Raw genomic sequence first — 130,000 nt, forward strand, 5'->3', positions numbered from 1 at the left:
CTCTTCTGTTTTTTATATCGCCACTTTTTCTACATGATTTTAATCACAGTTTACAGTTTTTTCTTGATTGCTTTGACACAGTTGTCACACCAAAAAGCACATTTTCATACCAGTTCACGCAATGGGCTAACCAGTTAAACCGATTCTCCAAACACAACATCTTTGTTTTCAAAAGGCTACTACGTTTCCAAAATATTTAACATATGCAATAAAAGCAAACTCTGTCTTCTGTCCAATACACACTGCATAGCAGTGTATGAACACTCCCAGTCAGTCATTACACAATGGTCGTAAAAATCCAAAACATGGCTATCATGTTGACACAATTTGCCGTTATTTAACACTGTTATCAATTACATAACATTCAAGCCAGTTCCATTGTTGTTTCTTTTACTTAGCCACTGACTCTGCTTGATCAGGATCTACTGACTGAGAGATAGCATGCCCAGTAAATGCTTTGCATAAAGATTGGAGTTGTGTGTCTTTTCATATGTAAAATTGTCAGTAGGCTAGGTAGTGGGTCGGTGTAACAATAATGTCTTATTGCAAAAAACTGGATTGAGAATCAGAATGCTTTGATGTAATTTTTGTTTGTTTGTTTGTTTTCCTTTGTTTTTTTTTGTTTTTTTTACTGTAATCAAAAATTTTCTAATGGCTGATAACGGTATTACAGAAAATATGTGTAAAGTAAAATATGATGTTGCAGTACGAGAATGCACTAACAGTAAATTTGCAAAAGAACTCCATGCCAAGAACAAACAAGAAGACTCTGTGTATGAGGACTGATTGCTAAATTAAGAGTTTTGAGAAGGAGTGTCAAATAGGTGCTCTGTTGTGTTCACACAACTGATGGTAATTTCTAAAAGTCAGGAGTAGATTTTTCTGTATGGTTATCAGAGCTTAAACAATGAAGTGTGCACTACTTAAATGGCACATGCGTTAACTGTTTAGCAAAAACTGTGTTATATGAATGGGAAATATGTCAAGTCAACAAGAATGTGTTAACACATATGCACAACGTGTCTTTTGCTTTGTTGAAATAGTGATCATGACGACTTTGTGTGAGTCAGTTTAAAAAATCGTGTTAAAGCGATCAAGAAAAACTGTAATGTGACTGCATTGATATTGCTTGAAATCTGAAATATCCCCCCTTCTGTTTTTCTGACAAATCGCACCCTGCTAATATGTATGCTCACAATGCAGTGCCAGCTTGTTTGACATTCACAGCCTGCATTGCATGACGCACTGTAGTGGAGGCAGTGAGCTGCCATAACTAATGCAGTACAGAGGGGCCGTCACTTACATTTCCACACTGTCTGCCTCACACTCACCACATCAATTAAACAGGGTTTTAAACTAAAGTGTAAAAATACATAAAGAAATTCCTGAAATGTGCAGATTATTTCAAACTCACGTGAAGTATGTTTTATCCTATATTTCATTTTCTAATGTCATAGGTTCACTGGTATTAGCTTTTAGCAGGGCTGGCTCTAGTCAATTTGGTGCCCCAAGTGAGCCCTGCTCTGTCCTTTTTGTAGAGTTAGAAATTTTCATCTGTAAACATGATGTCATACATCTCATCGAGCACAGCTGATCTAGTACCTGTATGTTCTGAGTGCCTAATATTTCAGAACATTTGGCAGTATGGCTCTGTGCAGAGCAGCGCCCCCTTATTTCCATGAGCATGGGAAAGCAGCAAGTCAGGGGGCAGCAGCAGTAAGGGAATTCTCACCCTAGCAGGACAGGGAAAGATTGATTTCCCACTATGAACAGAGCCAGGTGACGTGACAAGAGAACACGGCACATCATTCACTACAAGGTGGAGGAGCAGGGGAGGCGGTAGGTAGCAAAAGCCAAGCAGCATTGAGAGGCAGGGGGTAGAGTTTAAAAGGCATGTCGAAACTGTGTGACAAATCGCTAGGGAAGAAAGATGATCAGCTGAGGGGATACATCTGGATCAGGAATGGATGAGAGATGAAGGGCAAGGCGACAAGCTTCTTGACTATGGCCTGGCCAGAACTGTCGTTCTCACTTTAAAATGTCAATGTAAAGCTTAAAGGTGCACTGTGAAGATGGTGGCCAGAGTAGGCATTGCAACTATGCTACCCATTGAAACTGTGCTGTCTACTGCCAATTTTGAGAAGAAAAATCCACACTCACAAGCTATGTCTCATTATTTATTTATAGATTACCACCATGTCTACAAGCAGACGCGTTTTGGCTCTTAAGCCATCATCAGTGCGAGGCCAGTACTGCCAATTTTGATCTTTGCATAAATACGTACTAAATAATGAATGAATACTAAATAATGAATTAATATTTACTAGTATGACCAAAGTGTGTTTTGCAGCTAAAAATGTCTATTTCTGGAATTTCAAAATGCCGGACCATGGAGAAGACCCCCCTTTTCATGTGTGTAAAGGGCAGTTTTCCCAGTCATATTGAATAATTAGAATTTGATGGTGGTGGTAAATATTTGTTAAAAAGGTACATTTGTGAATGGGCAGCATGAATTCTGGAGAACAACTAAAAATCTCACACGGTGCACCTTTAATGCTTTATTTCACTTAATATTCTAATTCTGTGTGACTTGGCACTCCCAAGACATTTGCCACCCTAGGCAGGCGACTGTGGGTGCATTCCAATATGTGACCTTGCTTCCTCCACTTGTGCTTGTGGCCTTGCCCCGCCTCCTGGCCCCTCTGTGGAGAAAACAATAAAGTTTCCCAGCTGTCAGCCTAGCCACAACAACTTTTGGGGGACTGTTTTTCATTCACCATCCCAATTGCAAATGAGAAAAAAGACTTTACAATTGAGCTTTTGCAAGATATTGAAATATAATGCTGTTAGTGATGTCATCATGACATATTACTTCCTGGTAAGAGGCCACAAGCACAAGTGGAGGAAGCAAGGTTGCATATTGGAACGCAGGCCGTCTGTTGGTCTGCCTATGCCTAGCACCGGCCCTGCTGTAGACCATGAAGGATGCCTCAGGAGTCTGTGGCAATATGGGCAGTCATGGGTGAGCGGTTAGGGCATCAGACTTGCATCCCAGAGGTTGCCGGTTCAACTCCCGACCCGCCAGGTTGGTGGGGGGAGTAATCAACCAGTGCTCTCCCCCATCCTCCTCCATGACTGAGGTACCCTGAGCATGGTACCGTCCCACCGCACTGCTCCCCATGGGGCGCCACTGAGGGCTGCCCCCTTGCACGGGTGAGGCATAAATGCAATTTCGTTGTGTGCAGTGTGCAGTGTTCACTTGTGTGCTGTGTCACAATGACAATGGGAGTTGGAGTTTCCCAATGGGCTTTCACTTTCACAATATGGCCCCCTGTGGGATTGTTAGACAATGTTTCCCTAAATAAACAATGTTTTATGTATGCAATAATCCTGAAAGGCAGATACAAAACAAAAATAGTTCAAGTGACTCACAAAGACTTTTTTTAGTGCTTGGGGTGTGCGTGGACCAAGAAAAGGCCAAAAGAAAAAGACATTGATCTTTTTTGTTTGCCTTGACAGGAAGACACATGTGATGTCACAAATAACACTTCCTAAAAACAATTGCTGTACATATAATGTAATTTTGATTTACACACAAGTGGGCAGCTACGTGTAAATTGGATGGCATGTGAGTTGGTGTAACCCATTGACCTGATTGTTCTTCTGTTATATAGTTTCTTGGCGTGTGTGTGTGTGTGTGTGTGTGTGTGTGTGTGTGTGTGTGTGTGTGTGTGTGTGTGTGTGTGTGTGTGTGTGTGTGTGTGTGTGTGTGTGTGTGTGTGTGTGTGTGTGTGTGTGTGTGTGTGTGTGTGCGTGCGTGTGTGTGTGCGTGCGTGTGTGTTCACGTGCGCACACGCATCTGTGTGCATGTGTGAGATGAGTGTGTATGTGCCTCAATTTTCCATTCCCTGCGGCCATGAGCAACATATATTTAAAAAATGGAACTCACCAGGCAGCACTATTAGAGGAACATGAGCTTCAAGCCAAATGGTGCTCACCAGCTCATATTCAATTATTCCATTGAAAATCATTTCATCTCAGAAAAAGGTAGACACCTGCTCTGCAGTTTCGACACCCCACCCCCAACACATAGACACGCACACACACCACGCGCGCGTGCGCACACACACACACACACACACACACACACACACACACACACACACACACACACACACACACACACACACACACACACACACACACACACACACACACACACACACACACACACACACACACACACACACACACACACACACACACACACGTAGCCCGAGGCAAGGCAAGCTAGTAAAAATAAACACCCTGTGACCTTCAGAATACCAACTAACCAGGATACATTTTTCAAAACACAGGAATACAATTTTAGAAAAGTACAAATTAAAATAATGGGGTGGGTGTCATCAATTCATTTTCAGTCAGGAAAATATTAGAAAGTACATTTCACCTCTGCTTTATTTCATTTTGAAATGTGTGCTCTACCAAACCATCACATTTAATTTGTGCACAGGCATATACAAGTGCACCTCCACACTGATGCGTTCGTAGGTACAGCTCACCTCCTGATTAGTGGAGGGTCGGAGTGGAGGGTGGCGGGTTGCTGTCATAAACGGTTGATTGCATGTTGCTTGATGGCAGGCAGGGAAAGTAGATTTCAGGGAAACTCTGACTGACTATGCCTCCCTTCCATTCATTTGTCATGCTTTTTTGTAATTATACTTCCAGCCTGCATATTTTAGGGAAGAAAAACTTATTTGCATAGCGCATACAAACCAAAGAACAAAGCTCAAAATATGAAATATGTGATTTAGTCTTACCATTTGCTAAACGAAGACAATACACCTCTGGAATGCATAGAACAATAAAGTGAAATGAGGGGGAGAAAAATAAAAGAGACTGACGCTGCAAAAGAAATGTTGCCTGAAAAAAAAAAGCTAAAAACCTTGCATAAAACCACTTTCCTAACCGTTCTCCAGCACCCCCCCAGGATGTGACAAATTTGCCTTTTATTCAAGCTGCACAGCCAGGAACGTCACCTAACTTCAGACTACAGCTTTGCCGGGCTAATCAGTTCCTGGGTCAGGGGTCTCATCTTGAGACAGCAGACATTAGTCTCCTTAATAGGCTCTGTCAAGCACTATCTCTCACATCCACTTCCACTCACTAGGGCTACGGTGTCGCAGAACAGAACAGTCCCCATAGAGACTGCATAGAGAGCGAGAAACAGTAGCTTTGACTTGCCATTTCCTGTCTGCGTTTCTATACATGTTATATTGTGGAATACCTGTATCATAAGGACATATGATGCCAAATAAATCTCTATGAGATGGAATTAGTGAGAGTGACAGTGGGGAAGGGGGGGGGGGAAGCGTTTGAGAGTGAGAATAAGCAAAAATACTGAATGAAACCAAGATAACGCAAAACATGCCCACTCAATGCAAAAGCGTGTGCTCAAGTTGGGTCTCCTAAGAGGGCATTGTCTCCTACTTCTTCTTCTCTTTTTGAGGTGTTTGCACAAGACGTGCGCTACCGCCATCTACAGCGCTAAGGGGACTTCATTGATTCTAAACCTCAGGACTCCGAAGGTCTCCTAACCGAAGGTCTCCTAAAGGGGCGTTCACCGACATAAAGTGGATACCGGAAAAGAAACAAAATGACGCTTCTTGTTAGATCCACCTTCTTTGGAATAAGTCTGTGGGCTCACTGTGCTGATCACACCTGGTCTGGGGAACAAAATCTGCACCACCCATCACTTAATATGAGAGACAGGGGACTTTTCCATGATCTGCCACTCTGTAGGATCCTCTCTCTCTCTCTCTCTCTCTCTCTCTCTCTCTCTCTCACACACACACACACACACACACACACACACACACACACACACACACACACACACACACACAAACACACACACACACACACACACACACAAAGCACAACACAGCAGTCCCTTCCATTCCTTTCTTCTCTTCCTTGTTTTCTGTTCTTCGGTGACATTTAATTAAGCCATTTACCTGTGCAGTCATTATGTGTGGATGATTTGGTAATGCAGCTAATGCTAAGGTGTGATCACTGGCTCTTAAGATGAGCTTAATACCTCAAATCCACTGAAAAGGTGCACACGCACACACACACACACGCACGCACGCATGCACGCACACACACACACACACCCGCACACACATACACACGCGCACACACACACACACACACACACACACACACACACACTTACTCTCTGTGTCATCCTGGCACCCTGCCACACATAAAGACACTAACACGAGCCGCAATTTGCACAACATTACATGCAACGAAAGGTTTGTTCCAGACAGAAGAGTGTGTACAGTGTATAGGGTGCATTTACTGTTTTGCTAGTTATAATTAGATGTGTGTTTATGTCTATGCTTGCCCATGTGTGTTGCCGTTTTGTTTGCATGTCTGTGATGAATGAAATGAGAACCGATTTAGATGAAGCATTAAATCAAACCCAAGTGGCTGCAAGCTGTGGAAATTAGTGATGCCCTCCAGTCATGTGGAAGAAGAAAGTGTGTGTGAAAGTGTGAAAGTAACTGTGTGTGTGTGTGTGTGTGTGTGTGTGTGTGTGTGTGTGTGTGTGTGTGTGTGTGTGTGTGTGTGTGTGTGTGTGTGTGTGTGTGTGTGTGTGTGTGTGTGTGTGTGTGTGTGTGTGTGTGTGAATATATGTCTATTCACATTTATGTCTGTATAAAGTAAATAGTAGCAGATCATATCTCATATAGGCCTACTTTACATAACCGGTGTGTGTGTGTGTGTGTGTGTGTGTGTGTGTGTGTGTGTGTGTGTGTGTGTGTGTGTGTGTGTGTGTGTGTGTGTGTGTGTGTGTGTGTGTGTGTGTGTGTGTGTGTGTGTGTGTGTGTGGTGTGTGGTGCGCACATGGGCCTCCATGCAGTATGCATGTTAGCCGCAATGTTAGCTGCAATGCCAACCAATGAAATTAGCATACGCATTTGTGTGTGAAACGGCGGTAAAGCCTTCGTGAAGCACACAGTGTTCCAGGAATTGTGAACATGTGGTCATCACCAGTCTCTTTGTGTGTATATCGAAGTGGATGAAATGCAAAATATGTACCCTGTGTGTGTGTGTGTGTGTGTGTGTGTGTGTGTGTGTGTGTGTGTGTGTGTGTGTGTGTGTGTGTGTGTGTGTGTGTGTGTGTGTGTGTGTGTGTGTGTGTGTGTGTGTGTGTGCCTGCATGTGTGTGTGTGTGTGCATGAGTCTGTGGGCGCGATGTGGTCAGCATCCCTAGTTTCTTTGAGGATAAAATCTCCTAGTGTGACTGAGCCATGGGGGGGCTGTGCTTCTCTACCTGTCAGGCTCGTCAGGCTTGTATGTGTTTATATCCGTTTCCCCTTAATTGCCCACCGGTTCCTTCTGGCTTCCTTCTGTTGTCTTCTTAGTTGTGTTGGGTGAAATGAGGTAAAGCTGATTTACACACGGCACCTCCCTTCTATTTGTTTGATTGATTATTAAAGAAAACGATTCCCTATTTTCATATAGGCCTATTCATTATTTATATAGCAACCTATTTATGTTTGGATAGAAGAATGGCCTTCCAATTACGTAATTTAGCATGTACAAGCAGTTGTGTGAAAGCAAACTGCTAGTTCATGACATAGAGTTACCGTAAAATAAATGTATTCTTAAAACGTACAGGGTCCGTTGCGCCCTTTTCCGTGTAGGATCCCATTGATCAGAATATATTGAGTTTTCCCTTATGCTGTATTTAACTTCCAGTCAGTATGGTGGTCACCTCAGAGGCGATGAGGCAGAGGGCGGTGAGCAGAACTGAGCTATTTAAAGCCGCCTGGATGCTTTCCCAGAAACACAATATGCAGTTTTAATGCTGCAGTTAGAGGGACGCGGCTTTGAAAACACTGTGTGAAATAAACCGTCACACACCGTGCCATTAGCATATTTGCTTTTAGGACACCGCGTTTAATGTACATCATGCGCGTGAACTCCCACAGACATCAGACACCCACACAATACATAGCTGAAAGAAGGAGACTTTCAGTTTTCAACCAGAAAACCCTTGCAACACATGCATCCATTGATGATGTTGACGTTCTGTTCTCTCATGACTGTTTGTCTGTGTATGATGGCAATGAACAAAAATGAAGCTACAGAATGACGTACACTGTCAGGACATACTGTACATATCCTGTCATAAGATATTAAACACAATTTTCCTATTGGAAAAAAGGAAGCAGCTAAAGTATATGAAACACACTGTGAGGAATGACATATCCTGTCATAAGACATTAATATATTTTTCCTATTTTAAAAAACAAACAAAAAAACTGATAGGATCCTTACTAGATGAATATCCTTTTAGCTATCTGAAAAAGATGGGCCTCATTATATTTCAAGGCATTTCTGTCTTCTTCTTCTTGTCCTTGTCCTTTTTTTTTCTTCGAACAATGCATGTACCTTTCGGCACCAATTAGGACCGGGAGATAAAGCATGTAGAATAGAACCCCACTGACAGGGCCTCGGGCCAGGAGAGCGCATGATGCAAATGGACTTAAAGAGCCCGGAGAAGATCCAATTCACTCTTTTATACCAAACTTGGCTATCTACCGAAGGGGGAAAAAAAATACATGACTTGTGTACACACACACACACACACACACACACACACACACACACACACACACACACACACACACACACACACACACACACACACACACACACACACACACACACACACACACACACACACACACACACACACACAGAAAACCAAACAAAAAAAAACATTTTTATGACAACACGGGAGACGGAAGGGTGCAACTCAGTGAAGTCAAGTGAGGTGAAATATAACATATAGCCGAGCTTTTTCCTTTTGGGGTTGGAGGGGGGGGGGGTGGATGAGTGCTGCCGTAGGGCTCAGTGTGTGTGACTCATAATGAATGCCATGTAAACAGTCTCTGCCATTGGCTTCACAATCTGGGATATACTCGTGCAAAAGCACCTGCACTTGCAATAAGTCACATTTGCATTCCAGGTACGTACAGTATGCATGCGGACAGCAACTGTGCAACCAGAAAGCTGTCCCTAACACCTCCTCCATATTCAATGAATGCCACTTCTGGGCCTTTTTGAATTAAGGAGCAGCTAGACATCTGGACGCTAAATTGCTACCTCCTATATCTTTCTTGACTAGTCTATACAAAACCAAGTCATATTGCACTACTACACTACTAAAATAATAATAATAATAATAATAATAATAATAATAATAATAATAATAATAATAATAATAATAATAAGAGCAGATACTACTACTACTATTACTACTACTATTACTAATATTACTACTATGATGATGATGATGATGATGATGATGATGATGATGATGATGATGATGATGATGATGATGATGATGATGATGATGATGATGATGAGGAGGAGGAGGAGGAGGAGGAGGAGGAGGAGGAGGAGGAGGAGCAGGTCATCCTGAATGTTAGCATCCAAATCAGAGGATGCATGGGCAACATAGCGGCATATACGTTTGAATTGCACGTGCTTACATGCATAGGCTTACAGTACACACAGTAGAAGCCAGTGGGCAAGTGGTAGCTACTAACAGGTCAAAGCCAGATGCCTACGAAGGTAGCATTGATCCAAAGGTTATGTGTTGAATGGCAATTGCAAAAAAACGTTACCATAAAAAGCTTCAGTGCCACCATGCTGTGTCCAAATCTATAGTGCTACATTCTCTCAATTGTACTGCACCTGCATCCCAAATCACTATAGCGGGCCAATAGCGCGCAGCACCTACTAGGCCTATATGGTTGGCTGAAATGGACAATGCATTTGGAAGGAGTGATTCAGGTTATTGTTTTCTCCTGTCCAACTGGAGGAAGGCAGCCTAGCACTCGGCGGATAAGAAAGGTGTGCAGATGGGAGAGTAATTGGATGATCATTTTACTTGGCAGTAATTTGGTGTAATTGCTCAATTAGCTGTCCTCTGAAAAACATCCATGTAAGCTGTCAAGGGTCCCTCAAGATCTCGCTCTCGCTCTCGCTCTCTCGCTCTCTCTCTCGCTCTCTCTCTCTCTCTCTCTCTCGCTCTCTCTCTCTCTCTCTCACGCACGCACGCACGCACGCACGCACACACACACACACTCACACACACACACATTCCAGTGTTCTCTTGTTCTCTTGGGGTTATTCTCAATGTCTCAATTGTCTCCTATAGATGTGTACATGTTTATATTATTGTGCTGAGTGGTGCAAACCTTCTTTTAAATCTTAATGTTGAGTCGAGTCCCAGCCCTAATAATAATAATAATAATAATAATGTAACACACTAGAAAGGGGTTCACACGTTAGTCAGTGCGTCTTATTGCTGTATAAATGACCTATAAGACATTAAAGCAAAAAAGGTCTACTAGGTCTGTACTACATTGATAGCCTATATACGATTATAATAGATCAATATTTAAGTGCAAGCTAAATGCAAAGGGATGAGCAAAGAGTGCTTGACCCTGGGAGGCAGCAGTACTACAGTAATCCTCATAGGCGTGCTCAGATAGAGATGAGGTGGTGCTAAATCACCTGCCCCTTTGCCCTACAGAACAACAACAAAAACACGTTTCCCCCCCACAATGTACTGTGGTCCATGCTGACCACCATCATGATCATCTTGAAATGCTTGAAGCTTGATGAAAAATGTGTAAATTCCCTTGTAATATAGCCTCTACACTCTCAGAAATAAAGGGACTGTCTATAAGGCAGCTGGAAGTTCCACATGCCCACACCCCCGGCCCACACCCCACCTCCAACACCCCCTCCTCGAGCACCGCCTCCCCCCCCCCCCTCGAGCACCGCCTCCCCCCCCACCCCCCCCCCACCTCCAACACCCCCTCCTCGAGCACAACACCCCCCCCCCCCCCCCCCCCCCCCCCACACACACACACACCCCACCTCCAACACCCCCTCCTCGAGCACCGGCCCCCCAAATGTCTATGCACGCCACTGGTAATCCTGCCCATAGAGAGGGGGCAGTGAAGCGCATCAGTCCTCCCATGGCCTCTCCCCATGCTGTCATCTAGATGTCAGTGAGCATGTACAACAAGCTGACTTCATTCAACAAGACAGATTATTGATGGGCATAGGAGGTTATACAAGGTGTGTCAGAAAATAAATAAATAGATGGAACCAGTTTCTGACATTTTTATTTTTTTAAACAGAGCAAAAGTAGTGTGCACTTGTTAAAGGATGAAACATCATGGTTCATGTTTCCTTCTTCCCATCAGCTAGGCTATGTGTGCTTCAGTACTTTGAACACTTTGTTGTGAATTGTCACGATTTCTTTAAATTTCGTCTTTGCAACATTAAGGTGCTCAAAGGTATTTATTTAGGCTAGTGCGCGATAGTCTGATATTAGTTTCCTGATACTACATGTATGTGTATAGCATTGGTCCTCAAACTAGGGGCCAGGACCCCTTGGGGGTTGTGGAGGTATAGGCTACCGAAAGGGGGGTGGGGTGGGGGGGGGTCGCAGTCAAAAGGGACATAAAAACGGAAAATCCACAGATTGACCAGAGCTAACTTAATTCCTTAATTTGGTTAGTAACAGTATTCAATGGAATGGCTACTGTTGATGTATTTGCTGTTTGCTGTCCTGTGGATTTCTAGCAATATTAGTGGACAAACTACTCATGGATCAAATCTAGCAATCCATTGAGGCTTAAAACTATGGTGGGTGGGGGGTCCAAAATGGGGTCCAAAAGGGGTCCCCGCTGAAAAAGTTTGGGAACCACTGGTGTATGGCTTTGTGCTATTTCTAAGATGTCATCTTAAAGCCTATAATCCACACCGAATCTTATTCAGCTCTCCAATGGTCAGGATTGGAGGAAAAAACCCCACATCTCCTTATATTGACCTCTGAAGGAAAACAATTTCTCCTCCTTGCTTGTGCTTATTTATTCTCTCATTTGTGAGGATATTTATTCTTCTCTTGCCTTGTGTGGCTCTTCTCCAGCCTAACTGGTACTACGTGTGTGTTCATAATAAAATGTAGGCTACTACTGTACCGTGTGTCCTTTACAATCTGCTCCAGCTTTTAGCTGCCCTAGTCCATACATATGAACGAGTTCACCTGTCGGGAAGGAGGGGACCATGTCCAGGGCTGGACTGGCATGACAAATCAGGCCGGGCATTTTTTTGCTAAGGCCGATCCATCAGGCATTGAGAGAAACAATGAAGCCTTTGACAACATTTTAGTAATCTAATATAAGATGTTTTGGACCTAACTTCCAAAATGCTTTAATATATACCTGACTATCTTGAAGAGGCTGACTGTAGCGGCATGAGGACTGATACTGGAGGGCCAGTGTAAAAGAATTGGCCTTGCAACGAGAAGGCAGGACAGTGAAGGCAAGGCAAGGCAAGTTTATTTATATAGCAAAGTGAAGCAGAATGACGATCCAAACAAATTTTTTTTTCAATTTTCCGTTCTCGCAGGAGCAGCATGAGAACTGATACCACTACATTGAGGGGTGGACCAGGCCAAAAATCATCAACAGTCCATCGGGCAAATGCCCTGTATGGCATATGGCCAATGCAGCCATGACCCTGTCCAACAGACATGTTCACGCACTCATGCATGCATGCACACAACAGGCAGCATAGCTATAACCTGTCATCAGCAACATATGGAAATTACTAGACATATACGGAAGAAAATGCAAGCATGCACACACAAACAACGCACGCACGCACCCATGCGCACGCGCACACGCGCACACACACACACACACACACACACACACACACACACACACACACACACACACACACACACACACACACACACACACACTCCTCAGTACACTGTAGCCTATCTGTGTGTGTCTCCACCCTTGACCAATTTTCCTCTTTCATGGCAAAACCAAAGACATTAATATTTCAGGGAGCAGGAACATCATATACAATTCCAGATGGGCTTCCCGATTGCACACACGCACACATGCACGCACACATACACTCATGCACACATGCACGCACACATACACTCATGCACACACGCACAAGCACACATGCACACACACACACACACACACACACACACACACACGCACACACACACACGCACACACACACACACACACACACACACAGTGATTTTCACAGAAGCGAGAGGAAAAATAGAGTCCAGATGGGATTGTGTTGTATAATGGTGCCCTGGTGCAGAGAATAGACAGACAGACAGACAGACAGACAGACAGACAGATGCATATGGGGAACGTAGCCTAGCACATGCATCCTGGAGCAGAGTCCCATGGCTCATATGAAAGCCCCGTCGCTGATGATGGTGAAGATACACTTCATGGAGAGAAAAAAAAGAATACAGTAGATGTCGGAACATATTCATTTCTCTTTTACCCATCCACCCCCCTTGCGTGTGCATGTGTGTGTGTGTGTGTGTGTGTGTGTGTGTGTGTGTGTGTGCGTGCCTGCGTGCGTGCGCGCGTGTGTGCGTGCGTGTGTGTGTGTGTGTGTGTGTGTGTGTGTGTGTGTGTGTGTGTGTGTGTGTGTGTGTGTGTGTGTGTGTGTGTGCGCGTGTGTGCATGCACTTCTGGTGACCTATATTGCTCCTGGCTTGGCTCGAGGTTTTTTTTTTCAGAGAAGGGTCATGGGAAAAGGACAGAAAGCAACACAAAAAACAACTATCAGAATGTTTCTCCCTTTTCTCCCGTTTTTTTTCTTTGCTAAAGCATACACAAATACAATTGGTACATTTGCACGAACGTGCACACACACACACACACACACACACACACACACACACACACACACACACACACACACACACACACACACACACACACACACACACACACACACACACACACACACACACACACACACACACACACACACACACACACACACACACACACACACACTCACCACAAGGGCAACCTGCGCAGGCTGATTCATGCACATAACTACGGTACACACACTCAGACTTGGTAATGACAAGTGGGTATACTGCAGCCCTCCCCTCCACCCTCCACCCAGACTCTCAGCCCCCTCTGACCCTCTCTGGCCTCTGCAGGTCAAATAGGGTTTCTCAACAGGGACCCAGCAGCCCCCCAGGGCGCGTTGGGTAGCCCTTTGGGGGTGTTGTGAAAGATATAGTTGAGAGGGGTACAGGTGCTTGCCATTGGGGGACATTAGTATATCGTTTTTCAATACTGGGGGGTGGCTGGGTGGGGACAGGCTTATGATGAGATCCAGAGGGCATTTGTTCAAAAATAGTTTGAGAACCACTGAGATACAACATGCTGTGTGGATTATTGGTATTGGTTACAGCCCTGGAGAAATGTGGGCTGAGGTCCCTTGCTCAAAGGCACTTCAGCCATGGATGGAGATGTAGGGGAAAGTAAGGGTGGGATTCAAACCTTACAATCTGATCTTAAATCCACCTTCTAACTATTTGGCCACAGCTACTGTATATGGCAACGTGTAATGATTGTCATGTTACAAATTTAGCCCTGATAAGAATACAGTATATCAAGGTGAGTTTTTTTTATATCATTATACAAATTGTCCTCATTCTTGTTACTCAAACTGTCTCCACAACATTAACATGAACATGAATGAATGTTCATACGGAACATTAAATACAAAGTGTGCCATATTTAGGGTACAAAAGCATTCAGAATCAACATAAACTCAGGGTTTTATTGTTGTTGTTAATTATAAGCATATTGTTATTATTATTAAGCAGACAACAAATACACTCACACTTGAAAGTATACAGTCACCAGTGTACAGTCCTTCACCAAGAGTTCATGATTATTTCAGCCATTTCCTTTTTCTTTGCCCGTCTGTCATCTGGGATTACATCAAATATTCTCTCTAGTTCCTTTTGGCCATCTCTGATTGCATGCCAATCCTGTCTTAATCTCCGCCATGTCAACAACAGCAGCATGCAGTGTCCTTTGCATTACACCAATCTGCCGGTCATCTCTGTTGGCCAACTGGCAGACCGACATAAGGGGACCAAACATCTGGACGATCAGACAACAGAAAAACCATCTGCTCTCCCTCCTACCCCCCCCTCCCCCTCTATCTCCTTCAATCAATCAAAACTCAACCAATTGTTTTGAAATCGTTGTTACAAATGTGTTACATCCCATTAAGTTGATTCTTGTTAAAATAATTCCACTGTTTTATAAAGACAACCAAGTGATAAAATGGCCAACTTGTCTTCAAGACCTGTCACACTGTGCGAACGGAAAGCATGATGAAACACACACCTATTTGACGTGTTGAAATCATGTCCAAGACAGGAATTAACACTAGCCTATGTTAAGTTATTTAATCATGTAATTAACTGTCAAGATTTATGTACATATTAGGGGCCCCAAAACATCCTAAAACAAGCGCCTGGCCACTGGATGTAAGGCTACGAGATTGTTGCAACGGGTACATGCTTTCATGGGAAAAAATAACCTCCTGCCTGCCTGGGGCCATTCCCGAGATAGAGACTCACAGGAAAAAGGGAATAGCTGAGTGCAGAAGCTGGTGGTATGCCTCCTGGCGCTGCAGCCTATACATGTCAGGTTTTTGAAGAAGTAGACCCAAATGCAAAACAACAGTCTTGAGTGGTTTATTTTTTATCCCAAGACAAACTGATGTGCAAACAACGGAGGCAGTCAAATTCCAAGATGAAAAAATCTCAACAAAAAATCCACAAGGAGATGTCCCAAAAAATAACTTAAGTTCAGTCATTTGACAAAGTCCATAGAACAGAAAAAATTCAAAGTAAGTCTTTCACAAAAAATCAGGAGCAAGCACACTTACAGGTTCAGATGCCAAGGACAACCGGATAAGAACCACAGACACAGGTGAGGAAAAATAAGGTAAGTAATCACAGTCATACATGAAACAGCTGAAATAAGGAACAAGAACCGATCATTGAATCAGGGTAGGACAGGTGAATCAAACGAGGGGCGTGGTGGGTAATCAAAACAAAAGGCACAAAAAAACCAGAGCAATAACACAGACTGCCAGCAGGGGGCAAAAGTAAACAATGAGTCCAGAAGAGAGCAATCCTGACAGTACCCCCTCTTCAACGTGCGCCTCTTGGCGCAAAAGCGGGATGGTTGGGGTGCTGATGACGGAAGTCCCGGATAAGACTTTTGTCCAGGATTCGACCAGAAGGTTCCCAGGACCGTTCCTCCGGCCCGTAACCCTCCCAGTCGACCAGGAATTGCAGGCCCCGGCCTCGGCGCCGGGCATCCAGCAGTTTTTTGACAGTGTAAGCCGGGGCCCCATCGATGACACGAGGGGGAGGAGGTTTCTCAGCAGGGGGAGACAGCGGACAGCGATGGACAGGCTTGACTCGGGATACATGGAAGGACGGGTGTATGCGCCGGAGTGACAGGGGCAATTTCAGCCGGACCACTGAGGGACCAAGCACTCGCTCGATCGGATACGGGCCAATGAAGCGAGGGGCAAGCTTGCGAGACTGGACCTTCAGGGGCAGGTCTTTGGTGGAAAGCCAAACCCGCTGTCCTCGCCGATAGCGTGGAGCCCTGGTTCTCCGCCGGTCAGCACCACGCTTCACCTGGGAGCTTGAGTGAAGGAGAGTGGCACGAGTTCTCCTCCAGGTAGCCCGGCAGCGTTGGATGAATGCAGCGGCTGATGGAACTGCAATGTCAGCTTCCTGAGAAGAGAACAGAGGAGGTTGGTAACCAAGGCAACACTGAAAAGGGGACAGACCAGTTGAAGCTACTGGGAGGGTGTTGTGGGCATACTCAGCCAGTTGTCGACTCCAGGAAGACGGGTTGCGGGAGGAGAGGCACCTCAGGACCTGCTCAAGATCCTGGTTGGCCCACTCTGTTTGGCCATTAGATTGGGGGTGGAAGCCTGATGACAAACTGACAGTAGCTCCAATGCATCTGCAGAACTCCCTCCAGAAAGTGGAAACAAACTGAGGGCCTCGGTCAGACACCACGTCAGAGGGCAAACCATGAATTCTGAAAACATGATTCATAACTACAGCAGCAGTCTCTTTGGCTGAAGGCAGTTTAAGCAGAGGGATAAAATGCACACACTTAGAGAATCTGTCAACAACAGTGAGAACAGCAGTGTTACCATCAGAGGGTGTAGACCAGTCACAAAATCAAGTGCAATGTGAGACCAGGGTCACTTGGGAATTGTGAGGGGCTGGAGAAGACCTGCAGGTGGTTGATTGGAAGTCTTATTACCGGCGCATGTGGTACAGGCCCTGATGTAGGAACGGACATTCTTTTTCATTTAGGGCCACCAGAAGCGTTGCCATAGGCAGGCCATTATCCTCCTCACCCCAGCATGGCAAGCCAGGTTGGAGGCCTGTCCCCACTGAAGGACCTCTGATCGGACTGATCTAGGAACGAACAGACAGTTAGAAGGGCAACCTGGAAGACTGGCTTCCTTCTGTGAGGCCTCTCGGACCCCTCTCTCAATCCCCCAGGAAACAGCACCAGTGAAACATCGTGAGGGCAGGATGGTGTCCACTGTCTTGGATTTTCCATCTCTACTGAACTGACATGAGAGGGCATCAGATTTAACGTTCTTGGAACCTGGGCGGTAAGATAGAGTGAAGTGGAAACGGCTGAATAACAGTGACCATCTGGCCTGACGGGCATTGAGGTGTTTGGCAGATTGCATATACTCAAGGTTTCCAGATGAGGAATGGTTGCTCTACCCCCTCCAGCCAATGGCGCCACTCCTGTAAGGCCAACTTGACAGCAAGAAGTTCACAGTCACCAACATTATAACTCTGCTCAGAAGGGGACAATTTGTGAAAATAGAAAGCACAGTGATGCACTTTACCATCAGCAAGAGACCTCTGAGATAGAACAGCTCCAACACCCATGTCCGAGGCGTCCACCTCTACGATGAATTGGCGAGCAGAGTAAGGGGTAGTCAGGATTGGAGCAGTCGTGAACGGGATTCGGAAGGCTTTATCTGCTGTCTCACTCCAGGTGAACCTAGTTAAGGAGGAAGTCAAACAGGTCAAGGGTGCCACTATAGAGCTGTAATTGCGAACAAACCTCCTATAGAAGTTGGCAAATCCCAGAAATCTTTGTAGCTCCTTGCGAGACTGTGGGATTGGCCATTCAACCACAGCTTTCACCTTGGCGGGATCCATCTCCAGACCTCCCTGGGTGATTACAAACCCTAGGAATGAAGTAGAGGGCTGGTGAAACACACACTTCTCAGCTTCACAAATAGCTGATTTTCCAGCAGTCGTTGGAGCACCGACCTCACGTGCTGGACATGTTCAGGGAGGGATCTGGAGAATATTAAAATGTCGTCTAAATAAACAAACAAGTATTTGTTAACCATATCACGCAATACATCATTGACCAGGGACTGAAAAACAGCAGGGGCATTAGTTAGGCCAAAGGGCATGACTAAGTATTCATAATGGCCAGTGGGAGTATTGAAGGCCGTCTTCCATTCGTCTCCATCTTTGATGCGAACCAGGTGATAAGCGTTGCGCAGGTCTAATTTGGAGAAGACAGTGGCCCCCTGGAGTAATTCAAAGGCCCCCGACATCAAAGGAAGAGGATACTTGTTCTTGACTGTAATGTCATTGAGACCACGATAGTCAATACAAGGTCTTAGGGACCCATCCTTCTTAGACACAAAAAAGAAACCTGCCCCAGCTGGAGAGGAGGAGGGACGGATGATTCCTGCAGCTAAGGAGTCCTCAATGTACTTCTCCATGGCCAGTCGTTCAGGAGCAGAAAGAGAATATACTCGACCCCGGGGGTGGACTTGTTCAGGTAGTAAGTCGACGGAGCAGGTGTAGGGACGGTGGGGGTGGCAGAGACGTGGCTCTTGACTTGCTGAATACCGACTTCAGGTCGAGGTACTCCGCAGGGACCTTGGAGAGATCTGGATAATCTTCAAGAACCTCAGGAGCAGACAGACGGTTAGCGGCAGATTTCAGGCAATGAGACAGACAGAATGGGCTCCAGCCCAAAATTGTGGTTTTTGTCCCAACTGATATGAGGGTTGTGTTTAGCCAGCCACCTATGGCCAAGGACTATGGGGCTTAGGGGAGAGTCAATTACATGAAAGACAATGTCTTCAATATGATTGCCAGATATCAACAGATATCAACAGACTCACCGGCTCAGTTCGATGAGTAACTTGGGCGAAGTGGCTCCCACTGAGAGAGTAGACGGGCACTGGTACAGGGATCTTTGTGACAAGAACTCCCCATTTCGCCACCAGAGCAGAATCTAAAAAACGTTCTTCAGCTCCGGAGTCCACAAGCGTCGACGAGGTAATCGATGACCCCCCCAGAAGACGGTGACTGGCAGGGTGGTCTGAAGCGGTGGGAAGGTTTTGCCAGAGAGTCCGCCCGCCACCAGAACTCCACTTACTTCTGACGAGCGTCTCCTTTCACCGGACAATTTCAAGGAAGTGCCCCTGTTGGCCGTAGAGGCTAGCTTTGTACCTCAGTCTACGCTCTCTCTCAGCAGGGGAAAGACAAGCACAATCCATTTGCATTGGTTCTGAAGTGTCAGGCACCACAGGACTGGAGACAGGGGTGGGAAGGCGAGTTTCTTGTCTTGGGAATGCCAAAGAGTCTTCATCCGACGCCGCTGGGCCCAGTCTCATATCGACCCAGATAGCCATATCCACAAGCTCGTCAAAGCCTGTCGGGAGGGTGTGGGGAAGGAGTTCGTCTTTGACCTCCTCTGATAGCCCGTTGAAGAAAACATCATACACATTGCCTCTGCATTCCAGCCTGCAGAAACTGCAGAGTACGGAACTGGGATGGAGTAATCTGAAACAGTTTGTCGACCTGACGGAGCAGGGAGTACTTCTCTGGCTGCCTCTCGGCCTTGCTTGGAGCGATCAAAACACTTTCTTCATTTCTTTAGAAAACTCACTGAAATCTGTGCGGAGAGCTGGTCTGTTGGTCCAGATGGCGGTGCCCCAGTCTCGAGCCCTCCCAGACAGCAGAGTGATGACGTAGGCCACTCTCGACTCATCTGAAGGAAACGTGGTTTGGTTGGAGGGCGAAGACCAGGCCACACTGGGTCAGGAAGGCCTCACAGGAGCCTGGGTCCCCAGCATAGGCTTCAGGTGGTGGCAGACGAGGTTCTCTGGCTGGTGGATTGGAGCTGCTGGTGGATCCCCGCTGAGTGGCAGTTGCCGCCTGGCCAGTAGGCCCTCTTTGAGCAGACAAGGAGAGTTGGATCTGTTGATTCTGAGTAGCTAATCCGGTTAATGATGAGGACACGGATTCCACCTGCTTAGCGATGGCGTCGAGCATGTTCTGGTGTTTTCCCAGCATGTTGCCATGTAAATCCAAAACATTCTTCAACTGACTGGAGTCTGCTGGGTCCATGCTTGATCCGGTTGTACTGTCAGGTTTTTGAAGAAGTAGACCCAAATGCAAAACAACAGTCTTGAGTGGTTTATTTTTTATCCCAAGACAAACTGATGTGCAAACAACGGAGGCAGTCAAATTCCAAGATGAAAAAATCTCAACAAAAAATCCACAAGGAGATGTCCCAAAAAATAACTTAAGTTCAGTCATTTGACAAAGTCCATAGAACAGAAAAAATTCAAAGTAAGTCTTTCACAAAAAATCAGGAGCAAGCACACTTACAGGTTCAGATGCCAAGGACAACCGGATAAGAACCACAGACACAGGTGAGGAAAAATAAGGTAAGTAATCACAGTCATACATGAAACAGCTGAAATAAGGAACAAGAACCGATCATTGAATCAGGGTAGGACAGGTGAATCAAACGAGGGGCGTGGTGGGTAATCAAAACAAAAGGCACAAAAAAACCAGAGCAATAACACAGACTGCCAGCAGGGGGCAAAAGTAAACAATGAGTCCAGAAGAGAGCAATCCTGACATATACATGTCAGAGTGTGCTGGACATCAGAGCTTTTTTTCTTAACTGCAGTGCAGTATATTGTGAAACTCCTTGCAATCACATCTCAACTGAACCGGTCAGCATTCCAGCAATCCATGATGGAATAGGGCCTACTCTGTAGGCTACTGTATAGGGCAGTGGTTGTCAACTTTGCTACCTCCCAAAGCCCCCCTTTAATTCATTTTTTGCCTGTTTATTCCCAGAATGTATGCTTCCCATTTACAAAACTTTATCTTTTTCAAGTATATTACTTTTAGGGGACATCCTGATTGCAAATGAGAAAATGACATTAAGTGCACCAGTAGGCCTAGTAGCACCATAGCAGGCCTGACAGAAGGAGCAATGTATAACAGTAGAACAGTAGATCAGAATATGTGTAAAACATTTAAAGACATACACCCAAAATTAAATCATTACTAAAGTGCATTTTCCTGAATCATTATTTACATATAACATGATATATAAATCAAATGCATGTTTTCGTGTGCAGATTGCACTCTCTTATTTTGAACACCTGTGGAACGGAAGTCGTGTCGGAAACACTACAGAAGAAGTCGTGTCGGAAGTTGGAACACTTTTGTGGCAGAATTATATATGCAGCGCAAAGTGCTATTCCAATCACGAAACCGAAAGGTCTCACCAAGATAGTGCCATGGTGGACTAAGGAGTGTAGTGAAACCATTAAACAAAGAAACAAAGCTTTTAAAGTATTAAGAAGGACACATAATTACCAGTGCCTGATTGAATATAAGAGGGCCCATGCGCAGGTCAGAAGAGTGATTAAGCAGACCAAGAGGGAGTATTGGAGGAAATTTTGCAGTTCTCTTGGGCGCACAACTCCCATTGAGCGAGTATGGGGAATGATTAAGAAGATGAGGGGTAACGGAAGAGAATATGAATATCCTGTGATGGTAGATGAAGGAAATGTTATTACAAGCTGTAGAGATAAGGCAGAAGCTATTGCAAAGACCCTGGTTAAAGTACACAGTTCAGGGAATCTAAGTCAGGAGGAGATCAGGGCTAGACAGAGTACAGTGTCAAATCATGAAACACATGGACATAGTAATGTAGCGGAAGAAGGAGTGTTGAATAGGCCATTTACCCTCCAGGAGCTGAACAGTGCTTTACATAAGGTAGGCAGGTCTACTACACCAGGAAGGGATAGAGTATGTTATTCAATGATAGAACACCTGAGTGATGAGGGTAAAGGAGTCTTGCTTCACTTGTATAATAAGGTGTGGGAGATGGCGTACTTCCTCTATCCTGGAAGGAATCCATTGTTATCCCAATACGGAAACCAGGAAAGGATCCTAAAAACCCTAGCTATAGGCCAATTGCATTGACGTCTCAGATGGGGAAAACACTTGAACGGATGGTGAATGACAGAATGGTGTACTTTTTAGAGACCAGAGGGATGTTACATATAGCTATCAGTCAGGTTTTAGGAAAGGTAGGAGTACTATGGATCCAGCAATAGCATTGGAGGATGTCGTCAGAAAGGCACAAGTTAATAAGGAGTCACAGTGAGAATGATGGCAAAAAACAACATTTGATCCACCTTTTTTATTATTTTTATCACTTTTTAATGTATTTCGTCTTCCTATTTTTCTATTTAATTCTATTTATTGACTCAGAGGGCCTGCACAAGAGTTTCTGCTTGGACTACTAGTTTATGCACAAATGGCAAATAAAGTACTTTGAACTTTGAAATTTGTTGTGGCGGTGTAATTTGATATTGAAAAGGTCTATGACACGTTGTGGAAGGAGGGGCTGCTTATCAAACTGTATCAGCTTGGCATACGAGGTAGAATGTGGCGATGGGTCAAGGCATTCCTATCTGAGGAAAAGAAATGTCAGAATAAATGGCACTTATAGCGATGATGACGTTGACAATGGAACTACTCAAGGCAGCATTATAAGCCCATTATTGTTCTCTGTGATGATTAATGATGCCTTTAAAGGGGTAGATAACTCCGTAGAGGTTCCATTATTTGCGGATGATGGAGCGATGTGGAAAAGAGGGAGGAATATAGAGCATATTGTACGTAAAATGCAGCAGGCCGTTAACAGTGTACATAACTGGGCTCTTGAGTGGGGATTTAGAATTTCAGTGGAAAAGACAAAAGTAATGTTTTTCACAAGGAGAGCAATTAATACTAACCTACATATAACCATTGGGGGTATAGAATTGGAAAGAGTGGAGCACTTTAGGTACCTTGGCATGCGGTTTGACAAAAGGCTAACCTGGGCAGTGCACGTGCAGAAGGTTTTAGAGAAATGCAAAAAAGTGTTAAATGTCATGCGATGTTTGAAATGTACAGAGTGGGGAGCTAATAGGCCAGCATTAAAGTCAATCTATACAGGACTAATGAGGTCAGTTATAGATTATGGGTGCATTGTGTGCAGGTCAGCTGCAGAAACTACGTTGAAAAAGCTAGACCTTGTCCAGTACCGAGCTCTGCGGCTATGTATGGGAGCAAAGAAAACGTCACCAGTTGCAGCCTTACTGGTGGAGCTGGGAGAGATACCTCTGTGGTTAAGAAGAGATCAGTTGGCGCTGGATGGGCTAACCTAAAAGGCCATCAGGAAGGTCACTTGGGCCTACGCTCACTGACTAACTGTCAAGAGAGGGGAAATGCTGAGGGGATGAAGCTTTGGGTGGGTCATTAAAGAGAAAGCAAGAGATATGGAGATTCACAACCTAGAAGTTTGTCCTACAGTGCCATACCCCACAGTACCTCTGTGGACCCTAGAACTGCCTTCAGTAGGCCTAGAGCTTGGCATCCTGGAAGTGAAAGAGGAGATGGAAATAGATAAGGACTATGGGCATTGGTTTATACAGAATGTCTATGGGGACAGGTCTGTTTTATTTACAGATGCATCCAAGAGGGATGGTAAACGAGTGGGGGCTGCATTTGTTATTCCCAAGTTGAAAGTGGCTGAAAAGATTATGAAAGTTATGAAAAGACTAAGTGATGACTTGGCTGTGTACAGCGGAACTAGTGGCCATACTATTGGCTTTATCTTGGGTGGAAAGCAACAGAATAAGGCCAGGGAATGTTGTTATTGCATCAGACTCTTCTTCAGCTTTGTGCAGCATCAAGAATGTGCAGTCTCAGTCAAGACCTGATACTATATATGAAATTGTTCAACTGGCAAGCAGTCTGCAGAGATCCGGTATCAGTGTAACTATGTTGTGGGTGCCTGCGCACATTGAAGTTACAGGGAACGAGCTGGCAGACCAGCATGCCAAGAAAGCAACTGAGCAGTCTACTGTAGAAATGAATATTGAGTTCAGTAAAACAGAATTTAAGAGTATAATCAAGTGCAAGATTAGGCAAAAATGGCAGGACTTATGGGACAATGGACTAACTGGTAGACACCTTTACAGTATCCAGAAATCAGTGGGATGGGGCAGAGATACTTACAGAAGCACACAAGAAGAAGACGTGGTGTCTAATGAGGGTAGGCCACACAGGTTTAAATAGAACGTTGTTTTTATTGAAGAAGCATGAAGATGGAAAATGCAGTGACTGTAACACTCTGGAAATCTCTGAGCATGTCATACAGTAATGTGCTAAATATCATTGGGCGAGACAGGAGCTGAGTAGATGCCTTGAGTGAGATAAACATACAGTAGGCCTAGGCCTACCTCTAAAGCTGAAAGAAATTCTTCAAAGGCAAACAGGAGAGCCATGCTTTAGTCACTTGTTTAATTTTTAGATGCGTCCCACGCATCTCTATAAGAGGCTTTGGTGTCCGTCCGTCCGTCCGTCCGCCCTCCCGTGATGGGTTTCTGAATTGTGATTCCCTCTTGTGATTCCCTCTTGTGTCCACAAGGTGGCAGTCGCTCAGTCTTGGCCTGGAGCTCATGCGTGCAAACCAAAAGCTCTTTGCCAGTGAGAAAAACATGGCGGCACTTCCTTTTGATTTTCACATGAAAGTTTTGCTTAATTTAAAGTCCCTAAGCGACTATAAATGTTGTGGCTTCCATATATTGATGTAAAAGTGCCCCACAAAGTAATGAAGCACAACAAAGTTACTCCACATTACCATTTGACCACTCGTTTTTCTATGCTAACAGGGTAGCCAATGTAGCATTGTAAATGATCCAGGGAGAAAGGGGGAAATGTTGTGATTTCAGTCCGCCTGAGGCAACGATTTTCGTGGGGAAGATGACCTGCATCTCGGTGGCATTGAACCACGCCCCCGTGCCTTATTTGGCTCGCTCAGCACGTGCGTCCTCAGTCCAATCGCAATGCTTTATTTTCCCCAGACGTTTAATCGCATTTAAGTGAAAGTGCCATGTATACACATCGCAAAATAACTCTTAATCCGATCTATTTAAATCGCATTTATTAAATCGGACTTAAAAACATCATGTACACGTAGCCAATGTCTCATTGATTAGTTTATGGAACTTACAGTTTGTCTGTTACGGTCCACGAAGACAATATCCACGTGAAAACGCAAACGCCTGCAAACCACTGTTTTGACAGAAATACAGTTCACCTGTCGCCTACTCTGTTTTCTTCCCAAAGCGGCATTTAAAAGTATTCCATGAAATCCAACATCAACGTCACTTCAAATAGGTGACAGCATCATGCACACACATGAAATAACACTTCAGCGAGGGGGGGACATCACTGCTCTCATATTAAAGTGAAAAGAGAATTTCACATTTTAGTTTATTTAATGTAGGCCTATGCAAAATTGCAAATAGCCTATTCATTGAAATGTTTCATTGTAATTCATTGTAATGTTTGCCTGTTTTTTATGTTTGTAATTATTTATTTTTTTTAAATAAAAAAATCGTGATTAAAAAAAAAAAATAGCCTAACAAAAATAGAGATTTTATGTTAAAAAAAATGTGATATGGGATGGACCGATGGCCCCCCTAAGCTAAATTCGCCTTAGGTCCCCACATTGCTAAATGTAGTGTAAGGGATTATTTTGAAAAGACAGTAACATGTAATCAGCAATGCATTACAGTTTTTCAGTAAATTGCCCAACACTGTTGAAATCCTATGGTACTTTTTCAAATCCAGGCTTATACAGTACATGGTAGGCTTATTGATAAATTGCCTTGACAGGTTATGAGGAGGCCAAGGGGGCGTTTGGGCAAAAAAGGTTCAGAACGGGCATAGACGGACGCATCTGTTGTCCGCCTGTCGGACTTGTTTTAAGGGAAACTGGTCTCCTATGGAGACTGTAAACATTTTTCCCCCTTTTTCCCTTTTCTTTTCTTTTATTTTCTTTTTTTTTCTTTTCTTTTCTTTCCTTTCCCTTTCTTTTCTTTGATTAGAGTAGTTTAGTATTCCAGACCTACACTCCATTTCAGAAGGTGGCGGTAATGCACACCAAACGTTGCTTGCCAATTGCCAATAAATAGCAAGAAGAAGAAGAAGAAGAAGAAGAAGAAGAAGAAGAAGAAGAAGAAGAAGAAGAAGTTGGAACACTTTTTTACGTTGTAAGGATCTGTGTAGTTCTTAGACCTTCTGTTTGGATTTGAGATGTTGCATCCCAAGGTGGCGAGAAGGACTTTGCACGCGCCACACACAAGTTTGGTTGCTAGTTGCTTCAGATTTTTTTTTGAGAAACGACACTACTCTGCTGTAGCCTACTGTAGCCATGGCTGTAGAGTCACACAAGCGAAAAGTGCCCGGCATCCGATGTTCGGCAATACACTGCAAGAATTACCAATCGACCAGCGATATGTCCCAATAGGCTACCTGTTTGTCATGGTTATCATGCCAAACTGTTTACTTGAGATGCCCAAGAAGTAAAAAAAAAACAAAAAAAAAACAAAAAAAAACATTGCCCACCCGTTCGATTGCGAGAGTTCAATTTTTTGGCCCTGGCTCATGGCCTATAGAAGCAGTTGTAGTAACAGATGAAGTAATAGTAAAACAGATCCAAAGAGGTGTAAAACCTTTAAAATATAAACACAATAATAATAATAATAATAATAATTTAAAAAACCCAACAATTCTGAGTCATTCAATATTTACACATACATCATAAATGCATGTTTTCGTGTGCAGAATGCGGATAGCAATCTCTTATTTTGAAAAACTATGGAACAACAGGAAGTCGCATAGAACGCTTCACCTCGCTGTTTCTCTTGATGTCTGTTAGATGCTGTGGCGTTTACATGCTGTTCAGTGAGTGTCCCAAATCCAAATAAAAAAAATGCCTCGAAAGTATTCCAAAAAGTTCTCGAAGCGAGAGACATGTTCTGCAATAAACTGCAAACGTTACCGGTCGACCAGCGATGTGTCCTTCTATCGGTTCCCAAAAGAACCACGAAGGTAATGTTGCTACTTCTGTTGTGTCATTTTTTTCTTAGGGCAATCCATGGGAGCTAGATCCGAAAGAGTTAAACATATCAGTTGGGGTTGGCTGTCAAACGGCTGTCGGTCAAAAAAATAGCTCACGAGGTTGGCTGTCATGCCCCTCCTCACAACACAGGTATTATATGTAAACAAAACAAAAAATCCACGTGTTTGCCATAGCATGAGGTGTCTCACGTTCAGTTTGTGTGTGAAATACACTACAGTACATTTGCATTTTCAAAGTTCTAAAGAATGTAAAAAGTGGCAAATGGACCAGTTGTGATGATTCTGTTTGTATGAGCTAGCTTTATTTCATTGAAATTCGAGATGTATCATTTTTATTTAACAGGGCTCTCAGTTTTGAAGTTTGGTTGGAGAGAGATTTTTTTCGGGGGGTGGGCATCGACCCTCTAGGTCAGTGGTTTTCAAAGAGGATCTACTGGGTCATTTCACGTGAAATCAGACACTTTGGGACCAGACCGAGACTGATTAAATCATATTGCCTTTTTAGTAACAAGGTAGCACCACAGAACTGCATTTGTGTGAATATACAGTAGACCTCCTTGGGTAGGACACTATACATTCAGCCTTGATTATCAGTCCGTGGAATGCATGGACTACAACAATCTTCAGATCCATCCTTCACTTTCCCCTTCAGACCTGATAGGCTTGTCATGGATCATAAGGATTAGGGCTGTCCCAAATGATTATTTTTCTCCCGATTAATCTATCAATTTTTTTTTTTTTAAATAGTCGATTAGTCAAACGATTAATTTTTCAAGTACTCTAGAACATCTGCCTTAGTTTTTGAAACCTGGCACCATGGACACACTGACCATTTTTGTTGCATATTCCGATAAACATGCTGTCATATGATATTGCTATGGTTACCATATTATTACAAGGTGATCTGTATTATGCTATATTTTTGAGTCCCATTATCTCTCAAGGCTGAATGTATAGTGTCATGCCCTCATATATAAACCTTTGCTAGTCTGTTTATCCCTTAATATTGGTGTCAGATTCTGGAGTTGCAGTTCTGGGGTGCTACCTTGCTACTAAAAAGGCACACCAAGTATGATTTAAATCTGTGTCGGTCGGGTCCCAAAGTGTCTGATTTCACGTGATATGACCCTTTCAATTCGACTTGGCTGGCCAATCCTGTACCCAACTGAGAAGACTTCAGTTGTGTTTAGTGGGAGTTAAAAGTTAAAATTAAATTTTGTTTATTATTTCTTTTTTAGTGTATTAAAAATATAATTTCTGTTTTTTTTCCACATACACAAATCTATTAGGGTAGAGAGGTTGGACTGCTTTGTTGCTTGTAGTGATGAAGAGCTTTGGCGTGGGTGTGTGACTGTAAAAGGAGCCGTACTGGGGTGCATTTCTCGAAACCGTTCCAACCGTTCCGATTGGAGGATAACGTGTAGTTTGCCGATGGAGTGTACTACCCTTCAAGAATGGAACCTAATCAACACAGCGTTCACTGGTGTTATCACTCATCCGAATCCAATAACCTGACCCCCTTATGGACTTGCTGAGGCTGAGCAGAGTGGCTAGGGTGGCTGTGGCCTGAATTTAATCAGTGATCATGTCACAGTTGTCTCTGGACAGTGTTTTGTGTTGATGTTATCTCTGGAAACTGTCAAGAATGACTGCAACTTCAAGATTCAAGATCAAGATTCTTTTTAGTAGTCCCGAAGGAAATTTGTCTTGGACATACTTGCACCTGGCAGTCATGGGTGAGCGGTGAGGGCGTCAGACTTGCATCCCAGAGGTTGCCGGTCCAACTCCCGACCCGCCAGGTTGGTGGGGGGAGTAATCAACCAGTGCTCTCCCCCATCCTCCTCCATGACTGAGGTACCCTGAGCATGGTACCGTCCCACCGCACTGCTCCCCATGGGCCGCCACTGAGGGCTGCCCCCTTGCACGGATGAGGCATAAATGCAATTTCGTTGCGTGCAGTGTGCAGTGTTCACTTGTGTGCTGTGGAGTGCTGTGTCACAATGACAATGGGAGTTGGAGTTTCCCAATGGGCTTTCACTTGCTTTCACTTTCACCTCTAGGGTCTTGCTATTTAGTTTAGTAGTAGGCCTATAGAGCATTGTTTGCCAACCTTTTTTGTCTTGCGTACCCCTTAAGCATCTTAGTTGTGCCATGAGTACCCCTAATTCATATACGATATCACTTTCTCTGTCCTGATGTGACTGCTCCATACATTTCTTATAATAATACAATTTTTTCAAGTACCCCCTGCAGTGTGCTTGCGTACCCCTAGTGGTACACGTACCCCTGGTTGGGAAACACTGCTATAGAGAACCATGGTTAACCTCTGGCGATTGTTTTAAGCATGACTGCAACTAGCACCTTTGTGGCCTATAACCTTCTCTACAGCTACCTCACTACTCCTCCTACACCTGCCCGAGTCTGCCATCAAGAACTGACCTGTCAAATTCCACAATTACCTCCTCCAAACACATGTATATCATAACCGTGATTAAATCACATTAAATTAAATCAAATCAAATGCATTTCACTCACAAAGCCCTGTTTCTTTGTGAAAAACATCCTTACATTGCAAAAATGAAGGTGTTTTTACTAGTTGTACAATCTTGCAGTGGTATGCCAAAACTATAGTAGACATATTAGGACTTATACATTTTCTGCAGTAATTGCAACAATACTGTACTAAGTCATCACATTAATGGGCAGGAGATTTAAAAATAAATAAATTATTTTTTTAAAATGTTTTCGCTCTTCATCTCTGAGGCTGGATCAAACCGCCTGGCCCTCTGGCCTTGTGTTTGACACCCCTGCTCTTTATACTGAAGAAGTTAAACCTCATTTACTGCAGGTCAGCCTCTTTGTGCCACATCTTTTTTTGTTTGCAATGCAGTGTCCCATCGAACTACCCAACAGGCTTGTACGAAATTCCGAATTGAGTGAATTTCAATTCAAAGTTGTGCCATAATACGAACACTAGGTGGTGTCATTACCTTGAATTAGTTCGAATTTAATCTACACCATCCATTGAAAGTACATAGAACACCACCACCTAGTGTTCATATTATGGCATTACTTTGAATGTGAAATTCTTTCAATTCGGAATTTCGTACAAGCCTGCTACCCAAGTTGCTAACTGGCTAGCAGCTACAGTTTCGAGAAACACACCAAATTGCTTTTGGTAACAAGTCTGTGTCTTTGTCCTCTATATTGTAGGTGTGCTAAGTGGGTCCAGAATCTACAGAATGCAGCCCTGAAGGGCATATCCTGGGAGCAATTACACGAGAGCTACTGGGTGTGCAGTGCCCACTTCGATGATCGCCAATTTAAAAACCAATGTGATGAGTATGTATGATTTAAAATGTCAAAGTAGTTTGCTGTCTAAAAGACAACACATTGACTAGAACTACTACACACACACAAACACAATGTGCAGTAATAACTAACATATTGGTACATGATTTTACATTCTCTGACACATTCACACACACACACACACACACACACACACACACACACACACACACACACACACACACACACACACACACACACACACACACACACACATGTACAGTATGTGCAGAAGAAAAAAAACTAACAAATGTGTGCTGTAAGAAGACAAACATACTGTTTCAGGCATGCACAATAAATTCACACACGTACACACACACACTGTGATACTTGGTAATATTTTAGTATGTGTTTAAATATCCTTCTTTGATATGGACAAATACCGGTAATTACAAATTGTTTCCAATCATCATCTTACAGACGGTGTGGCTTGAAATGGAATGCTGTGCCCACAATAATTGATGTCCCGAACCCAAAGTTGCCACGTACCCGTAAAGCACGGAAGACTCGCACCTGTCCACTCTCTGATGAGGAGGGCCACCATCAGGGTGGGGATCAGCGCCTGAAAACCAAGAGCAGGAGACTGCCAAGTCAGGTCAGCAGGCCGATTTTTTAAAATGAAAAATAAATAAATGCATGAACATAAAAAGGCCCACATTTTATACAGCTTTGTCAGACTGAAACATTTCAGATCACGGAAACTTAACTTGCAGATCGAGATGACACAAAAAGTGTACACAAATACATAAACACAGAAATGTGTTGAATGAGCCAAATTATAAATGGGGGTGGGGCAATCTGAACCTACATGGCCCCATGTGATTTACATAATTCCCCCCAAAACCTACAAACTGGTTGAACCATCCTCAGTAGAACCAACTTTTAACCCATTGATGCCTGATGCTGCATTTCGCAACTTTGGCCCTGGCGCCTGGAGCTGCATTACGCAACATTCAGGCTCATGAGATTTGAGACAACTTTATTAAAAATCTCTGTTTGTTTGAGATGAATGAACGCATTCTAATGAAAGATGAGGGTCTTAGCGTTTAAATGCAACTTAGTGCATATTTTTATGTGCTTCAGAAGCTGAGATATTTAGGTTTTTATTGGCTGAGGGCAGCTTTCCTTAAAAAGGGCTCAGGCATTCAGCACCCTTTTTTGCAGGTGCCTTAAGGTCAGATTAGACTTCAGCAACTGCGAGCGTGAAAAGTCGCGTGGGAGTGGCCACGAACCAATTTTGTATTCATGCATCTGCGAGCTCTGCGAGGTCCGAGGTCTCGTTGCCAGCCACATTTGAAATTGCGCGATTAGGCTACTTTCACTACATTGTAAGCACTGCGGTCATTATTAAGCAATGTTGCTTTCTATCCCGGTTAGCTAGGTATTTTCACACAAATTGCAAAGGTAATGCAGTGGTATCATTATTTGACATACCCAGTCTGTTTTCACGAGCAGAAAATGCAAGCATGTAAAGACAGTTGATTCTGCCGGTGTGTTTACATTCGGTGGAGGAACGGTAGTAAAACCGCAGGCATTGTGCCACGAGTGTTCAACTGATGCATTGTTTGTTACTTAGCTTAGCTTCGTGTATTTACACACATTTACACACAAGGCATTAATAAAGTTTTTAACAGAATACAGCTCTGCTCTCGCAAACTACTGGCATTGCGCTGCCACAAGAACAGAACAAGGAAGTAGCGAGACGACCAATCATAGTGCCTTTTTGTCTGCGTACTCCGCGTCCGTCCGACGGATAGTTAGAATTTTTTCGAGGCGCTAGACGACGGGCGCAGAGCCTCTGAGAGGGGGGCGTGGACTCGCATAGACAGAAAACGGACGGACGCAGATTCTATGCGAGCGAAGCATAAATCTAGCTTTAGGCGTCAATGGGTTAAGGGCCATTCTACGAAATGTGTGTCTTTTCCATGTCAAAATTCGTCAAAAATCAAGTTTTTTCATTTCTTTTTGAAACACTGAATGTAATATCACAGACATTTACCTATTTGAAAAAAGTATGGGCCATCTTAAAGCCTCTTAATGATGTACTTTTCCTTTAAACAAATGTATCGTCCTCAGTCCTGTTACCAAAATACATGGGGTATTTAAAGAAGAATTTTGGAAAGGAAGATGGACCATCATTTCTGCTTTCATCCTGTAATATCCTTTATTGAAAACAAAATGACTGTTGTTGTCTTGAAATAACCTGTACATTACTCCAAAATGAACATACATGAGTAAATGTTTCAGTAACAGGAATGAATTGATGATAACATGGTTTTGGTTACAGGACTGTGGGAATTGCAATGGGCATTTCAAGTAACAGGAATGAGTTTTGTTGTGCTTTGTTTTGGTTTGGTTTATTTATGGATATAGGAAGACAAAAAGGTATCCAAGGGATAACATGTAAAAGCGTAAACACTTATTTCCAACATGGTCCCTGGTTGACCAACATTAATGTTTTTTTTTAAAGTCAACAAAAAATCTGAGATATAATTTATGTAACAGGACTGAGTACCAAGAGTGACCACACTTAAAATAAAATATAGACAATTAGATATAGCCCAGATCGTCCGAGAACATGTGTTTACTCTTCCCATGTCCTTCAGAATGGCATAAGGAATGTACGGTAACTAACTTTTGAATACATTTTATAAAAAAAAAAATGTTGATTTCTTAGGACATACAATTTATAGCCATTTTAAAGCTATTTTTCATCATGGGACATAAAGCTATTTTTAAACCCTGGGACATAAAAGGTACTGATGTCATTGAATGGCCCTTAAGTCAATTGTTTGCGGCAACTGGCAAAGACTTACACATTGTTGTGGAGGAATGTTTGCCCACTGGAGTTTGTGCACAAGAACACAAAGGGTCACAAACTGATGGCTGGACACTGCCCTTCAAATACTTTTGAGCAGCACTGTATATCCTAAACGCATTTTCTTTTTGAAGCCATGTTTGAGAGTGCCTTTGCATATTAATTCAACCAAAATCCACAGTTACATCTCAAATTCCAGAAACATTCCCACATTTTCCTTACACAGACACAACTTTTTGTGTGTGTGGAGCTTTTGCTTCTTTTTGAAAATAAGCATTTTATGCCTTTTATGCACCTCTTTATTTCTTTCTTTATACAATTAACTACATGTATTTCTGTTATTATACTCCTATTTATGGATGAAATGGGCCATTTGAGATCTTTTTTTTTTTTAACTAATGTTTATATATGGCACTTTGAAAAACATTGATCTCAAATGGTGCAATTTGCCCATATGTTGGGCTGTAAAATAAAGAGTTATATGCAATGTGGGACATGTACACTATTCAAAATTTTGAAGCCCATCAATTAATCAATGAATTAATTATTTGTGTGTGGGCTGACCTTTGACCCTCTCTGTGTCTGAAGGAGAGTCTTGGAATGGGGAGTTCCACACAGCACAATGGGCTCGACACAGACTGCAGTCTTCAGGATTTCAAGGATGACTCTGGTGGAGAAATAAATGGATATGGTAACTAAACTCTTACTATTCAAGTCATTCACGGTTATGAGGGTATATTCACATTGGATGTGTTTTTCCCTCAGATACAGGTGTATGTTTTACATTATATTCCTATGATGTGGGATGTTTTTGAAAAATGCCTGAGTGCCTTTGGAGACGTTGCTGCCATTGTTTTCCGTCCTCCCACACTGGGTGGTTTTGAAGTTGAGAAAATTTCTGCTCAAATACTCAAATAAAAAGCACCTGACGTTGAATCCTTTTCAAACAATTGTCCAACCCAACGGCGAGTGTTAAGTTTTCAGACGAAAATTGACACCCAGTTGATACCACAAACACACTGTGATGGAATAGGCACCAATAGGATTGTGGGTGTGCGCTGACTGTCATGCCAATGAGTCCTGCTCTATGGTGTAGCTGTCAGAGCCCTAGTTTAGCATCCCAGAGGGTCTGCATTCAAGTTCTGGTGGGGCAGCTCTGCTCCCCTTTGCTACACATACAAAAAGTAATATTCATTGTCTCATCAAAAGGGGAGCTAATTTTGTCATCCTCAACATGATTAACGGCAATAGCACCTTCAAGTTGATTGCGAAAATGTGTCTTGTGCTCTCGAGCTAGCGGTGTCTTGGCAGAGTTTAAAACGTGTAGAGGGCCAAAATGCTCTGGTCGGGCATGTCCTGTTATTGAAAACTATCCAATGTGAACAGACCCCAGGTTGTTTTCATAGTACTACACTACTATAACTATAGTATACTATAGTATACTATACTATACTATACTATACTATAAACATAATGTTAATCTTCTATAGAGCCACAATAGAGTCTGTTCTCCGTTATGGGATCACCAGCTGGTTTGGCAATCTCACAGTTAAACACAGGGCAGAAATCTCAAGACTTATTAAAAATGCAGGTAAGATTATGGGGGTAATGCCCCCCCTTAACCCGCAGGAGCTCTTTGAGCAGGCCACTATCAGTCAGGCGAATGCCATTGTAGCGGATGGTGATCATGCACTAAACGGAGAATACATCTTTCTGAACTCTGGGAGGAGGTTCAGACTCCCTTGGTGCAAATATAATCGTTTTAAAAATTCCTTTATACCCCATTCAATCAAGCTACTGAATAAACAGGGAATAAGAGAGATTGAGTGGGACAAAATGGACCTCTGTAGCTAGTGTTGGTACTGTTGGTGGGGAGGGAAACTGGTAAAAGCTGGGAGGGGGATATGTAAACATGTGTTTACTATTTATCTTTATTTTATTTTTTTTATGTAATCTATGGAATGGATGTAACCTAGTTATTTATTGCAGGGTGAAGGTGTGGTTGGTTGTAGGAGTGTGTGTGTGTGTGTGTGTGTGTGTGTGGGCGGGGGGGGGGGGGGGGGGGGTACTGAGCTGTGTGTGTGTGTGTGTGTGTGTGTGTATGGGGGGGGGTTCACTGTGTGTGTGTGTGTGTGTGTGGGGGGGGTATGGACTGGATGGGTCAGGGGCAGTGGGTTAGGACATCCAGTGCTTCTGAGCATGTAGGCCTACACTGTTTTCTTCTATTGTTTTTACTGTTGTTTGTTTTTCTGTGTTGGTGTCACGTGTCCTATGTGTTCTATGTGTTTTTTATGATGCTGCAACCTCCCTGTCTCCAAAGCAAATGTCTCCTTCGTGGAGACTGATAAAGAAACCTAACCTAACCTAACCTACTATGATGACATAACACAGTCTTATGTAGCACATTGCGATTTCATCATTGCCATTGTTGCTAATTCAAGTAATTTTGCTCATTTATTTTTAGCAGAGAGTCAAGAGGATGTTTTTGTTGGAGTCCCGGCGATGGATGAAGTCCCATTGGATAGCACAAATGCCAGAGACGGACTTGTTCACCAGTCGTCCAAAAGACAAACTCCTGTGGTGGATCAAAGTCTCACACCACCAGACCGCCTCCCTCCCTATGCTGCTGACATCATGGCATTGTCTGATATTTTCCAATCAGAGCTCCTATTTGTCATTAAGGAATTAATCAACACAGCACAATTGGAGATCGCCAAAGTTGTAATATCATGTGGCGAAAGGAATGTCTCCATGACAACAGAAGACAGCAACAACACCAAACTTCTGCCTACACGAGAAGACCAGAAAAATGACATGGTAAGTTATGGTGGTATTATGATTCAAGGAAAGTTAACATTAACATTGTCTGTTAACATTGTACCAATTTTGACGAGAAATACCGGTTATCATTGTCCTGGCGCCTTTACAAAGGATGTTGCAGGCAGCATAACATTCACCACGGCATCTCCTGACTTTTTCATTGTTTGTCACTTTTTAGGGTGAAATTGTGGCACAGATTTGAAATCACAAATCAGTATCACAAAGTTATGTAGCGAGGATCATTTCATTGCCATTTGCCAAATAAAAGTTTATATGGAGTTAGGGTAATGATGCTTCTGAATCACTCTCATACAAATCTAAAAACGGTGGTGAGCATGCTCCAATCCACCTGCCTTGCTTGAGGGCACTTCGGCCATGAAGGTGATGGGAGGGTGGGATTAAAACCGCAACCCTCTGATCTAAAGGTGTCCAAAAGTCATGCTGCCCATTCACAAATATTACCTTTTTTTTAATAATACTTACCGGTAGAACCACCATCAAATTCTAAAAGTTTGTTATGCCTGGGAAAATTGGACTTTTCATACATGAAAAGGGGGATATGCTCCATGTCTGCCATTTTGAATATTAGTTTATTACTTAGTAAATATTCTGGAAAAGATCAAATCTGGCAACTATGCAGCACCTTTTCAATGAGCAGCATGGTTGCAATGTCTACCCTGGCCCCCATCCTACACAGTGCACCTTTTAAGGCCACCTGCCGTGAATAATTTCACATAAAAGCTCTAAGTTGTTTGCTGTGTTACCATACACGATTCACACAACAACACAAAGTGCGCGTTTTGTTTTATACTTGTTGCAGAGCTATGGAAGCGCTATGCATAATACAGTAGGCATCATCTTGGGGACAGATAGCCAAATAGGCTCGAAGTGCTCCAAAAATTCCACTATTATTTGATCCACAGTGACCTGGACCTTGTGGCATCCTCACTCACCTAGATGCTGTTTTTCACATGTATATCTGCAAACTTGTCACTATTCGGCGATTTAATCCCAAAATAATCGCGCGTGAGGGACGTGTATGTGAATGTCCCACTCCAAACAAACTAAATAAACCACTGGTTTACTAAATAAATCACTGTCTCAGGTCTCTGCTGTCATTTTTACTGTTTGGCCTTAGTTTGTCACCTTTTTCAACCCTCTTGAGTTTGCAGGTATGCGACGTGATAGGCCATGTTGGCACTAGTCTTCCAGCCCACTGTGCCGTGTGCACTCAAGCGGACTGTATGGTCTTGTCTTCTGTCATTTAACTGTTATGGTATTTTTATATCCTGTAGTTTGAAGAATACATCACACATTGGTCTCAGCCCATATAAGTTGGCCAGAAATGGTCACAACTGCTTTTTCCCCAGCTAATATTTCTTCAACTTTCTTTTCAGATTCTCATTTCCTCCATACTGGAAATGTTTGGACGTGAGACTATACGCAAGCTCAGCAGAATTTTTACAGAGTGCTGTGCAGCTTTGCAAAAGGAGTGCAAGCAAACTAAGCAGGAGAACAACAGCCTGAAGAGGAGGCTTAAGAATATGCAGAAAATGCCTAAGAAGAAGGTTAATATCAAGGAGCGGCCCTTAGCACTACGAAAGGCCAATTCTTCCTCAAGGTGTACCCAAAAAGATTCACATTTGACGGCACCAGCAGCACCCTCAACACCATCAACAGGTAATATTTACATTATGTGTGGATGTATTGTATGTATACATGCCTACATGTTTGTCATCATTTTGCCTTGTTCTGGGTGGAAATAGCTGTGTTAATGTCGACTTTTTATGATTAATTCTGCTCTCAGGCCTGCCGCCCCTTACCTCACCTCTGCTGATGTCAGCGGCCACCTTTCAGAAAGATGTAAGGTCACATACACTTGCAACTTACAAGACAAGACATACGGCACATTGTACATATTCAAATGACCCCTTACTGCAAATGTAACTTTTTCAGCTGCATATAATGATGCTCCCGCCACCATACTGAAAAGTGGAGATATAATCAAAAATGGGGTTCATTTTGCCAATCTAAAAATAATGGGGTTTCTGTAAAAAATATATATATATTGCTGCACCTTTGAGGTTTGCGGAAAAGCATTCATATGCTTCGCGGAAAAGCATTCATATGCTTCACAGAATTACTGCTAAATGCTCTGTAGACCAAAGTTGAAACAAAAGTTGAATTGTTTTGGGTAACACACAATGTCATGTTTGGAGGAGAATTGGAGAACCACACCTTCACCAAAACCGCATCTCCACTTTGGAGTGTGCTGGCGGGAACATCATTATTTGCGGCTACCTTGGTGCCTCAGGCCCTTGTCACTTTGCTTTTATCAGTGGGACAATGAACTCAGAAGTTTATTGAGATATTTTACAGAAAAAAACGTGACGTAGTCTGTCACACAGTTGAAAAACACAAGAGGATGGGTGCTGAAATGGGAAAATAACTCAATCTTTAAAAGCAAATCGAGTTTAGAATGGCTTCATAATAATGAAATACACATTCTGGAATAGCCCAGTCAAAGCCCTGACAAAAATACAATTGAGATTATATGGCATGAAGTCAAGAAAGCTATTCACTCCAGACATCCCAGAAACCTTGCTGAAGAGGGTCAGTTTTCTAAAGAAGAGGGAGACAAGATACATCCAGATTGTTTTGATAATCTATTCTGCAACTACAGGAAATGCCTGGTTAAGGTTATTGCGATTAACTGAGGGTTAAAACCTATTGAATGCAAGGGTGTACTTACTTATGCATTGCTGTCCTGTGAATGTTCTTATTGCCAATAATAATATGATAACATGTAAATGTTTGGGTGGAATTAGTTAAAGCAGACTCTGGTTGTTCCTTCTTGTGATTTCCGGGAAGATCAGACCATGTTTTATGACCAATTTTGACAGACATGTAAGAAATGTCAAAGGGTGTATAAAAAAATTCCCATGACTGTATAGCATTCAGCACCATTTTTAACTATACAGAGGAGTGAGCAGAGCTTAACCAATTAACTACTGCACCCCCATGCCATTATAGATTCTGACTTTTGGACTCAAGTAAAGTGTACTTTTTGTCAAAAATCTATTTAACAGGTTTAGCACAGAAGTTTGAAATTGCGTTTGACCAGTCTCCAATGTGTAGTTTAACTACATCTTTAAGTAAGGCATTGACAATAATCTACCTACTTGTACATGAATTTACAATTCCTTGTCTGACACATTCATTTACAACATACACACTGACAACACACAATACAATACAACACAACACAACACAACACAACGCAATACCCCCCCAACACACACACACACACACACACACACACACACACACACACACACACACACACACACACACACACACACACACACACACACACACACACACACACACACACACACACACACAGCAGCAGAAGTGCAATCAGTGGTCATACTAGTAAAGTGAAATGTGTAGATCTGTATACAAGGTGCAGGAGTAAAGTGCCAGTGACATAGTGAAAGAAATGAGTACGGTACTAAATCAAGTTAGATGCTCCAATTTCACTGCAGCATAGTATTTGCCATCTGTAACCAAAGGACCATTTCCTATGTCCTCTGGGTCTACAAGTGGATTCCAAAAAAGTTGGGACACTTGGTATTTTGTGAATAAAAGCAAAATGATGCAATTTTCAAAACATTCAATCCATGTGTAAGATGCTCAAGGTCAACATAGCAACAGTTTAAGTGAGGCCAAACAAAATAATTCTTAGGAGGGAAATATGATGATCAATGATTAATGCACATGATGCAGACCTTAACCCTATTCAGACTGGGCTTTTTTGGCATTCCTGGGCCTGGGGGGGGGGCTCTTTTGACCCCCCCTCATAACTCATGAATGGAATACAGTATGACTATGAAACTTGGGGGAGATGATCTTCATATGGATATCTATGAATGATATATTTTTTGTGTAATTATTGGGTATTATGACGTCATTATGACATCATTATCATATTATGCCCAAAATCTCGCCATAATGGATTTTCCAACTAATTTAGGTAATGCACTTAAATTTTAATGATTTTCTGCTTCAAACCACTTAAATGCTCACAAAGTTGTCTGATGCTAATGGAAATAACAAAAAAATATGAAAATATATGGCGTCATAGATATGGTGAAGTGATTTTTGGTCAGACATACCTGTCAGAAAACCGTTGCCATGGCAACAGAAAAAATGATAGAGCTAATCTTTCGGTACCTAACTGTAGCCAACTAAATGTTAGGAAAAGTCACAAAGTTTCGTAGACATAGCTTAAGTCATTAAGGAATTATACGACATCAAAGTTGGTGCGGGCACTTTTAGCCCCCCCCCCAGTCTGGATAGGGTTAAACAGTGTTGCATGCGGCAAAGCTCATTCTAGATGGACCTAGGAGACATGTGAAACTGTCCTCTGATCACAGAATGGAAAATATTTCATCCTTTTTTTAAACCATGGAATCATGCACCCTCCAGGTTATATACACTCACCGGCTACTTTATTAGGAACACCTGTTACAACTGTTTGTTGAGGCAAATTTCTGATCAGCCAGTCACATGGTGGCAACTCAATGCATTTATGCATATAGACATGGCTGATATGATCTAATGCATTTCAAAGCGAGCATCATAATGGGGAAGAGAGGCTATTTTAATGACTTTGAACATGGCATGGCTGTCGGGGCCGAAAGGGTTTGATTTCAGTATTTCAGAAAAGACAGATCTACTGGGATATTCACACACGACCATCTCTAGGGTTTACAAAGAATGGCCCGAAAAAGAAAAAGATACAGTGAGCAGCAATTCTGCTGGCAAAAATGCCTTGTTGATGGCAGAGGTCATTGGAGAATAGCCAGACTGGTTTGACCTGATACAAAGGCAACATTAAGTCAAATAACCACTCATTACAACCGTGGTATGCACAAGAGGATCTCTGATTACACAGCACATCACATTTTGAGGCAAATAGGCAGCAGCAGAAAATCACATTTGGTGCCACTCCTGTCAGCTAAGAACAGGAAAATGAGGCAACAACAAAAAACTATAAGATTGGAAAAATGTTGCCTGGTCTGATGAGTCTTGATATCTACTGCAACACTCAGGTGGAACGGTCAGAATTTGGCGTCAACAACATGGAAACATGTGTCAGCCCTGCCTTTACATCAACATTTCAGGCTGGAGATATAATGGCATTTTCTTAGCACAATTTGGGCCAATTAGTACCTGTTTTTTGTTGGAATGTCACAGCCTACCAGAGTATTGTTCCAGGCAGCTCAGGCAGTTCTGAAGGCAAAAGGGGGTCCAACCCAGCACTAGAGAGGTGTTCCTAATGAAGTGTCCGGTGAGTGTAGAAAATTAATACTTGATATAGTGGTCAGTCTGGTAGACGGCATACATCATGGTAAGGGGATGCAGATGTGTCTTGGTTATGGTCTTCTTACTCATGTAGAGCATTAAAATGAATTCTGAATGATATATATATCATATATATATATACACACATCAGCCAATTCATTAATTGAAAGTCAGGTTATTGGTGGTACTGGTTGTTCCAAACAGATGGATAGGCGACAAAACTTTTGGAGACGGCTGTATATATCATATATTTGCACAGTCCCACAAGGTGTTTAAGTGCTTTGAAAATGTGTGTGGGCTGACCTTTGACCCTCTCTGTGTCTGAAGGAGACTCTAGGAATGGGGAGTTCCACACAGCACAATGGGCTCGACACAGACTGCAGTCTTCAGGATTTCCAGGATGATTCGGGTGGAGAAATGAATGGATATGGTAACTAAACTCTTTCTATTCAAGTCATTCACGGTTATGGGGATATTCACATTGGATGTGTTTTTCTCGGAGATGCAGGTGTATGTTTTATCTTATATTTCTATGATGCGGGATGTTTGCCCAGCATGCCCATCCACCTGTAATGCCCACTATTTATCCTCGACCAATGACGGACAAGGAGGCGTGCCACGCGAGGAGCTGGCAGACTTGCATGTTTCCTCTTGTCGTACACAAACTTGGAGCAGAGGGTTATAATCAGCAAAAAACATTTCAACCTATGCTGTATCATTCACCACAATTGGAATCTCAGCCGAAGAAAGTCCCCTGGATTACCAGTATACTAAATATTAATCGGAAATATTGTTATGAATATGAATGCCTTCTCGATTCTCATTTCCTACTTGGAATTCAGTGGGTAAGGTACAATTCTGGGGCTTAACTCATGGCCGTTTTCTGGTTTCAGAGTGCGGGTGCTAGCCCGTCTCTGTACCATATTATCTGCACTGTGGTTATGCTGTCGCCCTGCCCCTAGTCAGCTGACTTTTCGTAGCATCACGAGCCGCACTCTCCCCGGCACCAGTAACATGATCACCTCCGCTAAAACGCCAATTTTCCCGTCTTAAACTCTAATTTAGTGGCACGACCAGGGACATATGGGTCAATCTATTCTGCCCATAGTTTAGAAGGCTCAGCCAGGCATGTCCCGTCACCATTTACTTACATGCTTCAAGTTAGATTAACGCACGTTTGAAAGCAAGTGTTTTTTCAATAATCAATACAGGTAAGGCAAGGCTGTGTTATTTGTATAGCGCATTTTATACATAAAGGAAATTCATTTGCTTTACAGAAAAGTGATATGAAATAAAGCATGGCAAGCGAGAATAGAATAAAAAAGGAGTAAAAGATAAACACAGGAAAAAGGAGAATAGACAAATAAAAGGATGAAAAACAAGAGTCAATATTTTGGATTTCCAAAAGAAGGCATCCAAGAAAACCTGCATAGTAAAGGCCACCTCACCACACTTTGTTTTGACAAAAGGTAAAACCAGCAAGTTTTTCACCATAGACCTTAGACCATAGACGTCTCCCAACCTGATTTGAACCCAAGTAATAAAGTCTTAAAGTCGATTCTGTAGCTTAATGGAAACCAATGCAGGGACCTTAAAATCTGCGTATTGTGGGCAATTCTTTTTGTTCTTGTAAGAACCCTTGCAGCTGCATTTTGGATTAGTTAAAGCTGTTTGATATTCTATATTCTCTGCTTGTGAAAAGGCTGCTGCAGTTGTCAACCCTACTTGAAAATAATGCATGTACTAATTTGTCTAGATCTCGTTTTGACATAAGACCCCTACGTTTAGAAATGTTTTTGAGATGATAAAAAACAGACTTAGTAATGATTTTCATGTGATTGTTAAAATTGAGTTCACTATCGATAATGACAGCAAGGTTTTTTACACAGTATCCTTTGCTTTAAAGCCTGTAGTTTCAAGGATAATGGCAATCTTTACCATTTCCTTCTTTTCCCAAATGCAGTTACCTCAGTTTTGTCTGTGATTGGTTGGAGAAACTTTTCAGACATCCAGTTGTTGATTTGGTCAATGCAATCAGAGAGATTGAAGGTGGGCATAATCATTAGTTGACATGGCTAGGTAGAGTTGGGTGTCGTCAGCATAGCTATGATAATTTGTTATTTTTTTCTTCGTAATTTGTCCAAGCAGCATATAAAGGTTAAATAGCAGTGGTCCTAAAATGGAGCTCTAGGGCACCCCACAGTTCAAAAACATCAGTGATTACATATGGCTTCCAATGGCAACAGAGACATTTCTTAGTTGTACGCAAGATTAAACCACTCTACTGGCTTGGTCTTTCAGGTACAATTAGGTACAGAGTCGATGCAGTATGTCATGGTCGACAGTGTCAAAGGCCGCACTAAAAGTGGCAAGACTGATGTTTTGCCAGCATCAGTGTTAAGGTGTATGCCATTCTTTACTTGACGAGAGCTGTTTCTGTGCTATGATTGACCCGAAAGCCTGATTGAAATCAAGGCAGCTGGTAGATGACAGACAGGCAGTTCATTGGTTAAAAACAATTTTCTCCATTATTTTGTCAATGAATGGTAGATTTGATATGAGCCTATAGATGTTGAGACAGGTGTTGATATGTATGGAATAGCGGCCAACGAGGTGTCCCGATATCAAGGGAAATAATGGACGAGGCGGAGCGTTCTAAACAGCCCGACGGCGCAGCCGAAGGGCTGTTCGCTTCGCCAAGTCCATTTTCCCTTGATATCGGGACACCTCGAAGGCCGCTATTCCGCTTATCACCCGGTTAACAGCATTTAAGTATTAATTTATTAATATGTTGATCTAAGGCTTCGTGAGAAAGTAGATTCTCCACTGCGCTTGGTAGGCCTACGTTGTTATGGGCACCACTTCTAGTGAGACGCGCGGCGCGCCTCTATCGGAGGCATATAAGGACGCGCACAGAATGTTGGGGTGACTTGCAAATGCGATAGAATTAACGACTGGGTTTTTGACTTGACAACCAGATGCGATAGAATTAGTAACGGGGTCTTGACTAGACAACCAGATGCGATAGAACTAACGACGCGGTCTTGACTAGACAACCAGATGCGATAGAACTAGTAACAGCACTTCGCCAGAAAGTTAGAAAAGAAGCAACTTGGACGCCTGCACGCCCGCATGACATCATAGGTGTCCTGCTACCGGGGAATAAAGGACACCTGCTCAGCCAATCAGAACGCGTTCCGTCTGCTCACTGGGTGATAAGACAGACTTATTGTAGGCTACAAGCACAAATTACTGTTAAGTGTCCCGCTTACAGGTAAAGCAATGTCTCAAATGCAATTACAATTAAGCAATGAAATGATAAGAAAAATAGGTAAACAAGTCGTTCTTACCCCTCCCTTTCTTACCCCCATTCTTATCCCTCATCATAGCAGACTATACGACCCATTAGGGCCCGGCCGACTCCTCGCCCCAACCCCAACGGGACGGGAGGGTGTCTTCTAGAAATTCGCTCTCACTCCTTGATTGCTAATTGACTTCACCTATACTAAAAGCTGTCCTGATGTGTGGGGAAGTCTAAAAGCGATTCCACACCAAGCCGACAGTTTGGTATTGGAGGGCATTGGGGACAGTGAGTAAGAACTGGCTCGTGCGTTTGGGGGAGTTGGAGGACGTCGGTGCTGCGTCGGGAGTCTTTTTCAACATGTCCAGTTGGGTTCAGAAGATTATTTTTAAAAATACCGTTATCATTGGAAGGTTCATTCAAAAACTTTTTAATTGTACTCTAATGGCTGATAACTTGAAAATTATGACTACTGTCATTTCTATTGATTATGTGGAAACTATGAAACTAACCTAATTGTGACGGCTACGCAGAAATCCACAGTATGACCTCAGCCTACTGACAACTGACTCCGTCTGCTCCCCAACTAGGGATTCATTTCCTCCTTAATTGTAGGCTAATTCGTGTGGATAGGCCTACATTGATGAAATAGGATACTATACTGTACAATGTCCAAATTCTTATTCCTTTTGAATGCAGCGCTCATTTCAGTAATTTACACTGGAAGAGCAATCACGCCCCCACCACTTTAAAAAATAAATAATAAAATAGACCTAAATCGTATGAAGATCAAACTTGGTGGTCTGCGATACAAACATATTTTGATCGAAATGAAGAACCAATTGTCAGAAAATGGAACAACAAATTCAACATAGACTATACTTTCTTGTTGTGCAGGGCATGTCACGATATTACTGTATATCTTAACAGTCATGCTAATAAAGCACAATATGGGTTTTAATTTGAATTCGGAACTCCAATGAACTTAAAAGGCAGAGTAAGATCAGACCATCTCCCACCCTCCACGGAGACGGATTCCTCTTCGCTTTTGCCAGTCTGTTTGACAGAGTCAACAGTTGGCCTCGCCCAGGCTAGCAACTCTAATCCCCTTCACTATACACACTTGCAGTAGTTGTGTTATCAAAATGTGAAACGCTGTGATAATCATTGAAAAACTTTAATTACAGTATTACACTACTATGACATAACACACAGTCTCAAGTAATACATCACAACTTCATCATTGCCATTGTTGCTAATTAAAGCCATTGTGCTCATTTATGTATAACAGAGAGTAAAGAGGATGTTTCCGGTGGCGTCCCGGCGATGGATGAGGTCCCATTGGATAGCACGAACGTCAGAGGCGGACCTGTTCACCAGTGGTCCAAAAGGCAAACTCTTCTCGTGGATCTCCGCCTTACACCACCAGACCTCCTCCCTCCCTCCCCTGAACAAAAGAGTACACATAATGAACATCTAAATGACACAAATCAGCAAACAGCCAACATTAAACCTGAAAACACACACAGCTGTGACCAGTGTGAAAAGAAGTACTGTAGCCTAAAAGCTCTCCTGAAGCACAAAGTCTTACATGATCGCAATTCACAACAGAATCCCATCACACAAGAGGTTCGCGAATACAGATGTGACATATGTGATAAAGTATGTACCAATCTACGTTCCTTGCAATCCCATCAGTTAATGCATGTGGAAATGAAGCCTTTCATGTGTATAACATGTGGGAAATGCTTCAATCGGTTAGGAACTCTGAGGGGGCACGAGAAACGTCATTCAGGGGAAAGGCGTTACCTGTGTGATCAATGTCCTAAGGCCTTCTTTAAGTTGGCTCACCTGAAACAACACACCCAAATTCACACAGGAGAAAAGCCCCACAAATGTGACTTGTGTCAGAGGAGCTTCAGCCAACTCTCTAATCTCAGGAGACACCAAATTTTTCACGCTGGCGCGAAACCGTTCGCTTGCGTGGTGTGTTTGAAAGGTTTCTCTCAGAAATGCCACCTGAAGCTTCACATGCAGATGCACGGAGAAGGCGAAAAACCTTTCAAATGTGAAATCTGTGGGAAGGCCTTTGTTTATAACTTTGCTCTCAAAAATCATATGCTAAAACATGAGGGGAAATTTGTGTATAGATTGGTAAATGGTAACCCCATAAAATGTCCTGTTTGTGGTAAATTTTTTAGTAATCGGGCTGTGCTAAAAAATCACACAATGCTGCATTCAGGACAGAAACCGTTTAAATGTGAAGTGTGTAACAAAGCATTCATTCAGAAAATATCTTATACCCAACACACCAGAATCCATACTGGAGAGAAGCCATTTAATTGCTCCATGTGTTCAAAGCGTTTCCGTCTGAAACAGTTACGTGACGCACACATGCGCATTCACACGGGAGAGAAACCGCACAAGTGTCAAACTTGTGGACTGGCCTTCACTACATACACTAATTGGAAGAGACACATGCGTGTTCACACTGGTGAAAAGCCGTTCTCCTGTGAAGTTTGTGGAAAGCGGTTTAATCAGCACGGCCACCTGAAGACTCATATGCAAGTTCACACTGGGGAAAGGCCATATTTCTGCGAGAGGTGTGGCAGGAGGTTTGGCTGTCATAGAACCTTGAAAAAGCACAAGTGTGTTCCTTGTTAAATTTCCCTAGAAATCCTTTTGTTCCAATAAAATGTTCTGAATTGAATCTGAATTTGAAATGGATGTCAGCCTCTTAGCTTATCTCAGAAATCTGCCAAACCAAACGGTTAAAGCAATCAGCTGCTTGAATGTATAATGAACTGTAATATACACTGCAAGTGCAGTTATTTTCAAGTTTATCTTTATTTTTATCATGTAAGTGTAACCTGGCTCTCACCAGATCGGCATGTTTCGGCTCAGCTTTGTAAGTGACTTGTGGATCTGGGTGATGCTGAGGGAAGTTGGAGAAGCCATGGTGCCATCTTGTTGCCTTTTCAATTACATCATAAAGCCCCAGCAAGGCAGCACTTCAACTGCAACAGTGTACATTCCATTATCCAACGTTTCGGGGACTTTTCCCCATTCAACATCCAGATTGCAAATGTGAAAATAACTTTGAATTTTACTTTGTGTAATAATTTTTACTACTGTGTGTACATACTACAGTTATTTTCATGTCCATTTCATGACATTTCCTCAAACAACATTCTGTTTTGAAAAATTGTCAGTTTTGGGATTTATCCATGTTATTTGAAAATGCAATGTATGTTTTGAGAAATGAGCCAAACCAATGAGAACACAGTAATATATTTACAATAAAGTCAGTAACTGTAAAATGTCCTTGGTAGAATTAATAAATGGTCTGTGTTGTCAAATTCATTGGTTTCACTCACTTTCTCATTTTTATACCTAGTTGAAATCTGGAAAGTCCCATCGGAGCCCTGCACAGTGTATGACAAGAACCTGTTGTCTTGTCAGCTTGGGGTTTTGTCTACGCGCCCACTGTACTGTTGGTGATATTGTTTAGAAGAACATACTACTATGTCACTCAGAATTCTGTGCCATGTTCCCTAAAAAACGTTATATTGGGTTGCGAAGGGTTAGTCCAAAGAAGGTGGATCTAACCAGAAGCGTCATTTTGTTTCTTTTCCGGTATCCACTTTATGTCGGGTGAACGCCCCTTTAGGAGACCTTCGGTTAGGAGACCTTCGGAGTCCTGAGGTCGAGAATAAATGAAGTCCACTTAGCGCTGTAGATGGCGGTAGCGCACGTCTTGTGCAAACACCTCAAAAAGAGAAGAAGAAGGAGGGGACAACGCCCCCTTAGGAGACCCAACTTGAGCACGCGCTTTTGCATTGAGTGGGCGTGTTTTGCGTTATCTTTCTCTTATCCAGTATTTTTGGTTAGTCACTGCTGTCAAGGCGGGGTTTCGCGATCGGAGGCAGCCTCTGATTGTTTGGAAGCTGCTGTCACTCAAATGTTGTCCTCACTTGTGATTGGAGTGAAACAATATAACTTCATTTACAAAGCATATGAAATGAATCTATTCTGATGTAGCCTACTCACGTTAATGAAGTTGGTAGGAATACAGAAACCGCTACAACATCTTAACCATTTTAACCACGCACCACACTGGTCCAATGCAACTTCCAATGTTAAACACCTAGCCACTTTGCATTTTGGGATCCCTGGCTGCGCGCGCATTCAAGTAGAATCAAAACAAACAAACCAATGTATACCCCTCACTGACTTATATAAGGTGCTGTTCATACATACCCGGGTATTTTGATATACAGTATGAAGACCAACCCCTTCGGTTGTGCCTTTCGTTCACAAACAAACAAAGGTTTTCTTTCTATAAACGAAGCTCCAAAAAAACTCAAAAGTGGAGATTAAAAAAAAAATCTCCGGTTAGCGTTTGTATATAAACAGAGATAAACGGAGACTTCTACTTATGGCGTACAGGCTTAACGTATTTATGACAGCTCTCAACAGCATATTTATGCATATTTGCCTTTGATGTGAACGAAAATATTTTGCTAAGCGTAGAGAAGAAAAGTGTTTGTTTATCAAAATACCCAGGTACTGTATGTATAAACAGCACTTAAGTCAGTGATACCCCTTGTAAGTACACCATTCTGATTCTGCACTATCCGCTCTGCACATGCTCACCACGCAAGGCTGCACCAGAACCAGAGCCATACAGAGGGAGAGTCGGGCAATCTCCACTGTGTCATAAGGCCGACTTCCACATTAGCAAAATTAGCTGTTAAGCGTCTCAGAACTGCTTAGGGTTGCGAATGTTAGTGCCTAGAAGTGGGCGTAGCACACAGCAAATGCAACGCGATGCAATGCAGGGAATATGACAAGACTTGCTGTTCGTAGTAATAACTTCAGATAAACATCACAGATGGTAAAACTGTTGTGATGATCATTAACGAGACAGTTGATAGTTTACATATTTGTGGTGATTACCCCACTGTATAGTTCGTTAGTCCTTATTTTTGGCTTTTAATGTGGTGGTTTTATGTTGAGTCTATGGAAAGACAGCCGCTTTAGGCACGACCTCGATCTCGTTGAAAGGCGGGGCTGCAATTTAATTCCTGGTCGTCCATTTGCGCAACTCTCCCTCTGTATGGCTCTGACCAGAACCATAGAGAAGGAGAGTTGCATTTAACATTTAATACAGACTGACAATGCTGCAAACATTTTTTTTTTAATGTCCTCTTATTTACAAAAACACTTTTTAACTCCCTGTGATACAATTATATAAAAAATAGAGACAAACTAGAAGACAAACAATGAAAGTCACCGTCAATTCCAATCTTTTTGAACCGTAACATATTTTAAAAAGCCATCTGCGTTAACATTGGCCCAGTTTTATCCATCAGGCCGATGTCCGATGTGTTGAGAAATGTCAAATATCGGCCGACACCGATACATCTGGCCGATACATCGTGCATCCCTACTTGGATTAAATAGAGCTCTTCAGCGTTGACGTCAACTTGTATGCGGCGTTTGGACTTCCGGTTCGATGGCGATTTTTTACATTGCAAAACGCCATAGAGATTCAGGTTTGGCAAAAATATAAGTTGCACGGCAACAACGAACATTAGCGTGTCCCCGCATCCCTTTCTCATAGTGGAACGGATCGTATCATCATGTTGGTGTATTCACATATTAAATCATGACGATTATAATTCAATATTGCTAACCCCTTTCTGATCATTAAAACTTCCGAACTACATACTTTCCTTTGGTTGCCATGGGTACAGCCCTCCGCACGTACATGCCGTTAGATACAGGCGCCGCTTCTGTAGTCGCCGAAAGCTTCCGGGTTTAGCATATGGACGCAACATCGTATTTATGTCGAAGTTTGACACAAAATGATCAACCATGTCATACCTACAGCCTATTTTTAACACCCTCGACAGTTTGCGGGGGTTCGCTAAGCGCGTGCTTGCACTCGGAGATTATTTGAAATTTACCCCTATTCATTCCCAATGGAGGCCGGAAGCCGATACGAACCAGGAAGTCCTTAAATGCTAACATGAAAGACTACAATCTACTACATGCTTCCGCGTTACTGAAGAACTCTATGGGGCACCTAAGTCACGCCCTTCTACTTCCGATCTATGGGGCTGGAGCTCGCAAAATTTTGAATGCGAGTTAATGGAGCGAGTCAAGCTAAATCCTCATCCCGTTTGGCATGTGCTCCGGATTTCACATATGATGACAGTGCATTTGAAAGGTTTGGATTTGCGTCGTAAGACCACTCATTTATGGCACGCAAGAAGCGTTATTTTAGCTTTTGTGCAAAACTGTGTTGGAGACTACACGTGCGCCTCGCATATCTGACGTGAACCGAGGCACAGCCAACCCTACCGCTGCACCGTGGCTTAAGTGGCTGCACGTCGGACATGCGACGTCTGTTGTGTAGTCCAAATAATTACACATTTTTGCACACACACAACTCAAAAATCGCTTGCCAAGTGAAGTCAGTAAGCACACCAGTGGTTGTTATTAATTCTGAGGCACAGCATATGTGTGATCGAAGGGGAAATGCGAGGTGGGTCGGAAAATAGCTTTGATCAGTCCATTACAGCCCAGTCAAAAGTTTTTCCGTTGCCAGCCCCACAAGCCGCCCGGAAGGGGTGGAGACTTAGGTGCCCCATTGGGCCCCATTCATTTAAGTCTCCGCCGATGCCCCTAGTGGAATTCTGGTGGAACTGCAGCCAAAAGGGCTGTCAGTGGGCCTTTCTCAACACCTAGGACAGTCTCCTTCCAAGTGTATCAGCCTAATTATTCACGCCCAGTGATTGGATACTCTTTGGTGAACTCTACAGAATATCCAATCACTGGGTGAAACTAATAAAGAGTATCCAGTCACTGGGTGTGACTAATTAGGCTGATACACTTGGAAGGACACAGTCCTAGGTTTTGAGAAAGGCCCAGACTATGATTCCGAGCTCTTATTTTGAAAAACCGGTCCGGAAGGAAGTCTCGTTGAAACGCTTTTAGATTTGGATTGTTTACTTGTGGCATGTTCCTTCCAAGTGACAAAATGGAATTGTCTGATATTTTTAATTCAGAGGTCCTATTTGTCATGAAAGAATTAATCAACACAGCACAATTGGAGATCGCCAAAGTTGTAATATCATGTAGCGACGGAAATGTATCGATGACTACAGAGGGAAACAACAGCAAACTTATGTGTACGCGCGAAGGGCAGAAAAATGATATGGTAAGTTTGGGAGATACTAGTGTATTATTTGCCAGACAGTAAACATTGTCTTGATGACCTGTGTTCTTTACAAATAATGTTGCAGGTAGCATTTCGCATTGCCCATCTTTACGATTTCATTACACCGTTAGGCGAGAATATAGTGTGTGTCTGTGTTCCCACAGCCAATTGGTCCCACATCACTAAGATTTTATTTATTCTTTTTAGGCCTATTGGTTCTCTTAGTTTACTTGGAAATGTGGGAACATGGAGTTGTAGAGCATAGGGCTTATATCTGAATAATTTCGTAAAACTGGGGGAACATGGAGCAGCAGGATTAAGCTGGGATCATTTGGACTGCGGGACCAATGGGCTGTGGGAACAGCTGACCCCAGAATATCAGCCTGGGAAATACCATGCTGCTTTGTACAATTGTTCCGATGTGAAAGACATCTCACTTGTGATGTTAGCAAGGAAATTATGGCACAGCTTTTAAATAAGCAAAGCTGCAAAGTTATGTAGCCGATTCTCTGCAATTTGCCAAAGTAAATATGGGGTTAGGCAAATGTTGCTTCGAAACCACTTCCACATCTGAAAACGGTGACCATGCACCCATCTACTATCGACTATCAGAGGGAGGGAGACTTCAGGGTAGGCTACTTTCCAATATGCGACCTTGCGTCCTCCACTTGGGCGTGTGGCCTCACGTTTATATTTACGTTTGCCCGCTGTGAGCCTGGTGTGGTATATGCAATGTGCCACAACCATTTTCGGGGGACTAATCGTCATTCACCATCCAGTTTGCAAATGAGAAAATGATTTTACAATTGGGCTATTGCGAGATACTGAATATAACGCCAAAGAGCTGGAGTAATAAAGAGGCTTCAAAACACGCCCACCCAATGCAAAAGAGTGGAGGAGTGTGCTCAAGTTGGGTCTCCTAAGAGGGCGTTGTCCCCTCCTCCTTCTTCTACTGAGGTTTTTAGATTAGACTAGATTACTTTATTGGTACCCAAGGGTAGATTTGATTTGCAGTAAAGTGAGCTTCGCTCATACAAAACATTCAGGACATAGGACACACATAACATACAAGCAACCCACAATGAACATATGGATATGGATAATACCAAAAGTGACCTAGTGCATCCTATCAAAGAGACATGGTGTCACATAAAGTGACAGGGGTACTAAATAAGAATAGATTGTTAAATATATGATAAAAAGTAGTATAAAATACATGATGAGAGGTGTTTTGCACAAGAAGTGCACTACCGCCAACTACAGCGCTAAGGGGACTCCATTTATTCTCAACCTCAGGACTCCGAAGGTCTCCTAACCGAAGGTCTCCTGAACGGGCGTTCACCCAACATAAAGTGGATACCACTTGGGTATGTCTCTGTATAATATCTCTGATAACGCTGTTGTCAGTGATGCCATCACAACATATTAGCCTACTTCCTGGTACGAAACCAAAAACATAAGTGGAGGACGCAAGGTCGCATATTGGAGTTCACCTTTAGGGTGGGATTACAACCTGCAACCCTCTCATCTAAAGGTGCACTGTGTAATATTTAGGGCCCGAGCACCGAAGTGCAAGGGCCACCCTCTCGGTGCGAAGCCCTATTGTTTTTCGAAAGATTCTTCTTCTTATTATTCTTATTATTATTATTTTTCTTCTCCTTGTTTAGTAGTTTATTTCCGAATAGAAATTCAGGCTGCCCATTCGCAAATGTTACTTTCATAATTTTTTTCATTTCTATTTTTTACTAATGCTTGTTACCACCAACATCAACTTTTAAGTAGTTGTTATGCCAGGGAAATTGCACTTTTTATACATGGAAAGGGGGATCTTCTCAATGTCAGCCATTCTGAATTTCCAGTAGTAGGCATTTTGGCAGCATTTTTACTGTAACTTGGTCATAAGACATAGTTTATTACTTAATAAATATCCCTGAAAAGATACAAATTTAGCAATAGACAAAAAGTGTTCACAGCTTATACTTGCTGCAGAGCTATTGAAGCACTATGCACAATTACGTATGAATTTGGGGGCAGATAGACAATGAGGCTCTGCTCAAACATTTCCGCCATTATTTCACCCCACCATAGCCTGGACACTCATCTGGAACTAGGCCTCTCTCGCTCACCTAGATTTTGTCATTCACACGATGGGCCTTGTTGATATGACCCACAGTGTTCTGTGCATTTAAGTGGACTGTATGGCCTGGTCTTCTTTGTGAGTTTACTGTGCTGCTATTTTTATATCCTGTAGTTTATAGAATACATCACACATTGGTCTCATATACACATTAGCCAGAAAGCTGCTTTTCCCCCTGCTGATATTTCTTCACCTTACTTTTCAGATACCAGTTCTCATTTCCTCCATACTGGAAATGTTTGGATGTGAGGCTATACGCAAGCTCAACAGAATTTTTACAGAGTGCTGTGCTGCTTTGCAAAAGGAGTGCAAGCAAACTAAGCAGGAGAACAACAGCCTGAAAAGGAGGCTTAAGAATATGCAGAAAATGCCTAAGAAGAAGGTTAATATCAAGGAGCGGCTCTTAGCACTACGAAAGGCCAATTCTTCCTCAAGATGTGCCCAAAAAGATTCACATTTGACAGCACCAGCAGCACCTTTAACACCATCACCAGGTAATATTTATATACCGATACTAAATGTGTGCATGTATTGTATGTTCCAATATGCATGCATGGATGCTTGCATTCATCATGCCTTGTTCTGTATTTATGTACGAAATGTATCCATGTACTGTACTGTATGTATGCCATCATTTTGCCTTGTTCAGGGTGGAAATTACTGTACTAATGTTGAGTTTTTATGATTGTTTCTGCTTTCAGGCTTGCGACCCAAACCATCACCAAAACAACAGGAATTACTCTTAGTCAAAACTGCAAGTGCGCCAAGTGGAGGGACTTTGGAAGGGGTCAGTCCAGCAATTTCATGATAAAGTTGAACAACACATTTTTTTTATATAGAACCTGTTAGACAAGGTGTAGAAAGTCATACTAAGCCCAGCATTGCATGTGGTCAATGAGGCCCTGATCAGAATAGAAGTTATTGGCATGTCTCTGTCTGGGAAGGGCTAAACAGCCTTCTAGCATGTTTTTGTGTTTACTTATTTGTGTACACTTTTTGTGTTATTTCTATCTGCAAGTTAAGTTTCCTTGTTCTGAAATGTTTAAGCCAGACAAAGATGCAAACCATGATGAATGATTTAAGAAAAAGTCTGTATCGAGCAAACAAATAATTTTTAGCAGCACTGTATCTTAAAGGTATTTTGTTTTGAAGCCATTCCTTTGAGAGGGTTATTCTTTATAAATTCAACCAAAACCTGCATAGTTACGTCTCAAGTTCCAGAAATATCCCCACGATTTCCTTAGGGACACGGCACATGTGACTTACAATTTTTTTGGTGAAGAACTTTGGCTTGAAAATGTGTGTGAGCTGACCTTTGACCCTCTCTGTGTCTGAAGGAGAGTTTAGGAATGGCGAGTTCCACACAGCACAATGGGCTCGACACAGACCGCAGTCTTCAGGATTTCCAGGATGATTCGGGTGGAGAAATGAATGGATATGGTAACTAAACTCTTACTATTCAAGTCATTCACGATTATAGGGATATTCACATTGGATGTGTTTTTCTCTCAGATGCAGGTGTATGTTTTACATATATTCATATCATATGGGATGTTTTTGAAAACATTGCTGCCATTTTTCGATGGTGCTGTCTCGCACGCATTTCCATACAACAGGGACTAGAACTCGGCCGTAGGTATGATCAGCTGCTGCAAGTAGCCGCGACAACACCGTGCTTTCACGCCATGGTGAATCTAAGCTAAAGAGTCCTAATCTAAACGATAACAGTTATATTCATTACTCACTTGGCAAGTCGTCTTGTGAATATTGAATATAGGCCTAGTAGTAATAGACCTACAGCAATGTTTCTCAAACTTTTTCAGGCTGAGGACCACTTTGCCCCCCCTAAAAATGTTCAGGGACCACCTGTCAACTGAATTGACAGTTGAGGGGTGCTTATTTGACACTGCTAATTTCGATGCAATGTATTCACTTTACAAGGCTGCCTTTTTATGGTGAAAATAATACTTCAGCTATGTTTCGCTTTGTAATTGTGTTACAAATATACCCTATTTCTAGCTAGTCTTGGGAAAGTAGAAATCCCCTTGCGGACCACCTGAGCACTGTCGCGGACCACCAGTGGTCCCCGGACCACACTTTGAGAATCACTGACCTACTGTAATAGTAGATTTTAGCCGTACCTTCCCTCTGCCTGACTGAAGTGCATTCGCAAACCAGGAAGCAATTAAGTGAACATTAGGCCCGTCGTCGAAAAAGTAGGCTACTTTCTGGGGATGTTTATCATAATTTCTCAGCGTGCTTCATTTAAAGCCCCTAATGAAAGTAAAGCTCCTCTTGCCTGCATGTCCAGGGAGCCACGTTGGTCCAGGCGCATGCCATGGTAAATAGCGTAACACAGCTCATTCCTCCCTCCCCTGAACAAAAGAGTCCACATAATGAACATTTAAATGAAACAAATCAACAAACCGCCAAAATAAAGCCTGAAAAACCACTTAGCTGGGACCAGTGTGGAAAGAAGTACAAGCACCTAAAATGTCTTCTCAAGCATAAAGGCTTACATCATCCCAACTCAGAGCAGAATACCGTCACAGAAGAGCTTTGTGAATACAAATGTCAGTCCCTCCAGTTTTTCGCGATTCAGCGATCGCGTGGATTCATGCAAATTCAATGATATTCCGCGTAATTTCACGATGCCGCGTAATTCCTGTAAAGCCGCATTTTTCCCGCAAAATTTCAACATTCTGTGGAGTTTATTGATTTATATTTTCGTCAAAAAAATAAAAATGTGACTACAATACCACCGGAGATGAAAACCAATACGAAGCATTTTTGTTAATATGTCACTGAAACATTGAAAAAGAATTGCCTGCTATTTCGGAAGTCGCGGCCCTCATCTCAGCTGTTCCGCGTCTCTCCTCCCCTCCCTCAGACATAGGCTACACGCAGGCGTCGGTGCTGCACACTCAAGACCTTTTTTTTTAACAGCAGTAGCCTACTTTTCAGTGCAATCCTGGGTGGAAAAAGTATTGTTGCCCATGTAGCCTATCCATACTGTCGCACAGTAGCAAACATCTTACGTTAGGCTACATGTTTGCGGAACTTCTCCACTCTCCCCTGTCGCTTTCATGAGCATGCTACCCGACGGTCGTTGTCTGATCTTTTTTCAATGTTCGCTAATGTTTGTAATTTAAGGGTCTATGTCTATGCGTAGGCACAAGCCTTCTGATAACAATCACTGTAGTGCCGATCGCAAAGGTTTCGGAAGTGTGGAGTTTTGCAACTTGTTTCAGTCAAGGACACAGAGATAGGAAGTGAACGGCTCTTCCACGCTTTCACTGTGTTATTGCAATAAAGTCTTGCGAATCCATGCAACCATGCACACAACCATGTCAACGAGAGCGTGTATGCCATCACAACTTTGCATCAAGCAAATAATATGCAACAGCTTGCAATAGCCTACGAGCACGAGAGAGAGAGAGAGAGAGAGAGAGAGAGAGAGAGACGCGTCTTCCAACAGGTGACATTGTAACGCTTGCATACAGCCTGGCTACTGTACCCCGCGACGCTCTTCATTAGGCCTAGTGGTAGGCTATACCCACAAGTATTTTTTCATAACACGCTGTCCCGTTTTCCCCCGAAGTCGTTCTAAAATATTGACAGAGATTTATGAGTGTCGCGGCCATGATTTTTTTTTACACGGACGCACTGGCTAATAAGACGCTCTGACAGCTTTTGACAATAGCCTATTTTATTATTCTATTATATAAGTGTGTTTCTGAATCTCTCTCTCTTTTGTCTTAAGCCTGCTTAGACTGATTGTGGTTTTCAGTTACCAAAAAAACCCAGAAAGGGATGCAAAATCTTTGCAAAAAATGAGGAAATGCCGCAAAATCTTTGCAAAAAATGAGAAAATGCCGCCACAAAATCAGGCATTTTGACCGCAAAAATCACAAAATCCCAGTGCAAAATCCTGGAGGGACTGAAATGTGACATCTGTGGAGTCCTCATCAAAACGGAGTCCTCCTCAAAACGATACCAGTTACTCATTACAGTGTTTCCCATACATTGAGGAAACTATGGCGGCCCGCCATAGTTTAAATTTGGCCGCCATAGTTTACGAAAATGTAAAAAAAAAAAAAAAAAATTTTTTTTTTTTTTTTTTTTTACTTTTTTTTTTTTTTTTTTTAAACGATATCCGTATAGACTCTATATTGGTTAGATAAGTAGTCCCACGGTAACACAGAAAGAGGGGAAAGCATTAGGAAGTGACCGTAAGGGTATTACAGTTGATTCATGTGTGCACACGTGTAACATCGGGTGAGTAACAGAACATGTGCGCAACGATGCGTTATGACACGCCGATATGCGAGGATCTTCGTCCAAATCGCTAGTCGCATGCATCATCGCTAACTGCGTTTACATCGCGTGCCGCGTGTAAGGGAAATGTTAGTTGTTGACATGTATGGAATTCACTTCAATTTGTGCTGTTTCTTGCTTCAGTTGTGGACAAAACGATTGGCCAAACTCACAATAGAAAGCCTTTGCTGTGCTACTGTCCCAGAGAGCTGAAAAAAAAAACCTTCATAGAAGAAGTCACACTTAACAGGGGTGTTAACCAATCCAATGAGTTCTCTCATTGCTCTCTCCCTCATTGCTCTCTCTCTCTCTCTCTCTCTCTCTCTCTCTCTCTCTCTCTCTCTCTCTCTCTCTCTCTCTCTCTCTCTCTCTCTCTCATAGTAGCCTACTATTTACCCATAACAAATGGTGAATTTCTGAGCCCTTTTTAATTTGTAGCCTATACCACCGAAGGCATGATAATGCTTCATCATATTTTAGAAATAGGGCCTATGTGCCTTTTATATACCAAATGTTTATCATTTTGAAATTGTTTCAGTTGTTTATGACTTGTGTATGACTGAAATTATCTCTGCATACTATCAGTGCTGCATTGCTTTGTAAAGATAGGCTATTCAACACACTTTAAAAACACACTGAAAAGATACGGCCATAGTAGCCTACTGAAAACATTTTGTTCATAATAATGGTGATTAATAAATGGTGGTCTTAAATTTTCATACTGACATCCTTGAATTTGACTTGGTAGATCACGGCAGAACATCAACTTCAAAAGTAACTTAGATCTTGGTTAAAAAAAGGTTGGGCACCCCTGCTATAGAGAGAACCACAAGTGCTTGAAAGACAGGGATCAAAAGCCTAGTCAAGTTGTTGTAGTTTACTTGGGTTTGGGAGCAATATAAAAAACCTTCAGAGAAGGGACAGTTGGGATGAGTTTACTAACACTCCCTAGGCTTTGTTTTACAGTTGTAATGAGTTTGGTGACAGACCTTCATTGACACAGCAGAGGAGACATCGGGCTGCATATAGAAATTAATGTGTAATGAATGTGAATATAGACATAAATGTGTAATGTTGTTCAGCCCTTTTAATGGGAGGAATTTGGACAAAAAACTGGCCCTGTGACCAGCACCCCTCATGTAAAATGTGTACGCCTACAGATATGTGTGGGGGGAAAAAGGCATAGCCTACCCTCTAAGACCCCTTTTTTTGTCTCTGCGTTAAACAATTTCACAGTGCTCTTAAAATTCTTATCTCTGCTCCTATTTTGTTTTATTATTGTTTCCCAGACCCCTGCATGAGGGACGAATGAAACTGTGTTGTAAACAGAAATTATTCACTGTACTGCATTTTTTGACAATGACAATGTACTACTATTATACATGTACAAGTCATGGGTAAAATCTTATGTAGCCTTATTTCTCAAAATATAAATGGCTGAAATATAGGCCCAGGCCTACAGTTTCTCCATGCGCCAAATGTCATACTGTTAGTCATTGTTTTGCCGTTTTGCATTTACGCTGCAAAATACAACCCCCCCCCCCCCCCCCCCAAAAAAAAGGCCCCGTGTGAGAAGACCCCCCCCCCCCCCCCCCCCGGACAAAATAAACCCGGGCTGCCCCCATAGTTTCCAAAATTTCTGTGGGAAACACTCATTACTATAGTCTTGTGAATTGTAGGCAATTGGATTTTGAGGTTGGACTGTAGAGCGTAGGTTTTAGCCGTGGTATTTGGAGCCAATTCCCTCGTTAAAGTGCATTCGCAAACCAGGAAACAATTAAATGAACATGAGTCCCGTCGTCAAAAAAGTATACTTTCTGGGGATGTTTATCATAATTTCTCAGCGTGCTTGGCCCCGTGAAATCTAATGAAAGTAACGCTCCTCTTATGAAAAGATGAAAAGGCTGTTTTAGTGTGCCCTGTGACTTTTTTGCATGGTGCGTGTTCTGTATTTCTCCCGTCTTTTGGGTCCAATGTGAACAGATCCCAAGTAGTTTTCCTGTATGTTAGCCTCATCATGTTCACCGTTCCATCAGTGAAATGCTGTAATAATCATTGTTAAGATTTAACAATGGTAATACATTAAGATTTCACCACTGCCGTTCTTGATAATTCAAGTAATTTTGCTAATTCATGTTTAGCACAGAGTCAAGAGGATGTTTCTGGTGGTGTCCCGGCGATGGATGAAGTTCCATTGGATAGCACAAACTCCAGAGACGGACCTGTTCGCCAGTCATCCAAAAGAGACGGACCTGTTCAGCAGTCGTCCAAAAGACAAACTCCTGTGGTGGATCACAGCCTTACACCAGCAGACCTCATTCCTCCCTCCCCTGAACAAAAGAGTCCACATAATGAACATTTAAATGAAACAAATCAACAAACCGCCAAAATAAAGCCTGAAAAGCCACTTAGCTGTGACCAGTGTGGAAAGAAGTACAAGCACCTGAAATGTCTTCTCAAGCATAAAGGCTTACATCATCCCAACTCAGAGCAGAATACCGTCACAGAAGAGCTTTGTGAATACAAATGTGACCTCTGTGACAAAGTATGTGCCAATGAACGTTCCTTGGAAAACCATAAGTTGGTGCATCTGGAAGTGAAGCCTTTCACTTGTTCGACTTGTGGTCAGGGATTTACTGCATTGAGCAGTCTTAAAAGCCACAAGCTCATCCACACAGGAGAGAGACCTTACATGTGTACAACGTGTGGGAAATGCTTCATTCAGTCAGGGAGTCTGAGGCTGCACGAGAGACGTCATTCAGGGGAGAGGCCTCACAAGTGTGATCAGTGTCCCAAGGCCTTCTTTAGCTTGACGTTATTGAAAAAGCACAAAGCACAGGTTCACACAGGAGAAAAGCCTTACAAATGTGATCTGTGTGAGCAGAGCTTCAGCCAACATAGTAATCTCAAGAGACACAGATTGGTTCACTCTGGCGTGAAATCGTTTGTTTGTGTGGTGTGTTCGAGAGCTTTCTTTCAGAGGTCCGCCCTGAAGCTTCACATGCAGATACACGGAGAAAGCGAAAAACCTTTCAAGTGTGAAATCTGTGGGGAGGCCTTTGTTTATAACTTTGCTCTCAGAAATCATATGCTAAAACATGATGGGAAAAGATGGCAAAATCCTGACAACCCCTTGAGCTGTCCTGTGTGTGGTAAATGCTGTAGTACTCCAGCTGCGCTAAGAATTCACACAATGCTGCACTCAGAACTGAAACCGTTTAAATGTGAAGTGTGTAATGAAGCATTTGCTTATAAAAACATTTATACCCAACACACCAAAATCCATACTGGAGAGAAGCCATTTAATTGCTCCATGTGTTCAAAGCGTTTCCGTCTGAAACAGACACGTGACACACACATGCGCATTCATACAGGAGAGAAACCGTACAAGTGTCAAACTTGTGGACTGGCCTTCTATTCATACACTAATTTGAAGAGACACATGCGTGTTCACACTGGTGAAAAGCCGTACTCCTGTGATGTTTGTGGAAAGCGGTTCAATCAGGCCAGTAACCTGAAGGCTCACATGCAAGTTCACACTGGGGAAAGGCCACATTGCTGCGAGAGGTGTGGCAGAACGTTTGCCTGTGTTAAAAACTTGAAAAAGCACAAGTGTGTTACCTGTTAAATTTACCTAGAATCCTTTCGTCCCAATAAAACGTTTTAAACTTTGAAAAGCACAGGCGTGTTCCTTGTGTAATTTCTTTTGACATCATGTAGTCCCAATAAAACATTCTGAACTTTTAATAGTCATTTTAATTTTGATTCTGAATTTGAAATGGACGTCCCATCATTTCAAATCTGCCAAACCAAACTGTTATAGCAAACTGTTATAGCTGCATGACTGTATAATGAGCTGTGCTATATAGGGCTGGGTATTGCAGCTATGTTCCTGTATCGATTCGATTTCGATTCTGAGGGTTTTGAATCGATTAATCACGATTCGATTCGATTCAATTCGATTCACTCCGAATCGATTCAATCCGTTCCCTTTTTGGTGCAAGGATTTCCCCCAAAAGATGCTGTTGCCTATTTTTATATAAAAATGTCAAAGGGCTTGACAGTGTTAACAGATTGCTAATTTGTAATAAGTAGGCCTAGGCCTAATTGACTAATACCTACTGGGTATTTTCCATAGACCTAAATGAAACAAAAAGAACATGAAGAAAAAGAGCAAAAAAATCAATTTTGTGCCCTGTGAATCGATTATGTGAATTTTAAATGATATCGATCGATTATCGATTGAATCGATTATTTTACCTAGCCCTAGTGCTATACAATGCAGAGCTCAGCTTCGTAAGCTACTCAGACTGACATCATGTAAAGGAGTGTGTATCTCACGCCAGTGCTTTCGACGTTGAGGTGTGACTCTTGCAAGTTAAGTACCTCAGCGCCGCAGGGGCAAAACTGTGCCTAAATTTAACTTGTCGCATGCCGTTTTGGGGCACCGCACAAGTCAAGTGTATTGCACAAAGGCGATAGACGGTTCAACTCGACCTGTTATCTTACTTGTATGATGCCATGTTGAGCTACTCGTGGATTGTTAATCTTTATTATTATCAGGTTGCTTGTAAAATACCGTTTTAGTGTGGATTAAGTGTAAACTCTTTTTTTTCTGCCACATCTACATGTTTCGGCTCAGCTTCGTAAGCTACTCGTGGATCTGGGTGATGCTGAGGGAAGTTGGAGAAGCCATGGTGCCATCTTGTTGCCTTTTCAATTACATCATAAAGCCCCAGCAAGGCAGCACTTCAACTGCAACAGTGTAAGGGTACAGCCCATTAGCCAAACTCCTGCTGTCAGTGTAGGTACAACAATGTGTGGGGGACTCTTCCCCTATTCAACATCCCAATTGCAAAGGAGAAAATAACCTTTGAATTAAACATCATCGCAAGACCATCCCAAGTACAAGGGAGGACGGGAGTTTGGATAATGGACTGTAACCTACGTCTTTCCATCCCTCGTACTTCCTCTCTGGCTGCGCGTGCACGCGTATCTCTTGCTTCATTTACCATCACCACCTCATCTACAGGTATATTAAACGCACACATTCATCAAACTTCAGGATTCAATTAAACAGTGTATGTGTGTAGTGAGTCACCCTGTCTGTCCTTTTTGCTCCCCCTCTCTGCCTCTGCTCTCCATAGATAAATGCTGCTGCATCACTGGTAACGAATGGCGAGTGAATGGTACACGATTCAACAAAGCAGAAGTGGTAACCTACAAAAATTAACATCTATTTCATACCTCAGCATATTACACAAACTTAGCACATGCTCAGTGAACATTAGCATTGAGCTGTGTAGACAAAAGTAGAATTGAACATTTTGTATGTAAACCTATAATGGTTTGACATTTTTGTCATTCATTTTGTGTCTTTTTCTAGTATTAGTGAATGCCCTGTCAAATAGTTGATTTTTTTGATGGAAAGTGGGTAAGTGGATTTCAGTCCCGGGCTTCTGTAATGTAAAGCCCACTCAGCATGAAGCCCACTCAGCACACCACATAGAACTAGGCTTAACCATCTCTGTGACTGCAAAAAGGACATACAGTATTTTTGGATATGGGTCTGGGGGTCCTCCTCCAGAAAATGGTGTATTTCTTAGATGCAATTTCATGCATTTTAATCAATTAGGGGTCTGGCTTGATGCTGGGCTAGACTGCGGACAAGGCATTGAAAAGACAGATGCTCCGGCCTAAAGACGGCATCTGGCCACCCTAAATAGAACATGTAACCACTCTAATTACACTCCAATCACAGCTTTACCAGAGATTCTTTAAGCATATAGAGATATGCCAACGTAATAGGTTGCTATGGACCAGGTTTCGGTCTGCCTAAAGGGGCGTGTCATATTACTCCTAGCATTGAATAGAGAACAGTCCTTAGGTCTGCCTAAAGGGGTGTGTCATAATACTCCTAGCATTGAATAGAACAGTCCTTAGATCTGCCTAAAGGGGAATCCCCCCCCCCTCCCCCTTGCAATAATAGAACCCGGAAACAATGGGCCAATGGAACCTCTCTCTCTCTCTCTCTACTCTCTCTGGCTTTACCGTGGCCTTTTCATAGTCAATTGCAATGCCATTTTCTCATTCGGTCATTCAATCCATTTTCTTTCATTGACTGATGGATGCATACATTCCCATAGGCAATGTAGAGTGACCTAAACGGTCCTTTGATTTAAAAAGGTTAGGCCTACTGCTTTCAGCTGATCCGTTAACACAGTTAATCACCTTCATTTTTCAGTGCACTGGTCCTTTGAAAGACTGTTTTTTTTCGGGGGGGGGGGGGGGGGGTGGCTTTCGGATGTGTTCAGAATGGTGCCTCGCTGGCCTGCAAACAGAAAAGTTTGCCCAGTACTAGTTAGCAGGCGAAGACCCCCACAAAAACCAGATGGCATTTTTTTTTTTAAATGTTGGCAAGCATGCTAAAAGTTCTGAGTTGATGATGAGGTTCCAGAATAGCCTACAGTGGTTGTCAAAATTGTGGTTTGAGGTTACATGTGACAGTCAAAAAGATCAAAAACATTGCATTATGATTTCTCATTTCTAGGGGGTTCTGTTGTAAGGACATTCATTTGGGGGCAAAAATGGGCTACCATGCAAAAACTCAGTAGGCTAGGGTCTGCTGTTCCAGAATATATTGGTTATTTATGAGTTATAATGGTCAAATATAGATCTGACAAATGACCGTCTTATTGTCATCTAGCTGTCCCAGAAGTCAGATGGATGAGGTACCGCTGTCTGCTGCAAAGTGCCTTTGAGGAAGGAGCGCTATCTCTGTCATTTCGTGAAATATTCACGAAAAAAAATACTTTAATTTTCGTGGTGCTTGGAGCAAGGCATGTCTTAGCAGAAAGGAGCTGCACACTTAAGGTGTTGCAACAGTGGTGGTGTAGTCTACGTAGAACGAGTAGGCCTATACCCACTTTAAAATTTCAGGGATTTCAGTATACCCACTTCAAATTCATTGATCCATTATTTAGAATAGCACAAATATGTGTACCCACTTCAAAAAATGCTCAAATATACCCACCATGAAAAAGTAGACTACACCACTGTGGTACAAGTTCCAAAGGAGGACAGCTGTCCTGCATAGGCCTCCATATTAATGAAAACTATTACGTAATATAACAAATTTGTGCATGCGCAATTGCTGTAGGCTATGGGACTGATTTACTGCAAACATGAGTACTACATGTACATGTAGGTCTACTAGTAGGCTAATGAACAACAAAAAGGTAGAACAACACAGTGCACCAGGAAGCCGTAGGCCTACTGATGCAGGCTTTTATTTTGGGGAAAGAAACTTGACAGGAAGTGTCGTGGAATTGTTGTTGCTCGCTGAACGCATTTTAATTTTGATTTTGGGATGTTGTATCCCACAGATGGATTACCAACTATATTCCTTGCTTTTCACAAGTCGACAACATGTCAGTCTCAGATGTTTTCCAGTCAGAGCTCATATTTGCCATTACAGAATTAATCAACGCAGCACAGTTAGAGATCGCCAAAGTCGTAATATCATGTGGACACGGGGAAGCCTCGATGTCAACAGAGGGAAACAACACAAAACTTCTGTGTACCTGTACGCGTGAAGGGCAGAAAAATGATATGGTGAGTTAAGTTAATATTGATAGACCTGAGAGAATGCCATGTTGTCATTGCCTGAACTTTGGAAGGAGGGTTGTATTTAACTTAATGTTAACTTCATTAAAATATATTTGTGTTTCATCATGTTTAAAGTCGACTGAACCCAATTTTCTTCCCAGTTCGCCACCACTCCTGACCTGAATAGTCTTGGGTCGCACCATAGACGAATCTGGCTTAGATTTAGAACCAAGAGCTGCGAACCGTCAAGCATATTCCAGCCAATTTCAACACGCACGTTACTGCTTACACATCCCCTGGACTTGTCAATAGGCTACCGGGTTGCCACCTGTGTCATACAGAAAGCCTGCACAGTTCAATAGAATTATCAGTCATAAACTTCTCACTCACCTAGATGCTGTGCTTCACACCATGAGCCATGTTGGCACCAGTCTTCCAACCCACTGTGCCGCGTGCATTCAAGTGACAAGCGGCTGCATGGTCTTGTCTTTTTCGTCATTTTACGGTTCTGGTATTTTTATATTCTGTTGTTTGAAGAATACGTCATACATTGGTCTCAGCAATCGGCCAGACATTGTCACAACTGCCCCCCCCCAGCTAATATTTCTGTATCTTACTTTTCAGATTCTCATTTCCTCCATACTGGAAATGTTTGGACGTGAGGCTATACGCAAGCTCAGCAGAATTTTTACAGAGTGCTGTGCCGCGTTGCAAAATGAGTGCAAGCAAAGTAAACAGGAGAATGCAAGCCTGAAGAGGAGGCTTAAGAATATGCAAAAAAGGCCTGAGGTTGTCAAGGATCTAATCTCAGCACAAGGAAAGACCAGTTCATCGGTAAAACGTACCCAAATGTTCCCAACCCCAGCAGCTTTCACAGAAACAACAGGTACTATTGTGTTATGTCACTAAATGTGTGCACGTTTGTTTGCAGAGGCGCATCTTGCCACCAGGCAAGGCAGGCATCCGCTTGGGGCCCCCAGATAGTGAATAACAGCCCACACTGTACTACAGTATTGCAGATTTTGGTTCAAATGTTCTTTCTTTTGCATTTTTGCTTGGGTCCCCACCTGACCCTAGAATCGCCTCTGTTTGTTTGTATGTACCGGTATGCATGTACACTCAATTTCTTTATCTTTTGCCTCATGAACAGCATTTTTTATGTTAGCTCACAAGTTTTCGATGGGATTAGGTCTGGGAATTGTGCTGCCCAATCCATTCATTGGATGCTGTTTGTCCGGAACCATGATTCTGCTCGCTTGTTGGTGTGTTTGGGGGTGTGGCAGCTTTTGTGATATGCACCGGAATTCTCATCCGCATGTACATCTGCTTGTACGAGGCTACGGCAAGCGATGTGGGACAAATGTATGGCAGGAACCGAATGTCAACATATAAAGGCCTACACAATCTTCGATATGGTCAGCAATTGTTTTGGGACTGTCATTTATGTTATGCCTACACTTTGGAATTAGATCAGAGTCTTGTTGTTACACAGGTATATTTGATTTACCCCAACTGTACCCTGTACTTAACTTTACTCGGTCTACAAGCAGATAGCCTACAGGGCGGATGAGAATTCCGGTGCATATCACAAAAGCTGCCACAGGGGCAGTCTTGATGAAACATCCACATTAAAGACATTTTCTCTTCAGTAAGTCAAACTGATCCATAATGATCCCTGGTATGCACAGGATAGGACCAATAACATTGTACAAACATAGCCCAAAAAACATCCCCATCATGATACTCATGATCATGATATTGGACACCAGATGGAAATTAGCCCTTGGGCTACAATCTGGCATGTTTACATATATGTACATGTATGTATATGTTCATTAATGTGCAATGTCCTGAACAAATAAAGTAAGTAAAGTAAAGATACTTGCACCACCATTAGATAAGATAAGATTGTTCTTTTGGGTCTAAGGGTCACAGACATCCTGCAAGCAAAGAATTCAAAGCCATAATACACAGTGAGGATGGTTAGGCATGATGGTGGAAGTGATGATATGATATGGGGATGTTTTCGCACCACAGTATTGGTCTGATTTTCTACATGCCAGGATCAGTTTGAGTACATCAGGATATTGGAAGAAGTCATGTGCCCATTCTGGAGAGAAAATGCCTTCAAAGTAGATGTTTCAACAAGGCAATGATGACCCCAAAACAGCAAGCAAGCAAAATCATGGTTCTAGACAAGCCGCATGCAACTAATGGAGTGGCCAGCACAATTCCCTCACCTTAATCCCACAGAAATGTTGTGGGCTGACATAAGAAAAGGCTGTACATGACGAAAAACCAAGAAAGGCAGAGACATTGTGGGATGTAACACAATTGACCTTGGCTGCAAAACCTGTTGACAGTTGGCGCACGTTGGTCAACTCAATGCACCACTGATGCGAAACTGTCATTTAAAACCATAGTTATGCAACAAAAGATAAGTTTAGGATGCTCTGCAAAGGTGAATTTTCAAGAATGTGTTAGTTTGTACGGAACATCTTTCAGTTTCCAAAGACATTTGAACATGACATTTTTCCACTTTCTATGATATAAAATATTGTGAAAATGAATTACTTTCCTTTTTTTTGCTTTGAAATAGAATATGCAGTGGACATTTTTGCTCATTTCATTTATTTGAAGAATGTTGCTATTTACCCATCTTTGTAGGCGCTGCTATTATTGAGCCCAACTGTATGTATGTATTGTATGTATGTGTGTATGCTTGCATGTCTACATTTTGCTGGGTGGAAATAACTTGTTCATGTCAATTTTCCAGGATTGCCGGTAATTCTGACAGCACCAACAGCACCCTTAACAACATCAACCACCAGCAATGCAGGTATGTACTAGATCGGTGGTTCTCAACCTTTTTGAACAAACGCCCCCTTAACCTCCTCATAAGGCCCCTTAGTCATATGAAAGTGAAAGTGAAAGCCCATTGGGAAACTCCAACTCCCATTGTCATTGTGACACACGCACGCACGCACGCAAGTGAACACTGCACACTGCACACAACGAAATTGCATTTATGCCTCACACTTGCAAGGGGGCAGCCCTCAGTGGCGCCCCATGGGGAGCAGTGCGGTGGGACGGTACCATGCTCAGGGTACCTCAGTCATGGAGCAGGATGGGGGAGAGCACTGGTTGATTACTCCCCCCACCAACCTGGCGGGTCGGGAGTCGAACCGGCAACCTCTGTGATGCAAGTCTGACGCCATAAACCGCTCACCCATGACTGCCCTTTATTAAAAGATGAAATAGACGAATGCCCCCATGGCCATTCAGCAACCCCCCACCCCCAACTATATCTTTCTCAATGCCCACCCCCCACCTCCCCAACGCCACCTTGGGAGCTGTAGAGTCCCTGTTGACAAACACACTACACTAGATAGATGGATGGATATACTATGTAGAGCCCCTGTTGAGAAACTATGTGATACTATGTGTATGTATACTGTACAGTGCCTATGAAAAGTCTACACCCCCCTGTTCAAATGGCAGGTTTTTGTGATGTAAAAAATACAGAAGGACAAATACAGGTGGTCATAAGTTTACTTGCTCTCAGTACTAGTAGGCTACTTGTACTTGGGTGGTTGACGTTTAAGGGCGTAACGCAAAAAAAAAAGTTTTTCCCATTCCTGAAAAAATTGAGTGAAAAAAATGGGGGGGAGGGTGGGGGGGGGAATAAAGCACTTAGTGGTCCGTGGAATTTTGCCTAATTTCTGCCATTTTTAAGAAAATGTGTCCCGCATCAACACATTGCATAGGCATGTCACACCACAGGAAAATGAAGTCGCACCACCGGAAGTTCACTGCATTACGGCCATTTTAATCCTTTTGTATACATGACTGACATCTGAACTCATGCTAACTTGATAATGGTATTGTGTTTAATCTTAACATGTGTTTTCATTCATTTTTTTCCTTCTATAAGAGCAGTCACACCACAGGACACCATAAAATGAACCTAAGCATTGCGTGACAGAAACATTGCAATATGAAGACATATTAAGAGGTTAATAGTCACCTTAAGCTTCCACAGCACTCTCCAATAACTGAGGTACTGACTGGTTAGGAGCCAGTCTTTTAGACCCTTGTAGTTGGCCTTGCAGCTGCCCATTCACAAACATTGACATACATGTCACCCCACAGGACGCAATTTGTGTTACGAAATTGAACTTGTAGTTAATATTACTGTCTTGAGTTTTTTTCACATTCACATGTCTTAATATAAAGATAATATTTATGCAATCATGCCAAATGCTTCATACATTATTCAAAATGTTGTTGGTTATTTTATATATATATTATATTCCAGGTTTCATTAATGTTACAATCACACTACAGGATATTTGACATAAACCTTTACATAAATCTTAACAAAAATGTTTCTTCTCATCTAAGACTAATATGAAACATAATGTATCACATCTTTTTTCATTGACATTTGTTTTTTAAAGGAAAAATAACAGTTTTGTAGGTTTTTAACCAATGTTAGGAAAAAACAAGGCTTCACGTCTCCCACCCACTTGCAGTAGATAGCCTACATAGGCTACCTCCACATTTTGACACTCAATTGTAGAAAACTTAGCTTCATTTTATCCACATTTATCCTAGGCTACTTTTCATCAATGCACGCCTGTCATTAAGGGACATTAACATGCGTGCCCTAGAATGTTGACACGTGATATGGGTGCTCAGTAATATCGCGTTTTATTGCGTTTGTATAACAAAGACCGTCAGAGAAAACTGCAACTTCACTATACGGTGCTTACTCATTCAGAGTAGTAAACTTACCGGACAGAATGGCCAGTGACGCTACAGGTTGTACTAGCGAAAGCTGATTTTAACGTGCATTTGGCGGCCGACGGGTGTCTGTGTCAAGCCGTGGTATGTATGTACAGTCCCAGGAAAAAGTTTGTACACCCTTTGACATTTCTTACATTTCTGTCAAAATTGGTCATAAAACATAGTCTGATCTTTCCAGAAATCACACGAAGGAACAACCAGAGTCTGCTTTAACTAATTCAACCCAAACATTTACAAGTTTTCATATTTTCATTGGCCATAAGATGTAAACATTCACAGGACAGCAAGGCATAAGTAAGTACACCCTTGCATTCAATAGGTTTTAACCTTAAGTTAGTCGCAATAACCTCAACCAGATGTTTCCTGTAGTTGCAGATCAGATTAACAAAACAATCTGGATGTATCTTGTCTCCCTCTTCTTTAGAAAACTGCCCTTCTTCAGCAAGGTTTCTGGGATATCTTTAGTGAATAGCTTTCTTGACTTCATGCCATATCATCTGAAATGTTTTTGTCAGAGCTTTGACTGGGCTATTCCAGAATGTGTATTTCATTCTTATGAAGCAATTCAAATGTCAATTGCCTCTAAAATATGGGTAGTTGTCCCATTTCAGCACCCATCCTCTTGTGTGCCTCAACTGTGTGACAGACTACCTCACATTCTTTCTGTAAAATATCTCAATAAACTTCTGAGTTCATTGTTCCACTGATAATAGCTAACTGACAAGGGCCTGAGGCACCAAGGTAGCCGCATATAATGATGCTGCCGCCACCATACTGAAAAGTGGAGATGATGTTTTGGTGAAGGTGTGGTTCTCCAGTTCTCCTCCAAACATGATACTATGTGTTCCCCTGAAAAATTCAACTTTAGTTTCAACGTTGGTCTACTGAATATTTAGCAGTAATTTTATGAAGCATATAAATGCTTTTTCGCAAACCTCAAAGTTGCAGCAATATTTTTTTGGACAGAAACCCCAATAATTTTAGATTGGCAGAATGAACCCCATTTTTAGCTTTTCTTGGTTACATCTCCACATCTGAGTATGGTGGCGGGAGCATCATTATATGCGGCTACCTTGCTGCCTCAGGCCCTTGAAAGTTTGCTACTATCAGTGGAGCAATGAACTCAAGTTTATTGTGATATTTTACAGAAAAAATGTGAGGAAGTCTGTCACACAGTTGAAGCACACAAGAGGATGGGTGCTGAAATGTGACAACAACCCATACTTCAGAAGCAAATCGACATTAGAATGGCTTCATAACAATGAAGTACACATTCTAGAATAGCCCAGACAAAGCCCTGACTAAAAACAATTGAGATTATATGGCATGAAGTCAATAAAGCTATGCACTCCAGACATCCCAGAAACCTTGATGACGAGAGGCAGTTCTCTAAAGAAGAGGGAGACAAGATACATCCAGATTGCTTTGTTAATCTGATCTGCAACTACAGGACAAGTCTGGTTGAGGATATTGCAACTAACTGAGGGTTAAAACCTATTTAATGCAAGGGTGTACTTACTTATGCCTTGCTCTCCTGTGAATGTTATAGCCTTATGGCCAATAAAAATATGAAAACATGTAATTGTTTGTGTGGAATTAGTTAAAGCAGACTCTGATTGTTCCTTCTTGAGATTTCCGGGAAGATCAGACCATGTTTTATGATCTATTTTGACTGAAAAGTAAGAAATTTCAAAGGGTGTACAAACTTTTTCTTGGGACTGTATGTACTGTATGTATGTATGCATGTTTGTATGTATTCATGTTTGTGCATGTCTACATTTCGCTGGGTGGAACTAACTTGTTCATGTCAATTTTCCAGGAGTACCGGTAGTTCTGACAACAACTGCAGCACCCTTAACAACATCATCAGGCAATACAGGTATGTACTAGATAGAAGGATGGATATACTATGTGTATGTATACTGTACAGTGCCTATGAAAAGCCTACACACCCCTGTTCAAATGCCAGATTTTTGTGATGTAAAAACAGTAGTGTTGGGCCGTTATCGGTGTTAACGTGCTGCGATAATGTAAGATGTTATCGGACAGTAAAGAAAATACCGCACATTAATCTATTGTCAAAAGTTGGGTTGGAGAGTTGTGTCACTATAGCGTTTGATTGACAGGCGTGGCGCAGCTTTACTCCACTTGCGTCTCCTCTCCATCTCTCAGAATTTTGGTCACAACCTCAACACAAACAAAATTCCGCGCACCCCAGGTTAAGAACCACTGGGCCTAGGCTGTATTCTGGCTAAATGTTTTTTTTTGCAAGGTTGAGCAGGGGGTAGTTACGACGCGTCTATAACGGTTGTTATAGAAAAAGTTTGGCAAACAGAATTCATTTCAAGTTGAAACTACTCTAACTGTAACTATTCTGAGGAGATCAGTCAAGTTTAGGCCGAGTTCTACTCGCTAGAGGGCTTATTTTGTGGGTAGCCTACTCTCCCTTTTGCAGAGATTCTCTAAAGGCATAAAATGAGAGCAGCGAGCTTTCCCCTTCAGATTCTTAAAAGAGTCAATGACCGATTCTCTCTCTCTATCTCTCTCTCACTCTCTCTCTCTCTCTCTCCCCCTCCCTCCCTCGTTTAAATGATTTTTTGTTTAAATGAATGTTTGATATTTTTATGTGTTGCCAATTTTACATGTACCACTGAAGAACAAACTTAAAGGTACACTGTATAAGATTTTTAGTTGTTTATTTCCAGAATTCATGCTACCCATGCACTAATGTTAGCTTTTTCATGAATACTTACCACCACCATCAAATTCTAAGTATTCATTTTGACTGGAAAAATTGCTCTTTTCATACATGAAAAGGGGGATCTTTTCCATGGTCCGCCATTTTGAATTTCCAGAAATAGCTTTTTTAGTTGCAAAAATGACTGTATTTGGGGCTTGGGCCATACTAGAAAATATTTAGTTTATTACTTGGTTAACTTTCATGAAAAGATCAAATTTGGCAATAGGCAGCCCAGTTTCAATGAGCATTTCCTCCACATTGTACCTTTTTAAGTTTCAAAATGAACAGTGCTATGACTGTTGATGGTTCTTTAACATGTTTGACACACTTAACAAATAGCCTATTGCTGTGAAAGAGTTCTTTTTTTTTTCATCGCCAAGTATCAACAAAGAACATTTTTAGACACATTTTGGATAAAGGCGATGACACCTGTTCCCGAGACTTACTTTTAGTCATTATTCCGGTAGCACGCATATTCTGAATGAGCCATTTTAATATAGATTAATTTCATAATTACAGTGAGATTAATCTAGATTTAAAAAAATCTATGCCCACCCCTTAAAAAGAACACATAAAGACAAATACAGTGGTGGGCATCAATTAAAATATTACAGTAGAATATAATATGAATGATACCACAAATCTTTGGTTATCACTTATGGCTATTGTTTGGTTGAAGTCATATATTGTCTTTTGAAATAATAATAACCGAAACTACCCAAATAATCTTGATCATAAGTTTACATACCCTGGTGATTAGGGCTGATAACATTCATACAATCTCACACAAATGGGTCTGAATGGCCATTACAGATAATAATCATCTTCTCTTGTGATCTACTGTCTTGTGATTTGTTTGTGCATGAGATTCCTGAGTGAAACTTGCATCTCTCAAGTCAGTGCTTCACTGACAGTTTTTATATTCTATGTCATGAAGAAAGCAAAAGTAGTAAACAAAAGTAGTAAACAAATGAAAGGGGCTCTAGGTAGTATTAAAAGTTTAATTAATCACTGCCCCGAGTCAGCCGATGCTTATTTCAGTCATTAGGTGAACGATGACTCTCGCAACCACTTCCAGCTGTCGGCTGTCAGAAAACCCCAAATGCAACTTGTGACTGAGCAGTCGGAATGAGTGTCGTGGTGAACATATCTCATACGAAAAATTGCTTTACATACCGTATTCATATTTGTATCAACTTCTGGCATTTTGTGATGAAAAACATTCTCACAGCGAGTTTATTTAACCAGCATTTTTTTCATGACTGTGTAGATTTTGAGACAGGCATGCCACGGGCATCGCACAAACGACGTCATCCTACATTGTGCCCCTTTAAGAATTTCAACTGGCACTGGCACTTGTTTGGTTGAGCTATATTTCACCAGCACACAAAACAGATATAAGAAATCCTTCTTTCCCTCAGCTGTAGCCGTAACAAAAGAAGAACAATGACCATCTTGTTATGTCCTGTTTTGTCAAGTCTTGTCTAATGTCTGTGAGAATGACTGGAGCCACGGCAAACGCAATTTTATGTTTCATGTGTAACGGTATATACACACACAAGATATTCACTTGTCCGGGAGAATTGCGAGTCATCTGCACAGTCATCGTCCTCGTTCTATCCGCGGGCAGCAGCCATTCATTTTCAATGGAAGGCGCTCATTGAACGCGGACGTCCGCGCAGGAGCATCGCGGAGAGGTTAATTTAATCTTTCAAAACAACGTTTAACCTATGCATATGCCTAAATCAGAAAAAGAAATGGAATAGTTGCAATACTTACTCTTTCCAAATCTTACAGTGCACCTTAAGGTTAATTTAGATTAAACTTTAAGGTAGAAAAAGTAGCGAAATTATTTGCCTTATCATTTTTTACATCACAAAAACCTGGCATCTGAAGTGGGAGGAGTAGACTTTTTATAGGCACTCTATGTACTGTATGTATTTCTGGGTGCCTGCATGCCTCCATGTTGCTGGGTGGAACTAACTTGTTAATGTCAACTTTTCAGGAGTACCGGTAATTCTGACAGCAACTGCAGCACCCTTAACAACATCAGCAGGCAATACAGGTATGTACTAGATAGATGGATGGATATATTGTATGTATGCATGTATGTATACCTGCACGTCTGCATTTTGCCTTGTTCTGAGTGGAAATAACTGTGTTAATGTCAACTTTTCAGGATATATTCTTCTCTCAGGCCTGCCGCCCCTTACCTCACCTCTGCTGATGCCAACAGACACCTTTCAGGATGATGTAAGGTCATATACATAGAACTTACAAGACAAGACATAAAGCACATTGTACAATATATTTAAATAGACCTACTGTGTATATCTTGATGCGTTTTTTAGGCCATTTGTTTTAGGCCATTTGTTTGACTTCCTCTGGGCAATTTTTTTCAGGCAGAAACTATGGCATTTTTAATTCATTCATTACGGTACACTACCACACGTAGCGCATAGGTGGATTGGTTGTTTGGAAACTTTTGGAAACTACAGTTTTTGAAAGTCTGGTAAAGGCAGATGTAACATCTGCAAGTGCTATCCCATTAACCTCTTACTGCAGCAGGGGTTGCCGGCGACCCTGTTCACTTGCTGAAAATGCTTAACTAGTACAGTCAAGTCAAGTCAAGTCAATTTTATTTATAAAGCAATTTAAAATACAACAGAGGTAGCTGTCCAAAGTGCTGGACAAGTAGGAGGACTTGAAAGAATCTTTCAAAGTTAGAACACATAGACATACTTGGGGACATAGGACAAATACAAAGACTACCTGACCAAAAAAAGAGAAAGTCACAATCAGTAAGATCTAAAAACTGAGCATCATGTAGAAAAGAAAAAAAGCCGGGGGGGATATGTAATGTTAGGACAGAGCATAAAAGTTCATCAAAACACATTTTAAAAGTAAAAAAGGCTAAGGGGCTGAACAACTAGCCTGGCGACGCCATCCATGTACTCCACCCAAAGATTTTGGCTCCGCACATCGTCTGGCAAAAGCCTCGAGCTCGGTTCTCTCAGTGTTTAGCCAATCAGCAAACAGTTGAGAGTGGTGACGTAGAACTCACCCGCGAGCTCCGTTACTGATTGGTTAAGGTAACTATATTCACACTTTCGTTTTGTTATTTGTATGCTTTTGCGACGCTATAACGTAACAGGCATGCTAATAAAGCACAATATGGGTTTTGATTTGAGTTTGGAACTCCAATTAATTCAAATGATAGAGTAAGATCAGACCATCTCCCACCATCCACTGAGACGATTTCCTCATGGCTTTTGCCAGACTGATTGACGAAATCAACAGTCGGCTTTTCGCCCAGGCTACTGAACAACTACATCATAACAACATTGCTATTGGTATAGTGCTGTGCTAAGGGGTTAAGGCTTATTTTTGTGTTGTGATTCGGAACGCTCATGTAGAAACATTCCTAACACACTGGTGTGACAGTAGGCTTTTAAAGGAACAGTCCACCATTTTTCGATTTTCGCACATTTGCAGTATTTCCAAGCATTATTTGGACAGGATTAAATAGCTGTTTTGCACTCTGGTGAATTTCACATTCATTTTAAAGTACTTTATAAGTACATTTGAGGATGTTTTGTTTGCCCCCTTAGACTTGCATTGCTACGCTTAATTTGGCTATACTGTTAAACTAGGCAATGGAAACACATAGACGAAAATTATTTGCACATTCATGAATAATGCTGGGAAATACTGCAAATATGTGAAAATAGGGTGGACTGTTCCTTTAAGGGCAGTCAGCGACTGTCACACCAGTGAGACGCTACGTTCTTAAAGGTTAAAGGAACAGTCCACCGTGTTTCAATAATAAAGTATGTTCTTGAGATGAGATGCGTTCATCCATACTTGTCTTGTCTTTGAATGTGGCCCCAGTCAACAAGGCCCTAAGTTAGAAGTGACCAAATTGCTTCACGTATTCCGTATTTAAACACCCTTGCATGACTAGTATTTGCACCAAATGAAACATAGTGATTTTCTATCTAGATAAATAAATGGCACTGTAATGAAAGATGTAGTAACACATTCAGAGCACGTTGACTTCGATGCATTGATATCTTCGCTCCTAGCTCCCGCCTTTCCCCCTCCTCCTGTCCCTCCTAGCTTCTGTTCAGCACAGCCACATCTTGCGCTGCCCACATATGGTAGGCTATAGTGGAGTAGTGTTGCCAGAGAGAGTAGAGAGAGAGAGGTTCCATTGGCTCATTGTTTCCGGGTTCTATTATTGGGGGGGAAATCCCCCTTTAGGCAGACCTAGGCAGACCTGAGGACCAGAGACGTTCTTAATGCAGAGACGGCCAACTCGACGTTCCTTCCTGTTTCACTTATGACGTCGGCCAGAGAATCTTTGCTGAGGACTGTTCTATCAGAGAAATTAGAACACAGGGGAGAAGGCTCAGTCTCATTGGTTCCCATTGTAGCCAGTTAGCTTTGCATGCATTCTGCAGTAACGAGCGTAGGCCAGTCCTTCATGTGGGAAAATGTATGGAATGGAAAGGGGAACCCATGCTAAATACATTGCTACTGCCATTTCCAGTCACAAATATTATCAACAAAACATTCCTGGTAAGCACTATGACTGTTGTTTAACAATAGGCTGTATTGACAAATCGTTCAGGTGTGTAGTTTTACAGCTGGTTAGAAGATTTCAACCTGTACTCGCTAGCATCGTGCTAATGTTTATGGGTTTGGCCCCATAAAAATTGAGCTTTGTGACCCAGTATATAATAATCTAGTGGCGCAAAATAATCGAAACGCTACTCAAATGGGGTCTTATTATTTCTAGCTTCGAACTTAATATTAATATTTCAGGACAAAAAATTATAAAAAATCACAAAAATTATAATGGTAAAAAACTCCATTGACACCCATTCATTTTGCACTGTCCCGTGGTTAGGGTTAGCCAATTGTGGCTAACAGGAAGTTCCGTGAGTGAACAGCCCCTGGTTCTATTCAATGGTAGGAGCATTATGACACGCCCCTTTAGGCAGACCGGAACCTGGTCATGTTAGGTGCCCATAGAAACCTATTATGTTGGCATATCTCTATACTTCAAGAATCTCTGGTGTTGCCATCTGTTCCTTGAAGTACGGAATCATCCCATATTTGGCGGTTAAATCATGCATTATATTAACAAATAATAATACTAGCATTATAGCATCAAGCATACGATATTACGATTTATGATATCAGACACAAACGGCACCAATTCATTCTCACACTACATGCTACAGATGATGCATTCCATTTGACACATGATGGCAGGAAGGCGATGAAGGTAGGCAACGCTGGTCACTTCTAACTTAAAGCACCCAGTGTTCCCCAAGCCAAAGCTGAGCCAAGCTAATGCTAACACGTTTGTGCTGCACGCCTTGCTGACTGGGGCTGCGTCCGAAGACGAGACGGGTCGGGACGTACTCATCTCTGGTCAGAGAAGACCAAATTTTATTATTGAAACACGGCGGACTGTTCCTTTAAAATATTAACTGAGTTCCAATATGAGCTACATAACATACCGTAAAATGTTCCAATTTAATCTAAAGAAGTATTTAATTAGTATACTTTCCAGTTCACATGGTGTGAAGTACATACAGTGCCCTCCATAATTATTGGCACCCCTGGTTGAGATGTGTTTTTTAGCTTCCAATTATTTTATTTTTTTTCTAAATAATATGGGACCTTAATGGAAAAAAGAGAAAAATCCAACCTTCAATACAAGTGCATTTATTCAGTGGGGAAAAAATCCCACATAAAGAAATAATTATTTGACATCAAATAATGTGTGTCACAATTATTAGCACCCCTGGTGTTAATATGTTGTACAACCCCCTTTTACCAACAAAACAGCACCTAATCTTCTCCTATTATGTTTCACAAGATGGGAAAAGACAGAAAGAGGGATCTTCAGCCATTCCTCTTTGCAGAATCTCTCTAAATCATCCAGAGACCTGGGTCCTCTCCTCTGTACTCTCATCTTCAGCTCACCCCACAGGTTCTCAATGGGGTTGAGGTCAGGGGACTGAGATAGCCATGGGAGGAGCTTGATTTTGTGTCTGGTGAACCATTTCTGTGTAGATTTGGCCATATGTTTAGGGTCATTGTCTTGCTGAAAGACCCAGTGACGACCCAGCTTCAGCTTTCGGGCAGAGGGCAACAGATTTTGATTTAAAATGTCCTGGTATTTCAAAGCATTCATGATGCCATGCACCCTAACAAGGTTCCCAGGGCCTTTGGAAGCGAAACAGCCCCACAGCATCACTGACCCACCCCCATACTTCACAGTGGGTATGAGGTGCTTTTCAGCATGCGCATCTTTCGTGGTACGCCAGACCCACTTAGAGTGTTTGTTGCCAAAAATCTCAATCTTGGTCTCATCTGACCAAAGCACACGGTCCCAGTTGAAGCCCCAATACCGCTTGGCGAACTCCAGACGCTTGCGTTTATGATAGTGAGTGAGGAAAGGTTTTCTCCGTGCATGCCTCCCAAACAGCTTGTTGGCGTGTAGACAGCGCCTGATGTTTGATTTGGAGACTTTGTGACCCCAGGATGCTACCATTTGTTGTAATTCTGTAACAGTGAGCTTTGGAGATCTTTTGATTTCTTTTACCATCCTCCTCACTGTGCGTGGTGGCAAAATAAACTTGGGTCCTCGTCCAGGCTTGTTTACCACTGTTCCAGTTGTTTTGAACTTCTTAATTATTCCTCTCACAGTGGAATTGGGCAGCTGCAGTTGAGTGGCAATCTTCTTGTAGCCTCTGCCTGACCTGTGAAGGTCGACACACATCTGCCTCACTTGTATGCTGTGTTCCTTTGTCTTTCCCATGTTTAAGAGTGGTGTAGCAACCCGATGTAAGTAGGCTGCCGGATGTGAGTGCCCGGATATCCGCCCGAGTATTTACGTCTATTTTACCTCAGCTAGGCTACTCGATTTCGGTCGTGCATTTACGACAGTTTAACCTCAGCTACTTGATTTCGGTCCGATTTGAGTCTGACTGAAGATGGAAGGGACATGGGTGCCCTGCGTAAAGAGCCCACACATCGCCGTTTCTGCGACACCAGAGAGTTCCTTGATCTCCCAATCAAAAGAATAGGCCCTGTGACATCAAAATAATAATAAAAAAATTATCAAATGAAATTATAACTTAAAACCGAATTGATTTGGGTGTGAAAATTAAACTGTCTCAACTGGGCACCCAAAGGGAATCCATCAAAAGATAACGGTGTTAGGCTACTTTCTCGTCGGCATTAGGCCTATTTAGTTTTTATTATCCAGGAGGAGTGAGCTGAAAACTGCAGCAGTCACCTTGCACAGTTCTAGCTGCTCTGAAGCACGTGCGTGTCTAAGCAAATCATCCTGCCCATTCGCAATGTTAAATAAAAAGTTTTGCACAAGGCTATAGTCTAAAATAGACACTGGAATAGCCCGTTTCGGAAGGCATTAAAGTCACGAGTTTACCCAGTCTAAATGTAGCTAGCACCCAGGAAGTTTCTGAGTTTTACTCCGTATACATGAAACATAACATCAGGGTATCCTACAAGTTAAAAGAATATCTGGGCATAACATTTAAAAGTGTCAGTGCAGAATTAAACTGGGCGCTGAATATAAATATTGGAGCCATTCTCCCTCCGTGTCTAGATACAGTCAGAGGCGCGCGCGCACGCTCTTATTTCTGTATTATATGAAAATATCCTAAAACGGTCACAACATCAGAGGACCTTCGTGGTGGAGGATACTTGTGGCGGGGGCCGAGACCGAGTTGTTACGGGACACTCTTAATATTATTGAAGGGACAGACCATGCTCGATACTTTACTAGGCTAGCCCTCGAAAAGTTATGACGCATAGGCCTATGGTGCAGATTGATGCCAACAACACGTGAAACTAGGCACATTGGAGACTAGAACCTATAATTTAGATATCCTATTCATTTGACTGTGCTACGTAAACTTAAAAGTGTCAGTACATAATCAAGCGGGACGCTGACATATTGGAGCCAGTAACACCAGGTATGTGTGCGCGCGCACAACTAATTTCTCTCCCATATCTTTGCTAATCAAGCCTCCGATCTCCAAAAAGACACAGGCACTCAGGATAACCGTTTACACGAGCTGTTTAAATAATGTGATGCACGTTCTTCATGACATGGCATGGTTTGGCCACCCTAAATTCAACATGACTGCATTCGTACATATCGTTTAAACATCCATGATGGAATTGTCACTCTTGATGTGCAAGTATTGGATATGAAAAAAGATCCTAAAACGGTCACAACACCAGAGGACCCGTGGTGGTGTGGTGGATGCGGCGGGGGCCGAGGCCGAGTTGTTACGGTAGGCTACAATCATAGAAGGGACAGTCAGGCGACACAGCGCGACTCACATAGGGTAGCTGTGGTACCGCAAAGCATTCCTGATGGTGGAAATGAATGCAAATGCATGCAAATACTCGGGCGGATATCCGGGCACTCACATCCAGCAGCCTACTTACATTGGGTTGCTACAAGTGGATAAGAGAAATGGCCTCTGTGTCACGTCATATTTATACCCCAGGGAAACAGGAAGTGATGAATTACTAATTAAATGTTCCTACATACTCTGGTAAACTTTGTAAACTACTGTAGAAATGACAGAAATGCTTCAATTATATTTATTTCCTGGGAATTGTTAAGGGTGCCAATAATTGTGGAACAGGTGATTTAATGAAAAATAATTATTTTTTAGTCAGGGATTTTTTTATTTTCTTACAATTCATTTGAGTTGAAGGCTACATTTTCCTACACTTTTCAGTGTGACAGTATTCTTCTGCAATAAACACTGAATTTATTTTAAGGCTTTTAACACATCTCAACCAGGAGTGCCAATAATTATGGAGGGCACTGTACATTATACTTGTGTATACCTAAAATAATGAAGCGACATAACTGCTTTTTGGTAGCCCTAGAAATATACATTTTTCATTCTGACAAGGTGTTTAAGTGCTTTGAAAATGTCTGTGAGCTGACCTTTGACCCTCTGAGTCTCTCTTTGTCTGAAGGAGAGTCTCGGAATGGCGAGTTCCACACAGCACTGCAGTCTCCAGGATGATTCGGGTGGAGAAATGAATGGATATGGTAACTATACTCTTACTATTCAAGTCATTCACTGTTATGGTGATATTTACGTTGGATGTTTATTGTTATCTCAAAATGGTTTTAAAAAACTGCCCTGATTATTTTTGTAAACGCTGCCAATGTTTTCTGCCCTCTCAATTGCCAATGGCTTTCAAGTTGAGAAAAATTCTACTCTCCAAGAAAAAGCTCCTGACATTAAGTGCTTTTTGAGAACTGACCAATGAACCATGAGAGTAGAGTTGATCAGATGCCATTGCCATCCTTGCTGGCTTCTAATGCCAAAAGAAATGCCATCCTTGACATGGTAATTGACAGTTGACGGTGATGGAAGTTAACTTAAGTCTTGTGCGGAGATTTTCAAAAATGTTGGGTGCAAAACAATCTGACTATTTTATATCTAAAAAAAACTTGCTCCAGTCAGTTGCTTTCTGTTATTAAAAAACATCCAAAGTGAACAGACCCCAAGTTATTGTTTTCTTCCGTGTCATCTTGCGTGCAATGGTTTTTGTTATTTTATGTTGAACAGAGAGTCAAGAGGATGTCTCCGCTGTGGGAGAAGATGCACTCAAGGTTGGAGACGGATCTCGTCATCAGTTATCCCACAGAAAAACTCTTCTAGTGGATCTCAGTTTGACACCGCCAGACCCCTTCCCTCCTTCCCCTGAAAGAAATAATCCACTTAATGAACATTTCAATAAAACAAACCAGCAAATTGACAAAAGGAAGCCTGAAAAAGTACACAGCTGTGACCAATGTGAAAAGAAGTACTGGAGCCTAAAATCTCTTCGCAGGCACAAAGTCTTTCATTATCGTAACTCCCAACAGGATACCAACTTAAAACAGGACAAACTCACAAATTTTAAGTCACAAGATTTGCAAAGGCCACCCAACTCACAAAAGGTTCGCGAATACACATGTGACATCTGTGATAAAGTATATACCAAATCAAGTTCCTTGCGATCCCATAAGTTGATGGTGCATTTGGGAGTGAGGCGTTTCACATGCTCAGAGTGTGGTCAGGGTTTCGTTACGTTGTCTGCTCTTAAAAGCCACAAGCTCATCCACACAGGAGAGAGACCTTACATGTGTGCAACATGTGGGAAATGCTTCACTCAGTCAGGAGATCTGAGGCTGCACGAGAGACGTCATTCAGGGGAAAAGCCTCACAAGTGTGATCAGTGTCCCAAGGCCTTCTTTAACTTGCAAGCACTGAACCAGCACAAGGTGGTTCACACAGGAGAAAAGCCCCACAAATGTGACCTGTGTGAGCGCAGCTTCGGCCTTCTCAATAATCTCAAGAGACACAGATTGCTTCACACTGGCGTGAAACCGTTTGTTTGCGCGGTGTGTTCAAAAGCTTACGCTCAGCCAGTTGGCCTCAAGCTTCACATGCAGGTGCACGGACAAGGTGAAAAGCCTTTCAAGTGTGAAATCTGTGGGAAGGCCTTTGTTTATAAGTATGCTCTCAAATATCACATGTTAAAACATGATGGGAATGGAATAGTTAAAAAACCTGTTAACCCTGTAAAATGCCCCGTATGTGGTCAATGCTGTAGTTCTCCAGCTTCGCTAAAAATTCACACAATGCTGCATACAGGACAAAAACCATTTAAATGTGAAGTGTGTAACAAAGCATTTACTCAGAAAGGCGCTTACAACCAACACACCAAAATCCATACTGGAGAGAAGCCATTTAATTGCTCCATGTGTTCAAAGCGTTTCCGTCTGAAACAGACATGTGACGCACACATGCGCATTCACACGGGAGAGAAACCGTACAAGTGTCAAACTTGTGGACTGGCCTTCTATTCATACACTAATTTGAAGAGACACATGCGTGTTCACACTGGGGAAAAGCCGTTCTCCTGTGATATTTGTGGAAAGCTGTTCACTCAGGCTGGTAACCTGAAGGCTCACATGCAAGTCCACACTGGAGAAAGGCCACATTTCTGCGAGAGGTGTGACAGGAGGTTTGCCTGTGTTAAAAACTTGAAAAAGCACAAGTGTGTTCCCTGTTAAATGTAGGCCTACCTAGAAGTCCTGTTGTGTCAATAAAATGTTTTGAACTTTGAAAAGCACAAGTGTGTTCCTTGTTGAATTTACCTAGAAATCCTGTTTTAAACTTTGAGTTGTCATTTTAATTTTGAATTTGAAATGGACGTCCATCACTTCAAATCTGCTAAATCAAACAGCTACATGAATGAATAATGGTGTTGTACAAGTGCAGTTATTGTTCATCTTTATTATCATCATGTTGCTCATAGAATGCTGTTTTCGTGGATAAATATATCTGCATGCAAAGGTGTAGGTTTGGCTCGAAAAGTGGTGGGGACATTTCAACCCCCCCCCCCTCTCCACCTCTGCTCTCCGTAGATAAATGCTGCTGCATCACAGCTATGTGAATGGTTATTCAATGCCACAGCATATTAAACAAACTTAGCACTTGCTCAGTGAACATTAGCATAGAGCTGTGTAGAAAAAAAAGAACGTTTTGTTAATAAACCAAGAATGTCTTGTCATGTTAGTCAGTAATTTTGTGGTATTAGTGAATGCTCTATGATTCTGATTTCAGTCACAGACTTCCATAATGCAAAGCCCATTAACCAAACTCCTGCCGTCAGTCTAGGTAGGCCTACAACACCAACAGGAGCCTGCGCACTTAAGTCTTAAAAAAAATCTGAAAAAATTACCAAATGTACTCATGGTACTTAAGAGAAACACCGTAAATCATGTGTCACCAACGTTGTGCCCGCGGGCGCCAGGTAGCCCTCCAGGAGCCTCTGAGGTGCCCACTAAGGATGTTAATAAACAGTGACGACTACCAGATTTTAGTAGTCACAGTAGTCACAGTTCATGCTTTTCTTGATTTAAATATGAGATTATTTATTCTTTACAAACTATAAACAAATTATCCTTCAATAATAGTGTGATTTGAGAATGATGCCAAGACATCAGTAGAGGATTTTGAACAAAATTAGCCCTCGGGTAGCCCTCAGTAGCTCTCGAGTAGCCCTTGGTAGCCCTCGAGTAGCCCTCAGACCTAGAAAGGTTGGAGACCCCTGCCGTAAATGTATTCGAATGTAAGATCTACGTGTAGGCCTATACTTTCATGTTACAGCCATTTTTACTGGGGGAGGGAGGTGCCCATTTTGTTCACTCTCTTTTTTTTGTCAAAGTTCACAAGCCCAAAGCTGAAGAACTAACCCATGTAGGAAGCTCACATTTTCCATGATGGTACATAGATAGGAATAGTTTGTTGTAAAACTGTCAGTTTTGGTCTGGATGATCCTGCATCGTCATAGCATATGACAAGTGGACAACATCATCATAAGTTCTTTTTCTAACTTCGCTCGGTGTTTCACTATGCTGCCCTACAATCTTAGAACGCAGTAACTCTAAAAACGGCAAACTGAGAAAAAAGGCTTCAAAGTTTTCCATATGGCGCGACAACTGTGTTGTCGGTAAATTGGTGGTGACACTTCCTGGTAATGCTTTTTTAGGATAGAAATTTAATGCACACAAAAAAACCGCCAAAAAAACAACATTTATGTGTCTTTTTGCCACAAAAAACAGACTTACTGCGTTCTTGGCTGGTATTACTGCCACAAAATGGAGTTACTGCAGGAGTTACTGCGTTCTTAGCTTGTATTACTGTCTACTCCCAAACCAGTCCCATTGGAACGTGCAGCAGTAACTCGCCGATTTACTGCGTTTTTGTTTAACCTTTTTTGGGTCATTTTTGCACTTTCAAAATGAGTTTTCTCCAAAACGGGACGGTGTTGGACCACCATTTTTGGACACAAGACAAATGAGGTAGTTTAGAACCGATTTCCGATATAAAATTTTTTTCGACCATTTTGAGTTACTGCGTTCTAGTATTGCACGGCAGTATGGGATACGCTTGGGCGTGACCATCTATGGAAGCTCCAATGACATTACGTCTGTCAAAGACAGACAGTCGACGCAGTCGGGCTCCGCCCGCTTGGGGTGTCTACCCCCGTCGACACGCTGAGTCCAGCATTCTCGCTTTCTTCCCGTGAAGATCTACTACAAGCTCCTCGCACCTGCCAAGGCTGTGCTCGCTTAACCGTTCACAGACGGACCGTCCAGGACCCCGTCGCCGAACGCGACCGCGGCCGGTAAGTGCTATGTTTGCCTTCGTCAAGAAGTGCATTGAAGGTTTGCAGTTAAGTCAGCTTACTTTCCAACTCTAGTGAAGTGTCCGCGTCGTGGCGAACTTCAAATTTAGCATGGCGGGCTACCTAACCCACCTAGCTACCTAACTTCAGCTTAGCCTGATTTAGCTACCTCTACCTCCACCGAGCACTCGGGTGCCGGTGATAACTTATTAATGGTAAGCTACACCGTATAACAGGGAGCGAGAACGCCTCACTCGCTACTCTGTTTGACTATTTTCATCTGTATGTTTTCTGTTTGTAACCCACCGCATGTAACTTAAACCCACTCGGCGGGAAACAAGTTGCTACAGTTAGGGCCAGAAATATTTGGACAGCAACACAATTATCATCCTTTTCCACCCTATACCCCACCACAATGGATTTGAAATAAAACAAACAAGCTGTGCATTAACTGTAGACTCTCGGTGTTAATGTGAAGGTGTTAAAATCCATATCGCATAAACAGGAATGAAATAGCAACGTTTTTTGTGTGTGTTGCCCACTTTTCAAGGGATCAAAAGTAATTGGACAGTAGGCTTCTCAGCTATTTTCCAGTCAGATGTGTGTTATTCCCATACTACACAATCACCAAGATGTCAATACAAGGTCTTAGAGTTCATTTGAAGTGTTCCATTTGCATTTCCATATATTTTTACGGAATATCCATGAGATCCAAAGTCCATCTGTCACCATCAGTGATGCAAGCCATCATAAGGTGGAAAAAAATCAAAACAAACCCATTTGAGAGATGGGGAAACATTGAATATGATTAATTTAAGAGTTCAGAATGTTGGGAAAAAGAAATACCAGAGCAACACCAAATTATCTGGCAGACATGGAAGACAAATGCTGTGGATGACAGACAATATTCTGTATCTGGTGAACAAAAACCCATCTCCCAACAGTTGGCCAGATGTAGAACAGTGTCCAGGTGAACGATGGACACATGTCCAAGGCAACAATCAAGAAAAAGATCAAGAACATTGAGGAACACTTCACCATAGGAAATACAGAGGGTTCACTAAAAGATGTAAATTATTGATTGCATCAGAAATAACAATACCAGATTCGGCTTTGCCAAACAACATCTTAAAAAGACAGTATAGGTCTTGAGTTACTTCCTATGGACAGAGGAGACAAAAACCATCTTGTACAAGGGTAATGGGAAGAAATGAGTATAGAGAAGGGAAGGAACTGCTCATGATTCAAAGCATCCCACCCAATCAGTGAATCATGGTGGTGGTAGTGTCATGGTGAGGGCATGCATATCTGTCAATACGATTATCCCCTTGTATTTATTGATGATGAGGACTACCGACAAAAGCCACAGGATGAATTCTGAAGATTTTCAGGCTATATTATCTCGTCATATTAAACCTAATGGCTCTGGACTCATTGGACAATGCTTCACAGTGCAGATGGACAATGACCCAAAGCTTCATCTGAAAGCCACTAGCCATTTCTACCCCAAAAAGTGGAATATTATTCAATGGCCCAGTCAATCACCTCACCTGAGTATGGATGAGCAAGCATTTCACTTGCTGGAGGCAAAACTGAAGGGAAAACACCCTAAGAATAAGCAGGAACTGAAGACTGTTGCAATAGAGAGCTCACCATAGCATCACCAGGGATAAAACCCAGTGTCTATTGATGTCTATGGATTGCAAATTACAGGCTGCAACTGACTGGAAAGTATTTGCAATCAAATAATTAAAAATTGAAAGTTTGATGTATAAATACTAGACTGTCCAATTACTTTTGGTCCCTTAAAAATGGGGTAGCACTGATAGAAAATGTCATAATTCCTTCACAGTTCACTCGATTTGGACGCAAACACCCCCATATTAAAGCTGAAAGTCTGCTGTTAATGTACATCTTGTTTGTTTCTTTTCAAATCCATTGGGATGGTGTACAGCACCAAAAACATGAAAATTGTGCAGATGTCCAAATATTTATGGCCCTAACTGTAGCTTCGATCTGTAGCTACAAGTTTAGCATGGCGGGCTACCACCCACCTAGCTACCTAACTTCAGCTTAGCCTGATTTAGCTACCTCTACCTCCACACAGCACTCGAGTGCCGGTGATAACTTATTAATGGTAAGCTACACCTTACAACAGGGAGCGAGAATGCCTCACTCGCTACTCTGTTTGACTAATTTAATCTGTTTTCTGTTGGTAACCCACCGCATGTAAACCCACTCGGCGGGAAACAAGTTGCTAGCTTCGATCTGTAGCTACCCCGCACGTGCGGCTAATCTGCTAACACTAGTGTTAACTGAAGTAATCACTTGTTATGACGAGTTCTTCGAGTAACACTACTCTCCTCTCTCTTTTATTCTGAAAGATGCTTCAGGCATTTCCCCCGCCATAGGGAAGAGTGAAAACAAAGAGTGAAGAGCCCGTTGCCTCCCGTGCCGGCGCCACGCAGCCCACCATGGCGGGCGGAGAATCCCAGGTCTGCATGGAACCCTACCATGCACATGCAACGGTTGCAGGCCGCCATACCTGCACCACTGCGTGGACAATACCAGAGGGAATTCGGGAGTGGAGGCTGAATGTGGTGATCGTCACTAACAGCCACCATGCACAAGTCAGACTCTGTGGATACCATGCCACCCGAGGACGACCCCAGCTTAGGCTACCCCCTCTCACAGGGAGCAGGAGGATACCCAAGCATAAAGCACAATATCAGGGACATCACGTCGCTGCCCCCTCGACCCCAACAGGGGGGGTGACCTATCCTGCAGTAATCAAGGCCCCCCAGTGACCATGCTGACTCGGCGGCCCTCTGCTCAGGATGCAGGAGACAAGGAAAGGGACCAGCAACACTGCCCCCCAACCCCCCTCCCTCCAAGTCCAACCTGGCCACCCCTCCCAGCAGTCCTGGCCTGTCTGAGAGATGGCCCCCTGTCACTGGAAGCCTCACAAGTATTCCAAATGTGCCCTAACCGACGGGCTGTGTCGACTATGTCCAACATCGCTCTCCCCTGCAAGAGAGACTGATAGGTGGGCGAGCCGGTCCGATTGCTCTCTCTGATGCTGTCACCAGGTCCAGACGGACACGGCAAAACAGACACTCATGCATCATCTGCACGCTGCACCAAGGGCCCGGCGCTGTGCTGGTGAAGATGAGGGAGACAAGGTCTCGGCAGGCAGAAGGATGATGCTCTCTGGGCGAGCCTGACACACAAGCCGCCCCCAGGCCCCAACCTCCCAGACAGGTCAACACTGCCAAGGTAGTCATCCTATGGAGAGAGAGGCCATAGCCTGCACCCTAAGGGCTAGAACGGTCCCCACACAGCAGAGGACTCCGACGCGGATCCGCGTTTAAGTCACCACATCCGTGTCACTGTCACATTCGTTTGGGTTCCCCTTGGTGGATCAGGGTCGCCACCGTGCGCCGCCCCAAATTCTACTGTCAAAACGCGGACCATTGCTGGATCCATATCTGATTCACAACGCGCCGTAAAATCTAACGGACGTTGGTACAGTTTTTGTTGGGGCAGACACGACCAAACAGCGCTCTCCAGTAAGTATTGATTTATTTATATTAGGTGATACACAAAAGTACAAAAAGTATATCTGAAGCTTCTATACTGTCAATACTTATTGATATTTAGTAGGAATTTGTTTTATGACTTTAAAAAGTGTATGTGTTTTTCATGTTAACCCTAGTTGTTTTCAAAACGAGACAGCTAATTCATTCATTCAAAGACATTGAGAACTACATTGGCTATTGTAGTAGACTGTTAAAACATGATGCCATCCGATACATGGAGGAAGTGCAGTTAAATAAAAATGATCTACGTTGTGCCCATTTTAACAGCTTTGTTTACGTTAGCTTGCTAGCCAGGCAGCTACTAGCAAACCGCCTGAAACAAACTTGTGTAGGGCACAAAAACTTAGGGCATAAGTGTTCAAATACTCTTTTGAAACGGCTATATTGGTCTGAATTTGGCTCGTAGTACACTTTTACACCGATTGGTGATGGTCGCAACAGGTTTGGCACCAACTGTGTTTTTAACGGTACAAATCCACAAGCGGTGACATCATGTTCTCCTCACATTAACGAATTCCAGGCTAATTATTTATTAGCATTATTCATGGATGCCCATGAACTGCGCCCTCGTCCCTATGCTGTCCATCGTCAATGAATGAAGTAGCTGGGCTCATAGTTTAATACAGGTGTCCGTGGTTGGGCTACAAATAGCTGAATTTGTTCTTAATCTTGTGCAACAGTAAACCGGTGGAATTACCTCTGGGTCGGACAGGGCTAGCCAGCTACCCACCCTGCTACGGTGATGCCCGTCTGCTGCCTCCAGTCCCGGCTGTTACGGACCAAGAGTAAGTAGGACATTGTACATCTTATAATATTCAACATCATTACTGTCACGGGATAGAGATATGAAAGAGTGTTGTCCATTCCATATCGTGATGTTATGTCTGACTGTCATCCTACGAAATTTACATGAAAGCTAAGTTTAGCTCTACTGTTGCCTTTTCAGATCGGAGCGCTGGTGAGATGTTTCCCCATCGACTGATGAGGGAAGGAAGGCAGCCACGGCATGCGATTGTTCAACATGACAGTGAGCCAGAAAAAAGATGTCAAGAAAGATAAATAAAAAAACATGATGAGTGAATTTCTTCGTCAGGTTGTTTTTTTTCTGGGAGCTTATTTAAACTGTCTAGGCCTGTGTTATCTGTAGAATTAAATGCTGTTTGAAACGATTGCTCAACTGCTTTAGAATTGGTTTATTGGGATTGTAATAATAAAGTAACTTCATTAACGGATCCAAAATGGTCCAGTCCCGGAACATTTATGAGTCCGGAATGGGTCCGTAACTGATAAAAAATAGTGGATCCGTGACGGATGCAATAAGTGGACACGGAATGAGCCCGCATCGGATGTCGCGCCTCCGAACCGGGCTCACTGCGGACGTGAGCTTTTGCACGCGGATCCGTTACGGGTGACAAACGGGTCCTTTTTGAGTCCGCGCCACGCCTCCGCGTGGGATGATAGGCGGCGTGCAAGTGGACGCCGATACGGGTCCATTTACCGGGTCCGTTCCGGAGGATGACCTCCGGAGAGTGGACTCCGGTGCGGATCCATTACGGAGTACTTTTGCTGTGTGAACCCAGAACAGAGGCCCAAACTGTCCAAACGGCCTACAGGACCCAGTGGCGGACCTGACAGCCCAGGCTCACTTGTTCCCACGTCCTCGCCCACAGCGGAGAGGAAGATGGAGAAAAGGTTATGTCTTACAGGTGTTCAAAATCTGAAACTGCAGACAAAGTGTCACCAAGCACAAATCACACCCAATCTCAGTGTCCAGTAAATATACATTATTCGCACCTAGGCCGTGGGCCAAAGGCGAATCTGTTGATACAAAATAAACGCCAATGCTACACAGAGGGTAATTTCACCAAACTGTTCAGTATACCAATGTGTTCAGTATACAAAGATCTTTATCTTCCTGGCAAGGGCCAGGGACGATTTGGTCAACACATAAGATGCACATAATGCATGAGAGCGGTCTCATCTCACTAAGGTAAAGTAGACTAAGGTCATTCGCACCAAGGCAGGGCCAAGGGCGAATTTTATTAACACAATATACACACATTGCGTCTCACCAGACTAAAATGTTAAGTAAACTAAGGTCATTCGCATCTAGGTAGGGGCCTAGTGCGAATTGTCTTAACACATAACAATGTTAACATGTTATAAACATGCACACTTTGCATCTCACCAGACTAAAGTGTTCAGTAAACAAGGGTCATTCGCATCTGGGCAAGAGCCAAGGGCGAAATTGTTGCTACATAACTTACACAAGTAATGCAAAGCAGTAGCCTCTGTCTCACCAGACTAAACTGCTCAGTAAACAATTATCATTTGCATCCAGGCAGGGGCCAAGGGTGAAATTGTTAACATTATGCACACAGGGGATACTATCACAGTAGTCTCAGCAGTGTTAAGGGAACAAATACCCCTCGCACCCAGACGAGGGGCAGATTTGGTAACACAAAAGTGGCTCCCCTTACAGCCTAGGGGTAGCCTCAACAGACCAGTGTGCTTTAAAATAAATAAAGAATGCCATCCCCATCCAGGCCTTGGGCCAAGGACGGAGTTGTTATTGAGAAGTCACACATGAGGTGTACAAGTACAATGTACTGACACCAGAAATCTCTCTCAAAAAATAAATACGGTACATAAATAAAAAAGGGGTGCACCACTGTCATAACACCACCAGGGCGCATCATTTCCCCTTTATTGGCAGCGGAGACATAGCAGAGATCTCTCCGGTGACGCTACTAGTGTGCGTCACGTCACGGCTGCGTGGGTAACGTGACTAACGTCATATAAGAGCGACGGGTCATGCTCATCCACGACGTACAGTCAGAGATACTGTTGAGTACACAAACGCAACACTACTTTATTCCACGGTAAGTGGATAAAGAACTTCTGTTGATCACAAAACCACCTAGGTTCAGTGGAACACTAATGTAAGGTCAGTAGACTGAGTTCTCGAGTTACGAACGAAGAGACCCCTTCTTTCCTACTCTAATGAGCCGTCAATGGGCTCTGTTCAACATACTGCGCGATCTCAGCTGGAAAGCGCATTTTACAGACCGTCTTATAAAACAGGTATGCCACAATCGCATACATCTGACAACAAGGTGCTTTGTCAATCATATCATCGTCTCGATTTTGGGGTTGTCACAAGAGGTACAGCAGATGATCTTATCACAAGGCTGTAGCCTGTCTGAAATCAGAGTGTGTATGAGTTTCGCCGCCACGGCAAAACATACAGCATCTCGCTGCCTCAACCGGCGATTGAGGACGGCGTTAGCCCCTCTGACAGGCTTGGGATCAGAATACTGTAATTAAGACAATTTCCCCTATTGCTCCCTCTCGAAGGAGTCAGCATTAGATTCCAGGACGGCGCTAAAGCATCGAGTGAATTTGGGTTCAACAAGTCACCGTTACTAGTAGTCAGACAAGGTCTAGACTACAGTTGGTGTAACGGCATCCGCTATTACGGTAGCGAGAGGTGTCTCTCTATGATGAAGGGCTTTTACAGTAAAGCTTACAGTAAAGCTTACTGGCCACGTTGTTCATGCAGTGGCTTCACCATCGCACGTCCAGGGCGGCCATATGCATTAAGTGTTCTGGGCCCTGAAACATTTCCAAAACGATGTAGGTGGTTGAGGAAACTATTGCTGGGTCACAGTTTCTGTTAAGTCTGCAGAACAGGGCCAAGGGGAACATCCTCTCTACTCTCAAACATCGGCTTGTGTGGGGCAGGGGTTGGTGCAGGTTTTTGCTATCTCTACACCTTGTAAGGAAACACACAGTGCCCTCTATTCCTCCTTGGCATAAAAGATGCACTAGATTGCTATGGGCAAAACACCCTGCTCTATGCATTCACACCAATAAGCATAATAACCCCCACACTGGTCAGAGTCAGGCAACAGAGCCTGCTACTGATTTTGTTGGCCCAATTATGTCACCCTAACATGGGGTCACGATTGTGTAAGGTTGTTCGGAGGGCCCTCAGGGGCCCCACCTCTACTGAGAGATCCTCTCAGACAAGAAGCAATATTTATAATTCACACCTAGACAGGCTGGTCCGGTAGGCTCATTCTGTGAGAGGTAGAATTCAGACGCAGTTGCCCTCTACCAGCAGTCACCGAGACTGTACTAGGGGCGACAGCAGCATACACACTTCATACTTGGTCATACATGGCGTGTGTTCAAGGTATAGGGCACACGGAGACACTTCTCCCTAACGCCCTGTTGTTCAGCTTCTTAGATTCCTACGGGATCTTATACACAGGGTTAAAGCCTTTCCCAATAGGAAAGTTTACCTTGCTGCTTTTTCAGCCAGCCACTTAAGTTTTGAGTACAAGCCAGCAGGGTAGTACCCCTTGGAGACTTAGTTCTGGTTAAGTTGAGCTACACGCTCACCCCTCCAAATCACTGGTTTGAAGTTTAGCTTGTCAAGACTGTTCAAATACAGCATTAACCACCATGAAATGAGTGAGTGAACTAAAAGCCTTCCTTGTGAGGCCCTCTTGGTTTACAATCTGACTCTGATTTGAAGAAGGTGCGTCTTCTCCCCATTACAGATTCGTGCCCAGAGCAGGACTTTCTTTAGATGTCGGAGAAAGGACCTGGATGCCCCGCACCCTGCCCCCTCACACGTTCGCCCGCTTTCATGAGCTAGAGGTATCTGGCTGACACTTATCTCACGCTGTACTAGGTTATGACTCCCCAGCAGCGATCTAAACATTCTGACCGATGCTACTGTAATAAGGGCTCTACATAGCGTGCATTCCGGGAGTGGGCTATATCTCCCATAGTGAAACACCGAGCGAAGTTAGAAAAAGAACGTTAGGTTATGGCTATAACCCTCGGTTCTTTGATAACAGAGTGAGGTGTTTCACCTATTTTTCCCTCCTTGCACTAGTTGTTAGGTGGGGAAGAAACCGTTAAGAATGCTGGACTCAGCGTGTCGACGGGGGTAGACACCCCAAGCGGGCGGAGCCCGACTGCGTCGACTGTCTGTCTTTGACAGACAATAAGGGCGTTCGTGATGGCGTAATTTTGACGAAGTTGAAAATTTGCTAGGCAGCGAGCATGCTCAGTGTGTCCGCGTGAAGCATCCTGGTTAGAATTTGCTGTTCACGATGCAGTTGAAGGGAGTGACCTCTGCGCGGCAGTCGTGTCACATGGCGTTGAACCATCGCGGGAACAAAAGTTTTGTCAAGCTGCCACGCAGTACCAGAAAGCTACTGCGCTGGGCAGAAGACCTCCTCCATGATGTGAGGAATCTGCCGTGATTGGTGTTCATAGCTCATGTGATTCAAGTGTGTGTAGTTGAACGTGCTTAATTTTCTACATGCTGATGCATTTCATGCTCAAATGCAGCATACTCAGAGTGGTATCATCCATATGTATGGTCGCACAACCCACTTACAACAGAAAAAAAAGAAACAAACCACCCTGTCGTCAGATGCTCCATCTTCGCCACGTTAGGAGTGTATGCCGTAGGTTACAAAACCAGTATTATTCCACGGGCCGCCTGCTCGACGGTTAGAGTAGTGGTTGCGCGCCTGACTTCCATTCATGAGGTCCCCGGTTCGAAACTGCACCGAAACACGGGGAGTCTTTAGTTGCTGATGGTTAATGTGGAAACAGACCAGTTGCGAGAGACTTATCTTGTCTTTTATGTATGAAAGTGCACGAAACAGAGTGGCCTTTGTGGTTGGCGCGCCATGGTAAAGCTACATATTGAACACCTGGGTTCAATCCTCGCAGCATGGGTTGGCGCTGTTAAGTAATTTTAAAACGGTCCTATCTGAATGACGACTTTGGTCCCAAAACACAAAATGAATAGCCTAAAGTGAGTACTAATTAACTGAATTATTACATGGAAGTGAAGCCAAATCATCACATAAGACTTGTACCATGATTCACTGAGTGGTAACCTGTATCTCTACCACAAGACCACCCGATTTCTCTCCGAGACGCAGAGAGAGTCTCGCATTTCACAAGCATGTGCCGACGATGGTAAGCACGTCATGGAATTAGCGCCATGATTATTTAATTCCACGAGAGGGCGCCCTGGTACACCCGCTGTCAAAATAGGTAGATCCACCCACAGACCTATAGATCCACCTTCTTTGCCGCTGTTGAAATCTCGTCGTCCTGATGTGTCCAGCTTGGTTGCGACGCAGTTATCCCCTCCTTTTTATGACCAAGCAAATCACGTTTTGATCAAATCTTTTGCTGCGTGGTTGCAAACGAGCCTATAATGTCATTGGAGCTTCCATAGATGGTCACGCCCAAGCGTATCCCATAGTGAAACACCTCACTCTGTTATCAAAGAACCGAGGGTTATAGCCATAACCTAACGTTATGAACACAACAAGAAGACATTAATGTTCAGCAACGCTTTATTCTGATCGCCCAAAAATAGCCTAATAATAAATGAATAAATAAATAAATGTGGCATCGTAGCCTTTGTAATGTTGTCTACCTCAACTGCCTCATCAGTAGCCCAAAAATGTCAAATGTCTAAGTTAGTTTGCAAAAGTACGAGCTCAGTCCAATATTGGGGGTAATTTCTCTCCGAGAAAGCCTTACCAATGCAGGCTTTTATTTTGGGGAAAGAAACTTGACAGGAAGTCTCGTGAACTTGTTGTTGCTAGGCTCTCGTCGAACGCGTTTTGGATTTTGGGATGTTGTACGGTGGGATGGATCACCACCATAACTAGAATATTTACTTTTCGCAAGGCGACAACATGTCAGTCTCAGATGTTTTCGAGTCAGAGCTCATATTTGTCATTAAAGAATTAATCAACGCAGCGCAGTTAGAGATCGCCAAAGTCGTAATATCATGTGGCGACGGGGAAGCCTCGATGTCAACAGAGGGAAACGGCCCAAAATGTCCGTGTACGCGTGAAGGACAGGAAAATGATATGGTGAGTTAAGTTAATATTGATGATATGCTTGATGGAATGCCCTGCTGTCGTTGCCTGAACTTATTTTGCCTTTTGGACCTATCAGAACTATATACTTTTGTTCAGTGTCTACTTCGGGCCTTTGGAAGGAGGCGTGTAGAACTAGTCTTGGGCCGCACCGCAGACACACGAAGCTGATGGTTTTAGATTGAACCAACGGCTGTGAACCGTTAACGCATTATTCCAGCCAATTTCAACATGCACGTACTGCTTACATGTCCCCTGGACTTGTCAGTAGGCTACCGGGTTGCCACCTGTGTCTTACAGAAACCCTACACAGTTCAATATTAGTCATAAACAGTGGATCCCATTATTCAATTTCCAGGGGGTGACTGGCAACGATTCCCTGATTGACGCTGGTGTCGTGCCGAAAAGCGAGTGCCTGCCAGAACACGAGTGCCCTCATTTAAACCAATGGAAACCGATAACCAATTTTGCAGATAGTTTTTACCCATTTTTGCAGATAAATCCGACACAATTTAAGATGGAAAGCCTATCAATAAAGCATCTACATTCCTTCTGGAAGTATTACAAAGAACTGGTTACAATTTCAGTATTATTTCCATAAAAGAATCGAAGAATTGTCATAACAAATGTTACAGTTTCATTCAAATAGCTCATATTAAGTGGAGGACGAGTAATGTTTCATAAGCATATTTTAGTTCATAAATTATGTAATTCATTCTGCAAAAAAATTGTATAATTTTCTCTCAAAAAATGTCATTGGTTTCAATGAGGGCACTCGTGTTCTGGCAGGCACTCGCTTTTCGGCACGACACTCCCAACGCAGGGCGCTCCCCTGTCAGCTCGCTCCCACTAGCCAGACTATCGGTCCCACCGCCATATAACGGAGCTAGTTATCTTTTGATGTTAGTTTTTTGTTTCTAACCCTAATCTTAACCCTAAACCTAACCCTAACCCTAGCGATCTCAGTTGGGAGTGTCCATCTACCACCGACTGGCAACACCTGAAGTAGTTGTTCAGCCAATTCCGAGATCTTGGCCAGCTATTGGGGTGTCGTCCCGAAAAGCGAGTCCCTGCTAGAAAACTAGGCCTTTATTGAAACCAATGACCAATTTTTCAGATATTTTTTCACCCATTTTTGCAGACAAATCCGACACAATTTAAGATGGAAAGTCTGTCAATAAAGCATCTACATTTCTTCTGGAAGTTTTACAAAGAGCTGGTTACAATTTCAGTATTATTTCCATAAAAGAATGGAAGAATTGTCATAACAAATGTTACAGTTTCATTCAAATAGTTCATATCAAGTGGAGGACGAGTAATGTTTCACAAGCACATTTTTAGTTCATAAATTATGCATTCTGCAAAAAATAGTATAATTTTCTCTCAAAAAATGTCATTGGTTTCAATGAGGGCACTCGTGTTCTGGCAGGGACTCGCTTTTCGGCACGACAGGGGCATGGGTTTGTTAACAAGATGGTTGAATCACTATACTCCCAACACCACCCCAAAAGTTACAGTTGGGTTGATCTATTTTACACACATACACAAACGTGTGTGAACTGAAACAAATGCTCACACCTCATATGACAGAAATATCAGCACTGCACACTACATTAATAATTTGGGGGCAGATAGCCAATGAGGCTCTGCTCAAACATTTCCGCCATTATTTGACTCCACCGTGACCTGGATCTGGAGTGGAACCTCATCGGCACCTATAGGCTTCTCACTCGCCTAGATGCTGTGCTTCACACCATGAGCCATGTTGGTACCAGTCTTCCAACCCCCAGTGCCGTGTGCATTCAAGCGACAAGAGGCTGCATGGTCTTGTCTTTTTCGTCATTTTACGGTTCTGGTATTTTTATATTCTGTTGTTTGAAGAATACGTCATACATTGGTCTCAGCCCATATAAGTTGGCCAGAAATGGTGACAACTGCTTTTTCCCCAGCTAATATTTCTTCACCTTACTTTTCAGGTTCTCATTTCCTCCATACTGGAAATGTTTGGACGTGAGGCTATACGCAAGCTCAGCAGAACTTTTACAGAGTGCTGTGCCGCTTTGCAAAATGAGTGCAAGCAAAGTAAACAGGAGAATGCAAGCCTGAAGAGGAGGCTTAAGAATATGCAAAAAAGGCTTGATGTTGTTGTCAACGATCTAATGTCAGCACAAGGAGAGTGTGAAACCCCAGCAGCCTTTACAGAAACAACAGGTAGGTACTATTGTGTTATGTCACTAAATGTGTGCATGTTTGTTTGTATGTACCGGTATGCATGTACACTCTCCCTTTCTTTATCTTGCCTCATGAGCAGCATTTTTTATGTTAGCTCACAGGTTTTCGATGGGATTAAGGTCTGGGAATTGTGCTGACCAATCCATTAATTGGATGCTATTTGTCAGGAACCATGATTCTTCTCACTTGTTGGTGTGTTTGGTGTCAGTCTTGTTGAAACATCCTCATCAAAGGCCCTGGTATGCAGTAAATAGGACGTAGCAGTACAGACGTAGCCCAATAAAACATCCCCATCATAATACTTGCACCACCATTAGAAAGATAAGATCGTTCTTTTGGGTCTCAGACGGTTTGCGGGACATCCTGCAAGCAAAGAATTCAAAGCCACAATACACAGTGTACATGGTTGGGTATGGTGCAAGTAGCATGATATGGGCATGTTTTCGTACTACAGTGTCGGTCTGATTTTCTACATGCCAGGGATCATAGATCAGTTTGAGTACATCAGGATATTGGAAGAAGTCATGTTGCCCTCTTCTGAAGAGAAAATGCCTTTTGAAGTAGATGTTTCAAGAAGGCAATGATGACCCCAAAACAGCAAGCAAGCAAAATCATGGTTCTAGACAAACCGCATGCAACTAATGGAGTGGCCAGCACAATTCCCTCACCTTAATCCTACAGAAATGTGGTGGGCTGACATAAAAAAGGCTGTTCATGAGGAAAAGCCAAGAAAGGCAGAGACATTGTGGGATGTAACACAATTGACCTGGGCTGCAAAACCTGTTGACCGTTCGCGCACGTTGGTCAACTCAATGCACCACTGATGCGAAACTGTCATTTAAAACCATAGTTATGCAACAAATGATTAGTTTAGGATGCTCTGTAAAGGTGAATTTTCAAGAATTAGTTAGTTTGTACTTTTGTAGTTGCATCTTTCAGTTTCCAAAGACATTTGAACATGACATTTTTCCACTTTCTATGATATAAAATATTGTGAAAATGAATTACTTTCCTTTTTTTGCTTTGAAATAGAATGTGCAGTGGACATTTTTGCTCATTTCATTTATTTGAAGAATTTTGATATTTACCCATCTTTGTAGGCGCCGCTATTATTGAGCCCAACTGTATGTACTGTATGCTTGCATGTCTACATTTTGCTGGGTGGAAATAACTTGTTCATGTCAATTTTCCAGGATTGCCGGTAATTCTGACAGCACCAACAACATCAACTGCTGACAATGCAGGTATGTACTAGATCAGTGGTTCTCAACCTTTTTGAACAAACGCCCCCTTAACCTCCTCATAAGGCCCCTTAGTGATGTTAAAAGATGAAATAGACGAATGCCACCATGGCCATTCAGCAACCCCCCACCCCCAACTATCTTTCTCAATGCCCACCTAAGGCTCCCCAACGCCACCTTGGGAGCTGTAGAGTCCCTGTTGAGAAACACTTCACTAGGTAGATGGATGGATAACTTATACTATGTAGAGCCCCTGTTGAGAAACTATGTGATATACTATGTGTATGTATATACCAAAGAAGATGGATCTAACAAGAAGCGTCATTTTGTTTCTTTTCCGGTATCCACTTTATGTCGGGTTAACGCCCCTTTAGGAGACCTTCGGTTAGGAGACCTTCGGAGTCCTGAGGTTGAGAATCAATTAACTCCCCTTTGCGCTGTAGATGGCGGTAGCGCACATCTTGTGCAAACACCTCAAAAATAGAAGAAGTACAGGACAACGCCCCCTTAAGGTCAGATTAGACTTCTGCAACTGCGCTCGTCAAAACTCGCGTGGGAGTGGCCACGAACCAACATTGTATTCATGCATCTGCGAGTTCTGCGAGGTCCGAGGTCTCGTCGCGAGCCACATTTGAAATTGCGCAATTAGGCTACTTTCACTACATTGTAAGCACTGTGGTCATTATTAATCAATGTTGCTTTCTATCCCGGTTAGCTAGGTATTTTCACACAAATTGCAAAGGCAATGCACTGGTATCATTAGCCTATTTGACATACCCAGTCTGTTTTCACGAGCAGAAAATGCAAGCATGTAAAGACAGTTGATTCTGCGGATGTGTGTTTACATTCGGTGGAGGAACGGTAGTAAAACCGCAGGCATTGTGCCACGAGTGTTCAACTGATGCATTGTTTGTTACTTAGCTTGTAGCTTCGTGTATTTACACACATTTACACACAAGGCGTTAATAACGTTTTTAACAGAAAACAGCTCTGCTCTCGCAAACTACTGGCATTGCGCTGCCACAAGAACAGAACAAGGAAGTAGCGAGACGACCAATCATAGTGCCTTTTTGTCTGCGTACTCCGCGTCCGTCCGACGGATAGTTAGAATTTTTTCGAGGCGCTCGACGACGGGCGCAGAGCCTCTGAGAGGGGGGCGTGGACTCGCATAGACAGACAACGGACGGACGCAGATTCTATGCGTCCGAAGCATAAATCTAGCTTTAGGAGACCCAACTTGAGCAAAAGCTTTTGCATTGAGTGGGCGTGTTTTGCGTTATCTTGGTTTGATTCAGTATTTTTGTATATACTCTACAGTGCCTATGAAAAGTCTACACCCCCCTGTTCAAATGCCAGGTTTTTGTGATGTAAAAAATACAGAAAGACAAATACAGGTGGTCATAAGTTTACTTGCTCTCAGTGCTAGTAGGCTATTTGGACTTGCAGTTGATAGCCTACATAGGCTACCTCCACATTTTAACGCTCAATTGTAGAAAACTTAGCTTCATTTTATCCACATTTATCCTAGGCTACTTTTCATCAATGCACGGCTGTCATTAGGGGACATTAACATGCGTGCCCTAGAATGTTGACACGTGATATGGGTGCTCAGTAATATCGCGTTTTATTGCGTTTGTATAACAAAGACCGTCAGAGAAAACTGCAACTTCACTATACGGTGCTCACTCATTCAGAGTAGTAACGTACCGGCCAGAATGGCCAGTGACGCTGCAGGTTGTACTAGCGAAAACTGATTTTAACGTGCATTTGGCGGCCTGCGGGTGTCAGTGTCAAGCTGTGGTATGTATTAGAGATGCACCGGATCCTGATTTTTAGGATCCTGCCAGATACCGGATCCACTGCTTAAGATCCTGCCGGATCCAGAACCGGATATTGGATCCTACGAAAGGCTTGAAACACACAGCCTACTCACACACGTGGGCCCTTTTAATCACGTTGGCTCAAACTATTTTGACTGAAAAGCCTCGGCTACCGGATCCTGGAACCGGATCCGGATCATGGGAAAAACCCTATTATCCTGCCGGATCCGGATCCGGATGTTGGATCCGGTGCATCTCTGGTATGCATGTATGTAGTATGTATGTATGTATACATCAGAGGCGGTTCTTAATGTAAGCACTTGAAGCACGGCTTACCAATATAAAAGCGACAAACGCGGCATCCGAATTTAAACCCTTCATCCTGTTGACGTGATTCAGCTGTCTGTGTTGTCTGCTACTGGCGGTTCTTATAAAACTGGTTAAACAGCGACACCACAGTGGCTATCGAGAAAGACAGGGATTAAAGTTTTCCGTCGCTACGACGGAATTCCGTCAACTGGATTTTCGTTTGGACGGATTTCCGTCCGTATAATTTATGTCAATTAATTTACAATTTTTACTTTCCAACTGAACTCAAATCGAGAGCACTCCTGGTCATGAGAAGGGGACGAGAGGTGTGTTTGGTGTACGGATGTAGTTATACACTCCACCATTGGCGGTGTGATACAACATTCACTCATCAGTAGCCTAGTTTTGGGTCATCCCCTGTTCTTCCGTGTTCCAAAAAAAGTACACGAGCGGTCAACAATTCTGTGGCAGCGCAGCGCGAGAGATTAAAAAAATAAATAGCCAAAATTGTTGCTGATGGCAGAAAAGAAAATAATTGTAATACAATGTATAAAGTGCAGTGACGTTTCCATATCATTGCACCTGCCGTGGCAGATATTTAGAAAAAAAAATGAATAGTTTACTTCGACTGCGTAGCCTATGATGTCCTTTTCATGAAGGGGTTGCCTTTTAAGCATTGTGACTCTTACTAGCATTTTTCATAGCCCCAATGGGACGACTATGGCAGCTAACTAGGATAGCCTACCATGCGTTTCATCCTCAAAGTTTAGCGCGTTTGACTGGCTGCGTGTAGAGCTAGTTGTCTTTTTGACAACGGATAATTCACAGTCTCATCTGTACTCATAGCAGATTAACTTTGTTGTTGCCGATATATATATTCAAGAAATAAGTTAAACATGGGTTGCATTTGGGTCACGGGTAGGCTATCCCTGGCAAAGCCAATTTATGCCACGTCTTGTTTCTGGGAAGTTCTGATGGGTGGACTCATGGTCGATAAATGCCGTTTCGACGTTTGTTTCACTTTCAAGGCTTGTTACTGTGTGACGCTATTTCTGCTAACTGGAATAGTGTGCAGCAGCAACAGTTGTGTGTGCGCTTGTTTTTGAGTGGCTCAACGTCTGTGCCCATTTTCTCGGACTATGCGTTTCGTTTGAGTTCAGTTAGCCTATTTGCGCACTGCGCACTCAGGACTGATGGGTGGGTGATTTGCCTTGATTCGAGTGGAAAGCTGCGCGACAAGCTTGGGAAAGTGTGTTACTTTTGTAAACGATAGACGCATGTCTGTGACTGTCGTGTCTGCTGCGTCTTGTCAGCTTGTAGAACACGCGCGCATAGGAAGAATGGGGGACGTTTTTTAAATCAATGGTAAGCGTGTACTTGGCGCCGCACCGCACATCGAGAAGCAAACAAGTAGCCAGTAGTTTTCAAAACGGTAGAACACAGAGACATACCGCACCCTGTTTGTAAACGTCAACAAGTTATTTGTAACAGGATGAATACTGAAAAAGGCCGAAGGGTGAAAACATACAAATAATTAAAGCTAGTTTTCTCCCTCTGATTGCTATGATCAGGGCTTTTTAAATGTCAGAAATACAACTGCAAGCAATGCGCACCAGTGCTTTCACCAGAACAGTGTTTGCCTAGTCTAATGTGAAAGACAAAATATAGCCTACTACTACAACACAAAACCCCATAATGGGATCACTCACTGTATCAACACATTGCAATTCCAAGTCAATCATTCTGTGAGATCAGCTACCATTTTGAAGCAGCATTCATTGTGAATCCATTCTGCATGATGTTGTGAACAATTCATAAACAATGGGTAGAAATAAGAGGAAATAACCAAAACATGCCCCAAATTTCAGTTCAATCTTTGCAGTCTGATATAGTATCCATTATCCCTCCATTCTCGGCCAGTTCTAGTCAATCTGGTGAGCGGCCTAGGCCTACCCGCCCTCTTTCCTTTTTTTGTATTTAGAAATTGGCATCTGTAAACATAGCATTGTAGGCCTACATCTGATTGAGCACATCTGATCTAGTACCTACAGGTACACTCATACTGAGTCTATATAGGTCTACTGAGTGCATAATGAATATTCATTGTTCATGTGAAGTGTAAAGATTTATGTTGGTTGAAGTTCTGATTTTGTGGCACTTTTTGGTATTACTGGCGCCCTCAAGACATAGGCCTATTCTGCTCTAGGCGACTGCCCCGTCTGCCTATACCGCTGGCTCTGGCACCATTCCTTGCATGTATGTTTCGTCATGAGGGCAGAGCCTGGCTACATTGGTTTTCGTAGGGTTACGGAGTGATACTCGATCGGGTGCCTAACCGGTAAAAAAGTTCAGTCAGATTACTTTTTTTTGCTTTAATCCCTGGAAACACTGTTTAACAGCGATGGTGAAACACGTTACTACAGCAAATGAAGCACAATTTCCAAATGACTTGGAGTCAATGGCAGAGAATCTGTTTTTTAATTGGCTTTCCGCTGATGCTCGCCAGTTTTTGAAGCACATTTTGATTGTGTTGATGAATCATAACTCGATCTGACACCTTAAGTTAACATTGGATTCAGGAAGTAGAGCTCAGGCAGACGTGATGTTTACATTTTTGACTGAAGCCAGTTGCTTTTGTGATAATCTCGAAGACTGACAACACATTTGAACTGCAATCAAAGTTTTCAGGAAACGTCTGTGTTTTGAATATGGACAAATCATGGAGAAGAACTTTGGGACATATCAAGAAGAAACGAATGAATAATATGCTGATAACACGAACCACACACCGTCAGTTAGTTGAAGAGAATAGCTAAATGGCAGCACAATATGCCTTTCTTGATTACCTATGATATCATATGGATTACAAACGGGAACGTGGACAATGCTTTTGAAAACGTGTGGATTAAGTGAAAGTTTGGGATTTCTGCGGTCAAGACAGCATTTTAAGGTAAGGTTATATTTGTCCGCTGTAACATGTTTGGTTGTTGATGAAGCTTGCGGCTTAGGAACGGGTTCACTCGCTCATCCATAGATGGGTTCACAATTGTTCAGAAGGGCTGGTGTCTGTCTTTCCCGTAGCCTGTTTTCAAGTTAACGGCAGGCCTACGCACGTTTTTGGCAGCTCTCGTGTACAGTGAGTGTACCCTGGTCGCAACGGCATGTTCGTGGCTACTCTTGACTTCATTTCTATTAGTTCTACCTAGCCGAAAAAGAACCCTTTCTGGAATGATGACCGTCAGTGATGTGTTTTTCTGTTCAATGCATTGCTGTAAGATGCAACGCGAACATTTGGCTTGTATTTTCAAGTCGTGGAGTGAGTGAAGGATGTCAACTGCAACGTGGTAGAATGACTTAGTTGCCTAGGGAGCTGTCTGAAGTGGTTAAAATTCACAATTTAGGGGCGTTTTTATTTTTAAAAAATCTCATCTGGGGGAGATCCCACTAGTTTGGCTTGGTTACAGAATTTGTGCTTACCAACATCACACCCCCCAAAACCGCCACTGGTATGCATGCATGCATGTATGTATGTATTTATGTTTGTATGTATTCATGTTTGCATGTCTACATTTAGCTGGGTGGAACTAACTTGTTCATGTCAATTTTCCAGGAGTACCGGTAGTTCTGACAACAACTGCAGCACCCTTAACAACATCATCAGGCAATACAGGTATGTACTAGATCGAAGGATGGATAGACTATGTGTATGTGTATACAGCACAGTACCTATGAAAAGCCTACACACCCCTTTTCAAATGCCAGATTTTTGTGATGTAAAAACAGTAGAGGTGGGCCGTTAACGTGCTGCGATAACTCTTATCGGGCAGTAAAGAAAATATCGCACATTAATAAATTGTCAAAGTTGGGTTGGAGAGTTGTGTCACTATAGCGTTTGATTGACAGGCGTGGCGCAGCTTTACTCCAGTTGCGTCTCCTCTCCACCTCTCTCTTTCTACCAAATATGAACAGTGTCTGCATGCTGTTAACATTAATCTCTCCACTGTGGTTAGTGTTGTGACTGTTTTTTTTATATTGGAATGCAATTTAAAACACCAATTACCTCACGCATTGAATTAAACACACAAACAACAGTCCTGTTCCTGAACCACTTAAATCTTGCCTCTGTCATGTGTGGTGACTGCATTTTGCATTTTGAGGACTATCAAACTTATTTAACCAAGGCTATGTTCTCGGTAATTTTTTTTTTTTTTTTCGCAAGGTTGAGTAGGGGGTAGTTACGACACAGAGAGATGTGAAAATGCCCATGTCTGTAAATGTTTCTATAACGGTTGTTGCGGTAAAAAAAAAAAGAAGTTTGGCAAACAGAATTCATTTCAAGTTGAAACTACTCTAACTATTACTATTCTGAGGAGATCAGTCAAGTTTAGGCCGAGTTCTACTCGCTAGAGGGCTTATTTTGTGGGTAGCCTACCCTCCCTGTTGTGGAGATTCTCTAAAGGCAAAAAAAAGAGAGCAGCGAACTTTCCCCTTCAGATTCTTAAAGGAGCTGCCACCCTTTTTTAACAGTCAATGACTGATTTTTCTCTCTCTCTCTCTCTCTCTCTCTCTCTCTCTCTCTCTCGTATAAGCATTTTTGTTTAAATGAATGTTTGATATTTTTATATGTTGCCAATTTTACATGTACCACTGAAGAACAAACTTAAGTTTCAAAATGAACAGTGCTATGACTGTTAATGGTTCTTTAACATGTTTGACACACTTAATTGCTGTGAAAGAGTTCAACATAGAACCATTTTTTTTTTCATCGCCAAGTATCAACATAGAAATGTTTTACGATGCATTTTGGATAAAGGTGCTGACACCTGTTCCTGAGCCTTACATTTAGTCATTTTTCCGGTAGCACACATATTCTGAATGAGCCATTTTAATATAGATTAATTTCATAATTACAGTGAGATTAATCTAGATTAAGCAAATTAATGTGTGCCCACCCCTTAAAAAGAAGACATAAAGACAAATACAGTGGTGGTCATAAGTTAAAATATTATATGAATATAATATGAATGATACCACAAATCTTTGTTTATCACTTATGGCTACTTTGGTTGAAGTTACTTATTATTATTACCTCCGCCAAGGAGGTTATGTGATCGCCTGGGTTTGTGTGTGGACTGTGTGTGTTCGTTCGCCGCTATTTCACGGACTGCCACAAGGTGCGCGAGGTGAATTGAGCACTGGGCACACTGGTGTATATCAGAGACGGTCTTATACGAGACGAATCACTCATGAAACCTTCCATAGGAATGAACGAGAGCATTTGGCTACGCGAACATGGCGTTTGCCGGCTTCACTCCCACCTGTCCGGTAACGAGAGCCAATTGCTTGCTGAGCTGCGCTGTCACTTATCCAATCGTCTCGACGCCTCGACGCAAGTGCAAACGTAAACCTTTACGACTGCTCGTACCTAATCGGTTTGTTTGCTGGCGGCCATGTGGTTTGTTTGCCGTCCGTGGAAACTTTATTGTGAATTGGGCAGAGAGCGCAACTCGACCATTAATCACCTTTCTGCGCCAATCCAAAATGCAGGTGCAAGACAAAGGGACAGATATAATCACGGAAACAAAACCGGCCGTGTGCATACATGTGGACACCCGTTGTGGCTCTTATGGTTGAAAACAAATAAGTAAGAAAAAGCAAAACGGGAGCAAGTCTGCAAGACATTCAACTTTGATCAGTTTAGCTTTTCTTATGCTATATTTTTCACCGTTAGCTATTATCAGTTTAGGCAACAACATGATATCACAGTTTAAAACACCAATTTTGAGGCAGGCTAGCCTACATCATTAATTTATTCAATAGCCTTTTTTTTTTTTTTTAACTGATGAGCAGGGACGACCATTGTGCTTACTGCTTTGGCTATCAGAAAATAAATCCAGTGTCTTTTCTGTACGATGACCTGAGAATGGATGCCCGTTTGACAGCCGGCCGGAAGAGGTGAAGTCCACGCAACTTGCTCCCACCTGCCGCAAAACAGAACGTTGTCGTGGAATGTGGCGCATGCGCAGATCAAAAATAGCATAAAGAAAAACGCTGTTTTAAAGCGTTATTTTCATGTTTCGGTCATTCTAAGACTGCCATTTAACCCAGTTTTTCATTGTGATTCCAACCATATAAGTTGTGTATCGCTGTGTTGTCCCACTGTCACACAACATTATTCCCCCCATTGATTCTAATATACCCCATCACTGACTAATCTCAAATAGTCAGTTTGAGGCGTAGCCAAGATGGCCGCCGAGTGATGGGACTTATGGGAACAGACTTTGTGTATATCCCCTGCCGCATCCTCACGGCCTCACACAGGGTCGGTGCGAATAGGTGTGAACGGTCTCATCTTGCAACGTTTTGGATGCCAGCTGCCGTTAAAATCGGTTCTAAATAAGGTTTCTGCGATGAACAGTCAACACCGCACTGCAAAGTAGAGCTCGTTTTAATGGACTTGCATGCGCGAGGTTGCAACTGTGCTAGTCACGCCGAACAGGTGCTTATGGGAGGCTCTTGGGCAACCAGTAAAGTCACTTTAACCATGCATACCAGCCAATGGTGAAGCAGGTTTCTTTATTAGTTTTAAAAACCAGCCTTCGCGCGCACAGGGTGCAGACATTTAAAAAAGCAAGTTGGTGCCATTTCTGACTGACCAAGATGAGTCAGTTGACATAGTCGTACGACGTCCGCGCTTGTGGTGTGTATGCACCGTAACAGAAAATATAGTTACCTTATCTAATCTAATCTTAAACTAATACTTTGTTGCAGCACCTTTGGCTTTTATTAGACTTTTTGGGTAAGAGTGCATCAGCGTGGCACATGTTGATGAGGCAATATTTGTCCACTCCTCTCAAAAGCACACAAAATCTGGCAGATTGCAACGGCCCCCTGTTAGAAAGGTTAATTTAATCTTTCAAAACAACGTTTCACCTATGCTTTTGCCTAAATCAAAAAAAGAAATGGAATAGTTGCAATACTTACTCTGGCCACATCTTACAGTGCACCTTTTTAAAGTTAATTTAGATAAAAGGTGGAAAAAGTAGTGAAATTATTTGCCTAATCATTTTTTACATCACAAAAACCTGGCATCTGAAGAGGGAGGAGTAGACTTTTTATTGGCACTTTGTGTACTGTATGTATTTCTGGGTGCCTGCATGCCTCCATGTTGCTGGGTGGAACTAACTTGTTAATGTCAACTTTTCAGGAGTACCGGTAATTCTGACAGCAACTGCAGCACCCTTAACAACATCAGCAGGCAATACAGGTATGTACTAGATAGATGGATGGATATAGTGTATGTATGCATGTACTGTATGTTTACCTGCACGCCTGCATTTTGCCTTCTTCTGAGTGGAAATAACTGTGTTAATGTCAACTTTTCAGGATATATTCTTCTCTCAGGCCTGCCGCCCCTTACCTCACCTTTGCTGATGCCAACAGACACCTTTCAGAAAGATGTAAGGTCATATACATAGAACTTACAAGACAAGACATAAAGCACATTGTACAATATATGTAAATAGACCTACTATGTATATCTTAATGCACACATTTTTTTGCAGGCAGAAACTATGGCATTTTTAATGAATTCATTACGGTACTAGGGGTCGACCGATACAGGTTTTTTAATGGCCGATGCGATACCGTTTTTTTTTTTCATCACCCTTGGCCGATACCCGATATTTGGGGCCATTATGGGTTAAAAAAAAAAGGTTAAAAATCCAAAAGACGAGACGGGTCGGGACGTACTCATCCCTGGTCAGAGAAGAACAAATTTTATTATTGAAACACGGTGTACTGTTCCTTTAAAATATATAATCACAAGTACAGTACATAATACAGCATGTACTGTATATAATGCAGTATCACAACAATGAAGCTGTCTCAGAGCGCTTTTCAAATTCACATACACACATACACATTTCCACATTCACACCAACTCTGGAGTCTGTCGTACAGCGCCAATTGTACAGGGTTCATGAAAGAAAGTGCACATACGCAGACATGCAAAGACGGTAATAATATTGCTAAAAACAGATTATATGCTGGAAGCGAGTAGCCTGGTCCTGACCATCCCATAATACTACCATTTCATTTCGTATTCATGGTCTGGAGGTTGTTTGATCTGACGCGATTGCAGGAAGCAGGAAGGACATTTTTGGGAAAAGCAGGATTTAACTTATAAGTTGTTGTTTTCTTGTATAGTATATTGTATATAGACTTTAGGTGTACTACACCATTATACTTGGTGTAGTATACCTTAAGTCTTTTTATCACCCAGTGAGCAGACGGAACGTCTTCTGATTGACTGAGCAGGTGTCCTTTATTCCCCGCTAGCAGGACACCTATGATGTCATGCGGGCGTGCGGGCGTCCAAGTTGCTTCTTTTCGAACTTTCTGGCGAAGTGCCGTTACTAGTTCTATCGCATCTGGTTGTCTAGTCAAGACCGCGTCGTTAGTTCTATCGCATCTGGTTGTCTAGTCAAGACCCCGTTACTAATTCTATCGCATCTGGTTGTCAAGTCAAAAACCCAGTCGTCAATTCCACTGACTTGTATACTATAACGCATTTGGTTGTCAAGTCACCCCAACATTCTGCGCGCGTCCTTATGCCTCCGATAGAGGCGCGTCTTACTAGATTAGGAAGTGGTGCCCATAGCAACGTACCAAGCGCAGTGGTGAATCTACTTTCTCACGAAGCCTTAGATCAACATATTAATAAATACTTAAATGCTGGTAACCGGGTGATAAGTGGAATAGCGCCCTTCGAGGTGTCCCGATATCAAGGGAAAATGGACTTGGCGAAGCGAACAGCCCTTCGGCTGCGCCGTCGGGCTGTTTAGAACGCTCCGCCTCGTCCATTATTTCCCTTGATATCGGGACACCTCGTCGGCCGCTATTCCATACATATAGTATACCATACTAAAAGCAACAAAGTATATCATTGGCAATGCATAAGTAACCTACAGCTGTAGCACAGTGGTTAGGGAGCAGATCTATAGATACAGAAAGTTGCAGGTTCAGATCCTGCCTACCAACTAACTAGTTGACAATATCTAAATTGTGTAGGATTTATAAAGTAAATATGAATTGCTATGGTGCTTCAAATGAATACCCTGTAAGTCTGAAATGGGCACAATTCAATGTAGAATGCTTATATTACATTAATTAAATGCAGTGTGAGTGTACTTAAAGTGTAGTTTTTAAGTATACTTACTGTATGGTTTATATGAACGGCATAATATACTACAAGATGTTCCAATTCAATCTGAATAAGTATTAAATTAGTATACTTTCCAGCTCACATGGTGTGAAATACTTATATTATACTTACCTATACCTAAAATAATGAAGCGGACAAAATTGCTTTTTGCTACCCTGAAAAATATACATTTTTCATTCTGACAAGGCGTTTAAATGCTTTGAAAATGTCTGTGAGCTGACCTTTGACCCTCTCTGTGTCTAAAGGAGAGTCTAGGAATGGGGAGTTCCACACAGCAGAATGGGCTCGACACAGACTGCAGTCTTCAGGATTTCCAGGATGATTCGGATGGAGAAATGATTGGATATGGTAACTTAACTCTTACTATTCAAGTCATTCACGGTTATGGGCATATTTACGTTGGATGTTTTTTTCTTCTCTCAAGATGGTTTTGAAGAACTGCCCTGATTTTTATTTCTTTTAAAAAAAAAAATTGAGATTTTCAAAAATGTTGGGTGCAAAACAATCTGACAATTTTCTATCTAAAAAAACCTGCTCCAGTCAGGTGCTTTCTGTAATTAAAAAACATCCAAAGTGAACAGCCCCCAAGTTATTGTTTTCCTCCGTCATCTTGCGTGCAATGGTTTTTGTTATTTTTTGTTGAACAGAGAGTCAAGGGGATGTTTCCGCTGTGGGAGGAGATGCACTCAAGGTTGGAGACAGATCTCGTCATCAGTTATCCCACAGAAAAACTCTTCTGGTGGATCTCAGTTTGACACCGCCAGACCCATTCCTTCCTTCCCCTGAAAGAAATAATCCACTCAATGAACATTTCAATAAAACAAACCAGCAAATTGACAAAAGGAAGCCTGAAAAACCACACAGCTGTGACCAATGTGAAAAGAAGTACTGGAGCCTAAAATCTCTTCGCAGGCACAAAGTCTTACATGATCGTAACTCCCAACAGGATACCAGCTTAAAACAGGACAAACTCACAAGGTTCAAGTCACAAGATTTGCAAAGGCCACCCAACTCACAAAAGGTTCGCGAATACATATGTGACATCTGTGATAAAGTATATACCAATTCAAGTTCCTTGCGATCCCATAAGTTGATGGTGCATCTGGGAGTGAGGCGTTTCACATGCTCAGAGTGTGGTCAGGGTTTCGTTACGTTGTCTGCTCTTAAAAGCCACAAGCTCATCCACACAGGAGAGAGACCTTACATGTGTGCAACATGTGGGAAATGCTTCACTCAGTCAGGAGATCTGAGGCTGCACGAGAGACGTCATTCAGGGGAAAAGCCTCACAAGTGTGATCAGTGTCCCAAGGCCTTCTTTAACTTGCGAGCACTGAACCAGCACAAGGTGGTTCACACAGGAGAAAAGCCCCACAAATGTGACCTGTGTGAGCGCAGCTTCGGCCTTCTCAATAATCTCAAGAGACACAGATTGCTTCACACTGGCGTGAAACCGTTTGTTTGCGCGGTGTGTTCAAAAGCTTACGCTCAGCCAGTTGGCCTCAAGCTTCACATGCAGGTGCACGGACAAGGCGAAAAACCTTTCAAGTGTGAAATCTGTGAGAAGGCCTTTGTTTATAAGTTTGCTCTCAAACAGCATATGTTAAAACATGATGTGAATGGAATAGCTCAAAAACCTGCTAACCCTGTAATATGCTCCGTATGTGGTAAATGCTTAAGTTCTCCTGCTGCGCTAAAACTTCACACAATGCTGCATACAGGACAAAAACCATTTAAATGTGAAGTGTGTAACAAAGCATTTACTCAGAAAAGCGCTTGCATCCAACACACCAAAATCCATACTGGAGAGAAGCCTTTGAAATGCTCGGTGTGTTCAAAGCGTTTCCTTCTGCGACAGGGACTTAAAACACACATGCGCACTCATACAGGAGAGAGACCGTACAAGTGCAAAATTTGTGGGCTGGCCTTCAATGCGGACTGTAACTTGAAGAGACACATGCGTGTTGTTCACACCGGTGAAAAGCCGTACTCCTGTGATGTTTGTGGAAAGCGGTTTGGTCAGCCTAATAACCTGAAGGCTCACATGCAAGTTCACACTGGAGAAAGGCCACATTGCTGCGAGAGGTGTGGCAGGAGGTTTGCCTGTGTTAAAAACTTGAAAAAGCACAAGTGTGTTCCCTGTTAATTGTACATTTTGTCCCAATAAAATGTTATTAACTTTGAAAAGCACAAGTGTGTTCCTTGTTGAATTTACCTGGAAATCCTGTTTTAAACTTTGGTCATTTTAATTTTGATTCTGAATTTGAAATGGACATCCATCACTTCAAATCTGCTAAACCAAACTTTTAAAAGTACTCAGCTACATGAGTGTATAATGAACTGTGCTGTACAAGTGCAGTTATTGTTTGTCTTTATTATCATCATGTTGCTCATAGAATGCTGTTTTCGTGGATAAATATATCTGCATGTTTCTTCTCAGCTTCGTGAACTACTCGTGAATCTGGGTGATACTGAGGGAGGTTGGAGATGCCATGATATAAAGCCACCTTGATGCTTTTTCAACTGCCCACATCATAAAGCCCCAGCAAGCCAGCACTTCAGCTTCAATACATGCCATTATCCAAACTCCCGCTGACAGCCTAGACTCCCCCTCTCCACCTCTGCTCTCTGTAGATAAATGCTGCTGCATCACAGCCATGTGAATGGTTATTCAATGCCACAGCATATTAAACAAACTTAGCACTTGCTCAGTGAACATTAGCATAGAGCTGTGTGGAAAAAAATTGTTTATAAACCAAATGTCTTGTCCTTTTTGTCAGTCATTTAGTGGCCGTCTCTTGTATTAGTGAATACCCTATGAAATACTTGTATTTCTGTTGAATTTTGTGTTGGAAGGTGGGCATTCCGATTTCAGTCACAGACTTTCATAATGCAAAGCCCATTCAGCTTTAAAGCAAGCATGTGCAGTCGGTTGCTCACGGTCACGTGCGTAGTTTACAGCTCACAGCAAGCGTACGGAGGGCCTAACACTGATTCTGATGTTTGGCAAAAACGTGTCCCAGCTATAAAAGTGCTAATTCTGTTGAAAAACATTTACATTGTCATGAACAAATTAAATCCAGCCAGGTAATGGTCAAGGGGTCTGTTACACAAATGTACAGTTTTTTAAAAGCTTTAATTGTAATTGTATTATTTTCATAGCTGTAAACCTGCCCATACTCTGTAAAACCTGCTGTCATAATTTCATCATTTCAATTGACTAGAATATATATATATTTTAATTACTGATGGAATTGGATATCATCACCACTACGTGAAGCAGGGGCAGTGACAGTTTTGACCGGGCCCGGGACAAAGTCATCTGACAGCCCAAACCCACATGTAATCAGGACCCAATTCCGGGCCCTTGCTGTCCCTGTGCCCGGGACGTGTGACCCCTTTGTGCCCAGAGGATGGGTGTAATTGTCCAAAATGGATTCCGCTGTTTTGACCCCCCACCATAACTTATGAATGATGAATGTGATGGAATAACTATATAATAAGGAAGGAACACTGAGACTTCAGGGCAGGGATTTTTAGTTGGACCTAATAATAATAATGATAATAATAATACATTTTATTTAAAAGTGCCTTTCAAAACAGTCAAGGACACTGTACAAAGGGAAGCAATAATAAAACAAAACACAAGCAGATTGAACAAATAAATAAATAAAATCAAGCAAAACAGTGTGAAAAAGTCATAAAGAATAGGCTAACTGAAACAGATGAGCTTTTAGTCTGGATTTGAACTGGCGTAGAGAGTCAATATTCTGGATGTCAGGAGTAAGTGAATTCCAATTGACTGATAGAAGTCAGGTCTTTACATAAAGGATCAGTGCTTTCTTTTTTCGGCAAAACAACCTGCCAGTTTTCTATCTTGAAAACAACTTCTCCAGTCAGGTGCTTTGTGTAATCCTTTGTGTCATCCAATGTCAACAGTCTCCAAGTTATTGTTTTCCTTCATATCAACTTATGTGTAACTTTTTTTTTTTGCTAATTTATGCTTAACAGAGATTCAAGAGGATGTTTCTGAAGGCGTCTCAGCTGTGGGAGAAGAGGCATTCAACATCAGAGGCCGAACTCGTCATCAGTTATCCAACAGAAAAACATTGCCGGTGGATCTGAGTTTGACACCACCAGACCCAAACCAGCAAATTGACAAAAGGAAGCCTGAAAAACCACACAGTTGTGACCAATGTGAAAAGAAGTACTGGAGCCTAAAACTTCTTCTCAAGCACAAAGTCTTACATGATCGCAACTCACAACTGGACACCAGCTTAAAACAGGACACACCCAACTCACCAGAGGCTCGCAAATACAAATGTGACATCTGTGATAAAGTATATACCAATGGAAGTTCCTTGCATTACCATAAGTCGGTGCATGTTGATGTGAAGCCTTTCATATGCTCAACTTGTGGTAAGGGTTTCGTTACATCATGGAGTCTTAAAAGCCACAAGCTCACCCACACAGGAGAGAAACCTTACACGTGTACAACGTGTGGGAAAGGCTTCACTCAGTCAGGAAGTCTGACTGTGCACGAGAGAAGTCATTCAGGGGAGAGGCCTCACAAGTGTGATCAGTGTCCCAAGGCCTTCCTTAAGTTACAAATGCTAAAAATGCACAAGGTGGTTCACACAGGTGAAAAGCCTTACAAATGTGACCTGTGTGAGCAGAGCTTCGGCGTTCTCAATAATCTCAAGAGACACAGATTGATTCACACTGGCGCGAAACCGTTCGTTTGCGTGGTGTGTTCAAAAGGTTTCTCTCAGAAGACCCACCTGAAGACACACATGCAGACACACAAAGGTGAAAAGCCTTTCATGTGCGACGTCTGTGGGAAAACCTTTCTTTATAACTTTGCTCTCAAAAATCATATGCTAACACATGATGGGAGCTTTGCGAATGGAGGGGAAACTGGAAGTAGATTTCCAATAAAAAATCCTAGTGACCCCCTGACATGTCCCGTATGTGGTAAGCGCTATAGTACTCCAGCTACGCTAAAAATTCACATAATGCTGCATACAGGACAAAAACCGTTTAAATGTGAAGTGTGTAACAAAGCATTTGCTCTGAAAAGCACTTGCAACCAGCACACCAAAATCCATACTGGGGAGAAGCCATTTGCATGCTCCTTGTGTCCAAAGCGTTACGCTTTTCGCCAGGCACTTAACATACACATGCGCATTCATACAGGAGAGAAACCGTATGAGTGCAAAATTTGTGGGCTGGCCTTCAATGCAGACAGTAACTTTAAGAGACACTTGCGTGTTCACACTGGTGAAAAGCGGTACTCCTGTGAAGTTTGTGGAAAGCGGTTTGGTCAGCCTAATAACGTGAAGGCTCACATGCAAGTTCACACTGGAGAAAGGCCACATTTCTGCGAGAGGTGTGGCAGGAGGTTTGCCTGTGTTAAAAACTTGAAAAACCACAAGTGTGTTCCAGAGCCGGCTGCAGAACCAAGTCGTTGGATGAGCATTTGATGGAATATGGGGGGGGGGACCTTGGCGGGGGGTATGGGTGTCCTCCCCCAGAAAAAATTGTATTTCTTAGATGCAACTTCCTGCATTTTAATCCAATTGTGGGCACCGTTTCAGCTCTATAAGGAACAGTACTTTTGTAAATACAGGACAATCCCATTATTTCAACGGATCACTGTTCACTTATTATTTCACATTTAGGTCTACTGACAAATTGTCAATGTCAATGCCTAAATATTGTAGCCTATTCATTTATTTCTTTATTAGGGCTATGGTGGCATTTTATCTTGTACTTTATATTTACTGTTTTCAGAAAAAAATACTAATTTGTTGCATATTAATGACCATATCAGCATGTTTAGGTGAATAGGCCCAGGGGCGGCACAGCAGCTTGGCTGGGGGGGCAATGCCCTCCAATGCCCCCCAGTGGCGCCGGCCCTGGTGTGTTCCCTGTTAAATTTCACATGAAATCCTGTTGTCCCAATAAATCGTTTTGAACGTTGAATTGTAGTTTTATTTCTATTTTTAGTTTAGGATCATTATTTAATCATATTGGACAATAATTCAATATGTTAAAACCTGCACTGACTCTGATGAAGGCCTAGTGCAGGAACGTCAGCACACCAAAATAAAGGGGCGAACTGAGGAAGCAGTGTTGCGCTCTTCTTTTTGACTGTTGACTGATTAACCCTGAGAAGCTGCACCTTCTAAAAATAAATCTTCCAGGTGTGCGGGCCCACGAAAAACCTACACTGATGCACTTGGGAGTACGAGGCATCCCACCCCGAAGCACTTTACTATGAGGTGCATTTCTTGAAGCCACAGTTGCTAACTACCTTAGCTACTTTGTTGTTTTCAATGCAATTTCCCTTTGGCAACTACGCACATTGCTTCGAGAAATGCACCCCAGTACAGTACCATAGACCAGTCACAACACAAAGCAATGTCGTGTATCATTGAAGATGCACTGTGATATTTTTAGAAGTTTCTTTCCATAATGTATGCTGCCCATTCACAAATGTTACCTTTTCCACAAAAGGAAAAGTTGTGCTCACAATAATAGCAGTACTGAGTAGTAGGGCTGGGTAAAATAATCGATTCAATCGATAATCGATCGATATCATTTAAAATTCACATAATCGATTCACAGGGCACAAAATCGATTTTTTTTGCTCTTTTTCTTTTTGTTCTTTTTGTTTCATTTAGGTCTATGGAAAATACCCAGTAGGTATAAGTCAATTAGGCCTAGGCCTACTTATTACAAATTAGCAATCTGTTAACACTGTCAAGCCACAGCCCTTTGACATTTTTATATAAAAATAGGCAACAGCATCTTTTGGGGGAAATCCTTGCACCAAAAAGGGAACGGATTGAATCGATTCGGAGTGAATCGAATTGAATCGAATCGAATCGTGATTAATCGATTCAAAGCCCTAAGAATCGAAATCGAATCGATACAGGAACATGGCTGCAATACCCAGCCCTACTGAGTAGGCCTAAATGTTAAGATTCTTTAAAGGGACACTGTGTGAGATTTTTAGTTGTTTATTTCCTGAATTCATGCTTCCCATTCACTAACGTTACCCTTTTCATGAATACTTACCACCACCATCAAATTCTAAGTATTCATTATGACTGAAAAAAATTGCACGTTTCATACATGAAAAGGGGGATCTTCTCCGTGGTCCGCCATTTTGAATTTCCAAAAATAGCCATTTTTAGCTGCAAAAATGGCTTTACTTGGACCATACTAGAAAATATTTGATAAATACTTAGGAAACTTTCATGTAAAGAACAAATTTGGCAATAGGCAGCCCAATTTCAATAAGCAGCATAGTTGCAGTACCATCTTTGACCATTTCCTGCACAGTGTCCCTTTAAATAAATTGTTCTTTCATGAACAAAAGAAGAAACAAAGAAATGCATGTTCATAAAAATAGCAGTGTCTTTGGAAACTCAAATAAACGATCAAATTTTTGAAAAGTCAACTTTGCTGAGCATCCTAAACTGATATTCTGTTGGATAACAATGGCTTCAAATAACAGTTTCACATCTGTGGTGCATGGAGATGACCAGCGTCCGGCAATGGCCAAGTCGGTTATGAATAGGCTACTTAGCACCACCATCAAATTCTAAGTATTCATTATGAAAATTGCACTTTTCATACAGGATGCGGATCTTCTCCATTTCTTTTTTCCAGAGAGATAGTTTCAGCTGCAAATTGTTCTGTACTTTGGTCATACTAGTAAGTAACAGTATTATTATTTAGTTAATATTAGGGATGGCACAAACCGCACCGAAAACCGAAACCGTACAATTCACACACATACCGAACCGAACCGTGCAATCCATCACAAACCGCAATTCATGTACAGCCCAGAAAAATATGTAAAACAGAGATTCTAGGAGTATCTTATCCAGTCTCTCTGATTAAAACATTAGCATATAAGACCAAATCAGAGATTGACACAATTAAAATCACACCATTTTCACATTATAAGCCTATACAAACCATATGTACGATATTTAGTGATAAGTCTGATTCTATTAGCCAGTGCACCATTTATCATGAACTAAAAAAAAAGAACCGTAGAGAACCGAAAACCGTGACCTTGACACCGCGATATGAACCGAATAGTGAATTTTGTGAACCGTACCACCCCTAGTTAATATTCATGAAAAGATCAAATTTGACAGTAGACAGCACAGTTTCAATGAGCAGCTTAGTTGCAATACCTGGCCATCATCCTACACAGTGCACCTATGAAGTGTAAAGTCTTCCGTTATCAAAGTGTCTTTGAGGAGGACAGAGAGTTATTTTGGTGTGCATTGTATTGGTGGTTGATCACTACTGTTTGTGTATCTTAGAGGAGACTCTTTGTTGGGGCCGATAGGTGATGCTGAAGGCGATGGTAGATGTCATTATACCACCTTGATGCTCTCACAGCTTCCCACATCATAAAGCCCTTGCAAGGCACCACTTCAACTGCATAACGGTCTGTCTAAAATCCACCAATCTTTTTTTCTCTCTGTGTCTCTCTCTCTCTCACACACACACACAGACACACTTAGACAGAGAAGGAGGATGAGCGTGAGAGAAGACTATCACACATGCACACTCGCACACAGGGCCGCTGACAGCTTTGGCTGGGCACCAGGACAAAGTCGTCTGAAAGGGCCCCCCAGCCCAATACATACAATGTAATGAATGAAGACCCAATTCTAAGCCCCCTCTCTCCCTGGGCCCGGGACAACTGCCCTCCTTGTCCCCCTCTGTCGGCACCCCTGCATGCACACACACACACATTCTCAGTCATCTCGCTCCCTTCCTGAGTCACACGAATTTCAGGCTTCAATTAAACAGTGCATGTGTGTAGTGCGTGCGTCACCCTGCTGTCCTTTTTGCTCCCCCTCTCTGCCTATGCTCTCCATAGATAAATGCTGCTGCATCACTGGTAATGAACGGCCATGTGAATGGCTCACGCTTCAACAGAGCAGAAGTGGCTCCCTACAAAAATTAACACACGGTAACTATTTAATGCCCCAGGATTGCCCCTGCATATTTAACAAACTCAGCACTTGCTCGATGAATATTAGCAATAACATACATAAACATACTGTAATAGTCATTTTTGTCATTATATCCCCGAAACGTGGAGATAGTCCCAGATTTTGTGTGTGAATGCTCTAGGGTAGGTTTATGAACTGATTCGAGTTTGGAAGACAACACTTTCAAAATGGCGGAATTTTCATTTGGCCCATAACTTCTGACTGGGTGGATTGATTTGCCCGGTAACACCTTATTTTAATGGTTCACCATTTCAGTGAATCTACCATATTAGATACAGTGTAATAGCCAATGTAACAATATTTAATACCATGTAATACTAGTGTAATACCAGTGTAACAATATGCAATATCAGGTACAGTGTAATAACGAGTGTAACAGTATGCAATACCATGTAATATAGTCTAATACTAGTGTAACAATATGCAATACCATGTAATACCACTTACGCACAAACACATGATGTAAGTAAAAAAAAAAAATGGCGGTGTTACACTGGTATTACATTGTATTAAATATTGTTACACTGGTTATTACACTGTACCTAATGTGTATATCCACTGAACCATTAAAACAGTATTACCATTTGCCCCATTTTTTGCTTCATTTTCACAATAGTCGTTTGGTTTTAAGCCTATGCACGTCATGTCACATCTGTATGTATCATATACGTTTACGAAATGGTGGACGGGAGTGGTAGGAATGATGGGGGACTGGAAGCGTCGCGTTTCAGGGATATACCTTAAGCAGTCAAAGGCGACTGCACAGGCAGTCTAGTTTCTTTTTGTGGTGTTGTCTAGCGTTAGTAAGTCTCCTGCGAGATGGTTCTGTTGATGGGGAAAGGTTTTTTGGTGGAAGGTTGTGAATATGATTTAAACTGTGCTAGACTTCATAATGTAAAAGCCTTTCAGCACACCAAATGGAACATGTAAATGTTCCAGTTACTCCTCCTGTACTTTGGAGTGGCCTTTTCATAGTCAAACTTGCCTCACTTGGAATGCCTTTTTCTCATTCAGTCGTTCAATCCATTTTCTTTCATTGGCTGATGGAGGCAATGGAGGGTAGAAGAACATTGTCATACAGCAAGCGCATAGGCAAATGTGGAGCGCACTATTGCATTTCAAGAAGCGCTAATAATCGATTTCTCAGAATAAGACCTTTTATTATTTGAAGGTTACTCAAATTAAGTTAAACCTTTTCACTGTAAACCTACTGTAACGTGGCACCCATGAACAAAGATGGAAGCCAGGTGGTGGGGGAGTGAGGACAGTTCCAAGCTCTAGCCTTCATGGGTCCCTAGACCAGTGTTTCCCAACCTTTTTTGTCTTGAGTACCCCCTAAGCATTTTTGTTGTGCCGTGAGTTACCCCAGTCACGTTTTGTATCGCTTTCTATATCTCAATGTAACTAAGTTCCATACATTTGTTAAATTTACATTGTTCCAAGTACCCCCTGCAGTGTCCTCGCGTACCCCTAGTGGTACACGTACCCCTGGTTGGGAAACACTGCCCTAGACTGATTCTGTTTCCCCCTATGATTTTGGTGCCGTTAGCACACCATTTAACCCATTTTAGCATGATGCTGGCTTTCTTGCCTGGAGTGACATGTATAACATTCAGGCTCTTGAGGTTTTTTTATTTAAATGAGGGTGCTAGCTTTTACATGCAACTTATTTCATGTTTTTATGTGCCTCGGGGGTTGGCATTTTTAGGTTTTAATAGGCAGAGGACACCTTTCCCCAAAAAGGACAGGCATTCAGCAGGTGTTTTCGCAGGTACCTTAGGCTGAAATGAGTCAACACAGGTTCTGAACCAGCGTGCAACATTTCCACCTCAGAATGCATTTCTGACCACAGCTGGCTGCATTCACCTTTGGCCGTTGTCTGAGAGGCCAGTACAGCTTGACATCATTGCATAGTCAGTTTCAAAATGCATTCTTGCTAAGAATTGGAAATAATTTCAAGCAAATGTGGCCTGAAAATCTGAATGTAATACTATGACAATCTCTCACTCCCCCTCAGCTGTTGTCGCAGTATGTCCTGTGTGCTTAGGATTAATTTGTTTCATATAATTTATTATTATTAAATAAAATAAATATTAAATAATAATAATAATAATAATGTGTTTTATATCACCTTTAGAGATGCCGTTTCCTTACTCTTATTTTGAATAACTGGTCAGGAAATACCCCATTCACCAAGTATCTGCTATATGGTATTCCTCTGGAAAAATGAATGGGAAATCTCCAAACTTTCACCTTGGAAAAAAATATGTTCCACTAAGTATAAATTGGTATTTTTAATGTAATTTCGATATACCTAGGAATTACGAAGAAAAAAAAACTTGGAATGCCTGCTACTACTGCAATTTGTCCCATGTCAAACGCTAGATCAGTGGTGGGAACCTTTTTCATTGGAGGGCCGTAAAAGTTCTCAAAGGGTCGTATTATGAACACAAACCAGGATTGCCCCCTGCACATTAGGCCTATGTCGAAGGCAACCCCCACCTTCTCTAGCTCCCCTGAAATATAGAGTAACTTAATTGTACTGTAAATGTAATTTCTAAGATTCCTTCACAAAACGTGTTATATTGCATGTGAAGCTGCATAACATTTTATTGGGGGCTGTATAAAACAACCTCAAGGGCCTTAAACAGCCCTCGAGACATACTCCCCACCCTGACTGGCCTACATTGGCACAGCATTTAACACAGGTTCTGAACGGTATGCAACATTTCCACCTCAGAATGCATTTCTGACCACAGCTGGCTGCGTTCACCTTTGTGAGTCGATTTAGACCGTTGTCTGAGTTGTCAGTGCAACTTGACATCATTGCATTGTCAGTTTTAAAATGCCTTCTTGCAAAGAATTAGACTTAATTTCAAGTAAATGTTGCCTGAAAACTGGAATGGAATTTTACAGGATATAACGATCTCTCCCTACCCCTCTGCTGTTGTTGCCGTATGTCCTGTGTTTCCTTTGCCTGGGGATTTATTTTGTTTCATATCGGGCAGAGGCACATAACGGGCTAAACCTAATTTAAGCCAGCGCCTGAGGAGAACAGTGGCTAGCTAAGCGACCGACACAACACCAACATCATCAACAAGTAACCCTGGATAACCCCTGGAGTGGACCCAACCCACCTCTCCCACCACCAACATCTACACGTACCTAACATATTCATGTAACACACACACACACACACACACACACACACACACACACACACACACACACACACACACACACACACACACACACACACACACACACACACACACAAGCAGGTTTCAAATGCTCATTTTTAACACTGCTTTTATTTCTATTTGATCAAATAAGGGAGGTAAGTTATGTTGGATGTGAAATGTCGAGTGTGCAACAGTGACGGGACCATCTACACAAGCTGGTGGGTGGCAGTATTTTTTTTAAACTTTGATTGCATCTAAAGGTGCTGTATGTGATATGTCAAATGTAGAAATGATCACGATTAAGGGAATATTTCCAATCAAAATACTAGTTTTACCCAATATAGTATCAAAGGTAGGATATTCAAATTGTAAAGTGTAATTTACAACCCATAAAATGCATTTGTGTTTTGATTTCATGTTTTCCAAGACCAAACCAGAAATATCGCTTCATGAAACCAAGCTCTTCTTCAAACGCATTTCAACATTTTAGAACTCAGAACTTTGAGTTGATATCCAATCAGAGTATGATAAAACATCTGAGCCATTTTAAAAATACCAAACATATCAGATATTCCATCTGTTCAGCCTTGCATTCTACTGACCAACATTTGCGACCTGAACCATAAAATAGTCTTGACCGTGTTGTGAGTTTGTTAGCAGTAGGCTACTGGTTCAAAAGATAAGCACAGTGCCAAGAGTGGAATAGTTCACAAAAGACCTAAGGGAATATCTTTCTTCCAACCCATCTCTCTCTCTCTCTCTCTCTCTCTCTCTCTCTCTCTCTCTCTCTCTCTCTCTCTCTCTCTCTCTCTGTGTCTGCATCCACACATACTAACACCAGTGAAATGTGCAAACACCTCACTCTCCTTGCTGCTAAAGAGGAACATAAATCTTTGATTCATCTCCAGTATGAAGATGAAAGTTTAATTTGGCTGTAAATCCTAGAAATGTGATTTTAAGCTGCACGGTTTGTCTCGCCTCTAGTGGGTTCCCGTGACAAAGAATTACCAGGCGTGCTGATTCATAATTCAAGAATAAATGCACAATATTTGGGACAAATCTCTCTCTCTCTCTCTCTCTCACTCTCTCTCTCTCTCTCTCTCCCCCCCCCTCTCTCTCTCTCTCTCTCTCTCTCTCTCTCTCTCACTCACACACACGCCAACACACATACAGACACTGCAAAAAGGCTGCACCCAGATCCTTGCAGAGTGGCAGTCCAATTTCAGTTCCATTTTGAACATAAAAATTATTTGACTGCACAGTCATAAAGTAACTGCAGCCTCCCTTTCTCCCACTGGCAATTGATTGTGTGGTACAGTATACAGTCTGGCTGGGCTCTCCCTCCCTGCTCTGTAATATGAATAGGATTTATTTGTTGGCCTTCTGGCTTGCTGCGACTGAGAACACACACTCATGGTGGACTGGTGACATTCACTACATTTTGTTTGTCAAGATCTCTTATATAAGAGAAGATAAAAGGTGTGCTCTGACCACAAACATTAACCGCACATGACCCCCCCCCCCCCCACACACACACACACACCACACACACACACACACACACACACACACACACACACACACACACACACACACACACACACACACACACACACACAAACACACACATGCAAACATGCTGTCACATGCACACATGCTCACACATGCACACACACACATACAGGGCTATATACAAGATGGAACCCATTCGAACCCAAGCGAGAGTTGGGTTACATTTGCCAGGCCGTAAAGCTCACTTTCACTGAACTGAATTGACAGGAAAGGAAAATAAAAGAAGAATAAGCTACACGCAGTTCCCTTCCAATGAATTCAAAGTGTGACATGTCTGTCCCCAGAAGCCCTCATTCACATGGACTTCAAGGCTGGATTGGTCTTCTGGCATACAGGGCATTTTCCCTGTCTTTAGGGGTCGATGCTATTTTTTTCGTAGGGAGTAATATGTGAGGAGCCAATTTAAGACAAAAATGCCCAGGTGTTTTTTTTTTGTTCCACTCCTGGCAGATCAGCAGTAGGCTACCCAGCTTCACTTCACCTTCAAAGGATTTCCACTTACAGTAAACACCTCAATAGAATAGTCAGACAGAAGCAGTGGGCTTAATTAGCATGACCTTCATGATTATTTTTTTTTAGCTCTGGGCGTTAATTAACCACATTAGGCTACTATCACTTGAGCAATGTTTGCTAATGGCTAATTACTTGATATGTCAAAAAAATATACCGGTTGTGTGTGCGTGCATGCCAGTGTGTTAGTGTTTGTCAGTAACAAATCACTTAAAACTAAAATTTGCAACAAAGGTGTGAGAGTGAGAGTGAGAGAGAGAGAGAGAGAGAGAGAGAGAGAGAGAGACAGTGAGAGAGAGACAGTGAGAGAGAGGAATTAAGCTGTGTGTGTGTGTGTGTGTGTGTGTGTGTGTGTGTGTGTGTGTGTGTGTGTGTGTGTGTGTGTGTGTGTGTGTGTGTGTGAGTGACAGTAATGGCTGTTGGAAAATGACTGTCCTACGGTGTATGTATGTATGGTGTGTCTGTGTGTGATGGGTCATTAGGCTCTGTGGGTATGTTTCTGTCGACACAACATCTCTCTCTCTCTCTCTCTCTCTCTCTCTCTCTCTCTCTCTCTCTCTCTCTCTCTCTCTCTTTCTTTCTCTCTCTCTCTCTCTCTCTCTCTCTCTCTCTCTCATCTGTTTCTCCACTTTTAGACCGCGCTTCAGATTCTTACTAAGTCCCAGTGAGCTCCTAATGAGTCTCCAATGATCCTTCAAAACGCTGCAACAAGACCAACATCCACAAACTCGGTATCAACTAGGGCTATATGTACAGCAGGGACGGAATATGACTCCAAGTGCTCCTGGGCCCTCTATTTTGCATTACCACTGCATATCAAATTAGGTTTCACTTTATTGGTGCCTTATGTCTTATGATTATTCAATTAGAATTTAATCTGGGCCACATTTCGAAGCCAAGAACTTCAGTCGGGCCACATATAACACGGTAATGACACTTCAAATCAGTAGTCTACAAACCATTTTTAAACATGTTCCTCTAACCATATTGAATGTGAATGTTCAAGACAAGCAGGAGATTCACATGTATGGCCTGTAGCACTTCTGATTGCATCCTCCCTCTCTCTCTCTCTCTCTCAACAAGGGTAGGTCTTGTGTGTGCCTATTTAGCCAACCGATAGTTGATGACTGCCATTGGTCTTAATAACTGCATAGAGAAACATTGCCACCTAGTGGCAATAAAGGCAGCATACACAATGACCAAACGAGTTGTAGCCCATTGGACCGACTGGCTCACCTCCCGACAGGCTCAAAATCATCAATGTTGATTGTGTGTCTGTTGTTCCCAGAACAGACCTTATTAGAAATGTATATTCATGTCACATGTCATTTGAAAATAGAAAGCAGGTGTTTTATAGTCTGTCTGTCCGTGTCAAACCCTTTTAAGGTATTAATGTTTTTATATAGGGCCTAGAAGGTGTTCGGGTCGAATAAATCTCAGCTCATATTCACCCTCATGTTCCCTTCATCCTGCTTGTGAATTTCTGTGTAGGCTATAGTCTATATATTGGTGAGATAGGCCTACAGAAAAAGAAAGATAAGGTGACGGTGAAGAAAGTGAGTAAGTCAAGTCAAGTCAAGTGTAGGCCTACTTTATTGTCAAAAACCTATGTAACATGGTTAGCACAGAAGTTTGAAATTGCATTTGACCAGTCTCCTACGTGCAGTTGAACTAAAACATAAATAAGACATTTACTATGTTTACATGAGACATTTAATTTGGAATGAACTCACTTTAATTCTGAATAAAGCTTAATTCCACGATGAAAATGTCACGCAAACACCTCACGATTCAGAATTAAATGAAAGATCAAAGCAAATTCGACAAAACTATTTAATTCGTAATTATTCATTCAGAATTAAAAACGTCATGAAAACGTAGTGACTCACTACTTTTAGGCTACATGACATTTTTCATTCCGAATCAATGATTCAGATTTAAATAGTTCCGTCGAGTTCACCTTGATCCGAATTCCGAATTGTGAGAGTTCACGTGACATTTTCAATGGGGAAAGCTTTGTACAAAATTAAAGTGTGTTAATTCCGAATTAAATGTCTCATTTGGGCCCTAAATGTAGCAAATGACTAAATCTTGCTCTCTCTCTCTCTCTCTCTCTCTCTCTCTCTCTCTCTCTCTCTCTCTCTCTCTCTCTCTCTCTCTCTCTCTCTCACACACACACACACACACACACACACACACACACACACACACACACACACACACACACACACACACACACACACACACACACACACACACACACACACACAGTGCAGTAGGCAAAAAAAAAAAAAACCTGACAAGTGACTTTTTTCATATTTATGTTCCTGACAGAAAATGCCAAGCCAAGGGTAGTGAATCTCAGTGTGAAAGAATAATAACAGGCCTACTATTTTTCTCAAGCAAAAAAAAAGAAAAAGGCCCCAACCACAACGATTAATACCATTCACGCCAAATTGGGTAATAGGCTATGTCTGCTTTCAAGCCAGAATGTTTAGTTATCATTTAAAAAATAAAAATCGGTGATAACAAATCCTCATGTTATTGTGCTGCCTGAGATTGTTCACCACCACAACCTGTTCTAATAATAACCTAGGGGTACCACGTACAGCGCTAACCATATCTTAGGCGAACTGCGTGTATTATTATTGTGGAGGAAGATGTTCAGACGCATGCGCTCAGCAAGTCAGCTTCTGGCCGGTGCAAATAGCATCCTCGTGCATACATGGATTTGAGCTACGGACAGATCACTAGCTTTGGGCTTCCATGGTGATACGGTAAGCATAAAATTTGAAAGGCTTATAAATGCTTCCGCGCCAGGTTAATTCAATTATGCGTCTTTCGCGCAAACCGGTGTGTGTTTAGGAGACGGGTGCAGATGCGCCCGTGCAACAGACGATGTTGAATTCCAGTAGTTTGCGTTGATGGCTTAGCCAGCTGTTCTACCAGTCGATTCGCTGCTCGTCTGTGGAAATCTATTTATTTATGACTCTTCGTGATATTGTTTGCGGCGTTCAATGGGAGAAATGGGGGAAACCATTGTAAACCAAATTCTTTTAAACAAAATACGAGTTTTTATTTAAACACAGCGCAGCAATCACACAGCAATTAGGTCTGTTAGTAAGTATTGTAAGGTTTAAAATATGGGCTGTGACGCCGTCATGACGGAGCACTGGAGGCTGGGTGAGGATTTTCTGATGCTGTGGCGGATGTTTTAGCGCACTGTCGAGAGAAGGAGCGGCATCCAAGCTACAGCATGATTGT

At 42.5% G+C, this 130,000-nt stretch overlaps 3 protein-coding genes across 10 annotated transcripts in view; all 3 read left to right on the forward strand.

The window, feature by feature from the left end:
* The first annotated feature begins 27,108 nt into the window (after nucleotides 1-27,108).
* LOC134455487 (zinc finger protein 678-like) lies at nucleotides 27,109-85,215 on the forward strand. Of its 5 annotated transcripts, XM_063206563.1 has the most exons (12): nucleotides 27,109-27,274; nucleotides 30,518-30,646; nucleotides 31,076-31,250; nucleotides 34,062-34,164; nucleotides 35,938-36,290; nucleotides 66,879-67,140; nucleotides 69,031-69,093; nucleotides 72,883-72,942; nucleotides 75,809-75,868; nucleotides 75,983-76,056; nucleotides 82,852-82,927; nucleotides 83,454-85,215. In XM_063206563.1, exons 1-12 carry the CDS (start codon nucleotides 27,156-27,158, stop codon nucleotides 84,944-84,946), a joined length of 2,967 nt encoding a protein of 988 aa, XP_063062633.1. In that variant the 5' UTR covers nucleotides 27,109-27,155; the 3' UTR covers nucleotides 84,947-85,215. The 5 variants fall into 5 exon arrangements, with proteins under 5 accessions (XP_063062633.1, XP_063062634.1, XP_063062635.1 ...); XM_063206564.1 differs by lacking the exons at nucleotides 66,879-67,140; nucleotides 69,031-69,093; nucleotides 72,883-72,942; ... (2 more) ...; nucleotides 82,852-82,927; nucleotides 83,454-85,215 and adding exons at nucleotides 37,691-37,973; nucleotides 38,101-38,156; nucleotides 41,991-42,093; nucleotides 60,788-62,328; XM_063206565.1 differs by lacking the exons at nucleotides 66,879-67,140; nucleotides 69,031-69,093; nucleotides 72,883-72,942; ... (2 more) ...; nucleotides 82,852-82,927; nucleotides 83,454-85,215 and adding exons at nucleotides 37,691-37,973; nucleotides 38,101-38,156; nucleotides 41,991-42,093; nucleotides 46,256-48,327.
* A 12,090-nt stretch (nucleotides 85,216-97,305) lies between these two features.
* On the forward strand, nucleotides 97,306-118,407 carry LOC134455488 (gastrula zinc finger protein XlCGF57.1-like). Of its 4 annotated transcripts, none has more exons than XM_063206569.1 (8): nucleotides 97,306-97,591; nucleotides 99,574-99,808; nucleotides 101,023-101,073; nucleotides 106,810-106,869; nucleotides 110,407-110,466; nucleotides 110,586-110,659; nucleotides 112,671-112,773; nucleotides 116,434-118,407. In XM_063206569.1, exons 1-8 carry the CDS (start codon nucleotides 97,412-97,414, stop codon nucleotides 117,903-117,905), a joined length of 2,235 nt encoding a protein of 744 aa, XP_063062639.1. In that variant the 5' UTR covers nucleotides 97,306-97,411; the 3' UTR covers nucleotides 117,906-118,407. The 4 variants fall into 4 exon arrangements, with proteins under 4 accessions (XP_063062639.1, XP_063062638.1, XP_063062641.1 ...); XM_063206568.1 differs by lacking the exon at nucleotides 116,434-118,407 and adding an exon at nucleotides 113,073-114,720; XM_063206571.1 differs by lacking the exons at nucleotides 106,810-106,869; nucleotides 116,434-118,407 and adding an exon at nucleotides 113,073-114,720.
* Nucleotides 118,408-129,502: 11,095 nt separating this feature from the next.
* LOC134456111 (regulator of G-protein signaling 20) overlaps nucleotides 129,503-130,000 on the forward strand; it is a 10,104-nt gene continuing 9,606 nt past the window's right edge. Inside the window, 1 exon segment of the mRNA XM_063207545.1 lies at nucleotides 129,503-129,513. Within this exon segment, the coding sequence (XP_063063615.1) occupies nucleotides 129,503-129,513 (11 nt within the window).

This window comes from Engraulis encrasicolus, chromosome 9 (genome assembly GCF_034702125.1).
Source record: "Engraulis encrasicolus isolate BLACKSEA-1 chromosome 9, IST_EnEncr_1.0, whole genome shotgun sequence".
In the NCBI taxonomy this organism is placed as follows: Eukaryota; Metazoa; Chordata; class Actinopteri; order Clupeiformes; family Engraulidae; genus Engraulis; species Engraulis encrasicolus.

Excerpts from the sequence above, each read along its gene's own strand:
- LOC134455487 (XM_063206563.1), top strand. The coding sequence starts at position 27,156 with ATGCCTCGAAAGTATTCCAAAAAGTTCTCGAAGCGAGAGACATGTTCT. Across the intron at positions 69,094-72,882 it reads ATCAACCACCAGCAATGCAG|GAGTACCGGTAGTTCTGACA; the intron begins GTATGTACTAGA and ends TCAATTTTCCAG. Across the intron at positions 72,943-75,808 it reads AACATCATCAGGCAATACAG|GAGTACCGGTAATTCTGACA; the intron begins GTATGTACTAGA and ends TCAACTTTTCAG.
- LOC134455488 (XM_063206568.1), top strand. The coding sequence starts at position 97,412 with ATGTCAGTCTCAGATGTTTTCGAGTCAGAGCTCATATTTGTCATTAAA. Across the intron at positions 99,809-101,022 it reads AGCCTTTACAGAAACAACAG|GATTGCCGGTAATTCTGACA; the intron begins GTAGGTACTATT and ends TCAATTTTCCAG. Across the intron at positions 106,870-110,406 it reads AACATCATCAGGCAATACAG|GAGTACCGGTAATTCTGACA; the intron begins GTATGTACTAGA and ends TCAACTTTTCAG.